The 128,487-nt window shown below is 55.4% G+C and overlaps 3 protein-coding genes across 13 annotated transcripts; all 3 read right to left on the bottom strand.

Moving 5' to 3' along the window:
- Window positions 1-2,207: 2,207 nt before the first annotated feature.
- On the bottom strand, window positions 2,208-73,548 carry CELF5 (CUGBP Elav-like family member 5). 10 transcript variants are annotated; one of them, XM_039466915.2, is made up of 13 exons: window positions 73,217-73,548; window positions 48,887-48,969; window positions 27,221-27,272; window positions 24,887-25,015; window positions 22,632-22,711; window positions 19,400-19,546; window positions 18,503-18,644; window positions 18,272-18,418; window positions 15,744-15,806; window positions 14,701-14,784; window positions 9,879-10,022; window positions 5,862-6,029; window positions 2,208-4,294 (listed from the first exon to the last, which is right to left on the bottom strand). In XM_039466915.2, the coding sequence occupies exons 1-12, from the start codon at window positions 73,476-73,478 to the stop codon at window positions 5,902-5,904; spliced, it is 1,461 nt and encodes a 486-aa protein (XP_039322849.1). In that variant the 5' UTR covers window positions 73,479-73,548; the 3' UTR covers window positions 2,208-4,294; window positions 5,862-5,901. The 10 variants fall into 10 exon arrangements, with proteins under 10 accessions (XP_039322849.1, XP_039322848.1, XP_039322850.1 ...); XM_039466914.2 differs by having other exon boundaries at window positions 2,208-6,029; XM_039466916.2 differs by having other exon boundaries at window positions 2,208-6,029; window positions 27,224-27,272; window positions 73,217-73,544.
- Window positions 73,549-93,093: 19,545 nt separating this feature from the next.
- On the bottom strand, window positions 93,094-114,699 carry NCLN (nicalin). 2 transcript variants are annotated; one of them, XM_039466578.2, is made up of 15 exons: window positions 114,392-114,699; window positions 108,371-108,561; window positions 107,685-107,829; window positions 104,986-105,080; window positions 103,660-103,740; window positions 101,731-101,834; window positions 99,528-99,616; window positions 99,257-99,396; window positions 98,690-98,868; window positions 97,487-97,574; window positions 97,361-97,399; window positions 97,111-97,271; window positions 95,316-95,369; window positions 95,099-95,177; window positions 93,094-94,939 (listed from the first exon to the last, which is right to left on the bottom strand). In XM_039466578.2, exons 1-15 carry the CDS (start codon window positions 114,573-114,575, stop codon window positions 94,880-94,882), a joined length of 1,689 nt encoding a protein of 562 aa, XP_039322512.2. In that variant the 5' UTR covers window positions 114,576-114,699; the 3' UTR covers window positions 93,094-94,879. The 2 variants fall into 2 exon arrangements, with proteins under 2 accessions (XP_039322512.2, XP_039322511.2); XM_039466577.2 differs by having other exon boundaries at window positions 97,111-97,274.
- Window positions 114,700-118,806: 4,107 nt separating this feature from the next.
- Window positions 118,807-124,004, bottom strand: S1PR4 (sphingosine-1-phosphate receptor 4). The gene has a single exon (XM_003938795.4). The coding sequence runs from the start codon at window positions 120,350-120,352 to the stop codon at window positions 119,198-119,200; it is 1,155 nt and encodes a 384-aa protein (XP_003938844.2). The 5' UTR covers window positions 120,353-124,004; the 3' UTR covers window positions 118,807-119,197.
- Between the last annotated feature and the right edge of the window lie 4,483 nt (window positions 124,005-128,487).

Raw genomic sequence — 128,487 nt, forward strand, 5'->3', positions numbered from 1 at the left:
ACCCACAGAGATGGTGTAGGTCAGATACTAACGTGTGCTTCAAGCTGACAGATTGGGGGGTGGGTAAGTTGTTATGCAGCAACAGCTAATGGATGCCCCCTGTATGTCACTTAGCCTGTGCCCCAGATGAACACTTACATCATAGCTAACGTTCCCCTGCCCTAAGCACACCCTTGGTCATTCGTTTTTTTAAAAATGGAGTCTTGCTCTGTTGCTCAGGCTGCAGCACAATGGCGTGATCTCGGCTCACTGTAACCTCTGCCTCCTGGGTTCAAGCGATTCTCCTGCCTTGGACTCCCAAGTAGCTGGGACTACAGGCGCGCACCATCACACCCAGCTAATTTTTGTATTTTTAGTAGAGACAGGGTTTCACCGTACTGGTCAGGCTGGTCTCGAACTCCTGGCCTCAGGTGACCCACCTGCCTCGACCTCCCTAAGTGCTGGGATTACAGGCCTGAGCCACAGCCCCCCGGCCATTTTTATTTTTATTTTTTGAGACGGAGTCTTGCTTTGTCACCCAGGCTGGAGTGCAGTGGCATGATCTCAGCTCACCGCAGCCACTACCTCCCAGGTTCAAGCGATTCTCCTGCCTCAGCTTCCCGAATAGCTGGGATTACAGGAGTCCAGACTATGCCGGGCTAAGTTTTGTATGTTTAATAGAGACGGAGTTTCACCATGTTGGCCACACTAGTCTCGGACTCCTGACCTTGTGTGACCTACCCACCTCGGCTTCCCAAAGTGCTAGGATTCCAGGCGTGAGCCACTGTGCCCTGCCAGAATTGGTGTATTTTAAGGGTGCACATTCTAAATGTTTAATAACACTGGGTTAACTTTTAAAAGTGCGGGGCACGGTGGCTCACACCTGTAATCCCAGCACTTTGGGAGGCCGAGGTGGGCAGATCACGAGGTCAGGAGATCGAGACCATCGTGGCTAACACACTGAAACCTCAGCTCTACTAAAAATACAAAAAATCAGCCAGGTTTAGTGGCGGGCACCTGTAATCCCAGGTACTTGGGAGGCTCGGGCAGGAGAATCACTTGAACCTGGGAGGTGGAGGTTGCAATGAGCCGAGATCATGCCACTGCACCCCAGCTTGAAAGACAGAGCAAGACTCTAAGAAGAAAAAGAAAAAAAAAAAAAGTAAAAGCTTAAATTGGCCTATTTCAAACAGTAGCTTGAATTCTCATCTAATACATTTGATTTGGGCCACTACACAGCAGCTAAGAGAATGCCAGAAAGCCAGGGTTCAAGTACTGCTGTGCAGCCTCAGGGAGGTCCCTTAACCTCTCTGGGCTTTTACTAACTTGTACAGTGGGAATATTATTAGCAGAACTTACCTTAGGGACTTGCGGCAGATTAAATGAGTTGAGTCATATAAATTGCTTAAAGTAGGCCGGGTACAGTGGCTTACACCAGTAATCCCAGCATCTTGGGAGACGAAGGCCGACCAATCACCTGAGGTCAGGAGTCTGAGACCAGCCTGGTCAACATGGTGAAACTCTGTCTCTACTAAAAATACAAAATTAGCTGGGTGTGGTGGCGTGTGCCTGTAATCTCAGCTACTCAGGAGGCTGAGGCAGGAGAATCGCTTGAACCTGGGAGGTGGAGGTTGCCGTGAGCCGAGATTGTGCCATTGCACTCCAGCCTGGGCGACAGAGTGAGACCTTGCCTTAAAAAAAGTGTGATATAATCAACAAATACCTGTGGCTTCAGCAGACCGCTCCCAGATCCCAGATCCTTAGACCTGGTATCTTTTTTTTTTTTTTTTTTGAGAAAGAGTCTCACACTGTTGCCTAGGCTGGAGTGCAGTGGCGTGATCTCGGCTCACTGCAACCTCCTCTGACTCCTGGGTTCAAGTGATTCTCATACCTCAACCTCCTGAGTAGCTGCGATTACAGGCATGTGCCACCATGCCCAGCTCACACACACACACTTTAGTGAAGATGGGGTTTCGCCACGTTGGCCAGGCTGGTCTCGAACTCCCAACTTCAGCTGATCCACCCGCCTCGGCCTCCCAAAGTGCTGCAATTACAGACGTGAGCCACCGTGCCTGTCCGCGGTATCTATATCTATATTTGGCATCTCTGAATATCCCCTTCTGCAACCCCTCACACTAAACCTGAATTTCTCTCCTGCCTAGGCGCTGGACGGGGCCGGACACACTTCATCTGTGTGGTTGAGACAGGAAAGAAACAGGAGGCAGCCCTTTAGCAAGTAAAACTTTTATTAAATAAATTTTTAGGTTTTTTTGTTTGTTTGTTTGTTTGTTTTCAGACCAAAGAGAGGCGTTTTGGACATGAAGACGCTTTGCTGTTTCTCACCTGAAACACGCAACGGGAACGGCCACCTCTCCAGCCACAGGAAAATCTTCTTTGACACAGAACTCAAACCAAATCGACCCAAAGTCCCAAGCTCTTTGCTGTCTTTTCTCTCTCTGTGTGTGTGTGTGTGTGTGTGTGGGCTGGTTTGTCCCAAAAGTCAGTTTGCAAGTTGAAACTTCATGAAATTACTCGTAGCAGAAATAAAGGACGTCGTACAAATCACGGTCTTCGAGGTGGAGTATAAAAGTGGTATTTACAGCCAGTAAACGTGGACCAGGACGCACACAAATGCACACCAGCACGCACTCCCAAGCGGGCCCTCGGGGGCTCGGCGGGCGCCGCGGACGCGGGTGGGGCCCCCTCCAGGCCGATTGGCACACGCTTGCAGACAGAGACACACAGGACACAGGCACGCTAGAGGAGAGTCTCAAAACACTTATCAAACTCTGGAATATCGAAACGCGCTGCTTCAGAAGATTTTTTTTTTCTTTTTCCTTTTTTTTTTTTCTTTTTTTTTTCTTTTTTTTTTTTTTTTCTCTGCTGTGTGGTTCCCCCCACCCCACCGCCCACCCCCTCCGGGTCAGTCAACACATTTTGGTAGAAAGAAAAAAATGCTTGGTTTTTTTGTGGTTTTTTTTTTTTCTTTTTCTTTTTAAATGTTTTTTTTTTTTTTTTTTTTCCTTTGAGCTTATGAAGTTATCTGGCGCCTCATTGGGTGAGAGGCCTCGCTGGATGTCCAAGCGAATTTGATTCTGTGCTTTGACGTGGGTGTCGCGGATCGGGCAGCTGTACAAAGGCACCCCACAAAGTCCCCCCCCACCCCACTCCCAACGAGGAAACCAAAATTCATTGCGGTTTGATTGGGTTTTTTTCCCCCGATTTTTTTTTTTTTTTCTTCTCTTTTCTTCTTTGTACCTGCTCAGAAAGACCGGAAAAAAAAAGAAAAAAAAAAAAAAAATCTCTGTAGAGGTATGAAGGTCATTATCAAGTTCGTCATCTCCGGTCAAAGGGGTGCTTGGCCAGTCCAGGTAGGGGTCTTCCGCTACGCTTGGCAATCCTGGTTACAAGACCTTATATTCGAGGCTGGTGATTCGAAGGCAGGGACCATGGCTGCCTGGCCTTGGGAGGGGGTGGTGAGGGGCAGGGGGAGCCTCCCCCCAACCCTGTCTGCCCCCCCTCCGACGGAAAGCTAAGGGCTACTGGTCACATGAGTAAGGCTATGACTCAGGGAGGGGAGCAGAGAAGGGCTGCGGCCGGCCAGAGCGTCTGTTGTACCTTGACCTACCCAGGAAGGCTCTGGGAGGAAGGGGCCAGGTGGGGCCTGGAGGCGGTAGCTGGGACCAGGGACGTCGAAGCTATCAGAGTTCAACGGCCCTGGAGAATCAGTGGCGGAGGGCGGGCGGGGGGGTTGCCAAAAGTCCTGGAGGTATATTGTGTTGGTGGGTTTCCTGGTGGGATGTGCCAGCCGGGAGGTGGGGGGGAGGGGCACCTGTCTGCTGCCCGGGGTCCCACCAACCTCAGCCCTTCCTGTGTCCCCGCTGAGTGACCGGCCCAGGGTCACTCGACTCGGATGGAAGGAAGTCGGAAAAGTTTGGTCCCATGATCCGTACTCAAAAAATATATATATACCGTCTATAGATCTCTCTCTATATATGCATATATATATATATAGGAAAGGTGGTGATTTAATTTGGGGAAGTCACCGAGTTAGGTGGGGAGGAAGCGAGGGCGTTTCCCAAAGCAGGGGGTGTGTGAACGCTGCTGTCCCCGATTCTGGAGCCTCTCCCCACCCCGACCCCTGCCCCAGGACAGACCACAAAGCCCCCTCCCCACTCCGGGCGGCCTCCAGTGGGGGGCGGGGGTGGGGGCGAGGGGAAGAAAGGGCTGGTGTCCAAAGAACGGTTGTAATTTATGGAAAAGTCCTGGACCGGTTGGAAGCGGAAAACCCTCCTGGGATGGGAAGGCCCCTCACCTGGGGGAGAAGGGATGGGCGTTAGGGGCCGCACAGGTGGACACCCGCCTCCCCACCCGGCTCCACCCGCCTTGCCCTGGCCAGGCTGGGGTCTAGGAACCCACAGGCTCCCATCTTTTCCGAAAGAACAGATCCCACAAAGGCCGGAGTTCAGAGGCCAACAAACCCAGCATTCAAAGAACCTAACGTCACCATCACCAGCCCGTTTTTCTCCTCCTCTGGCAGCTGGGGACAGATATTTCTGTCTGTTTTCTGTCTCTCCTTCCCTGCTTCCTGCCGTCTAAGGTCCGTGAAGGCAGTTTCTCCCCTGCACCCGCCCCCCCCAACCGTCCCCGTTTCTGTTCATTCACAGCTGCGTCCCTGAGCACTGGGACAGTACCTAGCACATAATAGATGCTCAGTTAAAAAAAAAAAAAAGGGAGGGGGGGCAGACTGAGAGTGAAAAGTGAAGGGGTCACAGACAGTGGCTTTGGATTTCGCTTCTGGCTGGCAGTTCCCGAAGGCGCGTTTTGTGCTGTTAAACACTCCCAAATCTGTGTGTGCCGACCCAGAAGGCCTCTAACTGAGCATCTATGCTGCCAGCTCTAGGCAAGGCTCTTTGATGATGGTGATGGTGATTTAAAACCACAGCAACAACAAATCACAGCGAATTATCCACGGCTCTTTAGGCGGTGGGTTCTGGGCTCGGCTGTGAAAAGAAACCTCCGTTCCCTAGATGGACCGTTTCTGCCGCCTCTGGGGAGATGACTTTCTTGAGCCCATTTTACAGATGAGGCTCATTAAGGTTTGAGATCCAGGGTTGAGTTCCTACAGCGGCCCCACAAGGTTTACCGTTCATCTCGTCCCCCCCAAAAAAAAAATTGTTGAGAAGGCGGTTTGCCTTGGTGGCAAAATCCGCTCTGGGTTTGGTTGTGTTTTGTTCGTTTTTCTTACGTGATGGTGGGTGGTGCGTGAATTCCACTTTTCCATCAACTCATTGGGTAAGAATGACACCCAGTGAGGGGCCGCTCATCCCAGGGGAACTGGTGGAAATGGAGCTGGGAGACTGGAAAGTGTCAAGGCCAACGGGACCAGGCCCTGGGCACTGTCCCCACCCTCCTCTCTCCAGCCCTGGTCCCAAGTTGGGGTCCGACCTTCGGGTCTGGGGTCTGGGGTGGCACTTCACATTTTTGTCTGGTTTGGGGTTTTTTGGCAGGGAAAACAGATTCATAGGACAGACAGAAGCCCTCCCCACCGCACCCCCAACCCCAGGGCAAACCTGGTCTCTCAGGTGAACTTCTATTCATCCCTCAAAGCCTTCTCCGGGAACGATTCCCTAACCGCCCTGGCAGGGCCCGGGCTCCCCTCAGTCCGTACCCTACTCCAGCCCCGACCACAGCGGGATTGGGGGTGTCTACGTCCAGCTCTGTGCCCGCCGACCCAACCTGGAGGTTTCCTGCAGCCTCTGGAAGTATCACCCCACCTGGGGCAGGTTTGGAGCATGAAGCGGGCCGCGGGAGGGGGTTTCGGACAAGAGGGGGTGGGGGAGCGGGGGCTGGGGTGGGGGTGGGGCCGCCTGGCGGCTCACCTGGGCCATGCCCACAGCCTCGGGGCGGCTGTGGGCGCGGTCAGTAGGGGTGTCCCGGGTCTTTGGGCCGCTTCAGCTGTACTTTGAGTCTCTTCATGCCGATCTGGAAGCCGTTCATGGCCTGGATGGCTGTCTGGGCGCTGGCCGGGTTATCAAAGCTCACGAAGCCTGCAGAAACGGGGGTGGACCTCCATGGTTGGCACTGTGGGCGTCCTTGGTTGGTCCCTACGCTGTGGCCCTGGCTTCCCGGCTCACAGTCCCCGGCAGGTGTGTGTTTGCACACTTGCACGGCCCGGGCGGCGTGTGGAGGAGGACACGCGGCAGCAGCCCTGGCTTTGTTCCGATACCTCTGGACTTGTATACCTCTGAGGACGGGGCACTCACTCCTTCTCTTGGGGTCTGCTCTGCTGAGACTTCCCGGCTGGCACGGAGGCGAGGTGGGGCCTCTGAGGGTCCGGGAAGGGCCACCTTCTCCACGCCTTCCCTCAGGAGGATGCCTGCCTCCTTCCCAGCCCTCTGTCTAGCCAGGATCTGTGTCTCCAGCTGACTCTGTGTCTGCATCCTTGTTTCTCTCTTTTTTGTAGGGGGAGGGAGGACAGGGTCGCACTCTGTCACCCAGGCTGCAGTGAAGTGGCGCCATCTCAGCTTACAGCAGCCTTGACCTCCAAGACTCAAGAGATCCTCCTGCCTCAGCCTCCTGAGTAGCTGGGACCACAGGCCCATACCACCATGCCTGGCTAATGGTCTCCGTTTCTCTTTGAGTTTTCTCTCTCTCTCTCTCTCCCCTCTTGTGTCTCAGCTCTGTCTGTCTCTTTTTCTTCATCTCTGTCAGTGTCTGTGACCCAGTCTCTGTCCAGAGGCCATCAGAAATACTCCACCCCATGACGGGGTGTAGTGGCTTCTGCCTGTAAACCCAGCACTCTGGGAAGCCGAGGTGGGTGAATCATGTGAGGTCAGGAGTTTGAGACCAGCCTGACCAACACGGTGAAACCCCGTCTCTACTAAAAATACAAAAATTAGCTGGGCGTGGTGGCGGGCACCTGTAATCCCAGCTCCTCGAGAGGCTGAGGCAGGGGAATTGCTTGAGCCTAGGAGATGGAGGTGGTGGTGAGCCGAGATCTCACTGACAGATCGAGACTCCATTTCAAAAAAAAAAAAAAAAGTCAAGGGCTTTCATCTTTTGTTTTTTTGAGATGGAGTTTGCTCTTGTTGCCCAGGCTGGAGTGCAGTGGCACAATCTCAGCTCACTGCAACCTCCACCTTCTGGGTTCAAGCGATTCTCCCGCTGCCGCCTCCTGAGTAGCTGGGATTACAGGTGCCCGCCACCACACCTGGCTAATTTTTTGTATTTTTAGTAGAGACGGGGTTTCACTCATGTCGGCCAGGCTGGTCTAGAACTCCTGACCTCAAGTAACCCGCCCTCCTCAGCCTTCCAAAGTGCTGGGATTACAGGCGTGAGCCACCACGCCCAGTCCCGGGTCTCAGTTCTAACATCACCTCCTCCTGATCACCCGGGATAACATTCCCACTTCAACCTCACCAGTCTCTATTTTCTTAGCAGTTTTATTTTTCTTCATATCATTTAAAACTCACTGACCTACATCCTACCTAAAAATTCAGTTCTTTTTCACCCTGACCACATTTCAAGTGTGCAGTAGCCACGTGGGGCTGGTGCTGTGGTATCAGACAGCTCCAAGGAAGAACATTTCTGTCACCGGATAACGCTCTGCAGGGAGCCAGAAACACCATGAGCTCCCTGGAAGGCAGGGGTTTTTGTCAGCCTCCTTCTGTGCTGGGCTGGAAAGTGCCTGACGTGCAGTATGGGCTTCACACAGGTTCGTTCTGCTGTTTTTGATTTTTACATGAGACAGGGTCTTGCTCTGTCGTCCAGGCTGGAGTGCAGTGGTGTGATCATGGCTCACTGCAGCCTCGACCTCATGAGCTCAAGGCATCGAGTAGCTGAGACTACAAGTGTGCCATACCACGCCTGGCTAATTTTTTTTTTTTCAGAGATGGGGTCTTGCTATGCTGCCCAGGCTGGTCTTGAACTCCTGGGCTCAAGCAATCCTCCCATCTTAGCTTCCTGAGTAGCTGGGACTACAAGCACATGCAGCTGAGCTCAGCTAATTAACCTCCCCCTCTCCACCTTTTTTTGAGACAAAGTCTTGCTCTGTCTCCCAGGCTGGAGGGCAGTGGTGTAATCTCGGCTCACTGCAACCTCCGCCTCCAGGGTTCAAGCCATTCTCCTGCCTCAGCCTCCCGAGTAGCTGGGATTACAGGTGCCTACCATGGCACCCAGTTAATTTTTGTATTTTTAGTAGAGATGCGGTCTCCATGTGGGCCAGGCTGGTCTTGAACGCCTGTCCTCAGGTGATGCACTCACCTCGGCCTCCCAAAGTGCTGGGATTACAGGCGTGAGCCACCACGCCCAGCCAAAAACTTTTTTTTTTTTTTTTTTTTTTTTTTTTTTAGTAAATACAGGGTCTCACTGTGTTGCCCAGGCTGGTCTTGAACTCCTGGACTCATATGATCCTCCCACCTCAGCCTCCCAAAGTGCTGGCATCGCAGGCGTGATCCACGTGCTGTTTCTGATTGTGAACTATTTCAGCACAGCCTTGCCCCTGACCAAACCCTCTTATTCCCCGTCCCCATGCAGGTGCAGGCGAGGGAGGTCGATGGGGAGGGGCGTGGGGGCAGATGGGAGGGGCAGCGGGGATGGATGGGGAGGGGCGTCGGGGGCGGTTGGGGTGGGGCGTCGGGGGCGGATGGGAGGGGCGTCGGGCGGATGGGGAGGGGCGTGGGGCGGATGGGGAGGGGCGTGGGGGCAGATGGAGGCGTGGGACGGATGGGGAGGGGCGTGGGCGGATGGGGAGGGGCGTTGGGGCGGATGGGGAGGGGTAGCGGGGATGGAGAGGGGCGTCGGGGGCGGATGGGGAGGGACGTCGGGGGCGGATGCGGAAGGGCGTGGGGGCGGATGGGGAGGGGCGTGGGACGGATCGGGGGGCGTCGGGCGGATGGGGGGGCGTCGGGCGGATGGGGAGAGGCGTCGGAGGTGGATGGGGAGGGGCCTGGGGCGGATGGGGGGGCGTCGGGCTGATGGGGAGGGGCGTCAGGGCGGATGGGGAGGGCTGGATGGGAGGGGCGTGGGGCGGATCGGAGGGGCTTCGGGGCAGATGGGGAGGGGCGTCGGGGTGGATGTGAGGGGCATGGTGCAGATGGGGAGGGGCGTGGGGCGGATGGGGGGGGGTGGCGTCGGAGCGGATGGGGAGGGTTGTCGGGGCGGATGGGGGGCGTCGGGGCGGATGAGGAGGGCCAGCGGCGATAGATGGGGAGGGGCGTCGGGGGCGGATGGGGAGGGGCGTGGGGGCGGATGGCGAGGGGCGTGGGACGGATGGGGAGAGGCGTCGGGGGTGGATGGGGAGGGGCGTGGGCGGATGGGGGGCGTCGGGGGCGGATGGGGAGGGGCGTGGGACGGATGGGGAGAGGCGTCGGGGGTGGATGGGGAGGGGCCTGGGGTGGATGGGTGGGCGTCGGGCTGATGGGGTGGGGGGTCAGGGCGTATGGGGAGGGGCGTGGGGCATATGGGGAGGGGCGTCGGGCATATGGGGAGGGGCGTCGGGTGGATGGGAGGGGCGTGGGGCGGATCGGGGGGAGTGTCGGGGTGGATGGGGGGCGTGGGGCAGATGGGGAGGGGCGTCGGGTGGATGGGAGGGGCGTGGAGCGGATGGGTGGTGTCGGGGTGGATGGGGAGGGGCGTCGGGTGGATGGGAGGGGCGTGGGGCGGATGGGAGGTGTCGGGGTGGAGGGGAGGGGCGTCGGGTGGATGGGAGGTGTCGGGGTGGAGGGGGAGGGGCGTCGGGTGGATGGGAGGGGCGTGGGGCGGATGGGGAGGGGCGTCGGGGCGGATGGGGAGGGGCGTGGGGTGGATGGGGAGGGGCGTGGGGTGGGTGGGGAGGGGCGTCGGGCGGATGGGGAGGGGCGTCGGGCGGATGGGGAGGGGCGTCAGCGGCCACTCACCGAAACACTTGCTCTGGTTGGTAGCTCGATCCATAAACACCTTGGAGGAAATGATATTGCCGAAGGGCAGGAACATCTGCGTCAGCTCCGTGTCTCCAAACTCCTGGGGGAGGTGGTAGATAAACAGGTTACAGCCTTCGGGACCTGCAGGTGGGGGAGAGAAAGACATAAAGCCCCCAAGGAGAGGAGGCGGACCCCCCCCGGGGGAGGGGCACAGGTCTGGAGCCCGCATCCGGCTTCTCCAGCTGTCGGGAGAGGGGTGACCCAGACACCCAGAAAGAAGGGGCCTGGGCACGGGCTGGGGACGGAGACAGGACACACCCACCCCTCGCCTGCACCAGACGGTCCCACACTGGGCTACTCTGCACCACGGGTGATCCTCAGACTCCAGGTAACTGACAAGACCCACAGCCCAGATCAACCCTCAGTCCCCGACCCCGGATACCTGAAAACTCCCCAGGAAGCCCGCCCTCCGGAAAATCCCTCCCTAAACCTCAAACTCTGGATCACGTACAAAAGTCAGACGAGCTGGGAGTGCAGAATAAGGCAACTTTGCACTAATAATAATAAATCTCTAAAATAAAACTCGTTTCTAAAAGTCTGGTTTTCAGCCATCATGCCTGAATTTTTTTTTTTTTGAGATGGAGTCTCGCTCTGTCATCCAAGCCTTGGAGTGTAGTGGCGCAATGTCGGCTGACTACAACCTCTGCCTCCCGGGTTCAGGCAGTTCTCCTGCCTCAGCCTCCCGAGTAGCTGGGATGACGCGCCCACCACCACGCCCGGATAATTTTTGTATTTTCAGTAGAGATGGGGTTTCACCATGTTGGCCAGGCTGGTCTCGAACTCCTGACCTCAAGTGATCCGCCTACCTCAGCCTCCCAAAGTGCTGGGATTACAGGTGTCAGTCACTGCACCCAGGCTGGCTAAAATTTTTGTAGAGGTTTCCCCATGTTGCCCAGGCTGGTCTGGAACTCCTGGGCTCAAGAGATCCTCCCTCCTTGGACTCCCAAAGTGCTGGGATTACAGGGATGAGCCACTGCGTCTAGCCAAAAAAATTTTTTTTTAATTTCACTTTCTCAAGCCGCAGACAGGGATAACTCTCCAGACCTTGGATAATTTTCAAAACTCAGATGATGCAGAAACAAAATCAGGTGAAATAAGAGAATTATCTGGTCCCCAGTCCCAGATATCCTAAAACCACAGATAATTAATAACATAATATACCAACCACAAATATTTTTAAGTTACAGACACTCCTCTAAATTGTCCCCCTCCAAATCCCCAATGGATGGCTAATATACAAAGTATAAGTAACAACAGCATTTTAAAACCTTGCTCATCTGAAGCCCTAAACAGTCCCCCAAATCTGCTAATTCCAAACCTAAAAATGCCCTTTTCCCATTCCCACCTCACAAAAACAGTAATCCCTGCCCTTGACAGCAATAGATAAATTATTTTAAGAGACAGGGTCTCTTTGTCACTCAGGCTGGATCGAAGTGGCAAAGTCATAGCTCACTGCAGCCTTTAACTCCTAAGTTCAAGAGATCCTCCCACCTTGGCCTCCCAGGTAGCTGGAACCACAGGCACACACCAGCATGCCTAACTTTTTAATTTTTGTAGCGATGGGGTCTCACTATGTTGCTTAAGCTGGTCTTGAACTCCTGGCCTCAAGCAGTCCTCCCACCTTACCCTCCCAAAGTGCTGGGATTCCAGGTGTCAGCCACTGTATCTAGCCAATGCTTGCTTTTTATCTGCTTGTTTTTTAGATGGAGTCTTGCTCTGCCGCACAGGCTAGAGTGTAGTGGCACGGTCTCGGCTCACTGCAACCTCCACCTCCCGGGTACAAGTGATTCTCCTGCCTCAGCCTCCCAAGTAGGTGGGATTATTATAGGCACCCACCACCACGCCCGGCTCATTTTTGTATTTTCAGTAGAGACGTGTTTTCGCCATGTTGTCCAGGCTGGTCCCGAACTCCTGACCTCAGGTGATCCACACGCCTCAGCCTCCCAAAGTGCCGGGATCACCGGTATCAGTCACGGTACCCGGCCAATGCCTGTTTTTGAAATGCAAGCTTGCTCCAATGTGACTAAACGATTTTGAGCATAACCTGAATTTTGCATTCGTTCACACACCGTTTCATCCCCAACCAAAAACTGTCGGCAAAGACGCTGCACACCGCATCCGGCTGCACTGACCTTCAGAAGCAAGCACAGGCCGCGTGCCGCACACCCTCCGACAGCTCCGCCAGTGTGCTGGGAGCCACGCCTTCCCCATCCCGGGTCATGACTGTCTGATTTCAGACAGCTCTCCTTCCGCCATGGCAGTCACTCACATGCAACCCTTCAGAGGCCGTTTCCACATGCCCATTCTGGGTCTTTTCCAAGGCCACGCACCGTATTTAATGCAGTATCACGCATTTCTTTTGTTCTTTTTCTTTTCTTTTTTTTGAAATGGAGTCCTCAGTCTCAGAGTTGCCAGGCTGGAGTGCAGTGACGCGATCTCGGCTCACTGCAACCTCTGCCTCCCCGGTTCAAGAGATTCTCCTGCCTCAGCCTCCCGAGTAGCCGGGGCTACAGGCGCATACCACCGTGCCCACCATGGTGAAACCCCGTCTTCTTATATAAAATATGTATTTTGTATCTTATACGTATTTTATGATTTTGTATCTACAGATGTTTTTTATTTTATACAGGAGAATATAAATTGAGGCCCATCAATAGGATGGAGTTTTTTTGTTGTTGTTTTTTGAGATGGAATCTTGTACTGTCACCAGGCTCGAGTGTAGTGGTGACATCTTGGCTCACCTCCTGGGTTCAAGTGATTCTCCTGTCTCAGCCTCTCGAGTAGCTGGGACTGCAGGCACGCACGACCACGTCCAGCTAATTTTTGTACTTTTTAGTAGAGACGGCGTTTCACCATGTTGGCCACGCTGGTCTCGATCTCTCGACCTCCCAAAGTGCTGGGATTACAGGTGTGAGCCACCGTGCTGAGCCAGTATCATGCATTTCTAAACCACATAACACGTAGAAAACAGTGCCACCGTTTCTGCTAGGTCCCTGTCTCTCTTTTCTCTTAACATGTCACTGATAAAGGTTTTTTTGTTTTTTAATTTGTTGTTGTTTTGAGACGGTCTCCCTCTGCTGCCCAGGCTGGAGTGCGGTGGCGTGATCTCGGCTCACTGCCCTGGGTTGAAGCGTTCCTCTGGCCTTGGCCTCCCAAAGTGCTGGATTACAGACATGAGCCACCGCATGCAGCAAGATTTCCCTTGTTTTCATTTTTTAAATTTTATTTATTTAATTTTTTTGAGATGGAGTGTCGCTTTGTTGCCCAGGCTGGAGTCATGTGGCTCAATCTCGGCTCACTGCAATCTCTGCCTCCTGGGTTCAAGCCATTCTCCTGCCTCAGCCTCCCGAGTAGCTGGGACTACAGGTGCGCACCACTGTGCCCAGCAATTTTTGTACTTTTAGTAATGACAGCCAGGCTGGTCTTGAACTCCTGACCTCAGGTGATCCACCCAACTCGGCCTCCCAAAGTGCTAGGATTACAGGTGTGAGCCACTGCGCCCGGCTTATTTATTTATTTACTGACAGTTTTGCTCTGTCACCCAGGCTGAAATGGTACAATCTTGATTCACTGCAAACTCCAGCTCCCCGGTTCAAGCAATTCTTGTGCCTCAGTTTCCCCAGTACTTGGGATGACAGACACCTGCCACCACGCCCAACTAATTTTTTGTATTTTTAGTAGACACAGGGTTTTGCCAGGATGGTCTCGAACTCTTGAGCTCAGGTAATCCACCCATCTTAGCCTCCCAAAATACTGGGATTACAGGCGTAAGCCACCTCAATTGGCCTGCTGTTTTTAAACTTCATTTAAGTGGAGTCTCTTGTATCTGGCTTCTTTCACTCAGTTTTCTGCCTGTGAAGTTACTCTGTCATTGCGAGCATTGGGTACTTATCCTTTTTCACTGCTGTATAGTATTCCATTGTGCTGATCCATCCGAATTTATTTATCCATCTTCCTGATGATTTACAACACTTGGGTTGTTACCAGCTTGGGACTTTCTTTTCTTTTCTTTTCTTTCTTTTTTTTTTTTTTTTTTTTGAGATGGGATCTCACTGTCACCCAGGCTGGAGCCCAGTAGGGGGACAATAGCTCACTGCAGCCTTGACCTCCCCAGCTCAAGTGATCCTCCTGCCCTAGCCTCCTGAGTAGTTGGGACTACAGGTGTGCACCACAGCTCCTGGCTAATTTTTTGTTGTTGTTTTTTTTTAAGACATGGCTAAGCCAGGCTAGTCTTGGACTCCTGGGCTCAAGTAATCCTCCCACCTTGGCCTCCCAAAACGGTATGTAATTACAGGCGGGAGCTATGACACGTGGCAAGAACTGTGTGGATTTGAACCCTGTCAAACTCCAGAATCTAATCCCTCCCTCCCTCCACAGCTTTAGCTTTGCTGGGGAGGCCTCAGTTTACCTGAGATACCTCATCGTGCAATGCCCCATCCTCAAAAAGGGTTTCCTCTCCAAAAAATCCAGAGAATCACTCTTGGTTCTGGAGAAGGTTGGTAGGAAGTCACTGCTATTCCTATGGGGTCGGGACGAGCATGGTTCTCTTTTCAGAAGAGGAAACAGAGGGAGATTCCGTTACCCGGGAACACCCAGGGAGCCAGCGACTGCACCAGGACTCAATTCTGGCCCGTCCAGCTCCCAGGCCGCACTCTCAGCCCTGCGGGTCCCAGACGCCCGGGCCAGACACGGAGCCTGGAGGTGAACGGGGCGGGCAGAGGGCGGGGCTGGCGCCCAGGGGAGGTCGCGGCCGCCTCACCTTCTCGCTGCTGCTGCTGCAGGAGGGGCGGCGGCTGGGGGACGCTGTGAGCGATGGGCGTGATGGCCGCGGTGGGGTACATGGCTGCGGAGACCGGAGCAAGACACAGGGCGAGGAGGGGCGTGAGGCCACGTGGGAGCCCCGGGCGGCGGGGCGGGGCGGGGCGGGGCCACGAGAGGGCGGGCCAAAACGAGAATGGGTGTGGCCATGGCTGGGGAGCGGGGCCATGTCAGAGGGCGGGCACAAGAACACAAGGACAAAATGAAGTGGGGCTATTGCCTGAGGGGCGGGGCCATGGTGGAGGGCAGGGCCAAGACAAAGAGGCGGCGTGGGTTTGGGGTGGCGGTGGACCCCATGGCTTGAGGAGAGGGGTACCGGAGGTGGGCTACAGCAGAGGCCGGGGCCAAGGTCAAAGGTCAGCGCAGAGTGGGTGGGACCATTGCTTGAGGGGTGGGGCCACAGCGAAAGGCGCGGCCAAGACCAGGGTGAAGGGGAAGAGTGGGGCGGGGCCGTGACTTGATGGAGGGCTATGTGGGCAGGACCATGAGTTGAGGGGCGGGGCCGAGGCAGTGGGCGGGGTCACAGCCAGGCCTTAGGAAGTAGAGCCAGAGGTAGGGGCAGGGCTTTATCAGAGAGGCGTGGTCAGAGTAAAGGCAGCCTGGGAGGGGCGGGGCCCGGAGCTGCAGGAGGAAGGTAAGCGGCGGGGCCGAGAGCTGGGGTTGGTTCAGGGCCAGAGGTGTGGTCAAGGGGAACCGCCTCTCCCCAGCCCAGAATACGAGAGGGTGAGGCTAGGGGTACGCGCTCTGACCCTAAGGGACAAGGGAAAGTCCTGTTTGCAGCTACACCTGGTGGTGGGGTGGAACCAGGAACAGGGCCAGGAGTTGCATACGGGACAAGAGGCCAAGAGCGTGCCCTGTGGGGCGGGGCCAGAGGTAGGAGGCGTGGCCAGGCGCAAAAGAACAAGGCCGGGGCGGGCCCTGGGGGCGGGTCCCTAGGCGGGGGCGGGTCCCCAGCCCAGCGTGGGCACGCGGGCTGCCTCCTACCTGTGTACTGCTGGACTCCGGAGAAGGCAGGATGCAGTGTCTCGGCCACAGTCGGGCTCTGAGCTGCGAAGCAGACGGAGAAGCTAAGTGGGGCGGGGGCAGCAGAAGTCTTCCATCCACCCCCGATCCTTAGGAGCCAGAAAGAGAGCAACCAACACACCCCCCAGCTTCACTTCTGTGCTAAACCCTCTGTAGTACCAGGAAGCTGAGGCCGAGGAAGGTGAAGCCACTGGCACAGGCCCACTCAGATAGCAAAAGGCAGGAGCTGAACCGGCATGGGGTTTCTCGGACTCCAGAGACAGCTCACCATCGCCCCCATCTCTCTCTCCCTATCCCAACCCCTTTGCCTCCCAAGGGGACCCTTCACTCCTCTCTATTCTCTGGGTTCACCAGGACTTCAGCCTCCACCTCAAATCGCCACCTGCCCCCATCCCCTGCCCCGTCTCCCTCTCCACTTCAGTTTGCTCATCAGACACCCTGTGGTTCCCCCATCCCGCTGTGGCCTTCTTGCTACCACTAGGGAAAGGAGGAGGGGGAGGGAAGAGGTTGTCCAGGCCACCAAAGCTGATGAGTCTGGGTAAAAATTCAACCAAAAAATTCTGCTCCAATAGAGACAGTGTGCCAGAAGGCAGGGGATAGTGGCGGTGGCGGTGACTCCAAAGGAGGTAGCATGGAGTTCACTTTGGGGCCGTGGAGCAGTTCCCTGTGGGGGACACACAAGTCTATATCTGTGGCAAAATGGCAATGAATCCCCCCCCCCCCACACATACACACAAAGTGCATGCAAAAAAAGTCGTGAAATCAGGCCGGGCACGGTGGTTCACACCTATAATCCCAGCACTTTGGGAGGCTCAGGCAGGCAGATCACAAGGTCAGGAGTTCGAGACCAGCCTGACCAACAGGGTGAAACCCCATCTCTACTAAAAATACAAAAAATAGCTGGGCGTGGTGGCATGCACTTGCAATCCCAGCTACTCAGGAGGCTGAGGCAGGAGAATCACTTGAACCAGGGAGGCAGAAGTTGCAGTGAGCTAAGATCGTGCCACTGCACTCCAGCCTGGGCGATGAGTGAGACTCTCTGTCTCTAAATAAGTAAGTAAATAAATAAGGAGTGACATTTGAATATGGTCTGGAGTTGAATTAATTGCATGGCGCCAGTGTTCATTTCCTGGATTTGACGGTGTCCCGTGGTTAGGGAAGTTGTTGGCATTGCGGAAGCTGGGTGAAGGGCACATGGGACTACCCGGTGATATTTGGGTAACTCCCTATGAACCTCCAATCATTTCAAAATAAAATATAAAGCCAGGCGCAGTGGCTCACACCTATAATCCCAGCACTTTGGGAGGCCGAGGTGGGTGAATCGCTTGAGCTTAGGAATCTGAGGTCTGGGCAACATAGCAAGATCCCATCTGTACAAAAATTTTAAAAATAGCCGGGCATGATGGTGCATGCTTGTGGTCCCAGCTACAAGGAAGGCTGAGATGGGAGGATTACTTCAGCCCTCAAGATAGAGGCTAAAGTGAGCTGTGACTGCACTCCAGCCTGAGTGACACAGTGAGATACTGTCTCTAAAATTAACTAAATAAAAATAATTTAAAAAATAAAAAGTTAAAAATAAATTATCCTACATTGTGGAAAAACGGATGACTTACCTCCCATAAATTAGATGTTGGAAGATATATGCCCTAAAATTGTAGGTGTAGCATAGAGAAAGTAAGGCCCTCTGCTTCATGAAAGCAGGTGCAGCCCAAATCAGTGGGTCACTCATTTTGTATTGAATGAATAAATGAATGAATCCAGGCACTGGTATCTTCCCAAATGATACAGATGAATAAGATTTCTGGGCTGAGCACGGTGGCTCATGCCTGTAATCCGAGCACTTTGGGAGGCGGAGGCAGGCGGATCACCTGAGGTCAGGAGTTCGAGACCAGCCTGGCCAATGGCGAAACCCCCTCTTTACTAAAAATACAGGAATTAGCTGGGCACGGTGGCACGCGCCTGTAATCCCAGCTACTTGGGACGCTGAGGCAGGAGAATCACTTGAACCTGAGAAGCGGGGGTGATCATGCTACTGCACTCCAGCCTGGGTGACAGTGAGACCCTGACTCAAACAAAACAAAACAAAACAAAACAAAACAAAACAAAACAAAACAAAAACCGATGGTGCCATTCCTGGAACCACGTGGCATGCGAAGCCTTTCGCACGTGGATTAAATTGTTGATGCAACTTCATGAGGCTACTAATAATATTATCTGCTCCTTTTCCCAGTTGAGCAAACTGAGGCTCAGAGACTAAAGGAGCCCACCCAGGGTCAATGAACTGGACCTTAAGCGCAGAAACATCCAGATGCACCGTTTTGAAGTGTTACCACCCTGCCATGGCCTCTCTTTCTGTGTCCACAGCTCTTAGCTGCTCAGCTGAGACACCCTTTGGCCTGCCCTGTGATGCAGGGACTCCTACTTGTTGCAGAAACACCATCTTTACTCCCTGACACTCTCCTAGGCCCCAGAGGACCACCCCGAGTTACCTGGGTAGGGCACAAGGCCATTGGCATAGACGGTTTCCAGGGCAGGGTGCCCACCTGGAAAGGGCACGACACCTGCAAAGCCGTTGGTGATGGGAGTCACGAGGCCGGGCACGGCGGTGGTGCCCAGCAGTGGGGGTGAGTGCAGCCCTGCGGAGCAGAAGAGGGTCATGGGGAGGCTGGTTCTGGCCCCGGCCCTGCCCATTCATCCTTGGGCTCCTGGCAGAGGCTCACCAGAGGCAGGAGCGATGGGTGTGGCAGGCAGCCCATTGAGGCTGACGGCACCGATCTGCTGGATATGACAGGGTGAGAAGGCCACGCCGGGACTCAGGTAGCTGCCCGAGGTGGACAGCACTGTTGTCTGCTGTTGCATGAGCTGGAGGTGAAGAAGTGTCACAGTTGGGGTGACACCTGGCCTGAGATCATGGCTCACGAGGGGAGGCTTGGTTCCCCAGTAACTAGAGGGGAAGTCAGGATGGGTATTTTGGCTCAGGCTGGGATCCCAATTGGAGCTCAGCCTGGGATCAAGGCTCTGCCTGGGACAGGGATCAGTTAGGAAGTGAGGCTCAGCCTGGGATCAAGGCTCAGACTAGGACCAGGGCTCAGTTAGGAAGTGAGGCTCAGCCTGGGACTAAGGCTCAGTCTAGGATCAAGGCCCAGTTAGGAAGCGAGGCTCAGGCTGAGATCAAGTCTCCATGTAGGATCAAAGTTTAGTTAGAAATTGAGGCTCTGCCTGGGATAGGGGTTCAGTCAGGAGCTGGCGGCTCAACCTGGGATCCGGTCTCAGCCAAGGTGGAGCTCGGTCAGGTCAGGTATCAGTTTGGGGTCAGTCTGGATTTGGAGGTTCAGCCAGAATTGGGCCTAATCTAGATGTGGGGCACAGCCAGGTTCTGGGGCTCAGTCCAAGATTTGGTGTTAATTTGAGATTAGGGCTCGGTCTTCTGGATTTAGGGGCTTGGTCTGAGCTTGGTCTCTATTTGGAGTTGGGGTCCAGTCACACCAGGACAGGACCCTGAGTCAGGGAGATGGAGGGAGAGACGGGAGATGGACCACGAGGCAGGAGCCCCCGACAGAGTAGACAGAGACAGGAGAGACGGAGCCGGACCCCCAAGCCATCACTGGGTCACTCACAGCCTGGGCGTAGGCACTGTAGGGGCTGAAGGGCAGTGTGAGGGAGGGCGTCAGGATGCCCAGCTGGCCCACCATCTGTTGCATGCGCCGGAGCGTCCGTTCCTTGTCCGTGTCGGCAAACTTGACCACCAGGCTGGACGAGGCTCCCTGCAGGGGCAGCAGCGAGCAGGGAGGGAAACGGGCTGGGAGGTAGCCAGGACTCTGGGGTCCCTGGATCCACATCAGCTCAGCCCCCTGGGTGAGGGGCATAATGCCAGTGGCTGTCAGCCATGGCCACGGGCCCCCAGTCCCAGGAGCAGGGGCCACGGCAAGGACCGCATGGAGATCAGCATCCTGAGCCCAGCAGTGTCTGCACAGGTGTGCGGCGTCCAGAGCTAGGGGGCTGTGAGGGGGCACAGGTGGGGGCCCTGACTGTCAGCCACACACTCACAACAGATGGAGAAAAGCCACAGATGGAGGCACCTATGACTTCCGCTCACCTGAGAACAGGTGAGAAACCCACTTCCGAAGGGAAACAGCAGGCTCAGATGGATGACCCTGCTTTTGTCACCCCACACCTGAACTCCAATCTCCAGGAGCAACTGGGACACAGACGGATGACCCTCCAAGTCTCTCTCACACCTGAGAACAGGTGAGACTCTGGCCACAGAAGAGGAAGGACGCAGGACAAGCAGATGACCCTGACTCTGTCCCCCATGCCAGGAGCTAGCAGGGAGTTCAGCCCCGGAGTTTTGTGCCCTGTGCAAGCAGATGAACCTGTGATCCATCCACCCGGCGGACAGCGGAAGGCTGCCACCACTAGGGACAGGGGGCCCTGCTTTGCTGAAGCACAAACAGAAACCATGTGACTGCCATCCCACCCCAAGGGACAGGTGCCACACAGCTGAAATCTGCCAACAGGCAGCCCTGGGCAGCTGAGACAGTGGTAAGCAAGGGGGTATCTGTCTGTGCAGTCAGGACATGGCAACGGGTCCTGATATCAGTGTCAAGAGAAGCCTGGTGGCCGGGCGTGGTGGCCCACGCCTGTAATCCCAGCACTTTGGGAGGCCGAGGTGGGCGGATTACCTGAGGTCATGAGTTCGATACCAGCCTGGCTAACATGGCAAAACCCTGTCTGTACGAAAAATACAAAAATGGGGCCGAGCGTGGTGGCTCACACCTGTAATCCCAGCAATTTGGGAGGCCGAGGTGGGTGGATCACGAGGTCAAGAGATCGAGACCATCCTGGTCAACATGGTGAAACCCCGTCTCTACTCAAAATACAAAAAATTAGCTGGGCATGGTGGCGCGTGCCTGTAATCCCAGCTACTCGGGAGGCTGAGGCAGGAGAATTGCCTGAACCCAGGAGACGGAGGTTGCGGTGAGCCGAGATCACGCCGTTGCACTCCAGCCTGGGTAACAAGAGTGAAACTCCGTCTCAAAAAAAACCAAAAAACAAAAAACACAAAAATTAGCAGGGCGTGGTGACATGTGCCTGTAACCCCAGCTACTTTAGGAGGCTGAGGCAGCAGAATCACTTGAACCAAGGAGGCGGAGGTTGCAGTGGGCTGAGATCTCATGACTGCACTCCAGCCTGGGCAACAGGTCAAGACTCCATCCCCAAAAAAACAAAACAAACAAAAAATCAGAGAGAGAGAGAGAGAGAGAGAGAGAGAGAGAGAGAGAGGCCTGGGGTCAGGGGCCCAGGAGGCCATTCCCACCCCCCATACCCTGATTTGGGCTTAAGAAGCCAAATTTCTTCCCCTTCGACCCGTTCCTCCCTGATGAACTGTCTCCCAGCAGAACACACCCTGTAGCCTCCCTGTCTTGGCTGACATGCCCCCTTTGATAGAGAACTCACTTCTCCAGACACCTACCAGCCCTGTCCCTGATGTCTCTGAGCTGGAGAACACTTACCCTTGTGCTGAGGGTAAGCTAAGCCCCTCCCCTTTGGGTTTTCAGAGCTGAGAGGGGAGGGTTGTTCCTCCCAGGTGCCATCTTCCTTGTAGCAGATTTGGAAATGTGTGTGTAGGGACGATGGCTCCCCGGGACTCCATCCTCAGGGGAAGGGCCATCCCCAGTGACTCCTTTGTCCCACCAGCTGCTTACTGCTGCAGACCCTGGGACCTGTCCCCAGTCCCCATCCCTATCTCACCCAGTGAGTCCATGGCTTCCATCCAGGCTTCCCCTACCGTCTGTTTTCTGACCAGGCCTCCTCCCCATCCACGTGGCCCCAGCTCAGGCCTCCTCCTCCCTCAGCTGGACCTTGCCCTAGCCTCCTCCCTGGCCTCCCAGCCTCCCCCTGGCCTCCCAACCTCCAGTCTTGCACCCTGCCCATCCCCTACATTGGCCCCAAAGGGATATCTGCAATCAACCTGGCCGGTCTCCTCCCTTGCTCTAAACCGTCTCCTAGGAGAAAGTCCCGACTTCTCAGCCTCAAATTGCAGCCCCATCTTCTATGGCTCCTCCGGGCTGCCTGCTGCCACCTCCCAGCCTTTCTTCTTGTCCTCAGCAAATCCAACCCAGGTGTCATTCCCTCTAGGACACCCTTACATGCACACACATACACACTCACACTCACAATCTATACTCACAGACGACTGCATATACTCACAAACTTGTACACAATCACCCACAATATTGACACTCACACTCATGCACACACACACACACACACACCCCTGCCCACAAACGCACCTGCAGATGCACACACATGCACTTCCTCCCCCAGGGCCGGGGCACACTCACACACACGCTCACACACATGTAGAAACACACGGGCACTCACATAAACACACACATGTGCCAGTATCTACACACTAGCACACATGGCACACTTAACCATCTATATTCACACACACCCCTCATGCACACAGCACTCACATAACATTCTCCTACCAGTAATGACGTGCTCAAACATGCACTCACACACACATGCATGCATGTACTCTCTCAGGCACGCTCACACACACATGTGTACACTCACCCACACACGCACACCTATAATACATCCATGCGCACAACACACGCTTTGCCTGCATACTCACCTCCACATCTGCACACACCCACATGCAAATACCCACACAAGGGACCACAGTCAGGGACTGAACCTCTTTCTCCACTTGTGCTCCCTCTGAAGGACAGCCAGGGGTTACTGGATGACAGTGATGGTAAGACTATGGCCTGTTTCATCCCTGTCCCCCTCATCCCTTTCCCATGCCCACCCCCACGGCCAAGGGCAGCTGCAACTCACCGGCATGGTCTGGCTCCCATGCAAGGCGTGGATGGCCGCCTGAGCCTCCGTGTGGGAGGAGAACTTCACGAAAGCACAGCCTGCTCCGAGAGAAGGAGATAGAGGAGTGATGGGGTCACAGGGCTGGTGGAGTGGGGGACACAGGAGAGGGGACAGAGAGACCTAAGTGGCCAGTGTCAGACATGCTCCCAGGGAGAGCTGATGACAGAAAGACAGCCAGCCATTTGCTCAGACAGACAGCTGGACAATCAGCCAGACCAAGGGTCAGAATGGAGGAGAATCGCACAGATAGATGGCCACAGAGTTAGATGAAGAGCTGGTCACCCATGCAGCCAGCCAACCAGCCTGCCATTCGTTCATTTAGTCCGGCAGAAAGTCAGCCAGCCATCCGGATAGCTGGTTAGACGGTCAGTCATAGAGTTTGTGAAGCACACAGCCAGATGGACAGTGCAAGGCTGGGCACCATCAGGGACATGGTCCCGTCCATCAGAACAAATGACAGGACAAAAGTCCAGATAGTTATGATCAGATATGCGGAGTTAAAGTGACAGACCGTGGGACACACAGTCCCATGGGCAGAGTCAGCAGAGACATGTGTGGGTCCAGACAGACGGACCTGTCTGACCCAGCCAGACAGATGGAAATGATCAACCAGCAGACCTGAGCAGACCCAAACAGAGCCACACAAGCAGACAGACCACCAGAGACCACCAGACGCAGGCTAATGCAAACACAGACCCACGGACAAAGCCATAGAACAGGCAGAGGCCACGAGACCCGGCTCCAGACTGATAGAGTACTATGGAAGGACCAGCCATATTGTGGGGGGAGGGGGTGGAATGTTCTGGAATTACATAGTGGTGATAGTTGCTCCGCTTTATGAATAGAAAAAAAAGCACTTCATTGTGCATTTTCTGTTTTAGATGAAGTCTCGCTCTGTTGCCCAGGCTGGAATGCAATGGCACCATCTCGGCTCATTGTAATCTCCACCTGCCGGAGGCCTCAGCCTCTCGAGTAGCTGGGATTACAGGTGCCCGCCACCACGCCCGGTTAATTTTTGTATTTTTAGTAGAGATGGGGTTTTGCCATGTTGGCCAGGCTGGTCATGAACTCCTGACCTCAAGTGATCCACCCGCCTTGGCCTCCCACAGTACTGGGATTACAGGTATGAGCCACTACGCCCGGCCTCACTGTGCATTTTAAAAGGGTGAATTTGGTGGGATGTGGATGACATCTCAATTTTAAAAAGGAAGAACCAGGCAATGCTCTGAAACCATCGGACACTTTCAGTCCTAGTAAGGTAGGAAAGACCAGAATGGTAGGTTCCAGATGAGCTCTGTGGAGAGACCACCAGACACCGTCATTTGAATTCTCAGGAAGGAAGACAGACAGGCAGAGACCACCACAGTCAGTCATATGGACAAATCATATAGAGTCAGACAGAACCAGGCGGAAACAGTTCTAAGAACAGCCAGGTGGACGAATCCGAGACCACAGGACACAGGTAACCCTGTCCCTGGAGAAGTCCCGCCCCCTCCAGACCCCGCCTCATCCCAAGGCCACGCCCCTGCATTACCACTCACTTGCAGCCCCTGGAGAAGCCCTGCCCCTCCCCAACCACGCCCCATTCCAAGGCCACGCCTCTGCATCGCCACCTCCCCCCCACCGCCCCTCCCCCTGGAGTCAGTCCCTCCTAACCCTACGAGTTCCACCTCTCCCTGTAGCCCCTCCCCTACCCAACACCCCACTGCTGCAGCCCCACCCACAGACTTCACCTCTGGTGAAACTTCGGGCCTCTCCAGGGCCAGCTCCTCCCTACCCTGCAGCTCAGCCCTCCCCAAGGGAGGTAAAGCCCCTCCCCTCCCTAGGATCTTGCCCCACAGGCCCCGTCCCCAGAGCCAGCTCCACTCCACCCTGCAGCCCCAGCCCCGCCCAAGGCCCTGCCCCCTGCAGCTTCACCCAAACTCCACCCCTGGAGAAGCCCCGCCCCTTCCCAGGGTCCCACCCCAGAGCCAGCTCCTCCCCATACTGCAGCCCCAGCCCCTCCCAAGGCCCGCCCCTGCAGTTCCCCCACCCAGGCCCCGCCCCTGCTGCCTTATTATAGACTCCACCCCTGGGGAAGCCCCGCCCCTACCCAAGGTCTCACCCTGTAGCCGGCTCCTCCCCACGCTGCAGGCCCCACCCTCCCCACAGGCCCCGCCCCCCAGTGCCAGCCCCGCCCCTCTCGCAGTCCCGCCCCGGCCCCCGCCCGTCACCTTTGCTGCTGCCATCAGGCCCCCGGAGCACGGTGCATTCGTCGATGACTCCGAAGGGCTGGAACAGCCGCAGCACGTCCTCCTCTGACTGCTGCTTGTTCAGCATCCCCACGAACAGCTTCCGGTCCCCTGTGGGCGGCGACACCCACCTCAGCCGAGCCCCTGGCCTCCGGGAGGGCCTCCGGGATTTCTCCCTCCCTCCCTCCAGCAGAGTGGAGGCGGCAGGGCAGGAAGATGCAGCGCCCGGGTCCCGCCGGCTCTGGTTCTGCGCCTGCGAGGGAGGACCCAGCCGTGCCCTTTCCTTGCCCCGGATCTCTCCACCCTCCCACGGGCCCTGCAGGTTCCCATCTCCGGGCTTTTGCCCAGGCGGCGCGCCCGCCTGGTATGCACTCCCTGCAGTCTTTTGGGGTCTCTGCTCCACTGCTCCCCCTCCCGGCGGAGATGACCTCTCCCTCTGGTGCACTCAGAGCCCGCACCGAACACTACGGCTAGGAGCTGCCTCGCCGGGCCTGGGTCCCTGTCTGTCTTTCTGTCTGCCCCCCGTACCTGCCAGGCGGAGATGGGCACTGACGGTCCCTGGACCCTCTTGGTGCCCAGCAGAGGCCCCTGCCCAACCTCGTCGGGATCAAGAGGGGACAGGCAGTCACCATCTGTGGAATGGAGTGAGGGTTCACGTGCTCACAGGACCAGGGGCCCTGGCAGCCTGGACCCTCTGCCGGGTGGGGCTGGGCTGGAACCTGGTCTGAGGCAGGGGCTGGGCCAGCCTCTCCTGTGTGAGCTCTGCCCCTTTGGGTAATCGCATGCTCCCTGGTAATGGGGAACGTGGTGGCTTCATCTAGGAGGGACGGCGAGCTGGGTTACTATGGAAACCGCTCTCGGCAGCTGTCACTCATGGGGGTGGGAAGGAGAGAGAGAGACCAGCAGAGAGACCGAGAATCAGGCAGACAGAGACGGATCAGAGAGAGCACGTGCGAGAGAGACTGCGAGAGAGAGAGAGAGAGAGAGAGAGAGAGAGAGAGAGAGAGAATAAGAGAGACGAAGAGACAGAGAAGAGAAGAAGGAGAAAGAGATACACAGAGGGCGATGCGGAGAGAGAAATAGAGTGCAGACCCCACCTCGCTACTCCCTGTCCCACGCTGGCAGCGTGTGAAAGTGTGAAAGGGGCTCCCAGCTCCAGAGGACCTTTACCGGGCTCCTACATATACCTAGAGGTCCTAACACTCTTGCCCCACACCACTCAACCAAGTCTGGCTGCCCCTCTTCAGTCTCCACTTGAGGTGGAAAAGAAACATACACATTTTCTTTCTTTTTTTTTTTTGAGACGGAGTTTTGCTCTTGTTACCCAGGCTGGAGTGCAATGGCACAATCTCGGCTCACCGCAACCTCCGCTTCCTGGGTTCAAGCAATTCTCCTGCCTCAGCCTCCTGAGTAGCTGGGACTACAGGCATGCGCCACCATGCCCAGCTAATTTTTTGTATTTTTAGTAGAGACAGGGTTTCACCATGTTGACCAGGATGGTCTCGATCTCTTGACCTCGTGATCCACCCGCCTCAGCCTCCCAAAGTGCTGGGATTACAGGCTTGAGCCACCACGCCCGGCTGAAACATACACATTTTCAAGAATGACTAGCTTTGGGTCCCAAGGAACAGCCGAGTATGCCCCCGCCATGGGGACGTCCTGACACCAAGCTTCAGCCCCACACAGACCCCAGTGGCCCCAGCCTCCCACAGTCAAGCACACACGTGCAAAGACGCCTATGCGCAGGCCGGGCACACACACATGCACGCGGGCAGGAAGGCATCCCACCGCACACCGTACACATGTGCTCTGTGCACCATCTGCAGAAACACAAATGTACACGTGCACAGACTCACACACACACATCTGCACGCAGGCCAGGCGGGTGTGCACTCATATGCACACACATTCAAGCATGCACATACAAGCACACACACATTTGCACACAGAGACCCCAGAGAGCAATCCACAGCCCTTCAGGCCCCAATCGTCTGTGTTTAAAGCCCCCCGATTATTGCACCCTGAAGGGAGTGGGATATTTCAAACTCTAGGGGGAAGGCAGCTGGACCTGGTTAGACCCCTCCATCCTTCCTTGGGGTCTGTGGACATAGCCCCTGCTGCTCTCTGGAACCCCTGCCTCTCCTCCCCCCTGCGTGTGAGCAGGCATGCGACTACTGCGTGCTTCGGGGCAGGGAGGCCAGTCCCAGATGCACAGGCCTCGGCCACTACCCCTTTGGGGGAGAGAGGAAGGAAGAGATTTTCCTTCTCCCATTCCTCTGCCAACCCCCAGCCTGGCAGCCACAGAGAGATGACAACTACCTCCACGGCTTTCGCTGTCCGCAGGTTTCACCTGGATTGGCCGCGCCATCTGCAGAGAGAGGGGGAAGGGAAAAGTCAGGCTCCACGGCGGGAGGGCGGTGGGCGGGGGCTTTGCCTGAGCTCTGCAGTGCAGCCCTGCTCACCTCCCACCACCAGCCCTCAGCACCCCACTAACACCGCCAGTCAAAGCAAATGACGCACGGTCCCGCCTACAAGGGGACTTGTGTGGCGAACTCTTAGTTAGCCCTCAAAACCCAACCACAATATCCCTTCCTTCAGGAAACCTCCTTGCTTCCCCAAATGCGATAGGCCCAATTCCTCCCATCTCTTTATGCCACGTGACTTTGCAGTTCCCACCATCAAGAACTAGAGTCTGTTTTCCCACTCCTGGCACTTGAACTTGACCAAGTGACTTGCTGTGACCCACAGAGTGTGGCGGAAGTTAAGTTGTGGGAGTTCTGAGCCTAGGCCTCGAGGGACCTTGTGGCTTCCACTCTTGGAAGCCTGAGACTGCGTGGTGGAGAAGCCCAAGAGGAGCTGCCCCTCCTCTCCTGCTAAGCCCAGTGGAGTCTCAGCTGACTGCAGCTGCTGAGTGACCCCAAGAGAGGCCAACAGAAGAACTGTCCAGCTGAGACCAGACCAAGCTTTGCAGAATCGAGAACAAATACAATTACTGAAGTCGTTTGTTACTCAGCAGTGCTGACTGATACACCAAGGCAGCTATATTTAGCCACATCTCCCAGGAGCTTTGGGAGGAATCATACGGGAGCTTTGGGTGGGGTCATACCTGAGTGGATCCACCTGTGATCTGGATTCATTGTTCCAGACACTTTTGTCCCTGCCCCAGGCACTGAAAATCATGTTTAATGAAAAACCAAATTCTCCCTTGCACCAACCCTCACAACACACCCAGTCCTACGTATGAGCTAATTCGGATATTTGAGAACAGGTTCTAGGGAAGTGAGAGTTGGGGAGGCATTTGTATCTCCACTGGTCCTGGGACAGAACCCTTCTCCCAACCTGATGTCTGTGGCAAACTCCTATTCAACCTTCAAAACCCAACTTAAAAATCCCCATGCAGGGACTCTTTCCACTCCTCTGGGCTCCTTCCTCCCTCTGTCTCAGGGCCGGAAGTGTCTATGTCTTGTTCTGTCTCTCTCCAGACAGGGGACCACAGTATCTCCCCACATAGGGAGGGACACGTAGAGGAAATGGAGAAACCTGCTGAACAGAAGGGGCAGAAGGAAGTGGCCAACTTCCACCAACACAGAGAGGCGTCTGGGATGGGAAAGACTGCTAGGCTCAGAGCTTTTTCCAAGTCAGACAAACTTGAAATGGATCCCCACGCCCCCCGAGCCCTGTGGGTTCCGAAGTGCTCTTTCTATTCTGACTTTGGAGTTTCGGCAGAGAACACACTTGAAAAACGCCCAGTTTTCTTTTTTTTTTTTTTCTTTTGAGACGGAGTTTCGCTCTTGTTGCCCAGGCTGGAGTGCAATGGCGCGATCTCGGCTCACCGCAACCTCCGCCTCCTGGGTTCAGGCAATTCTCCTGCCTCAGCCTCCTGAGTAGCTGGGATTACAGGCACACGCCACCATGCCCAGCTAATTTTTTGTATTTTTAGTAGAGACGGGGTTTCACCATGTTGACCAGGATGGTCTCGATCTCTCGACCTCGTGATCCACCCGCCTCGGCCTCCCAAAGTGCTGGGATTACAGGCGTGAGTCACCGCGCCCGGCGAACGCCCAGTTTTCTTTTTCTTTTCTTTTTTTTTTTTTTTTTGAGATAGAGTCTCGCTCTGTCGCCAGACTGGTGTGCAGTGGTGCAATCTCGACTCACTGCAGCCTCCGCCTCCTGGGTTCAGGCAATTCTCCTGCCTCAGCCTCCCAAGTAGCTGGGATTACAGGCACACGCTGCCATGCCTGGTTAATTTTTTTTTTTGTACTTTTAGTAGAGATGGGGTTTCACCACGTTAGCCAGGATGGTCTGGATCGCCTGACCTCATGATCCATCCGCCCCGGCCTCCCAAAGTGCTGGGATTACAGGCGTGAGCCACCGCGCCCGGCCAAATGCCAGGTTTTCTCATCACAGCACAGCTGCCCAACAAGCTTCAGAGAGAGGTGCCATTTTCACCCCATTCTACAGATGTCAACATCGAGGTTTCTGTTATTTGTCTAAGACAAAAGTTATCTGTGTAAGGCCGTGGTGAGTGAAGCCTTTCTGGACTCCAGATTCAGTGATCTGTCCAGCCACTCCCATAAACAAGGGCTCCTCCCCATCTCTGAACCCCCAAAGTCCCCTCCCCACGGAGCTCTGTCCCTTGTGATCTGACCCCTTCTCTAAGCCCCATCCCAGCTCCATGGCCTCTCTCCCACCCTGAGCAACCCCTCGGTTTGCACTCCCTTCCTCAGAGGCCCCTCTGCATGTCCACCCGGCCCCCCTAAGCTTCCCTCTTCCTTCGAGCCCCTCCCGATTCAGACGCTCTTCCTCATCTCTGGGTCCCCTCCCCTCTCCAAGACCCTCTCCCATTCTGACACCCTCCTTCCTGAGTGCATGTCCTCGGCACATATGGTTTCTTCAATCTGAACTCAGCCTTGGGGGCCCCAGAACCAGAGAGGCCCCTGCCTCCCTGACCCTGTGCTCCCAATCCTCCCAGCCCAACCTTCCTGCCCCCCAGCCACACCCTCAGAGGGACCCTGACCACCTAGGAGAGGAAAACCTCCGTGCCCCTCCCCCGCCCAGTCAGCGGGACCTCCTTCCCACCCCATGCCCCCCATGCATACACACCGGGGCCCTTTCCACCTGGGTACCACACCCTGCTAGGCTGGAGGCAGGAGGGGAGACGGTTTCAACCAGATGGGACCAGCTTCTGGGCTGGGAGCGGGGTGCCAGGGGAGGTGGGGAGAGATGGGGGGGCACCTGCAGGAGCTCCAGCCTCCTGCTCCCCCCCACCCCTCCCACCCCACCTCCGTTGGCCCTCACCTCCTCCCCCCTCCCAGCACCTTGGGCAGATGAGGATGGGGTTGCCATGGCAACGCTGATTCACCACACGGAAGCTGGCAATTGTTGTTGCCATGGAAACCGCCTCTTAGGGGCGAGCCCAGCTCCTGCCTTGCACAAAAGAGATATTTAAATATAATCTTCTGGAGATGGACGAGGGAGGCGGGGAGGGGCGGCTGCGGGGAGAGAATCTGCCCCCCTCACTGAACCCTCCACCCCCACCTTGTTGTGGGGTTGGGGGGCGGGGGTATCTGCTCCCCATCTCTCCCAGCCTCACATAGCCTGGGCCCTTCCGCCTCCTACTGGGAGGTCCCTTCCCCCGCTCCTGGGTCAGCTTGGAGGCCCGGGGAGAGGGGTTCCTGGTCTGGTCCAGAGAAGCCAGCTGGGTAGCCCCCTCCTCTCCAGGCCTCCACACCAAATCCGAACTCCAAGGCCCGGCTGTCCCCACCCCGCGGCCCGGCGCCCGCCTTACCCACCGGCCTGGAGACGCGCGCCAGGCTGGCATCCACGTGCCGCCGCCCGCCCGCCCGGCCGCCCCGGGCGCACAGGCGCGCACCCGCCGCACTGCACGCTCGGGCCCCGCGCCGCGCGCCCTGCGCCCTGCGCCCAGGCCGGCCCTGCCCGCGCTGCCCGCCCGAGCCAGGAGGAGGCATGCCAAGAGGGGATCTGGGTCTCCCCACACCCCACCCCTCCTGTCGCCCCTGCCCGTCCATCTGGCTCTGCCCACCTCCTCCCGGCTCCCTCTCTCCATCTGTCCCACCGAGGTCTCTGCCGAGTGCACTGCCTCCCTCCTCCACCTTCTCTGGCTCCCCATTGCCGCATCCCTTCCCTGATCCTTCTCTTCCTCTCCATTTCTCCAGCAGCATTCCTGCTGTGCCCCACGCGGAGTCATTTTGGAACTCCAGGAAGGACCGCCCACTAGCCTGGCAGAGGGGGAGCCAGAGCCAGACACGAGCCCTCCCCGTGGGGTCAGGGTTGGAGCTGGGAGAGCAGAGGGCAGAGGACAGTGAAGAGCCAAAGGCTGTCCTGGGCCTGAACTGATGATGGAAAATTTACACTGGGTTTTGGAGCAGGAGTAGGAGTTCGCAGGGGCTGGACACAATTTCTCATGTCGGAGCAATACCTACATCTGCTGACCCATTTAGTCTCAGAATAACTTAATGAGATGAAAACACGCGTTCCCATTTTACAGATGGGCAAACGAAGGCCAGAAAGAAGGGAGAGGTTGGGCGGCCAAGGTGGGAGGATCACTTGAACCCAAGGAGTTTGAGGCTGCAGTGAGCTATGATCACCCCACTGCACTCCAGCCTGGACGGCAGAGCCAGACCCTATCTCTACAGAAGGGAGAGAGGCAGGAGGGAGGTGCTCTGAGGACCCAGCCATCCCTCCAGCCAAGGGGTCTTGTGGGCTGAGGAGTGTCTTGGCACTGTGGGCATGGTTGGGCTTGCACGGGGTGGCTGAGAAACAGTCTCTTATGTCTGACCTGTGTATGGTAGAGATGGGGAAACTGAGGCCCCTTGGGGGCGGGCAATGGGAGCGACTGCAGAGGAGTCTCGCAGGGAGGCTAGAGCAGCCAGGGAGTCTCCGGGATTTGCAAAGTTGTGCCCTCGGAAGACGACAGGTTCAGAGCAGGGGTCAGGCTGTGGCTCCCGCCTGTAATCCCAGCAGTTTGGGAGGCCGAGGCGGGCGGATCACCGGAGGTCAATGCGGTGAAACCCTGTTTCTACTAAAAACGCAAAAAATTAGCCGGGCGTGGTGGTGGGCTGAGACAGGAGAATGACTTGAACCCGGGAGGCAGAAGGTGCCGTGAGCCAAGCTGACACCATTGCACTCCAGCTTGGGCGACAAGAGTGAAACTCTTAAAAAAAAAGAGAGAGATTCAGGGGTGGCCCCAGATGGGTTATTTGCAGGTGGCTGCCCCAGATACCATTCACCTTCCTCACTCCTACTCAGGCCCCAAACAGGCCTCTCTGAAACACCCAAGCCAAGCCCTGCCCTTCTCTAAACGCTGCTGTGACTCCCTATTGCCCTCTGGGTAGAGGCTCAGCCCCTCATCCTGGCATTCGAGGGCCCTTTGCTGCTCAGCCCCAGTCATTCCTCCCCACCCCTTCTGCCATGGCCCCCTGAACATGGCCAGTGACAGAATCACCCCCGCTGCATCCCACCCTTGCCCTTCAAATGCCACCTCCCCCGTGAAGCCTTCCATGCTCTCTCTCCATCTGCTTCCACTGCCTTGCCCAGACATTGCCTCGATTGCGACCCCTCCCCCCTAAACACACACACTGCCCTTCCCTCAGGGGAGCTCCGGTGGGAACAGGGGCAGAAGGGCACCGGAATCTGTGACCCTCCTTTCCCCACCAAGAGCCTAGCCCAGGGTCCACAAATGCCAGCGGAAATGAAACACGGGTTTTTCAATTCCTCAGAAAGCAAAACCCAGGCCCCATCCCCGTGGGCCAAGAGCATGCCGGGCACAGTGCCTGGCACGGGAAGTCACCCAAGAGCTTGTGCCAGGCAGTGTCTTACGATTCGGTGTCTGCACAAGCCCAGAAAGATGACACGACGCCCTGAGTCTCGCAGCTTGACGCACCCAGGATGGTTCATTCATTTATTCCGTGCCTGTGTGCCGAGCTCGGGTGTTGCGTTCAGCACCCGGAAGGCCTCACCTTCCCTCAAAACACTTCTAGGGGCTGGGTGTAATCCCAGCACTTTGGGAGGCTGAGGCGGGTGGATCGCCTGAGGTCAGGAGTTCCAGACCAGCCTGGCCAACATAGTGAAACCTCGTCTCTACTAAAATACTAAACTTAGCTGGATGTAGTGACAGGAGCCTGTAATCCCAGCTACTCAGGAGGCTGAGGCAGGAAAATCGCTTGAACCCAGGAGGTGGAGATTACAGTGAGCTGAGATCACACCACTGCACTCCAGCCTGGGTGACAAGAGCAAGACTGTCTCAAAAACACAATACAAAACAAAACAAACCACTTCTATGGCCCATTTTACAGATGATAAAACTGAGGTCCAGAGGGGGAACTGTCAGACGCTGAGTGTTTTAAGGCCCCCTTGCCCATTCTCAGGTTTGGTTTGACTCTGGGCCAAGGGCTGTGGCATGGAGGTAAGCACGGGAGGTGGGGGTCCTGCCAGGGGGCCACTTCTATGACCCCCGTGTGCACGGAGAGGGGTTTCGGGAGGGCAACATTGCTCAAGGCAGCTGCCATGTCTGAGCACTGAAGGACTCCCAGACACACAAATTAATCTCTTTCCAGGGAAATGAGATGAGCAGCAGCGTGGCCGAGGGTGCTAGGATGTCCCTCAGCCCCTAAGACTCTCATGAAGAAAGAGACAGCGAAGTCCCAGATGTCCCGGTCCCTCCCTTGCTGGCCAAGAGATGGAAGTTGGATCCTCTGTCCCTCCCCCCACCCACTGTCCCAGTGCCGGGCGGTGGTGGGTGGTGGGGGTGGCTCTCCATCTCCAGGAACCCCAGGCTCTGGCTCTGGGGATGGGAAGTGTTGTCCCGGGCTGTGACGGCCCAGCCGGCAGCTTCCCCTGAAATCTGAGCCTCGATTCCAGGGTCCCACGGTCCATTCCAGAATCTATTCTGGGATTGCGTTATTCAATTTCGGATCCGATTCCAGAATGCTGAGATTTGATTAAACTACGTCCCCCACGGACGCTGCTGTCACACGTGTGCGGGAACCGGAAGGTTGTGGGGGGAACACTCTCGCTTCAGAAAGCAGTGGTAACGGGTGGGGGGAGGGCTGCCCTGTGCCAGGAGGAAGGGGGAGAAGCAGAAGGTTAGCAAATGACCTGGGTCACTCACTCCCCTCCTGGCTTATAAAGAGACAGAAGGGTCAACTCCCACTGTCCCCCCAACACACACACACACACACACACACACACAGTGTTTTGGGGTGGGGGAATCAGGGCACAGGAGAGACGGTGGCTGCCTTGGTGTCTCGCGTCACCCAGCTCCTCCCCGACTCCCGGGCGGTGCTCGTGCGGGAGTGTGCAGGCACGTGAGCCGCCTGGGTGGGCTCTGCCAGCACGGGGCCAACCTCGTGCTCCAGCTCCCTGCAGAGAAGCCAGCCATCAGCGGGCACCCAGATGAGCCAGCGTGCTCAGATGTGGCTGGCAGACCAGCGGGTGAGGGTCTTCCGCCCAGCTGCCTCCACCTGCCCCTCACCAGCCTCCCATTCTCATTCCAAAAGGCGGGCGCCATTTCTGCAGGCATTCCCGGGAAAAGGTGGCACAGCCCACGGGTCTCACCTTTGCTAATGGGGTGGGTGTAAGCCACAGAGGCGGATGCTCTTGGATCTGAACTCCTGGGGATACACTCGAGAGAAGTGTGATGTAGGTCCACGAAAAAACACCCTGGAGGATCCCTATTGTCACAGCAGACACTGGAAACAATCCCAAGTGTCCCCCAACAGGGGAATGGATCAGTAAATGACGTATTTGCACCCTGGAATACTAGACAGCAATGAAAAAGCACGGATACACACAACAGCACGTGTGACTCTTTTTTCTTCTTCTTTTTTTTTTTTTTTTTTTGGTACTGAGTCTCGCTCTGTCACCCAGGCTGCAGCGCAGTGGTACGACCATCGTGAGGGAGGAGGTGAGACTCAGATACAGGAACAAATTGAAGACTAGCTAAAACAGGGATGGAGTTGAAGCAGCCGGCAACACCCAGGAGTTCCCACCCTTTCCATGGCAATGACCCAATGACCGGAAAGTTGCCACCCTTGTCTTAGAAATTTCTGCATAGGCCGGGCATGGTGGCTCTCGCCTGTAATCCCAGAACTTTGGGAGGCCAAGGTGGGCAGATCACAAGATCAGGAGATGAAGACCATCCTGGCTAACACAGTGAAACCCCGTCTCCACTAAAAATACAAAAATTAGCCAGGCGTGGTGGCATGCACCTGTAGTCTCAGCTACTCGGGAGGCTGAAGCAGGAGAATCACTTGAACCTGGGAGGTGGAGGTTGTAGTGAGCTGAGATAATGCCACTGCACTCCAGCCTGGGTGACAAGAGCAAGACTTCATCTCAAAAAAAAAAAAAAAAAAAAAAAAAGAGGCCGGGCGTGGGGCTCAAGCCTGTAATCCCAGCACTTTGGGAGGCCGAGGCGGGTGGATCACAAGGTCAAGAGATCGAGACCATCCTGGTCAACATGGTGAAACCCCGTCTCTACTAAAAATACAAAAAATCAGCTGGGCATGGTGGCGTGTGCCTGTAATCCCAGCTACTCAGGAGGCTGAGGCAGGAGAATTGTCTGAACCCAGTAGGCGGAGGTTGTGGTGAGCCGAGATCGCGCCATTGCACTCCAGCCTGGGTAACAAGAGCGAAACTCTGTCACAAAAAAAGAAAGAAAGAAAGAAATTTTTGCATAATTTGTACCTTAATTTGTATGTAATCAAACTTTCAGGGACCAAGGCAAGTGGATCATCTGAGGTCAGGAGTTCAAGACCAGCCGGATCAACATGGTGAAATCCCATCTCTACTAAAAATACAAAAATTAGCTGGGCATGGTGGTGGGCGCCTGGAGTCCCAGCTATTTGGGAGGCTGAGGTAGGAGAATCACTTGAATCCAGGAAGCAGAGGTTGCAGTCAGCCAAGATTGTGTCACTGGGCACAGTCTGGGCAACGGAGCAAGACTCCATCTCAAGAAAAAAAAGAATAAGTAAGTAAAAGAATAAAGAATGGCTACTCCAGAGGCAGAGCGGCTGCCTGGGTTGCTTGTTGGCTATTTTTATGGTGATTTCTTGATCATATGCTAAACAAGGGGTGGATTATTCATGAGTTTTCTGGGAAAGGAGTGGGCAGTTCCTGGAGCTGAGGGCTCCTCCACTTTTAGGATAACTTCCCGATGTTGCCATGGCGTTTGTAAACTGTCATGTCACTGGCGGGAGTGTCTCAAGACACTCTCAAAAAAAAAAAAAAAAAGCCAGGCGCCGTGGCTCACACCTCTAATCCCAGCACTTTGGGAGGCTGAGGCACGCAGATCATGAGGTCAAGAGATTGAGACCATCCTGGTCAACATGGTGAATCACCGTCTCTACTAAAAAGATACAAAAAATTAGCTGGGCATGGTTACATGTACCTGTAGTCTCAGCTACTCTGGAGGCTGAGGCTGGAGGATTGCTGGAACCCGGCAGGCGGAGGCTGCAGTGAGCTATGATTGTGCCATTGCACTGCAGCCTGGGTGACAGAGCAAGACTCCGTCTCAAAAAAAAAAAAAAAAAAAAAAAGGCCAGGCACAGTGACTCACACCTGTAATCCCAGCACTTTGGGTGGCTGATGAGGCAGGTGGATCACTTGAGGTCAGGAGTTCGAGACCAGCCTGGCAAACATGGTGAAACTCTGTCTTTACTAAAAAAATACCAAAGTTAGCTGGGCGTGGTGGCAGGTGCCTGTAATCCCAGCTACTCGGGAGGTTGAAGCGGGGAGGATCACTCGAACCTGGGAGGTGGTGGTTACAATGAGCTGGGATTGCGTCACTGCACTCCAGTCTGGGCGACAGAACGAGACTCCCTCTCAAAAAAAAAAAAAAAAAAAAAGAAAGAAAGAAAAAGAAAAACCAAGTGGATACAAATACATCTGCTCCTGGCTCACTGCCTATGGGGTGGGCCTGCTCTGCAGAGAAGGGGACCTCTGATGCTGCTTCCACTGTCACTGCAATAAAAGTTACTACCACCACCAGCTGGCCCTTGAATCCTGTCCTGGGTGAAGCCAAGAACCCTCCCAGGCTAAGCCCTTGCCTGCCATGCATCAATAGCGCACAAGTTTCCCAGGCTGGTCTCAAGCTCCTGGGCTCCAGTGATCCTCCCGCGTCAGCCTCCTGAGTAGCTGGGATTGCAAGTGCACACTGTTGTGCCGGGTAAAACCGAGAAGAAAAGCAAAGGCATGTTACTGACAATCAGGATGGGGGCTCCTCCAGCAGGAAGAAAGGGTTTGGGCTGAGGAACACGGGATGGGGTGCCTTCCCGGGGGGCTGCTGGGCAGTGGCAATGAAGGTGCATGTTTTGTAATTATTTATGTTTCGTGCGCTTTTCTGTCAATGTGTAGTATTTTTATTTGTATTTCTTTCTTTCTCTTTTTCTTTTTTTTTTTTTTTGAGACGGAGTTTCGCTCTTGTTGCCCAGGCTGGAGTGCAATGGCGCGATCTCGGCTCACTGCAACCTCCGCCTCCTGGGTTCAGGCAACTCTCCTGCCTCAGCCTCCTGAGTAGCTGGGATTACAGGCACGCGCCACCATGACCGGCTGATTTTTCCTCTTTTTGAGACTCACTCTGTTGCCCAGACTGGAGTGCAGTGGCAGGATCTCAGCTCGCTGAGACCTCCGCCTCCAAGGTTCAAGCAATTCTCCTGCCTCAGCCTCCCAAGTAGCTGGGATCACAGGTGCCCGCCAGCAAGCCTGGCTTATTTTCGTGTTTTTAGTAGAGACTGGGTTTCACTATGTTGGCCAGGCTGGTCTGGAACTCCTGACCTCAAGTGATCCACCTGCCTCCACCTCCCAGATTTCTGGAATTACAGGTGTGAGCCACTGTGCCCAGCCATGTGTGGTACTTTTAAATAGTTTAAGAAATATTAGTTTGTTTGTTTGTTTCTTTTTAGAAACAGTGTCTTCCTCACTCACCCAGGCTGGAGTGCAGTGGCACAATCTTGGCTCATTGCAACCTCCATCTCCCAGGTTCAAGCGATTCTCAAGCCTCAGCCTTCTAAATAGCTGGGATTACAGGCATGCACCACCACGCTTAGCCAATATTTTTGTATTTTTAGTACAGACTGGTTTTCACCACGTTGGTCAGGCTAGTCTCGAACTCCAGAGCTTACGTGATCTGCCTACCTCTGCCTCCCAAACTGCTGAGATTACAGGTGTGAGCCACTGTGCCCAGCCTGGTCTCCCCTCTTCCAAATGGGGCTAGCAGCAGCCCCGGCCTCCCAGGCTGACATGGCAGTGAAGCGAGGTCACCCAGAAGTGCTGGGGGATGATGATAATGTGTACCCCTGGCCCCTTAGAGAAGGCTGGGGAAACTGAGGCACAGACAGAGAAGGACACTGCTTAAGATCCCACCCGACACCTGTGAGCTTCCACGGAAGAGAGACCTCGAACCCCACAATCTGGATGTATGATGACACCATGTGTCCGTGCCCATTTTCTCCCTTGTGAGAAGGTCACTGTGCCTCCTATTTCTGTGTTACCGCACGGCCTGGCATGAAGTGACGTAGAACATGGGATATATTATGGGTACAAATAACTGGACTTATCATTGGATTAATCAATGTGGTGGCTTAAGTGTCAATTAAAATGTTTTTTTAAATTTTCTTAATTTTTTTGAGAGAGTCTCGCTCTGTCACCCAGACTGGAGTGCAATGGTGCAATCTCAGCTCACTGCAACCTCTGCTTCATGGGCTCAAATGATTCTTCTGCCTCAGCCTCCCAAATAGCTGGGATTACAGGCATACACCACCATGCCCAGCTAATTTTTTTGTATTTTTAGTAGAGACAGGGTTTCACCATGTTGGTCAGGCTGGTCTTGAACACGTGACCTCAAGTGATCCACTCCCCCACCACCAGCCTCCTAAAGTGCTGAGATAACAGGCATGAGCCCGTAAGTGTAAATTTAAATCTTGCCTTTGTCTTGCTTTAGATTCTAGACTCTAGATCTGTGCTATCCAATATGATACAGACTCTAGGTCTAAAACATTCTAGAACATTCTAGACTTGTGCTGTCCATGATACAATAGTTGACCTCTCTAGTCTAGAACAGTCTACATCCCATATGATAGATGGGCTCCAGTCGAGAACACTAGATCTGTGCCGTGTAACCCAGCAGCGGACCCCTGGGCTAGAACATGCTGGAATATACTGTCCAATATTGTGGCCATTGGCCGCACGTGATGCTTTAAGTTTTAATTTCAATTTACTAAAACTAAGTAACATTAAAAATCAGTTTCTTGGCTGGGTACAGTGGTTCACGCCTGTAATCCCAGTACTTTGGGAGGATGAGGTGGGAGGATCACTTGAGGTCAGGAGTTCGAGACTAGCCTGGCCAACATGGCGAAACCTAAAAACACAAAAATTAGCCAGGCATGGTGGCAGGTGCCCGTGATCCCAGCTACTTGGGAGGCTGAGGCAGGGGAATCGGTTGAACCCACGAGGTGGAGGTTGCAGTGAGCCAAGACGGTGCTCTTGCACTCTAGCCTGGGTGATGAAGAGACTGTCTCAAAAAATAAATAAATAAGTAAAAATAAAGAAATACACATATATATAGACTGCGTGTTGAAATGATAAGAATTGGGATATTCTGGGTTCAAATGAAATATATTATTACAATTAATGTCACCTGTTTCTTTTTTTTTTTTACTTTTTTTTCCCCTTGAGATGGTGTCTCACTGTGCCTTCAGGCTGGAGTGCAATGGCACCATCTCAGCTCACCGCAACCACTGCCTCCCAGGTTCAAAGGACTCTCCTGCCTCAGCCTCCTGAGTAGCTGGGATTACAGGCACCCACCGCCATGCCCAGCTCATTTTTGTATTTTTAGCAGAGACAGGGTTTCACCATGTTGTCCAGCATGGTCTCAATCTCCTGACTTCGTGATCGGCCCGCCTGAGCCTCCCAAAGTGCTGGGATTACAGGCATGAGCCACCCCACCCGGCCTTCTTTTTTACTTTTAAAATATTGCTCCTGGAACAGGTTAAATTATATACATGGCTCACATTATGTTTCTGTTAGATAACACGGTTCCTGACATTACCTGCTCCTTATCTTTCTAGACAAGGCCTCTCTCACCCAGACCCTGTGGACACTGGGGCCTGATCATTCTCTGCATGGGGCTGTCCTGGGCACTACAGGGTGCTGAGCAGTGTCTCTGGCCTCCACCCACTCCACGCCAGGTGCTCCAACAAGTCATGGCAACCACAAATGTCCCCAGACATTGTCCAGTGTCCCCTGGGGGCAGGATCACCCCTGACTGAGAGCCCTCCCAGGTTAGGGGATTCCACAGACCCCAGAGAGACTCTGCGTCCCATGACCCCCTGCCCTGCTGAGGTCCCAGGAGGCTACACACATTGAAATCCACACCCCGAGTGGGGAGGGAGAGAGGAGGTGAGTCCCAGGAGCTGGGGTGCCCCCGGTTTACACCGTCTGCCACATCGGGAGCTTATTCTGGTGTCTGATGTGAGCAGGGAGAGAATTCAACTTTTTCCCCAAAGAAATGAACACAGGGTCTCTCCCGCTGGGCACTGTGGACACGGGGGCTGAACTGCTCTCTGGGGCGGGGCCATCCTGGGCACTGCAGGGCGCTCAGCAGTGTCCCTGACCTCCACCTGCTCCACGCCGGGAGTGTCCCCTCCCCAAGTGGTGACAACAGCCAGTGTCCCCCGGAGAGGGCAGGATGACTCCGGTTGAGACCCACCCCTTACCTAACCTAACCTAACCCCCTTCGTTAATTGACAGAGGCCCCCATGAGTTCCCACTCCACAGCACACTGGGCATGTTCCAGCCCCATGTCAGGGTGCATCGTGTCCCCACCCACCCCCATCTCCACCCCCATCTGTCAAATCCTTCCATCTCTTATCCCAAACATTCACTCCTTCAAGAAGCATCCCTATCCCCAGGCGCAGTGTCTTGGGCTTGTAATCCCAGCACTTCAGGAGGCCGAGGCGGGCGGATCACCTGAGGCTGGGAGTTCAAGACCAGCCTGACCAACATGGAGAAACCCCGTTTTTACTAAAAATACAAAATTAGCCGGGCCGTGTTGGTGCGAGCCTGTAATCCCAGCTACTCGGGAGGCTGAGGCAGGAGAATCGCTTGAACCCAGGAGGCAGAGGTTGCGGTGAGCCGATATCAAGCCATTGCACTCCAACCTGGGTGACAGAGCGAAATGCCGTCTCAAAAAAAAAAAAAAAAAAAAAATACGGGCCGGGCGCAGTGGCTCACGCCTGTAATCCCAGCACTTTGGGAGGCCGAGGCGGGTGGATCACGAGGTCAAGAGATCAAGACCATCCTGGTCAACATGGTGAAACCCCGTCTCTACTAAAAATACAAAAAATTAGCTGGGCGTGGTGGTGCATGCCTGTAATCCCAGCTACTCAGGAGGCTGGGGCAGGAGAATTGCCTGAGCCCAGGAGGCGGAGGTTGCGGTGAGCCGAGATCGCGCCATTGCACTCCAGCCTGGGTAACAAGAGCGAAACTCCGTCTCAAAAAAAAAAAAAAAAAAAAAAGAGATCGAGACCATCCTGGTCAACATGGTGAAACCCCGTCTCTACTAAAAATACAAAAAATTAGCTGGGCATGGTGGCTCGTGCCTGTAATCCCAGCTACTCCGGAGGCTGAGGCAGGAGAATTGCCTGAACCCAGGAGGCGGAGGTTGCGGTGAGCCGAGATCACGCCATTGCACTCCAGCCTGGGTAACAAGAGCGAAACCCCGTCTCAAAAAAAAAAAAAAAAAAAGAAGAGGAAGAAGACGCCACCTGTCTGTCTTTACTAAATCATCCACACGGGCTGCCTGGTTCTCCTTCAGGACGCTGTCCTTGCGTCACCCCGACACTTGGCCATTAGTTCTATGGTCTCCCCTGGAGTGAGTTCAATGGTGGCTCCCCAAAAGATAAATCCAGGTTGAGCGCAGTGGCTAGGTCTGTAATCCCAGTGCTTTGGGAGCCTGAGGCGGGAGGATCTCATGAACCCAGGAGTTCAAGGCCAGCCTGGGCAACACAGGGAGACTCCGTCACTACAAAAAATAAAAAATTAGCCAGGCATGGTGGCGTGTGCCTGTAGCTTCAGCTACTCAGGAGGCTCAGGTGGGAGGATCACTTCTGCCTAGGAGGTTGAGGCTGTAATGAGCTGTGATTGCACCACTGCACTCCAGCCTGGGTGACACAGCAAAACTTTGTCTCAGAAAAAAATGATAAGGCCAGCCGTGGTGGCTCATGCCTGTAATCCCAGCACTTTGGGAGGCCGAGGTGGGTGGATCACCTGAGGTCAGGTGTTCGAGATCAGCCTGGTCAACATGGTGAAACCCTGTCTCTACTAAAAATACAAAAACCAGCCTGGAGTGGTGGCATGTACCTGTCATCCCAGCTACTCGGGAGGCTGAGGCAGGAGAATGCAAGAACCCGGGAGGTGGAGGTTGCAGTGAGCCAAAATCGCACCACTGCACTCCAGCTTGGACGACAGAGTTAGATTCCTTCTCAAAAAAAAAAATAATAATACTAATAATAACAATAAACGAACCCCCATCCTGAGTCATTGCTCTGACAGTCACCCCAGTTCTTATCTCAGTGGTGTCTTCTGCAAGTCATCTCACCTGCTTGTTTATTTTCTGTTTGTACTCTATCCTCATTCTGCCATAAGTCAGATGCTCGATAAATGCTGAATGAATGATGGGGTTTGGAAGACTCAGCCCAGGGACTGCCCTTGAGGGGCTCCCAATCTGGGGGAGTCAGAGCCAGACACAGACACCCTGAGCCCTGAGAGGTCAGGGATGAGCAGGAGGCAGCGGCCGGGTGTTACGTTGAAAGGAGGGTAGAAATTCTCCAGGCTTGGTTCCCTGGCTGGGTCGTCACTGTCTGGGTAGTGAGACATTTTTAGAAACTAAGAATGTCCAAGGACCAGAATATAAGGGCTTAATATCTCCAAAAATAGCATACACTTTGCACCTTGACTTCCTTTTTTTTTTTTTTTTGAGACAGGGTCTCGTTCTGACACCCAGGCTGGAGTGCAATGGCGTGATCTCGTCTCACTGCAACCTCTACTTCCCAGGTTCAAGCGATTCTCCCGCCTCAGCCTCCCAAGTAGCTGGGATTACAGGCCCCCACCACCACACACAGCGAATTTTTGTGCTTTTGGCAGAGACGGGGTTTCACCATGTTGACCAGACTGGTCTCTAACTCCTGACCTCAGATGATCCGCCCACCTCAGCCTCCCAAAGTGCTGGGATTAAAGGTGTGAGCCACCATGCCTGGCCCACCTTCATGTCTTTACACCTTCTCTGCAGTCTGGTCAGGTGGAGAAAGTACTACCCATATTGGAGGTAAGGAAAAATGAGGCTTTAGGTGAAAGACCCTTGCTGAATATCACACAGCTGGGGAGAGGGGAAGCTGAGATTTGAACCAGGGGGAACAGAGGTGGAAGTGGGGAGGAGGCAACAAATGAGAGTAGGATGTAGAGGCCATGGGGTCTGGGGGCGAGGAGGAGGTGGGAGGAGAGGCTGATGCCCAGAGGAGAGAACTGGTTCATAAAAAGTGGGGTCAGGGCACAGTGGGCTCAATGGCTCATGCCTCTAATCCTAGGACTTTGGGAGGCTGAGGCGAGTGGATCACTTGAGATCAGGAGTTCAAAACCAGCCTAGTCAATGTGGTAAAACCCCATCTCTACTGAAAAATAGAAAAATTAGCCATACATTGTGGCTCGTGCCTGTAATCCCAGCTACTCAGGAGCCCGACGCAGGAGAATCACTTGAACCTGCGAGGCAGAGGTTGCAGTGAGCTGAGGGGAAGCCACTGCACTCCCGCCTGGGTGACAGTGACATAGTCTCAAAAAAATGGGGGGGGTGTGTGCCATAGCCAGTTTGAGCCCCGTTGCGTCTGGGGGCTGGGACTGGGGATGGCCACGGGAGTCACTCAGAAGGTGACCAGTCACAGAACTGGTGATGGGAGTTTAGCATAGCATGGGGCAAATAGTAGGGGCTTGATAAAAAATTGTTGGATGGATGGACAGAAGGTTAGATGGGTGAATGGATGTGTGGGCAGATGGGAGGATAGTTAGATGGATGGATGGGTAAGTGAATCAATAGATGAATGGGTGGAAGAATAAGTGATGAATGAATGGATGGATGGATGGAAGGGTAGATGGGTGGACAGATAGATGGATAGATAAGTGGGTAGATGAGTAATGGACAGATGGATGGGTGAATGGATGGATGGGTGGGTGGATGGATGGATGGATAAAAGGGCAAATGGGTGAACAGATGGATGGATAGATGGGTAGGCAGACAGATGAGTGAGTGACTAGACAGATGAATGTTAGATGGATGAATGTGTGGGTGAATGGATGGATGGATGGATGGGTGGGGTGGATGGACAGACAAGTGAGTGACTATCAGTGATAGATGGATGAATGTGTGGGTGAACGGATGGATGTGTGGCTGGACGGGGGAATGGATGGATGGATAATAGATGTGTGGGTAGGTGGGTAATGAGTAGATGAGTGAGTGGATGGATGGGTGGATGAATGAGTGAGTGATGGATGGATGGATGGATGGAGGAATTGATGAGTGGATGGATGGATGGATGGGTGGGTGGGTGGATGGATGGATGAATAAAAGGGCAAATGGGTAAACAGATGGATTGATGGATAGATGGGTGGGTGCACAGATGAGTGAGTGACTAGACAGATGAATGTTAGATGGATGGATGTGTGGGTGAATGGATGGATGGATGGATGGATGGGTGGGTGGGTGGGTGGGTGGGTGAGCGGACAGATGAGTGAGTGACTAGATAGATGTATGGTAGATGGGTGAATGTGTGGGTGAATGGATGGATGTGTGGCTGGATGGGGGAATGAATGGATGGATAATAGATGTGTGGGTGAGTGCATGGGTAATGAGTAGATGGGTGAGTGAATGGATGGATGGGTGGATAAGTGAGTGATGGATGGATGGATGAACTGATAGGTGGATGGATGGATGACTGGATGAGTGAATGGGAGAATGGATGGGTGTGTGAATGGATGGATGAGAAGGTAGATGAGTGGATGGATGGATAAATGGTGGGTGGATGGATGGATGGGTAGATGGATGGATGTGTGGCTGCAGGAGAGGATGGGTGGATGATGGAAGTGTGGGTGGGTGGGTGGATGGGTAGACGCGTGAGTTAATGGATGGGTGGGCAGGTAGCCAGGCAAGTGGACACATGGGCAGATAGGTGATGGGTGGATGAAAGGGTGGATGGATGAGTTTCTGGGCTGGCCTAGGGAGAGTAGGCAGGTAGAAAAGGACAGCCCCTCAAGATGGATGCAGAGAAGGAGCTACTGGTGATTGTCACTGAGTCTCCTCATCTCAAAGTGGACTCAGATCTGGGACACCAGCCTGGCAAAAGGGGCATGAGGCTTCATGGCTCTTGGTCCTTCCACCCTCTTCCATCTTCTCTTCTGGCTGCCAACAGAGTGAAGAGCCCCACTTTGGCTCCCAAGAGGAAGAGAACAGGTTCCAAGGTCCCTACAGCCTCAGACAGTGGAAGAGAGACTAGGTTTGGGTCTCAGTTCACTTCATCAGGGAAATGGGGACAAGGGAATGGGGGAGAAGTACTTAGCTGGTGGGACTCCTTAGAAGTGCTGGTAAATCTCCATGTACGTACAGATTTCTCTGGACAGAAGGGCCAGAGCTTCCACCCAGGACCTGATATCATACAAAAACATGGTCCACTAAACTTAGAGGAATTAGGCAACAGCACAGGGGCTGATCACTAGCACAGGGTCTGGAGTCAGACCATGAAGGTCCAAATCCCCACTCTGCAGCTTGCAGGCTGCCTAACCTTAGACACGTCCAGTATTGAGCTGGTCTGTTCCTCTAGTTCCTCCCTCCACCTTTTCCCACCCTGCTCTGAATCCCTGGGCTCCTGGTGCTAGAATGTGGTAGAAAAGATGGTGTGTAATTCTGAGGCTAGGGCTTATCCTTGATCACTCTTTGGTTATGTGTTCTGGGGGAAGATGCCATGTTGTGAGGAAGCTCAAGCAGCACTGCGGAGAAGCCCATGTGGTGAGGAGCTGAGGCCTCCTTCCAGTAGCCACCAGAGGAAGCCAGCTCAGAAGCAGACTCCTCAACCACACACCCCTGCTGACATCTTGGCTGTAACGTCAGGAGAGACCCTGAGCCAGGATCATGCAGCAAACTCGCTCCCAAATTCCCGACCCCTGGTAGCTGTGAGATAACAAGCGATTATTGTTTGAAGTCTCTATTTGGGGGATAATTTGTTATGCAGCAATAAATAACTAATATGGTCCTTAGGACTCTGCTGTGTCCCTGGCACTAATCTATATGGACTGATCTACCCTCCAGCTTCTCTAGTTTGACTGATTGTTTGTTTGGTTGTGGGGGTTTTTTCGTGTGTGTGTGTGTGTGTTTTCTGGGGATCTTTTTTTTTTTTTTAGACAGAGTCTCACTCTGTCACCAGGTGCCAGGCTGGAGTTTGGTGGCACGATTTTGGCTCACTACAACCTCTGCCTCCCGGGTTCAAGCAATTCTCCTGCCTCAGCCTCCTGAGTAGCTGGGACTACAGGCACCCACCACCATGCCCAACTAATTTTTTGTATTTTTAGTAGAGACGGGGTTTCACCATGTTGGCCAGGATGGTCTCGATCTCTTGACCCTGTGATCCACCTGCCTCGCCATGGTGTTTTTTTCTTTTTCTTTTTTTTTTTTTTTTTTTGAGACGGAGTTTCGCTCTTGTTACCCAGGCTGGAGTGCAATGGCGCGATCTCGGCTCACCACAGCCTCTGCCTCCTGGGTTCAGGCAATTCTCCTGCCTCAGCCTCCTGAGTAGCTGGGATTACAGGCACGCGCCACCATGCCCAGCTAATTTTTTGTATTTTTAGTAGAGACGGGGTTTCACCATGTTGACCAGGATGGTCTCGATCTCTTGACCTTGTGATCCACCCACCTCAGCCTCCCAAAGTGCTGGGATTACAGGTGTGAGCCACCGCGCCCGGCCTTTTAATGTATTTTTTTTAAGCTTCCGGTTGGTTTGGGGAGGCACTCGCAGAAGGTCCAAGGTGAAGAGTGAATTCAGAGAATTTATCCACAGACTCTAGATCACTTTTGCACATGCTGTTCCTTCTGCCTGGTGTGCCCTTCCATGCCATCTTTCAGGTTTCTTCTCAAATGTCACCTCGTCAGTGAAGCCCTCCATGATCACCTCCTCTACAGATTGCTGCCCCACCCTGCCCTTTTATTCTCTTCCAGTGCTGAAGATCAGAGAGGTTAAGTCACTGGCTCACTGTCACACAGGAAGGATGGGGCTAAGCAACGAGCACACAGATGTGGCCGTCAGACCCCCAGGCTCTAACTTGCATCATGTCACACCCAAAAGAGGGGTTCCCTATTCTTCAAGACAAAGCAGAGGCCACCCCCATGCCCAGAACCTTCTGACGCTCATTGAGAATCAAGTCAAACTCATGCCATGACCTCTGGAACCCCTGGAAGGCGCATGTCAGATTTCCTACAGTGAGCCAAGCCCAGATGGCTACGAATACCCTGATGTCCCTGAATGCTGAAAGGTCCCTGAGAATTCCAGAGGGAAGGTTGAGCTCCCTGCCCCAGAGCTCACAAGGTGGGGTGCCATGGCTCACTGTGGTTGCTTCAGTCTCCATCAGGAGGCATTGCCTGGGGACCTGGATTGGCTGGCTCAGAGGGAACCACTCACCCTTCACGGGGGGCAGGGACCTCGTGCCCACCCAAAGTACAATCCCAGCACTTTGGGAGGTGAAAGCAGGAGGAGCGACTGAGCCAGGAGTTCGGGATCAGCTCAGGAAACAATGAGACCCCATCTCTACAAAAATTTAAAAATTAGCCAGGCATAATGGCATGCACCTGTAGTCCCAGCTACTCAGAAGGTGGGAGGATCACTTGACTCCAGAAGATGGGAGTCTGCAGTGAGCCACTGCACTCCAGCCTGGGCAACAGAGCAAGATCCTGTCTCAAAGAAATAAAAATAAACAGAAACTCATCAGAGTCAGCACCCAGGCCAGCCTCCTCTGCAGATGGAAATACTGATTAAGAAGACCCTGTGTTGGCCAGGTGTGGTGGCTCACGCAGGTAATCCCAGCACTTTGGGAGGCTGAGGCGGGCAGATCACATGAGATCAAGGGTTTGAGACCAGCCTGGCCAACATGGTAAAACCCTGTCACTACTAAAAATACAAAAATTAGCCGGGCGTGGTGGTGCATGCCTGTAATCCCAGCTACGCAGGAGGCTGAGGCAGGAGAATCACTTGAACCCGGGAGGTGGAGGTTGCAGTGAGCCAAGATCATGCCACTGCACTCCAGCCTGGGTGACAGAGCGAGACTCCATCTCAAAACGAAAAGAAAAACAAAAACGAAGAAGCCCTTGTGTTAGGAACTGTGGCTCCATTTGCACCCTAAGAACGAGTGGGGAAAATCCTTTTCCTTTTTACAGTGAGACGCAGGCAGGGTCTCCAGTCCTCCCTGTGGTCCACATGGCCCTCAGCGACCAGCCCTGTCACCTCCCGTCTTTCCCCGCTTCCTCTCTCCCCCTCCTCACTGTCTTCCAGCCACACAGGCCTCCTCCCTGTTCCTCCAAAATGCCAGGCATGGTCCTGTCCCAGGGCCTTGGCACGTGCTGTGCCCTCTGCCTGCTAATGCCTCCTTATCCTTCAGGTGTCAGCTCAATAACACTAACACACTGGGGCAGGTGCCCTTGTGCAGTGTACAACCTGCACAACCACACACGACCACTCTGGTATAACATATAGAGTGCGGCACACAGTAGGCAGTCAATAAATGCACATGCTGATGTGATTTCTATCCCTCTGCTCCTCACGCCGCTTTCTGAGTCCAGAGACACACAGAACTCACAGCCAATCTCAGAAAACATGGCCCTCACCCCAGGCTGAGAGCAGTCCCCCGTCCCGTCCTCCCCAGACACCACACAGGACTCACTCCGGGCAAGGTCTTCTGCTCGTGCAGGGCAGTCTGAGCTTTGATGGCGGAATCCCTGGCACAGTAGGTGAGGAAGGCACAGCCTGGAAGGGAGAGAAACGGGGGTGTTAAGAGAGCAGGTGCGCACCGACGGTCACAGCAGCACCACTCACAGTGGCCACAAGGTGGCAGCAACCCAAGCGCCCATCAACAGATGCACAGAGATCAACACAACTCGGAGCATCCACGCAATGGAGTATTATTCTGCCATGAAAAGGAAGGAAACTGACACAGGCTGTAACACGGATGCACCCTGAGGACGTCACGCTCAGTGAAATAAGCCAGACACAAAGAAAATCCTGTGTGATTCTACTCCTAGGAGGTCCCTAGAGTCGTCAGATTCACAGGGACAGAAAATAGGATGGGGGGAGGGGACGCCAGGGGCTGAGGAGAGGGTGGGGAATGAGTGTTTCATGGGAATAGAGTTTCCGTTTGGGAAGATGAGAAAGTTCTGGAGACGGTGGTGGTGGTGATGGCTGCACAACCGTGTGGATGTGCTTGACGCCACCGAGCTGTGCATTTAAACATTTAAGTTGTGTATACCGTACTGCAATTTTAAAAAAGCAAAAGAGAAGAGGATTCGGGAGCCACCTTGTTCCTGGAGGAGACAGTCGAACTGGCTCCGTGTCTTCCCACCCCTTCGGCCCCTGCACAGATACAACCTCCAAAGGGTGAGACCAGGGAAGAGGGAGAGAGGAGGCCCAGCCAATAACGAAGTCAGTGGTCTCAGCTCACTGCAACCTCTGCCTCCTGGGTTCAAGCGATTCTCCTGCCCAGCCTCCCGAGTAGCTACGATTACAGGCCCCCGCCACCACGCCCGGCTAATTTTCATAGCTGAGCTCAGAGAAGAGTTGCTGAGAACCCTGGACAAGGCGGGGTGAGGGGAGTGAGCAGAGGGGCTGCCCAGCAGGGAGAATGGGGAGGGCACCAGTGGTCCCAGAAAGATGGAAGAAGCCCTGGCACTGGGATGGGGGACAGTGGGCTGTCACTGACCAGCTACCAACCAGTAGCCTTGGATCAGGCGCTCCCCATATTGGGCCTCAGTTTCCCCCATCAGAAGGAGAGAGGATGGTCTGAGACAACTACAAGATGGACCAGCCAATGAGTGGGGGTGGAGCTTGAGGGGGCGTGGCAGAGGGCCACAAAGAGGCATGTTGGCAAACAGCAGGACCAATCAGGAGAGGTGAGGGGTGGGGCCAGCCCATGGGGAAGGTGAGGGGCGGGGCCAGCCCTGGAGTGGCCCAGAGTGAGAGTGTGATTGGGTGACATTAGGGGGTAGGAGGTGAGGGGCGGGGCCAGCCCTGGAGTAGCCCAGAGTGAGAGTGTGATTGGGCGACATTAGGGGTGGGAGGTGAGGGGCGGGGCCAGCCCTGGAGTGGCCCAGAGTGAGAGTGTGATTGGGCGACATTAGGGGTGGGAGGTGAGGGGCGGGGCCAGCCCTGGAGTGGCCCAGAGTGAGAGTGTGATTGGGCGACATTAGGGGTGGAAGGTGGGGGCGGGGCCAGCCCTGGAGTGGCTGTGATTGGGCGACATTAGGGATGAGAGACCAGAGACACTGACAGTGACAGAGACAGAGGCAAGACACAAGCAAGTCAGGAGAACCCGCCCTCTCCCTGAAAGCCTAATTAGATCAAAAGCATTTTGAAAGATGTTTGCCCAAGGTGGGATAGGGATTGCACACGGAAGGTCAGGGGTCCTGGGATGGACCCAGGGGACTGAGTGGACCTGTTTGGGGACCTGTGAAATGAGACCTGGCTGCTCCGATGTTGTCAAACCCTATGTTCACCCTCAGACCCTGCCCCCTATGGTCCCTGGTCTCTCTGCTTGCTCCCCTCCCAGGGACACTCTGTGCCAGGCTCCGCGGTGTCCACTTCTGCTCCAGGCAGGAGCTAATTAAAGTGGCCACCTGCTGGTCGCTCCCACCAGCTGGGCTGTGTGATGGGGAGTGGGGAGGGAATCCGCGGGAATCCCACCCCAGATCCGAAAAGTCCCCTGGAACCCTGGAGGTACCAGGCAGAGTTGAAAATGGTTTCCAGCATTAAAAAAAAAAAAAAAAAAAAAAAAAAAATTGTGATAAGAATGTAAAATGGTATAGCCGCTGCAGAAAACAGTTCCTCCAGAAATGAAACAGCATCACACGGGACCCAGCAGGGACGCACACAGAGATATTTGTATAACAATGCTGATAGCAGTAAGATTCACAGTAGCCAGAAGGCGGAAGCAACCCAAAGTCCATCCACAGATGAATAGATCAGTACAATATGGCCGACCCACACAATGGAATATTATCCAGCCACAAAAAGGAAGGAAATTCTGACACCTGATATAACGTGGGTGAACGCTGAGATCATCATGTTCAATGAAATAAGTCAGTCACAAAAGGACAGACAGGGGCTTCATAGGAGGACCATGGCGCAGTCAGATTCACAGAGAAAGAAAGTAGGATGGGGGGTTCCCAGGGGCTGGGGACTGGGGTAGGAGTGAGTGTTTCATGGGGACAGAGTTTCGGTTCGGGAAGATGACAACATTCTGGAGGCCAGGCAAGGTGACTCTCGCCTGTAATCCCAGCACTTTGGGAGGCCAAGGCAGGAGGATCACTTGAGCCCAGGAGTTGTGGAGGCCGCAGTGAGCTATGATCCCGCAACTGCATTCCAGCCTAGGCAACAGAGTGAGACCCTGTCTCTAAAATAAAATAAAAGTTCTAGAAATGATCGTGGTGATGATTGCACAACAATGTGAGTGTACTTAATGCCACTGAATGATATGCTTAAAAATGGTTAAGACAGGCTGGGTCGGGTGGCTCACGCCTGTAATCCCAATGCTTTGGGAGGCAGAGGCGGGTGAATCACCTGAGGTCAGGAGTTCGAGGCCAGTCTGGCCAACGGGTGAAACCCCATCTCTACTAAAAATAAAAAAAAAAAATAGCCAGGCATGGTGGAGGGCGCCTGTAATCCCAGCACTTTGGGAGGTTGAGGCAGGTGGATCATCTGAGGTCGGGAGTTAGAGACCAGCCCGATCAACATGGAGAAACCCCATCTCTACTAAAAATATAAAGTTATCCAGGTGTAGTGGCACATGCCTGTAATCCCAGCTACTCAGGAGGCTGAGGCAGGAGAATCGCTTGAACCTGGGAGGCGGAGGTTGTAGTGAGCTGAGATTGTCCCATGGCACTCCAGTCTGGGCAACAAAAGTTAAACTACATCTCAAACAAACAAACAAACAAACAAACAAACAAACAAACAAAGAGAAGAAAGTGAGGTTGGGTCCAGGTGCAGTGGCTCATGCCTGTAACCCCAGCACTTTGGGAGGCGGAGGCAGGAGGATCACTTGAATTCACAATTTCAAGACCAGCCTTGGCAACATGGCGAAGCCCCATCTCTATAAAAAATACAAAACTTAGCTGGGTGTGGTAGCATGTACCTGTAGTCCCAGCTACTCGGGAGGCCAAGGCAGAAGGATCTCTTGAGCCCAGGGTATGGAGGTTGCAGTGACCTGTGATTGTGCCACTGCACTCCAGCCTGGGTGACAGAGCCAGATCGATCCTGTCTCAACAACAATGAAAGTAGAAAGTGGCGGCCACCAGAAATCCCAGTGTCCCCCACCCCAGCACAACCCCCTCCATCCTGCAGGGGTAACCACTCTGGCTCTTGTATATGCCTTCATTATGCTGTCCCCACCATGTGCTCATCACATATCAATGTGATTGACTGCTTCCTGTTTTTGAACTTAGATGAATGAAATCATGGCACAGGTCCGCCCTTGTGTCCAGCTTCTTTCATTCAATACACAGTCAACGACACGTAGTTGTGTGTATCAGGGGTTAGTTCCTTTTTGTTTCTGGGTAGTATTGTGTCCTAGGAATATACTACAAATTGCTCATCCATTCTCCTGCGGATGAGCATTCCATTCGGGTTGTTTGCTGTTTGGGACAATTATGAATCAAGTGGCTTGCAACATTCTTGTCCTTAGACGGAGTTTCGCTCTTGTTACCCAGGCTGGAGTGCAATGGCGCGATCTCGGCTCACCGCAACCTCCGCCTCCTGGGTTCAGGCAATTCTCCAGCCTCAGCCTCCTGAGTAGCTGGGATTACAGGCACACGCCACCATGCCCAGTTAATTTTTTGTGTTTTTAGTAGAGACGGGGTTTCACCATGTTGACCAGGATGGTCTCGATCTCTTGACCTCATGATCCGCCCGCCTCGGCCTTCCAAAGTGCTGGGATTACAGGCTTGAGTCACTGCATCCGGCTTTTTTTCTTTTTCTTTTTCTTTCTTTTTTTTTTTTTAGGCAGGGTCTTGCCCTGTTGCCCAAGCTGGAGTGCAGTGGTATGATCACGGCTCACTGCAGCCTCCACCTCTCAGGCTCAAGTGATCCTCTGGCCTCAGCCTCCCAAAGTGCTGGGACCACAGGTGCATGCCACCAAACCCAGCCATTATTATTACTATTGTAGAGACTGGGTCTTGCTATGTTGTTAAGGCTGGTCCTGAACTCTTGGGCTCAAGTGATCCTCCTGCCTTGGCTTCCTAAAGTGCTGGAATTACAGGCATAAGCCACTGCACCCAACCTTGCCCATACACACACACACACACACACACACACACAGAGAGAGAGAGAGAGAGAGAGAGAGAGAGAGAGAGAGAGAGAGAGGCTGATTCTCCACCTATCGCCCAGGCTGGAGTGCAGTGGCACAATCTCAGCTCACTGCAAACTCCCCCTTCCAGGTTCAAGTGATTCTCTTGCCTCAGCCTCCTGAGTAGCTGGGATTACAGATATCTACCACCACGCCCAGCTAATTTTTGTATTTTTAGTAGAGGCAGGATTTCGCCATGTTGACCAGGCTGGTCTCGGAACTCCTGACCTCAAGTGATCTGTCTGCCTCGGCCTCCCAAATTGCTGGGATTCTAGGCATGAGCCACCGTGCCTGGCCTTGTCCACATATTTTAATGCAAAAAGCATACCCAGGAGGGAAGTGCTGGTCACAAGACAGGCGTGTGTCTAACTTTCATCGATTCCTTCAAATAGTTTTGTGAAGTGGGTTGTGCCCATGTCGGGCTCTATTAGTGCTTCATCTTCACTAACACTTGGCTTTTGCCAACCTTTTAAATGCTAGTCATTAAGGTGGGCGTGAAGTTGTGTTTTACTGAGAGTGTAATGCACCTTCCAAGAACTAGCAATGAAGCTGGGTACCTTGTCACTCTGGAGGAGCTCTTCACAGAGGCTATGTGTGTGTCCTTCCTGTTGTGATTGCTGTATCTAATTGTTTTCTTCTGGATGTTTCTGTTTTCTGAATTTTATTCCTCAAGCTCTTCAAAAAGAATGACACTAAGACAATTAGTCCTAAGGCCTGAGAGAAATCAGGCTTGGATCAGCAAGAAACTGGGCTGCAGGCAGATGTAAAATAAGGGAAAAAAACCTTCTTCCTAGGTCCCCGCCTTTTTTGGGGGCGCCTGTGGAGTCCTTGTCTGCAGGGTTTGGAGAGTGGTGGCCCTAGGAGAGTAGGGGGTGGGTGGGTGCTCTGAGCAACATTTAAGGTCATCAGCCCCAGAGTCTGGGAGCTCTGCAGTGAAAGGGAAAGAAACACCACACACGCACACACACACACACACACACACACACACACAGATGCATACACACACCACATACTACACACACACACAGATGTGTTACACATACCACACACAAACGCAGACAAGACACATGCACACACCACACCCTACACACACGTACAGATGCACACGCCACACATACTACACACACACACACACACATGCACAAGTGCATACACACACCACACACACACACATGCAGACAAGACACACGCACACCACACACACAGATGCATGCACACACCACACATTACACACACATACAATGCATGCACACCACACTACACACATACACACAGGTGCATGCACACACCACACACTACACACACACACACACACACACACACACACACAAATGCAATGCATGCACACCACACACGCTACACACACATACACAGGCCCATGCATACGCCACACACGGACGCATGCTCACAAAATCCCGCCCTGCCGCTGTCCCTGGTGCTGAAACTCTTCCATATGGCTTCCCAGATCTCTCGGCCCAACCTCTTCTTGGCCTCTTTGCTTGACGTTTCTAGTTGGTGAAAATGCGTAATGTTTACCCACTTTCGGATCAATAGAACTTTGATTCACAGTTCCTGTTATGGGATGAATGTGCTTCTCCCCCTCTCCAAATTCATAAATTGCAGTCCTAAGCCCCAGGACCTCCGAATGTAACTTTTATCTGGAAACGGGGTCACTGCAGATGGCATTCGTCAACGTGAGGTCATTAGGGTGGGCCTCGCTCCAGAAAGACTGGTGTCCTTATAAAAATGCAAAACTAGACACAGAAACACATACAGGCAGGGAGACGTGAAGACGGAGGCGGAGATGGGGAGACACGTTCAAGGAACGCTACAGAGTAACGGCCGGGAATAAACGCTCCCTGACAGCCTCAGAAGGAATCAGTCCTACCAACACGTTGATCTCAAACCTCTGGCCTCAAGAACTGAGTGAAAATAAGTGACTATGTTTAAACAACCCTGTCCGTGGTACGTGGCAGCCCCTGCAAACCCATACAGTTCCCCATCACACACAAATCCCCCCAAAATATAAAAATATAAAAATGTAAAAACAAAATACAGAGAAAACGGAAAAAGAAAAGAATAAGCTTATACTCTATATTGACTCAGTTAATATTCAGAGTAACCCTATGAAGTAGCTGCCGGCACTGATCCCAACTTACAGACAAGAGACAGAGGTACAGAGAGGGAAAGCGGCTTGCCCAAGTTCACACAGGTGGTAAGTAGAATGTTCAGGCTTTAGTATTATTAACTATTATCATTATTTGAGATGGAGTCTCTCTCTGTTGCCCAGGCTGCAGTACAGTGGCGCCATCTCAGCTCACTGCAACCACCACTTCCCAGGTTCAAACGACTCTCCTGTCTCAGCTCCCCGAGTAGCTGGGATTACAGGTGCCTGCCACCAAGCCCAACTAATTTTTTCCTTTCTTTCTTTCTTTTTTAATTGAGATGGAGTTTTACTCTTGTCATCCAGGTTCGAGTGCAATGGCATGATCTCAGCTCACTGCAACCTCCCCCCTTGAAGTGATTCTCCTGCCTCAGCCTCCCGAGTAGTGGGATTACAGGCACACGCCACTAGGCCCAGCCAATTTTTTTTGTATTTTTAGTAGAGACGGAGTTTCACCAGGTTGGCCAGGCTGGTCTCCAACTCTTAACCTCAGTGATCCACCCGCCTTGGCCTCCCAAAGTGTTGGGATTACAGGCATGAGCCACCGTGCCTGGCCAAATGTCCAGAGCTTAAACCTAGGTAGTCTAGCCCTGCATACCGTGCACTAACCACTGAGCTCCACGGCCCAGTGTTCGCATCTTTTCCAGAATTCTCTCCTGAGGCATGTGAGGAAGCACACACCCTCTTGCTATACTTGCTTCTTTAGAAATAATCTTAAAATAGTGCCACCTTGGGCCGTGCATGGTGGCTGACGCCTGTAATCCCAACACTTTGGGAGGTCGAGGCAGGCAGATCACGTAGAGTCAGGAGTTCAAGACCAGCCTGGCCAACACAGTGAAACCCCATCTCTACTAAAAATACAAAAATTAGCCAGGCCTGCTGGTGTGTGCCTGTGGTCCCAGCTACATGGGAGGCTGAAGCGGGAGAATCACTGGAACCCAGGAGAACGAGGTTGCAGTGAGCCGAGATCACGCCACTGCACTCCAGCCTGGGCAACAGACGGAAACTCTGCCTCAAAAGAAAAAAAAAAAAAAAAAAAAAAGGTGTGTGGCAGGAGGTGGGAGATGCCATTGGAGGGGACAGATGAGGGTGAAAGTCTTTGAGCAACAAGCAAAGAACTGTTGCACTGGTGTCAAGGGCAGTGGGGAGCCATAGAAGGTGTTTGAGCAGGGGTGGGGCACAGTCAGAGGTGTGTTCAGGAAAGAGCCTCCTGGGGCCAGCACAGAGAAGGTACTGGAGTGTGGGACAAAAGGCTGGAGGCCAGCGAGAGAGCGGAGTCAAGGTCAGGACGGGAGACGGTGAAGACTGAGCCGGGGGTGGGGGGTGGCGGTTGGGGGGGCATGGAGACAGAGACAGAAACATCTAAGGCAGGGCTTTGGTGGGGGGAGAAGGGAGGGGAGGGAGAAGGCAAGAAGGATGGCTGGGACACGGCTAGATGGTGGCGTCTGAGGATGTAATGGGTTGAATGGTGGCTCACGTCTGTAGTTCCAACTATTCGGGAGGCAAGGGTGGGAGGATGGCTTGGGCCCAGGAGTCCGAGAGCAGCCTGGGCAACACACTAAGACCCTGTCTCTAGTAAAAATTAAAAACAATTAGCCAGGCATGGTGGTGCACACTTGCAGTCCTAGCTACTTGGGAGACTGAGGCAGGAGGATTGCTGGAGGCCAGGAGTTTGTGCCAGCGTGGGCAACACAGTAAGACCTTGTCTCTACTAAAAATAAAAATAAAAAAAAAATTAGCATGTCGTGGTGGTTCATGACTAAGGATGCTGAGGCGGGAGGATCCCTCGAGCCTGGCAGGTGGAGGCTGCAGCAAGCTATGATCATACCGCTGCACTCCAGCCTGGGTGACGGAGTGAGACCCTGTCTCAAAAAAAAAAAAAAAAAATTAAAGATACAGCCACTCTGAAAATGTGACCTGATTTGGAAAAACGGACTTTGCAGATTTCAATAATGATCTTGGGATTGAATCACCCTAGATGAAGAGAGGCCCCAAGTCCAAGGACAAGTGTCCTTTATTTATTTATTTTGAGACAGAGTCTCACTCATGTCGCTCACGCTGGAGTGCAGTAGCACTATCTCGGCTCACTGCAACCTCCGCCTCCCAGGTTCAAGGGATTCTCCTGCCTCAGCCTCCCGAGGAGCTGGGATTACAGGCACCCGCCACCACGCCTGGCTAATTTTGTATTTTTAGTAGAGATGGGACTTTGCCATGTTGGCCAGGTTGGTCTCGAACTCCTGACCTCAAGTGATCCGCCTGTCTCGGCCTCCCAAACTGCTGGCATTACAGGTGTGAGCCACCGCACGCGGCCTCAAGTGTCCTTGTAACAGAGGAGAGGGGACGCAGATGCAGAGACAACAGAGCAGAGACCACAGGGATGCATCCGCCAGCCAAGGACACCCAGAGTCCCCAGAAGCTAAGTGCAAGAAGGACCCTCTCCTAGTGCCTTGGAGAAAGCGACGCGCTGCCCACACCTTGACAGCTGACATCTGGCCTTAAGGACTGGGAGAAGCTGTTCCAAGCCCCCCAGTTTGTGGTCATTTGTCATAGAAGCCTCAGGACAACAAACCCAGCTGGGAACCCAGCACTTTGGAAGGAAGACATGGACCTGGTTTGGGTCTGTGGGGTCTCAGGGTTTGGGGGATATCAAGGGAAGTACTGTCAGAGGCACCTGAACCAGAGCAACTCCATCTTGAATAGAGGCTTAGGGGCTGGGATTACAGGCTCGCACTACTACCACCCAGCTAATTTTTGCATTTTTAGTAGAGACAGGGTTTCACCATGTTGGCCAGGCTGGTCTTGAACTGCTGACCTCAAATGATCCACCCACCTTGGCCTCACAAAGTGCTGGGATTACCGGTGTGAGCCACCGTGCCCGGCCAAGTTAGGCATTCTTTTCCTTTTCTTTCTTTGTTTCTTTTCTTTTTCTTTTTCTTTTTCTTTTTTTTTTGAGACAGAGCTGTCACCAGGCTGGAGTGCAGTAACGTGATCTTGGCTCACTGCAACCTCCGCCTCCTGGGTTCAAGCGATTCTTGTGCCTCAGCCTCTCGAGCAGCTGGAACTAGAGGCACGCGCCACCACACCCAGCTAATTTTTTTTATTTTTAAAGTAGAGACAGGGTTTCACCATGTTGGCCAGGATGGTCTTGATCTTCTGACCCCATGATCAGCCCGCCTCGGCCTCCCAAGTTAGGCATTCTTAAAAGGAGGTTGGCAGGGTGGTATCACAAGGTACAGGTCATAAAGACCCTGCTGACAAAACAGGATAAGCCACCAAAACACACTCAAACCAAGATGGAGGTGAAAGTGACCTCTGGTCATCCTCCCTGCTCATTACACGCCAGTTACGCTTCAGCATGCTAAGAGACACTCCCGCTGGCACAAGACAGTTTACAAACGCCATGGCAACGTCAGGAAGTTATCCTAAAAGTGGAGGAGCCCTCAGCTCCAGGAACTGCCCACTCTTTTCCCGGAAAACTCATGAATAATCCACCCCTTGTTTAGCATATGATCAAGAAATCACCATAAAAATAGCCAGCAAGCAGCCCAGGCAGTTGCTCTGCCTCTGGAGTAGCCATTCTTTATTCTTGTACTTACTTTTCTTTTTTTTTTTTTGAGACGGAGTCTCGGAGTCTCGCTCTGTCACTCAGGCTGGAGTGCAATGGTGCGATCTCAGCTCACTGCAGTCTCCGCCTCCAGGTTCAAGCGATTCTCCCACCTCAGCCTCCTGAGTAGCTGGGATTACAGGCACTCACCACCATGCCCGGCTAATTTTTTGTATTTTTAGTAGAGACAGAGCTTCCCCATGTTGGCCAGGCTGGTCTCAAACTTCCGACCTCAAGCAATCTGCCCACCTCCCAAAGTGCTGGGATTACAGGTGTGAGCCACCGTGCTCAGCACTTTACTTTCTTTTGTTTGTTTGGGTTTTTTTTGTTTGTTTGTTTGTTTGTTTTTGAGACAGGGTCTCACTCTGTTGCCCAGGCTGGAGTGCAATAATGCAATCTCAGCTCACTGGAACCTCTGCCTCCCAGGTTCAAGCGATTCTCCTGCCTCAGCCTCCCGAGTAGCTGGGATCACAGGCTTGTGCCACCACACCCAGCTAATATTTATATTTTTAGCAGAGACAGGGTTTCACCATGTTAGCCAGGCTGTTCTCGAACTCCTGACCTCTAGTCATCTGCCCACCTCGGCCTCCCCAAGTGCTGGGATTTCGGGTGTGAGCCACTGCGCCCGACCTGGATTCATTTTTATCCTTCCCCTCCCCGCCATGGCTAGCACAGAGTCATTCAATATTCCTGAGCACCTCCTATGCGCCCATGGTGCTGGGGAAACAGACCAAGAAGACATTGCTGTTCACCTCCTCTCCCCAGCCAGGCTCTCCCTCCCATCTCAAACCACTTTTATCCTGAACTTCCTGCATGGTGGGGGTCCCCACGTTCTTGAACTTTAAGTCAGTTCTGTAATCTAGTGATTAGGAATAAAGATCAAAGCCATCTCAGTACCTTTCTGCTGTGTGCTCTTGGGCCAGCCACTTAACCTCTCTGAGCCTTCACATTCTCATCCGCAGAATGGGAACCACAGTGCCACACATGCACTGAAGAGTCCACAGGCCTCTCCCTTCTCCACCCACCCAGCTTTGCTACTCATCCTCTCTACCTCCTCCTCCACCTTCCCAGCCCAAAGCTCTCCCCGACTTCACTAGGAAAACTGAGACAGATGGGCTCTCTCTCCCCTTTTTACTGTCTGTCAATGCACACATAAATGCATTGATTACTGCTCTGAGGCCCTGGTCCTGCTGGATCCTACATCGACCATGCTACCTCCAAATGAGGTCCAGTCCTGCTGGCTGCAGCTCCTCAGCCTCCATGCTACCTGTCCCTCCACACAGCTTGACAGATGGGGGTTTCTTGGGCTCATTCTGGACCCCTGACTTCTCACCCAGGCCTCTTGGCTCCTATGGCTTCAGTCCCCATCACTACACCTGGAATTTCCCCACCCATACACCCACCCAACTGTCCACCCGTCCACCTGCCCATCATCCAATCAACCATCCATCCATTCATCCACCCACTCACTCATCCAGACATCCACCCATTCACCCACCCACCCACCATCCACCCATTCACCCACCCATCTATCCACCCAAAATTCATTCATCAATCCACCCACTCATACGTCCACCCATACATCCATTCACCCACCCAACCACACATTCATCCATCCATCCACTCATCCGTCTACCTACCCATTCATCCATCCACTCATCCATCTACCCACCCATTCATCCATCCATTAATCCATACATCCATCTATCCACCCACCCATCCATCCACTCATCCATCTACTCACCCATTCATCAATCCATTCATCCATCCATCCATCCATCCATCCATCCTTCCACTCATTCACCCATCAACCTACCCACACATCCATCCATCCATCCATTCATTTACCCACTCATTCATCCAGACATCCACCCATTCACCCACCCATCATCCATCCATCTACCCACATCTATCCACCCAAAATTCATTCATCAAGCCACCCACCCATCCATCCACCCATCATTCATCCACCCATACATACATACATCCACTCATCCATCCACCCATGTACCCATCCACTCATTCATCCATCCATCCACTCATCCAGCCACCCACCCATCCACTCATTCATCCATCCATCCACTCATCCAGCCAGCCACCCATCTATCCATCCACCTATCCATCCACTCATCCATCTACCCACCCATTCATCTATCCATTAATCCATCCATCTATCCTTCCACTCCTTCACCCATCCACCCCCCACACATCCATCCACCCACCCATTCATCCACCCACTCACTCACTCATCCAGACATCCACCCATTCACCCACCCACCCACTACCCATCTACCCACTGATTCACCCACCCGCCTACCATCCATCCACCCACCCATCTATCCACTTACGAATCATTCACCAATCCACCTACTCATCCATCCACCCATTATCCATCCACCCATCATCTGTCCACCCATCCATCCATCCACTCATCCATCCACCCATCAATTCATCCATCCACCCATCCATTCACACACTCATCTATCCACCCACAATCCATCCATCAATCCACCCGCCCACCCATCTACCCATCCAAACATCCACCCAGCCACTTACCCATCCATCCACCTATCCATCCATCCACCTACCATCCATTCATCCACTCATCGATACACCCACCCACCTATCCATCCACTCATTCATCCACCAATCTACCCATCCACCCACCATCCATCCACCCACCCATCCACCTACCTACCATTCACCCATATACCCACCATACACCCTTCCATCCATCCACACACCTATCATCCATCCACCCATTCATCCACAAACCCTTCCATCCATCTACCCATACATCCGTCCACCCATCCATCTGTCCACCCACCCATACATCCGCTTGTTATGTTCAAAGCACTGTTTTAGGCACTGGTGACACAGCAGTAAACACAAAGGTGAAAATCTCTTTGCTAATGAGGCTTACAGTCTATTAGGAAGGAGAAAAAGCAAATAAAACCAAAAGTGATATCTATGGTATGTTTGAGGTCGTTTTCACAGGAAAAAAAAAAAGAAAGAAGGCAGGAATGAGGAATTTGGAGTCCTGAGAGTGGCTAGATTACAAATCCTGCCTTCACTGGGGCTTCGCAGAAAAGGTAAAGTTTATAGAAGATAAAGGAATGAGCTACATGAGGAGCTATCTGAGGGGAAGAACAATTTATGCAGAGGGCAAGGCCCATGCAAAGGCCCTGGGGCAGGACCGTGCCTCGCCTGTTGGAGGAACAGTGAGGAGGCCCATGTGGCTGCAGCAGAGTGAGCGAGGAGGAGAGAGGGGGCAGGGGACAGTAGGAAGGGGATTGGGGCAGGTCCTGCAGGACCTCAAGCCTTGGAGAGGACTTTGGCTTTGACTGTAAGGGAGGTGGGAGCCATGGAGGGCTACGGGCAAGAAGGGATGGGCCCTGACTCGTGCTCACAGGCACTCTCTGATGGGTGCTGCAGGAAGAACAGACTGTGGGATGCGAGGGTGGGACCCAGGGACCAGGGTATAGAGGGGACTGCACTGGTCCAGGTGAGGGATGAAGGGGCGGGACCAGGTGAAGGCAGAGGAGAGAGAAGGGGGCAGATTCTAGAGAGGTTTTGAAGGCAGAGCTATCAGATTCTGCTGATGGAGGGGTAGGAGGTGTGGTTGTTGTCATGAGGGAGGGAAGTCAAGGGCATTGCCAGGTTTTGTCCTAAGCACCTTCAGGCCTCACGCCCAGGACACTTCACTCACTGTGCATCAATTGCCCAAGCCAGGTCACTGGTGTCCCCGGGACCAGGGTTTCTCAGCCTCCACACTGTGGATGCTTGGGGCTAAATCATCTGTCATCCTGGGCACCCATTTATCCACCCATTCATCCATCCTCCCATCAATCCATCCACCCATCCTTCTATCCACTCATCCATCCATCCACTCATCCATCCACCCACTCATCTATCCATCCACCCATTCATCCATCCACTCATCCATTCATCTGCTCACCCACCCACCTACCCCTCTATCCATCCACCCATTCATCCATCCACTCATTCATCCACCCATCCACCCATTCATCCATCCACTCATTCATCCACCCACCCATCCATCCATCCACCCATCTATCCATCCACCCATCCTTTCATCTACTCATCCATCCATCTACTCATCCATCCACCCACCCATCTATCCATCCACCCATTCATCTATCCACTCATCCATCCATCCACTCATCCACCCACCCAACCATCTATCCACCCATCCACTCATCTATCCATCCACCCATCTATCCATCCACCCATTAATCCATCCACTCATCCATCCATCCACTAATCCATCCACCTACCTACCCATCCACCTACCCATCCACCCATCCATTCATCCATCCATCCACTCATCCATCCATCCACTAATCCATCCATCCACTAATCCATCCACCCACCTACCCATCCACCTACCCATCCACCTACCCATCCATCTACCCATTCATCCATCCACTGGAGCTACTGAGCAAGATTCCTGGCCTCCACCCACTTGACACTACTCGCAGCCAGGAGCACCCCCAAATCACAACAACCACAAATGCCTCCAGACATTGCCAAGTATCCTAGAATAACTCCCATTGAGAAGCACATCATGGCTGGTCGCGGTGGCTCACACCTATGATCCCAATGCTGTGGGAGGCCAAGGTGGGAAGATTGCTTGAGCCCAGGAGTTCGAGACCAGCCTTAGCCTTAGCAACATAGTGAGACCCCAATCAAAAGAGAAAGAGAGAGAACCACCATGTCAATTGATCCTTTCCTCCTCTGGTCCTTCCCCCGATCAGGTGGTCAGGGACAAGAATGCAAATCCTCTGGGATATAAAGACCCCACCCTCAAAGGCTGCTGGGAGAAGGTGAGGGCATTCAGGGGGTCTGCTCCACTCAATCTTCCAGCTGCCTCCAGGCACCGCCACTTTCAAGAGCTCCTCAGAAAAGCCAGGTACAAGCCCAGTGGCAGAAGCTTCCTGACACATTCTAGGGCCCTCTGTGCCTTAGTTTCCCCATCTAAAAATGCAGGATCCAGAATCCACATTGTCCAGACTCTGAGCTCCCTAAGAGACCCTATCCCTCCCCTGCCACGAGTCTCCATGGCTCACCTCTCTTGGGGTAAAAACCAAAGTCCTTCCAAGACGCACAGGACCTGCTCAACAACCTGCCCCCCTCCCCTCTTGCCTCCCCACCCTCCCTCCCCCTCCTCACTCTGCTCCAGCCACAAGGGCCTCCTTGAAGTTCCTCTAACACATCAGGTGCGGTCCTGCCCCAGGGCCTTCGCAGGGGCTGTTCCTACTGCCCGGAATGCTTTTCCCTTGGTTTTAGAATAACAGCCTTCCCATCTGTCATTCAGGTCTCATCTCAAAGGTCACCTCCTTGAGAGGCCATCTCTGGCCCCCAAGGGAAGCTGTCATCTCCCAAAACACACCTTCAGTTTATTCACGGCAACTCATCTATCTCAACTTTACTTATTTGTTTACTAGTTTATTGTCAGTCTCACCTACCCCTGAATTGCTTTATGTCCTCAAGCCTCGCTCAAAGCCTCAAACATAATGGAGACTTAATAAAGTCGTTGCCTTTTTTGTTTTGAGACAGGGTCTCGCTGTTTTCCAGATTGGAGTGCAGTGACGTAATCATGGCTCACTGCAGCCTCCACCTTCCCAGCCTCAAGCCATCCTCTCTCCTCAGCCTCCCAAGTAGCTAGGACTACAGGTGCATGACACCATGTGCAGATTTTTAAATTTATTTTTTATAGAGAAGGGGTCTTGCTATGTTGCCCAGGCTGGTCTGGAACTCCTGGGCTCAAGCAATCCTCCCACCTCAACCTCCCAAAGTGCTGGGATTACAGGCGTGAGCAACACAGCCAGGCTGCTGACTATTTTGACTACCTGACCATTTATGGAGAACACCTACAATATCCAACACATTATTCAGGTTAATTACATGAATCACACCATATGTTTTTGTTTTTGTTTCCTTAGAGACAGGGTCTCACTCTGTCCTCACTCTGTCACCCAGGCTGGAATGCAGAAATACAATCATAGCTCACTGTAACCTCGAACTCCTGTGATCAAAGCAATCCTCCCATCTCAGCCTCCTGAGTGGCTGGGGCTACAGTGCACACCACCACACCTGCAGAAGTTTTTTATTTTTTGTAGAGCTGGGTCTTGCTGTGTTGCTCAGGCTGATCTTGAACCCCTGGGCTCAAGGGATTCTCCCAAAGCACTGGGATTACAGGTGTGAGCCACCACGCCTGGCCACATCATATAAGTTAATCCAATTTTGACAACTGCTCTGTGGGCTAGCTATCTGTATTCTTTCTCTTTTACAAAGTAACTACAGTTCAGAAAAGATGAGGTGGCTTTTCCAAGATTACACAGAAATAAAAAATGGAGCCAGGATTAGAACCAAGCCTGTCTGAGATCAAAGGTTATGATCATTCACATTCACAGGTGAGGAGGAAGGTAGCAAATGTTGAGGAAGCATCCTTCCATCCTTCACCCATCCATCCATTCATCCATGCACCCACCCTTCCATCTAGTGTTCCATCCACCAATTACCCATCCATCTTTTGATCCATCCATCCATTAATTCCTCCATCTACCCATCATCCATCCATCTATTCAACCACTCATCCACTCATTCATGCATCCATTCACTCATCTATCCACCTATCCATCCAACCATCCATCCATCCACTCATTGACCCATCAGCTCATCCACCCACCCATCTATCTGCCCATCATCCATCCACCCACCCATCCACCAAATACCCACTAATCTATTCATCTGCTCATCCATCCATCCATCCTCCATCCATCTACCCACCTACTCATCCATCCACCCAATCCATCCATCCACCCATTCATCCATTCATCTACCATCCATCCGTTCACCTACCCACCCATCCATCCACCTATCCATCCATCCACCCATCTACAAATCCATCCATCCACTACCCATCTATCCATCCATCCATCCACCCATCCACAAATCCATTAATCTGCCCATCCATCCATTCATCCATCCACCCATTCATTCCTCTATCCATCCAGCCATCCATCCATCCATAAATCCATTCATCTGCCCATTCATCCATTCATCCATCCATTCACTCATCTATCCATCCATCCATCCATCCATCCACTCATTAAACCACCAATCCATCCACCTACCCATCCATCTATTCATCCATTCATCTACCATCCATCCGTTCACCCACCCACCCATTCATCCACCTGTCCATCCATCCACCTATCCATCCATCCACCCATCTACAAATCCATCCATCCACTACCCATCTATCCATCCATCCATCCATCCACAAATCCATTAATCTGCCCATCCATCCATTCATCCATCCACCCAGTCACTCATCTATCCATCCAGCCATCCATCCATCCATAAATCCATTCATCTGCCCATTCATCCATTCATCCATCCATTCACTCATCTATCCATCCATCCATCCATCCATCCACTCATTAAACCACCAATCCATCCACCTACCCATCCATCTGCCCATCCATCCATCTGCCCATCCATCCACCCACCCATTATCCCTCAATCTATTTATCCACCCACCCATTCATCCACCCACCCACTCATCCATCCACCCAATCCATCCATCTATCCATCCATCAATCTACCATCCATCCAGTCACCCACTCACTCATCCATCTACCTGTCCATCCATACCCATCCATTCATCCATAAATCCATTCATCCCCCCACCCACCCATCCATCCATCCATCCATTCATCCATCCATTCACCCATCAGTTCATTCAAACCTTCCACTTACCTACCCACTTTTCTGTCCATCAAATCCACTCATACCTAGCGTCACTGTAACCCATTCATCCACCCTTCCATGTCTGCATCCATTGATTCACTTATCCATCTCTCCATCCCTCCATTAGCCAGCCCATCCCCACATCTTCCCATTTCCTCACGTCCTTGTTCATCCACAAGCTCACTTCCAAATGGCCAGTGGGACACAGTCTCTGCCCTCCGAGAGCTTACACATCACTGACGTTGACCATGACCCTGGACCAAGTGAACTCCTGCTAGGTCAGTGTCTTCCAGGCCTAACATCCTCTCCCTTTGGCCCTGGTCATCTTAAGTTCAAGGACAGCTGGCCTCCCTGGATGGCTTGACTCCTGTCTATGTTTCCAAAATCATCTTTCTTTCTCTCCTTCCAGAGCGGGACAAGGCTCAGGCTGGCGGGTGGGAAGCCTGGCTGTTCTGCTGTATGGCTTGGCTGGGTGTTGCCCCTCTCTGGGCTCCAGTCTCCTCCTGCGGTTCATATGGAGGAGGGGAGCTTGGTTCTCTAAGAGCCAATATAATCGGAACACACATCTGCTTCTTTGTATTTCTCTCCTCCCACACTGTGGGGCCTCCCCTCACCGGAAGCTTCTATTTTGTCCATCCAGGTGTGAAGGTAATGAGCATATTTTGAGCAAGGCTGGGAGGCTGGGAAGAGGCTGGCGGTGGCAATGGCAGTACTTCCCAAACAGGTCTGCTTAAATCCCTCCCCTCTCTAAAGTCTTCCATGGCTCCCCAGTGCCCTCAGGAAACAGTCCAAGCTCAGTCCAGCATCGGAGGCTTTCCTGGTCCAGCCGGTGCTGGCTCTCCAGCCTCATCTCTCATGCCTCACCTAATCCCTCCTCTTCCCCAGCTATGCGAATTCTTCACGCCTCCAGGCCTTCACAGATCAGTTCCCCCTCCCTGTATCCAGAAAGTCAAGACATTTACCTATCTTGTCCACTGCTGTGTTTCAGGCCCATCAAAGGGCCTGGAACACAGTAAGTGTTTCTGTGAATGCATAAATAAAATGCTTTCTCCACCTGGAAAGCTCCTATTGATCCACCAAAGCCCCATTTCTAATGCCCCTCCTCCAGGCAGAGCTCCTGCTTCATTATCCAGTTGTCAACCTTCCTCCCTTTGACCTAACCCAGACGATAGGTGCCAATGTCCGTCTCTGGCCTCAGACCTCTCTTGCTCAGCACGAGGCGAGGCCCCAAAGGGTTTTCGAGCAGTGTTGTGTGGGTGAATGAATGAATGAATGAGTGTGGTCCCACCAGGTGTTTCCAAGGGCCAAGGCCTCACTTGCCAATTTGAGGGGTGAAAGAAAGACAGAAGCCCACTGCAGAGAGAACCTCCTGGGTCCAGCCCCAAGCTAGGACCCCTCGGAAGAGCCCCATCAGGTGAGCCCCACAGAAGACGGGGACCCGGGGGCTTCCAAGACCCTCTGCTTCGTTCCTATGAGGGCAAACACTCCATCCTGCCTGCAGCTGGGCTTCGCTGGAGTTAGTGCTCCTGCGGGCCCCTAAACATCGCCAGGAACACCTGTCCCCAGCAATGCACCCTCCTCTCACTTCGGGGCTCAGCGTAGTCACATAACAAGCCCGCTCCCACTGACCGAGCACACACCGCGCCCGGCCCCATGCCGAGAGCCTCCCTGCTGCTGCTTCTTTCTCCTCCCTGCTTTCTTCTGAAACAGGAAGACCCGCTCCAGTTTGGAGGGATGAATACACCTGCCCAAGGCCACAAGATACAGAGAAACGAGACTCATCTCAACTCCAAGCTCTCAACTACTCTTCTACACTAAATGCCTCCTTCTCCAGGCAGCCCTCCTGGTTTCCACTCCTGCAGGGGCAGGGGCAGGGCCCTCTGCTGGGTTGTCACTGCTGGTGTGCGTTTCGCCATCACATTCCTGAGTTCCATGGCTTGTAAGCGCAGGTCCTCAGCGGGAATCGGGTGGGAGGGGAGGCCTGGGTGGGGGTAGGGATGGCAGATTTATCTGTTTTGCCCAATCCAGTAGCCCAGGGTCTAGAACAGGACCTAGTACACAGCAAGTGCTCAATAAATGTTGCTCATACAGGTAGACCACTCCATCATGAATGCCGTAAGGAATTCTGTTCACATCAAATGCCCAGCTCTGCACGAATGCTGGAATACAGTAGGCGTTCAATAAATGTTCTCTGCCTGAAGCAGTGGAGGGAGAGGTGCAGAAACGATGTCACAGTCACAGGTGTGAGGCTCCTGGGCCTCATGAAAGACTGTTAAATAAATAAGAAAATGGGCAGCAGGGGAAAATGAGGCACAGAGAGGGGCGTGCCCAGTTTGAAGCCACACACCACCCCAGCAGGGGTCCTTCCCAGGCGCGCACACACCGGCCCACCCTGCCGGCCGCCTCCGGCCCCCTACTGCTGTCCCCGCCACCACCAGGAGAGCCAACTGCTCCCGCGGTCCCCCCGCCAGGCCGCCCAGCCCGCCTTCTCCCTGGGGCTGGTGCGTCACACGCGGAATCTCACGCCTCAGAGCTCAGCCTGCCACAGCCTCCTCCTCCCCCCACCCCGCCCCAGCCGAGCTGGCAGCTGGTGCTCCCATGGAAACGGCGGGCCCCCACCCGGGCCCCCACCGGGCCCCCCCACCTACACCGTCCCCCAGCGCAACCTCCGCTTTAAGACAAATATTGTCATTAACATGCAAATGCATATGCCATTACCATAAACGGGGGCCCCAGTGGCAGCGGCGGACCAGCACCACCGCGGGCACCTTCCCCTGGCAGGGTGGGCACCCAGGCAGCCACCATCCAGAGACAGGGGCAGCCAAAGCTCCAGCGTGGCCTCCCTTGGAGGGAGGGTCCCTGGGGCAGGAAACTGCACGGGAGGCAGCGGGAGCCCCCATCCCAGCCTCCAGTTCCTGGCCGGACCCCCCGCCTGGGGTAGGGGTCCTTCCTGGGGGTGGTCCCTTCTCTCTGGATGAGGAGGTCTGGCAGGAGCAGCTTGTGGGCTCCCTGTGGTCCTCCATGTCTCTGAAGCCCCCTCCTTCTCTGTGTCCTCACCTCTCTCTCTGAAAAGCAAACCCAGCGCCCCAAGGCCTGCCCTCTTTGGGAGGACCACCTGGACACCGCCCTGTCCCCCTGCCCCTGCCCCACGCCCGGACAAGGCCTCCTGCCTTTCTCTGGGTCTCAGCTCGGCCTCTAGGAATCCGGCTGCTCCCACGCCGCCCTCAGGCAGGCGAGCTGTGGCTGTCAGGTGTCACGGACCCCTCCGTCCCCAGCACCATCTCTGGGGGCCTTACTCTCGGCTTCGGGGAACCTGTCACCCCTGCGTCACACAGATATAGGCATGGGAGGAAGGCAGGGCGGAAATGGGGGCCTGGCTGTGGTCAGACTGGGACCCAAGATGTGTCTCTCCAGGCCTCAGTTTCCCAGAAATGCGCTGTCACTCCAGAGCCCACCTCCACGGTGATGCCTTCCATGAGGACATCAAACAAGGCCCCGCCTCGTGGAGGCCAAGGAAGGGCTGGAGGTGGTGCCAGCTGATGCCCCCGGCTTGTGCCAGGAGCCTGTGCCCCTCCAGGGCGTTCTCATCCCACCCAGCCTACTCCTTACAGATTTCTTGTGCCCAGTCCCACGGGCTGTGCCAGCATCCTGGGAAAGGGATTTCTCTCCAGGCCTGGGGTCCACACCCCCACGGCCCTGCCTCTCGGAAGAGGCACATTCTACCACACCAGGGTTCCCAGAAACAAAGCCCTAATAAGGTCATCGTTGGTGGCAGGTGTCTGAACTCACTCTTTGCCCCAAGAATCCTGACTTCCCACTCACCATTCCAACTCCCTTTGGCCAAGGCCCAGAGAGGGCAGTCACTAGCCAGGAGTCACACAGCTGAGCCCCAAACGCAAACCTGGATCAGAGATGCTGATTCTGGAGACACCTCCACCTCCTTCTTTCCCCTCACCCCTTCGTGCCAAGCACCCACGGACAAAGCCCAGGTGAAGTCCAGCCAGGCCCCACACAGGCGGGGATTCACTGCCCTGTATCTCACACACAGACAGACCCGAGACCCCTAAAACACGGGGGGCGATCGCCGGCTATCATGGACATGGCCTCTCAATTCTCACCCTCCAAGGAAAGCCCGCAGATGGGAAATACCCCCGAGGCATCCCAGGGTCCTCAACATTGTCCAATCTGTAAAAAAAATAACTGGGCGTGCGCTATGGCCCTGCTGTCAACAGCAGGGAAACTGAGGCTCTGGACCAGGCGAAAACCCAGCGCCAGCCCCTCCCTCACCCCTCACCTCTCCCTCGTCCAGATTTCCCAGAGATTTAAAAATAAGAAGAAGAAGGAAAAAAAAAATGAAGAATTCACCGGGAATCTCCAATCCCTGCACCCCCATCTGTCTCTCCAAACTAGAGCTCAACCAGCGGCCTTTCAGTGCAACCTTTTGGAGGGCCACGTGGACTCCCCCACTGCCACAGGAATCTTTCTAGAAATGGGTGCTTCCGGTATGCCAGGGGGTGGGGGCGTGTGGGAAAAGCCCAACTATCACCTCTGGACCCCAGAGATTGAGTTCCGGGGGCCGCAAGGGAGCCCCTCTGCCCTCCTAGGCCACACGGAGGAGTTAGATTTTTCAGGCCCAATTTTTTTGTGTGTGACGGTTGGTTTTGAAAAGAGATGGGGAATGGGGAGGGGTTTCTTTCCTCTCCCTTAAGATACCAGCTGGAGGGTCTAGCTGGAGTGACAGGCCTGGGCTCCATCTCACCAGACCCTCCCTAGGGCCTTCTTGAACCCATCATTCATTCATTCATTCACTCACTAACCCATTTATTCATCCATTCATTCAATAAACATGCATTCATGCTTACCGGGGCACGCAGCGCTGGGGGAAAAGTGGGTCTAAAATAGGTCATGGGCCCCGGTCAGTCCCCAAGGCCTCTCAGGGTCTTCCTGGAGGATGGGAGGGGGGGACTGGGGGTGTCCAGGACAAAGCCTCTGAAGCGCCCACCCCCAGCCCCCAACACCTGACGGGAAGGCTGTCAAAGCCACCCCAGTTCGGACGCTGGGCCCGTGGTGGGAACCAGGGGCTGGGGACACAATCGCTGGACACCCCCATCCGCGATGCCAGGGGAGGGAGAATCCGCGGGAGGGAGGCAGACAGGCCTGAGGCCGCCCACGCCTCCCTCCTCCTCCCTGTCCACCCCAGGATTTGGGCTCAGCCCAGATGGACACGTCCAAGCTCATTGTCTTGGGCCTGAGACCCCAACACATCGCTAAGAGGCTCGGCCAGTTTCAACTTGAGCCCAAGGTGGAGGCGGGGGAGGGGGAGGGCAGAGAAATGGAGGAGAGAATGCTGATCCACGCGAGGTGGTGGGGCCAGGGGGTGGGCGGCAGAGACGGGGAGCCTCTCCGCCACCCCAGGCGAGGCCAGGCGCGTCCCCCCAAGCCGGGCGCCCCCAATCCGTCTTTCTTTGTAGTTACCGATCAGCCTGGGGTCCTGGGCATCCGTGTCCCCCGCGGCCGGACCTGCCCCGCCGGCCTGGCTTTGTGAAAATAACCAAAGCAATGGAGTCCGCAGGTGCAAACTTCCCCGACGGGGCCTGGGGAGGCTGAATGAATGGGGGATGGGGGTGGGCAGGGAGGGGTGCCGGGGTTCCCGAGGCTCCCCTGGCAAACGGGCAGGAAAGAGTGGGTGAGGGAGGGAGGAAGGGGTGGGGGTCTGGGGGGATGGAAGGGTGAGGGAAGGAGGGAGGGAGAGAGAGGGTGCTGTGGGGGGAAGGATGGGAGGTCGAGGGAGATGGGAGAGAAGAGAAAAGGAGAGAGAGGGAGAGAGAGAGAGAGGGAGAGAGAGAGGAGATGCCGGAAGGTGGGGAGGGAGGGAGAGGGGGCGGAGGAGGGGAGGGGGCCCGCTCGGATCTGTCAGCTGCACCCCCAGAGCGGGGAGGAGGGGTGGGTGGGAGGGAGGGGTAGGAACCGAGGCTCCGGCAGAGGCAGGCAGAGGAGGGAGGTGAGCAGGGGAGGGACGGGGACGGGGACGGGGACGGGGACGGGGATGGGGGGGAAGGCGCCGGAAGGTGGGGTGGGAGGCGGGGGAGGGGGAGGGGAGGGGCCGGGCGCCCACCTTTGTGCATCCCCGTGTAGGGGTCTTTGAGCACCGTGAGCTCGTAGATGCGGCCGAACTGCTCGAAGAGCGGCTTGAGGTCCTTCTCGTCCAGGTGCCGCGGGATCTGGCCCACGAAGAGTTTGATGGCGTCCAGGTCCTTCATGCCGTCGGGCTGCCCCCCGGGGGGCTCGGGGCCGCCGCTGCCGCCCACGGGCGAGGGCCGCGGCTGCAGGAGCTGCTGCTGCTGCCGGCGCGCCTCGCTCTCCGTCAGGCGGGCCATGGCGGGCGCGGGACCGAGCCGGCGGCGGGCGGCGGGCGGACTCGCAGCTGGAGCGGCGGCCGCGCCTCCCGCCTCCCTCCCGGGCCCCCGCGCCCTCCTCCTGCCCGCGCCCGCCCCGGCGGCGGGACCACAAAGGCGGCTCCGCAGCGGCCCCTGGCGGCCGCGCCGCGCGGGGCAGCCGGCGCCTCCGCGCATCCCCCCCTCCCGCGCCCACGCCACGGGCCGCGCGGGGAAACTGAGGCGGGCAGGCCTGGGCGCCGCCTAGGGGTGCGCGAGGGCGGCGCGGCGGGCGGGGCCGGGCCTGGGCGGCTTCCCGGGCACGCTGGGCGGGGACTCGCCGGCTCCCGTGAAGGGCGACGGCAGGAAAAATGTCACAGGGCGCTGGGGGTTCTATGGGGGGGCGGGGGGCGTGCTTGCGCGTAGAAAGCGTCCGAGCACTTTGGGAGGTCGAGGCGGGTGGATCACGAAGGATCACGAGGTCAAGAGATCGAGACCAGCCGGGCGCGGTGGCTCACGCCTGTAATCCCATCACTTTGGGAGGCCGAGGCGGGTGGATCACGAGGTCAAGAGATTGAGACCGTCCTGGTCAACATAGTGAAACCCCGTCTCTACTAAAAATACTAAAAAAAAATTAGCTGGGCATGGTGGCGTGTGCCTGTAATCCCAGCTACTCAGGAGGCTGAGGCAGGAGAATTGCCTGAACCCAGGAGGCGGAGGTTGCGGTGAGCCGAGATCGCGCCATTGCACTCCAGCCTGGGCAACAAGAGCGAAACTCCGTCTCAAAAAAAAAAAAAAAGAGATCGAGACCATCCTGGTCAAAACGGTGAAACCCTGTCTCGACTAAAAATACAAAAAAAAAAAAAAAAAAAAAAAATTAGCTGGGCATGGTGGCACGTGCCTGTAATCCCAGCTACTCGGGAGGTTGAGACAGGAGAATTGCTTGAACCCAGGAGGCGGAGGTTGCGGTGAGCCAAGATCGCGCCATTGCACTCCAGCCTGGGTAACAAGAGTGAAACTCCGTCTCAAAAAAAAAGAGAAAGCGACCCTTTAAGTAGGTGATTCATCAATGGTATTAATAACACTAATAACAGGGCTGGATGCGGTGGCTCACGCCTGTCATCCCAGCACTTTGGGTGGGTTCACAAAGTCAGGAGTTCGAGACCATCCTGGCCAACACCGCGAAACCCCTCTCTACTAAAAATACAAAAATTAGCTGGGCGTGGTGGCTCAAGCCTGTAATCCCAGCACTTTGGGAGGCAGAGGCGGGCAGATCACTTGAGGTCAGGAGTTCGAGACCAGCCTGGCCAACACCGCGAAACCCCTCTCTACTAAAAATACAAAAATTAGCCGGGCATGGTGGCTCAAGCCTGTAATCCCAGCACTTTGGGAGGCAGAGGCGGGCAGATCACTTGAGGTCAGGAGTTCGAGACCAGCCTGGCAAACATGGCAAAACCCCGTCTCTACTAAAAACACAAAAATTGGCCGGGCGTGGTGGTGAGCACCTGTAATCTCAGCTACTCGGGAGGCTGAGGCAGGAGAATCGCTTGAACTCGAGAGGCAGAGGTGGCAGTGAGCTGAGATCGTGCCACCGCACTCCAGCCTGGGTGACAAGAGCAAAACTCCGTCTCAAAGTAAAATAATAATAACACTAATAACGATGAATCAACGTGATTCCCACTAATCACGACAGCACAGGAGAACACTAAAAGTGTCTTCCAATTCTATAGGGTGTTTACCCATAGCGTCCTTGGCCCTTTACGTATGTAACTCATCAGTAATGTCATCAACGGGAAGGAATGCTGGCTGTCACTGATAATAACAGGGTAGAAGAAACACTAAAAGTATCTCCCAGCTCTAAAGTGCCCGTGACCCTGTATGTATGAAACTCACCAAAATATTAATAATCACGATCATAAGGGCTGGGCGCGGTGGTTCACAACTGTAATCCCAGCACTGTGGGAAGCAGAGGCAGGAGGACCATTTGAGCGCAGGAGCTGGAGACCAGCCTGGGCAACACAGCGAGACCCCATCGCTACGAAAAATAAAAAACATTAGCCAGGCATGGTTGGTGTGCACCTTTGGTCCCAGCTACTCAGAGGCGGAGGCGGGAGCGTCACTTGAGCCCGGGGAGAGTGAGGCTGCAGTGAGCCGTGATTGCACCACTGCCTCTGGTCTGGGCGACAGAGTAAAATCTTGTCTCAAAAAAAAAAAAAAACAAAAAACTTTCCAAAGATGTCCCAAAATGAAAGCTCAAGTTTTCCCTGAGGCCCACAAGGCCCTGCGTGTCCTGTTCCATCTCTTCCCGACCCTCCCCTCCTTCCTCTCTCCCCCTCCTCACTCTGCTGCAGCCACACAGGCCTCCTCGATGTTCCTCCAACTTGCCAGGTGCGGCCCTGCCCCAGGGCCTTTGCACCAGCTGTGGCCTCTGCCTGGGATGGCCCGTCCCCAGCTGATGCATTCCTTCAATTCCCCATCACTTTCTGCATCCACCTTATTGCAGACCGTTCAGTCACCATTACCTCCTGGCTTCGCTTTCTCTTTCCATGGAGTTACATCCATTTCAAATTTTCTTTTTTTAATATATATATATTTTTTAGATGGAGTCTCTCTCCATCCCCCAGGCTGAAGTTCAGTGTGATCTTGGCTCACTGCAGCCTCCCCCTATCAGGTTCCAGTGATCCTCCTGCCTCAGCCACCTGAGTAGCTGCGATTACAGGTACACTCCGCCACACCCAGCTAATGTAAAATTTTATTTATGTATGCATTTATTTGTTTGTTTTTGAGACAGAGTCTCACTCTTTCACCCAGGCTGGAGTGCAGTGGCACGAACTCGGCTCACTGCAACCTCTGCCTCCCGGGTTCAAGCGATTCTCCTGCCTCCTGAGTAGCTGGGATGACGAGCCCGCCACCACACCCAGCTAATTTTATATTTTTAATAGATAAGGGCTTTCACCAGGTTGGTCAGGCTGGTCTCAAACTCCTGACCTCAGGTGATCCACCTGCCTCAGCCTCTCAAAGTGCTGGGGTGAGAGGTGTAAACCAACGTGCCCGGCCTAAAATTTAATTTTTATTTATTTATTTAATTTTTGAGACAGGCTCTTGCTCTGTTGCCCAGGCTGGAGTTCAGTGGTGCAATCTCAGCTCACTGCAACCTCCGTCTCCTGGATTCAAGTAATTCTCATGCCTCAGCCTCCTGAGTAGCTGAGATTACAGGCACCCGCTGCCACGCCTGGCTACTTTAAATCTTTATTTTTTATATAGATTTTTGGGACAGGGTCTGGCTCTGTCACCCAGGCTAGAGTGCGGTGGTGTGATCATAGCCCTCTGCAGCCTTGATCTCCTGGGCTAAAGTGATCCTCCCACCTCAGCCTCCCGAGCCACAGATGTGCACACCACCATGCCTGGCTAATTTTTAAATTTTTTTGTACAGATGGGGTCTTGCTATGTTGTCCAGGCTGGATCCAAACTTCTGGGCTCAAGTGATCCTCCCGCCTCCGCCTCTCAGAGTGCTAGGATGAGAGGCATGAGCCACCGAACCCGGCTTTAAAGAACACTTTGCAGTCCAGCCAGCCAGTGGAACCTGACTCAGCCATGAAAAACGATTGGGCTCTGACCCAGGCCCTAGTGGAGAGGCACCTTGGGAACATCCTGCTTGGTGAGAGGTGCCAGACGCAGAAGACCACACCGCGTGTGATGCCATTTGTATGAAACCTCCACCCGCTTTGGAGGGGAAACTGAGGTCCAGAGAGCTTAAGTGGCTGGTGCGAGATCACGCGGTAGGAGAGCTGGGATTTGAACCCGGCATCCAGACTCAGGAGCACACACACCTCCCCCTGTCCCATCCCATCTCCCCACTCGGCAGGCAGCTGAGCCTCAGTTTTCTTATTTGCCAAGTAGGACAAAAGAGAGGGGACAGGGGCCGGGCACGGTGGCTCACGTCTGTAATCCTAGCACTTCGGGAGGCCGAGGCAGGAGGATCACCTGCGGTCAGGAGTTGGGGAGAAGCCTGGCCCCTCTCGAACATGGTGAAACCCCGTCTCTACTAAAAATACAAAATTAGCCGGGCGTGGTGGCGCACGCCTGTAATCCCAGCTACTCGGGAGGCTGAGGCAGGAGAATTGCTTGAACCTGGGAGGCGAAGGTTGTGGTGAGCAGAGATTGCACCATTGCACTCCAGCCTGGGCAAAATACAAAATTAGCCGGGCGTGGTGGCTCACACTGGTAATCCCAGCACTGTGAAAGGCCGAGGCAGGCGGATCACCCGAGGTCGGTAGTTCAAGATCAGCCTGACCAACGTGGAGAAACCCCGTCTCTACTAAAAAATACAAAATTAGCTAGGCGTGATGGTGCACACCTGTAATCCCAGCTACTCGGGAGGCTGAGGCAAGGGAATTGCTTGAACCTGGCGGGCAGGGGTTGCGGTGAGCCGAGATTGCACCATTGCACTCCAGCCCGGGCAACAAGAGCAAAACTCCGTCTCAAAAAAAGAAATAGAAAATTAGCCGGGCATGGTGGTGCACACCTGTCATCCCAGCTACTCGGGAGACTGAGACAGGAGAATTGCTTGAACCTGGGAGGTGGACGTTGCAGTGAGCCGAGACCGAGCCACTGCACTCCAGCCTGGGCGACAGAGCGAGACTCCTTCATCTAAAAAAAAAAAAAAAAAGAAAAAGGATATGGTGAAGGCCCTGGTCTGGTGTGGCTTTGTGAGCTAACATGTGGTCTTAGCACAGTGCCTGGGAGCTCCTAGCACTCAGTGACAAATGGATATTTGTCACTGCTGTTCCTGGCAGCCTCCTGGCCGCCCCCGGATGGAACAGAACATCGGGGCTGGGTGAGGAGCAGAGCCGGCGAGGGGTCAGGAGTCCCCCCACAACACCCTGCCCCTCGGCCCAGAACACACCCAGGTGCTCAGGCTCAGCTGCGGCTTGGCCGGGCTCAGCGTGGCACAGGGGCTCGTGGAGTCAGCCAGGAGACACACGCTTCGTCTCCATGGAGACTCAAGCAGGATGCTCAGAGCCCTGAGCGCCTCCAACGTTCCAGGAGAGTCCTTAATAAGAATGTAAGGCCGGACATGGTGGCTCACGCCTGTAATCCAAGCACTTTGGAGGCCAAGGCGGGTGGATTACCTGAGGTCAGGAGTTCAAGACCAGTCTGACCAACATGGTGAAACCCCATCTTAAAAAAAATTTTTTTTTTAATCAGCTGGGTGTGGTGGCTCACGCCTGTAACCCCAGCACTTTGGGAGGCCGAGGCGTGTGGATCGCGAGGTCAAGAGATCAAGACCATCCTGGCCAACATGGTGAAACTCCGTCTCTACTAAAAATACAAAAGTTAGCTGGGCGTGGTGGCGCGCGTCTGTAATCTCAGCTACTCAAGAGGCTGAAGCAGGAGAATCACCTGAACCTGGGAGGTGGAGTTTGCAGTGAGCCAAGATCGAGCCACTGCATTCCAGCCTGGGTGACAGAGCAAGACTCTGTCTCAAAAAAGGAAAAGAAAAAAAAAAAAAATCTCACCCATAATCCCAGCACTTTGGGAAACGGAGGGGGGAGGAACTGCTTGAACCCAGGAGCTCCAGATGAGCCTAAACTGTAGCGCTGCAAAACCCCATTTCTACAAAACACACACACACACACACACACACACACACACACATGCACACACACCGGTTGTGATGGCGTGCTCCTGTGGTCCCAGCTACTCGGGAGGCTGAGGTGGGAGGATCGCTTGAGCCCAGGAGGCCAAGGATTCAGTGAGCCGAGATTGCAGCACTGCACTCCAGCCTGGGCAGCAAGAGCAAAACTCCGTCTCACAAAAAAGAAAAGGAAAACAGAAGAGAAACTCACAAACTCCTACGTGCCGAGGACGCCCCTTCTTCCTCCTGTTCCTTCCTTCTGAAGTAAGAGCCCAGTCGAATTCGGGTCTGACTTCTGGACTCTCAAATCCTGCATTCCGCCTCCTGAATGTCACCCCTGGCTCGGCTGAGGGGGTGGGTCAGCACCGAGAGCGGGGAGGCTGTGGGCCTGGGGACATTTGGAGAGCACAGGCCGGCTCCCTGACTTGTTAGCAGATGAAGTCTGGTGGGCACTGGCGTCCTTGCAGGACCCTCATGCCGTGTTGTTGCTGAGGAAGTGAACAGCCTGGGAGTGGCCGGGCGCCGTGGCTCACGCCCGTAATCCCAGCACTTTGAGAGGCCGCGGCAGGCAGATCACCGGAGGCTGGGAGTTTGAGACCAGCCTGGCCGATGTGGTGAAAACCCCGCCTCTACTACAAATACAAAAATTAGCCAGACGTGGTGGCAGGTGCCTGTAATCCCAGCTACTCGGGAGGCTGAGCCAGAGAATGGCTTGAACCCGGGAGACAGAGGTTGCATTGAGCTGAGATCGCGCCACTGCCCTCCATCCAGCCTGGGTGACAGAGCAAGACTGTAGGGGTCTCGGGGTCTAGGGGACCTCCAGGCAGGAGCTGGGATCTCTGGAATTGGGCGACTTCATTCATCTACCCCAGGCCCTTTGCACCGACTTGACCTCTCCCGCCGTGTTTCTCACGAGCATGGCCGGAGCCAGAGCCTGGTTCCTGTGCCTGAGCACAGCCGACGTTGGGGCCAGATCCTTCTCTGGGGTGGGGCCGTCTTGAGCACTGCAGGGTGCTGAGTGGCATCCCTGGCCTCTACCCACTTCATGCCAGAGCACCCTCCCCTAAGTTATGACAACCAGAAATGCCTCCAGGCATTGCCAAGTGTCCCTCGGGGGGCAAATCATACCCAGTTGAGGAGCACCGTCGTTGAACGCCCTTCCCCAGATCCCAGCCCTCCCCGCTCGTCCATCTCAAGGACACCCTCACCTCCTACTGGCTGTGTCTCCTTTGTCCTTACCCTGTCCCGTCCCTCCCGCCCTTCCCTCCCTCTCCCTTGTCCTCACCCTGTACTGATGTTTTCTTTTCTCCTTCCCTCCTTTGCTTTCTTTTTTCATTTTTGACAGAGTCCTGCTCTGTTACCCAGGCAGGCACAGTCATGGCCCACTGCAACCTCCACCTCCTGGGCTCAAGTGATCCTCCCTCCTCAGCCTCCTGATTAGCTGCAACTACAGGCTTGCGCGCCACCACACCCAGCTCACTCTTTTTTTAATTTTTAATTTTGTGTCAAGACGGGGTCTTGCTATGTTGCCCAGGCTGGTCTAGAACTCCGGAGCTCAAGTGATCCTCCCACCTCAGCCTCTGGAATAGCTGGGACAACAGGTGCACGCCACCACCATGCCCAGCTAATTTTGACATATTTTGTAGAAATGGGGTCTCACTATGTTGCCCAGGCTGGCCTCAAACTCCTGGACTCAAGCCAGCCCCCTGCTTTGGCCTCCCAAAGTGCTGGGATTACAGGCATGAGTCACCATACATGTCCCCTGTGCTGTTTTTCTTTCCACTCCCAGCTCCATTTCCAGGACACGCATCACCACCTTCAGGAAGTCCTCCTGGATTTCTAGTCCGAGGCCCCTCCGGCTGCCAGTGTCCCCCCATCACTGCTGTGTTCACCCTGACCTCCTTGGCCTGTAGGCTCAGCTTTGCAGGGAGGACGACCAGGTCCGGGGCCAGTGCATGGCCTCCACGTGCCCAGCCCTGGGGCAGCACACTGGGCTGGGCCCACCAAACATGTAGTGACCAAATACATGAACGGCGGTAGTTAAAAGGGATCTTCAGCCGGGCGCGGTGGCTCACACCTGTGATCCCAGCACTCTGGGACACCAAGGAGGGCGGATCACCTGAGGTCAGGAGTTCGAAACCAGCCTGGACAACATGGTAAAACCCCGTCTCTACTAAAAATACAAAAACTAGCTGGGCGTGGTGACGGGTGCCTGTAATCCCACCCACTTGGGAGGCTGAGGCAGGAGAATTGCTTGAACCTGGGAGGCAGAGGTTGCGGTGAGCCAAGATTATGCCACTGCACGCCAGCCTGGGGGACAGAGAAAGACTCGGTCTCAAAAATAAAGGGGGGTGGGTGGGGGACATCTGCAAGCCTTTGTTCTCCTCCTCCTTGGATTTTTCTTTCTTCTTCTTTTGAATTTTTCTTGTCTTCCCACGACGACCGTGAATCACTTTGCTATCAAGAAAGTCTAAAACTTGAAAACAGGAAGGGAAGCGGAGCCGATTTAGCAGTCACGGCTGTCAGATGGAGGATTCGGGCGTCGAAGCCAACGGTTTATTCTTTTCTCTTCGGTGCCCAAAGGAATTCAGAGCTTCTCAAAGCCAACTGGGCTCCCCAGCTGCCTGGTCTCAAACCCACGCCATGTGGAGTCAAGGCATTTCTGCCACGCCGGCCAGCACGTGGACACCCTCCCAGGCCCCCAGGCCTGTCCAGCTCATGGTGACACTGACCATTTCCCACATACCAGACACAGTATCTGACATACACACAGCAGGAACTGCCATCCCATTTCCCAGACAGGCAAATCGAGGCACCTGGAACTTCCCAGAATGCAGCAGCTCATGTTTTCCACCTTCACGGATTTGACCAGGATCCCGGGGGGCTACTTTTCTTCATTTATTTATTTATTTATTTATTTATTTTTGAGACAGAGTCTCGCTCTGTCGCTCAGGCTGGAGTGCAGCAGTGCGATCTCAGCTCACTGCACCCTCTACCTCCCGGGTTCAAGCGATTCTCCTGCCTCAGCCTCCCGAGTACCTGGGATTACAGGCGCGTGCCACCACACCCGGACAATTTTTGTATTTTCAGTAGAGACAGGGTAGCACCAAGTTGGCCAGGCTGGTCTCGAACTCCTGGCCTCAGGCAATCCACCTGCCTCCCAAAGTGCTGGGATTGCAGGCTTTTTAAAAAATGGTAGCCATCCTGGCCGGGCGCAGTGGCTCAAGCCTGTCATCCCAGCACTTTGGGAGGCCGAGGCGGGTGGATCACGAGGTCGAGAGATCGAGACCATCCTGGTCAACATGGTGAAACCCCGTCTCTACTAAAAATACAAAGAACTAGCTGGGCGTGGTGGCGCGTGCCTATAATCCCAGCTACTCAGGAGGCTGAGGCAGGAGAATTGCCTGAACCCAGGAGGCGGAGGTTGCGGTGAGCCAAGATCGCGCCATTGCACTCCAGCCTGGGTAACAAGAGCGAAACTCCGTCTCAAACAAACAAACAAAAAAAATGGTAGCCATCCTAACGGGCATGAGGGGTACCAGCACTATTTGATACTTTCCCTGATATCAGCCAGCTCTTTTTAAAATGCTTCATTTTGCCAGGTGGCTGGCGTGGTGGCTCACCCCTGTAATCCCAGTACTTTGGGAAGCCAAGGCAGGAGAATCGCTTGAGCCCAGGAGTCCCTGCTCAGCCCGGGCAACAAAGAGAAACGCTGTCTCTACAAAATTACAAAAATACAAAAATTAGCCAGGTGTGATGGGACATACCTACATTCCAGTGACTTGGGAGGCTGAGGTGGGAGGATCGCTTAAGCCTGGGAGGTCTAGGCTGCAGTGAGCCATGATCCTGCTGTTATATTCCAGCCTGGGTGACAGAATGAGGCTGTCTCAAAAAAAAAAAAAAAAAAAGCCAGGCACAGTGGCTCTCGCCTGTAATCCCAGCACTTTGGGAGGCCGAGGCAAGTGCATCACCTGAGGTGGTCAGGAGTTCAAGACCAGCCTCGCCAATATGATGAAACCCATCTCTACTACAGATACAAAGATTATCCAGGTGTGGTGGTGTGCACCTGTAATCCCAGCTACTCGGGAGGCTGAGGCAGGAGAATCACTTGAACCCGGGAGGCGGAGGTTGCAGTGAGCTGAGATCACACCACTGCACTCCAGCCTGGGCAACGAGAGTAAAATTCTGTTTCAAAACAAAACAAACAAAAAAACCTTAATTTCTCTTACAGGAAAATCTACATCACTGGCTTAAAAGGGAAACAAGGTTTATTATACATGCAATGAAAACCACACTTGTTAGATTTGAACTGGATATTCTTTTTTTTTGGTTCAAAAAAAAGAGACCAGCAATTATAGGAGCAGTTAAAGACCCAACAGCAACCTGAGAGAGGCTTTCTCCTTGACTTTAGATGGAAGTGAACTTTGGGAGGCTGAGGTGGGAGGATTGCTTGAGCCCAGGACTTCCAGACCATCGTGGACAATACAGTGAGACCCCACCTCTACAAAAAGTATAAAAATTAGCCAGCTGTGATGGCACATCTGTAGTCCTACCTACCGGGGAGGCTGAGGTGGGAGGATCACTTGAGCCCTGCAGGTCGAGGCTGTAGTGAGCTATGATGGTGGCACTGCCCTTCAGCCTGGGCAAGAGTGAGACCTTGTCTTGATTTAAAAAAAAAAAAAAAAAAAAGGCCGGGCGCGGTGGCTCACGCCTGTAATCCCAGCACTTTGGGAGGCCGAGGCGGGTGGATCACGAGGTCAAGAAATCGAGACCATACCGGTCAACATAGTGAAACCCCGTCTCTACTAAAAATACAAAAACTTAGCTGGGCATGGTGGCACGTGCCTGTAAGCCCAGCTACTCAGGAGGCTGAGGCAGGAGAATTGCCTGAACCCAGGAGGCGGAGGTTGCGGTGAGTTGAGATCGCGCCATTGCACTCCAGCCTGGGTAACAAGAGCGAGACTCTGTCTCAAAAAAAAAAAAAAAAAAGAGAGAAAGAGAATTGAAAGGGATTGTATTCATCAGGGTTCTCTAGCAGGAAGAACTAATGGAATATATCTAGAAAGGGGGTTTATTAAGCATTAACTAACTCTCACTATCACAAGGTCCCACAATATGTCGTCTGTAGGCTGAGCAGGAAGCAGAGCCCGTCCCAGTTCCAAAACAGAACCTGGAGTCCAGTTCGAAGGCAGGAAGCATCCCGCACGGGAGAAAGATGCAGGCTGGAGTGGAGAGGCAAGATCTCCACTCCTTGCAACCTCCACCTCCTGAGTTCAGGCAATTCTGATGCCTCGGCAGCTCCCAACCAGCTGGGGCTACAGGTGCATGCCACCATGCCCAGTTATTCTTACCATTTTTGTATTTTTAGTAGAGACGGGGCTTCACCATGTTGGTCAGCTGGTCTTGAACTCCTGACCTCGTGATCCACTCACTTCGGCCTCCCAAAGTGCTGGGATAACGGGCATGAGCCACCGCGCCTGGCCAGTCTTGCTTTTCATATTTTTCTGCGTGCCTATATGGTAGCCCCACTGGCAGCTAATTAGATGGTGCCCACCCTTCGTCTGCCTTTCCCACCCACTGACTCAAATGTTAATCTCCTTCAGCAACACCCAGGATCAATACGTTGTATCCTTCAATCCAATCAAGTTGACACTCAGTATTAACCATCCCAGGGAATCTCAAGCAGTTTCTTCCTAGGGAGAGAAAGCCAAGGTCTAAAAAATAACACTCAAGGCCGGGCGTGGTGGCTCACGCCTGAAATCCCAGCACTTTGGGAGGCTGAAGTGGGTGGATCACGAGGTCAGGAATTCAAGACCAGACTGGCCAATATGGTGAAACCCCAAATCTACTAAAAATACAAAAATTAGCTGGGTGTGGTGGCGCGCGCCTGTAGTCCCAGCTACTCAGGAGGCTGAGGCAGGAGATTTGCGTGAACCCGGGGACGGAGGTTGCAGACAGCCAAGATGGTGCCATTGCACTCCAGCCCAGGCCACACAAGAAAAAGAACACTCGTGGCAACAGGAATGCGAGCTCACAGTCACTTGCCCTGTATTAGCCAGATACTGCTGTGTAACAAGTTACCACAAATGGAGCAGCTTGAAACAACACACATCAACTCCCAAATCTCAGGGACTCTTCTCAGGGTCTCAGGGGGCTGTGCTGCTTTTCTGGGGCTGGGGGTGTGTCTTCCAAGCTCAAGCTGTTGGCGTCCTGGTTTTCTTGCTGGCTGTCAGCCACTATCAGCTCTTGTCACAGCCAACAGTCCCCTTCTCAGGCAGCTCACATCAGGAGTGTTTCCAACTCTGTCTTTTTTTTTTTTTTTTTTTTTTTTTTCTGTCTTGCTTTTTCTGAGACGGAGTCTCACTCTTGTTGCCCACGCTGGAATGCAGCGGTGCGATCACAGCTCACTGCAACCTCCGCCCCTTAGGTTCAAGCGATTCTCCTGCCTCAGCCTCCCAGGTAGCTAGGATTACAGGTACCTACCACCACGCCTGGCTAATTTTTGCATTTTTAGTAGGGACAGGCTTTTGCCATTTGGGCCAGGCTGATCTTTTACTCCCAACATCAGGTGATCTGCCTGTCTCAGCCTCCCAAAGTGCTGGGATTACAGGCATGAGCCATTGTGCCCAGCCCACTTATACCCACTTTTCCTTTTTTTTTTTTTTTTTTTTTTGGAGATGGAGTCTCACAGGCTGGAGCACAGTGGTGCGACCTCTGCTCACTGCAACCTTCCCTCCCCTCCTGGGTTCAAGCAATTCTCCTGCCTTAGCCTGCCAAGTAGCGGGGATCACAGGTGCCCGCCACCACACCCGGCTAATTTTAGTAGAGACAGGGTTTCACCATGTTGGCCAGGCTGGTCTCAAACCCCTGACCTCTGTCAATCTGCCATCCTCAGCTTTCCACAGTGCTGGAATTACAGGAGAGAGCCACTGCACCCAGCTGACAAACTTTAAACTTTTATTAAAGAAAAGTTTGTGAGAGAGTATCTTGCTCTGTCACCCAGGCTGAAGTGGTGTGATCACGGCTCACTGCAGCCTCCAACTCCTGGACTCAAGTATTCTTCCTGCCTCAGCCTCCCTCGTAGCTAAGACCACAGGCACGCACCACTATGCTTAGCTAATTTTTATTTTTATTTTTGTGGAGATGGGGTCTCGCCATGTTGCCCAGGCTGGTCTCAAACTCCTGGCTTCAAGCAATCCTCCCACCTCAGCTTCCCAAAGTTCCAAGGTCAAAGCACCACACCTGGCCTATATTTAAAAATTTAAATATGTTTCGGCCGGGCGCGGTGGCTCACGCCTGTAATCCCAGCACTTTGGGAGGCCGAGGCGGGTGGATCACGAGGTCAAGAGATCAAGACCATCCTGGTCAACAAGGTGAAACCCCGTCTCTACTAAAAATACAAAAATTAGCTGGGCATGGTGGCGCGTGCCTGTAATCCGAGCTACTCAGGAGGCTGAGGCAGAAGAATTGCCTGAACCCAGGAGGCGGAGGTTGCGGTGAGCCGAGATCGTGCCATTGCACTCCAGCCTGGGTAACAAGAGCGAAACTCCGTCTCAAAAAAAAATTTAAATAAATAAGTATGGATTTTTGGGGGCCATATTCTATTTTTTTTTTTAAGATGCTGTCTCCCTCTGCAGGCTGGAGTGCAATGGCACAATCTCAGCTCACTGCAACTTCCGCCTCCTGGGTTCAAGTGATCCTCCCAACTCAGCCTCAAGTAGCTGGGACTACAGGTGTGCGCCACGATGCCCAACTTAGTTTTGTATTTTAAGTAGAGACAGGGTTTCATTGTGTTAGCCAGGCTAGTCTTGAACCCCTGACCTCAGGTGATCCTCCTGCATTGGGCTCCCGAAGTGCTGGGATTACAGGTGTGAGCCGCTGCGTCTGGCCTTTTTTTTTTTTTTTTTTTTGGCATATTCTGTTGGCTGGAAGCAAAAGAGACCCTTGGGGTGCGGTGTGGCTCACTGGGGTCACCTTAGGCTGCATCCAGCACCAGCACTTGCTCTGTGCCAAGCATTTACAGCAGGGAGCCCACTTCACCCTCCCAGTCGCCCTAGGAGACAGGAGCTCCTATGAGCCCATTTTACAGATAAGCAAAGCGAGGCCCAGACAAGGTGGTGGTGCTGGAACTTGAACACCCAGGCAGGCGGACTCCAGATCACCAATTCCAAACCTCCCTGCTCACCACCCCCGAGATGAGCTACAGACCCACGAACTCACACCACAGGGTGAACCCTGCTGCGGTGCCAAGTGTGGTCACAAAATGATGACATTCCTGTGGTCCCACCAGCGTCTGGAGCAAAATGCAGACCATCCATGTGTGGGTCTGTGTACACACACACCACACACACACACATACACACACTACACACACACCACATACACCATACACACCACACACACACACACACACCCCACACATACACACCACACACCACACACATACTACACACACCACACACACATACTACACACACCACACACACCAATCACACTACACACCACACACACTACACACACTACACACACACAACACACAAACCACACACACATGCACACCACACACCCCATACACACACCACATACCAAACCCACACTACATACTACACACACCACACACATAAACACCACACACCACACACACAACATACACATGCCACACCACACACCCACACTACACACATACTACACACCACACACACACAATCACACTACACACACACTACACACAACACACACACAACACACTACACACACACTACACACACATCACACACACACCACACACACTACACACCACACACACCACACTACACACAACACACACACACCACACACATACTACACACACCACACACACACCACACACCACAGACCACACACACACACCACACACACCACATACACACCACACACACACTACACACATACTACACACACCACACACACACATCACACTACACACCCCACACCACACACTATACACACAAAACACTACAATCACACACCACACAATCACACACCACACACTACACACTACACACCACACACTACACACAACACACAAACCACACACAACACATGCACACCACACACCCCATACACACACCACATACCAAACCCACACTACATACTACACACACCACACACATAAACACCACACACCACACACACAACATACACATGCCACACCACACACCCACACTACACACACCACACATCACACTACACACACACTACACACACACACAACACACTACACACACATCACACACCACACACAACACATGCACCACACATCACACCACACACACACACACACACACACACACACACACACACACACGGTACCGAAAGAAAACAGACACCCTTGAATCTCTCCCAAGGCTAGCTGTCTTCAGAACGGCAATCTCACACACTAGATGCAGCCGGCATATTTTGGATGCTCATCACGAGCGAGCATCTTACCGAGGCTGCAGGTGCCACGCTCATCTCCATGTCACCAAGCCAAGGGCGGTTCTCATCCCCATTTTACTGGTGAGAAAATTAAGCTGAGGGAGGAAAAGTGACTCATCCCAAGTCTCTAGCTTGGGCCGGGCGCGGTGGCTCACATCTCTAATCCCAGCACTTTGGGAGCCTGAGGCAGGTGGATCACCTGAGGTCAGGAGTTCGAGACCAGCCTGGCCAACGTGGTGAAACCCCCTCTCTACTAAAAATACAAAAACTAACTGGGCGTGGTGGTGGGCGCGTGTAATCCCAGCTACTCGGGAGGCTGAGGCAGGAGAATCGCTTGAACCTCGGAGGCGGAGGTTGCAGTGAGCCGAGATCGCGCCACTGCACTCCAGCCTGGGGGCAGAGCAAGACTCTGACTCAAAAAAAAAAAAAAAAAAAAAAAAAAAAAGCGCCTCCCCAAGTGGCTTGGCACGGTGGCTCACACCTGTATTCCCAGCACTTTGAGACGCTGAGGTGGGAGGATCGCTTGAGGCCAGGAGATAGAGGCCAGCCTGGCCAAATAGCAAGATCCCATCTCTACAAAAAATATGAAAGATATATAGTATAGACAGTGCCTCTGGTGTCAAAGGACATTAGCTGACGTTTTATCAACTTAAAAGACCCGCAGGAAGAGATTACGGTCCCTGGACCTGGCCTCTTTGGGGTCTTGGGAGAGGGTGCAACGTCCTTGCTGGGAGGACGTCTTTGTCCACCTCCTGCCTGCTGCCCAGGGTTGAGGGGGGCTAAGGGGATGCCTGAGGGCACCGAGGGAGCCCTGGAAAGAGGTCTCACATGTGCCCAGCACGGGCAGCTTGATCTCATTTCATTTACATAACTGTCCTCTGGCTGCCAGTGACCTTTCCAGATTCAGTGAAGGTCACGTGCCATCTCTGCTCTCACCCTCCCCTTCCCCCAGAAGGCCCTGCAAGGCCTGAAACCTCCCACCTCCCCCCATTCCCCCTACTCACTCTGCTCCAGCCACACGGGCCTCCTCACTGTTCTTCTAACATGCCAGGCATGGTCCTGCCCCAGGACCTTTGCACTGGCTGTGCTCACCGCCTGAATCACTGTCCCCAGATTTCCACGACGTAATAATCCCTGTGATCCCGATTTCACTCAAAAGCCTCCTCCAGGCCAGGCGCAGTGGCTCACGCCTGTAATCTCAGCACTTTGGGAGGCCGAGGCGGGTGGATCACCTGAGGTCAGGAGTTCGAGATCAGCCTGGCCCACATGATGAAACCCCATCTATATTAAAAGTACAAAAAATCAGGCGGGTGCCTGTAGTCCTAGCTGCTTGGGAAGCTGAGGGACGAGAATTGCTTGAACCCAGGAGGAGGAAGTTGCAATGAGCCAAGATGGCACCACTGCACTCCAGCCTGGGTGACAGAGCAAGGCCTTTTTTTTTTTTTTTTTTTTGCTTTGAGTCTAAGTCTTTTTTTTTTTTTTTTTTTTTTTTTTTTTTTTGAGACGGAGTTTCGCTCTTGTTACCCAGGCTGGAGTGCAATGGCGCGATCTCGGCTCACCGCAACCTCCGCCTCCTGGGTTCAGGCAATTCTCCTGCCTCAGCCTCCTGAGTAGCTGGGATTACAGGCACGCGCCACCATGCCCAGCTATTTTTTTTGTATTTTTAGTAGAGACAGGGTTTCACCATGTTGACCAGGATGGTCTCGATCTCTTGACCTTGTGATCCACCCGCCTCGGCCTCCCAAAGTGCTGGGATTACAGGCTTGAGCCACCGCGCCCGGCCGCTTTGAGTCTAAGTCTTGCTCTGTCGCCCAGGCTGGAGTGCAATGGCGCCATCTTGGCTCACTGCAACCTCCACCTTCTGGGTTCAAGTGATTCTCCTGCCTCAGCCTCCTGAGTGGCTGGGACTACAGGCATGTGCCACCACGCCCAGCTAATTTTTTAAATTTTTACTAGAGATGGGGTTTGACTATGTTGGCCAGGCTGGTCTTGAACTCTGACCTCAAGCGATCCACCCACCTCAGCCTCCCAAAGTGCTGGGGTTACAGAAGTGAGCCTCCAAGCCCAGCATGAGACCCTGTCTTAAAAAAAAAAAAAAAAAAAAAAAAAAAAAAAAAAAAAAAAAAAAAGGGTCTGTTGCCGGGGAAGAATTACCTGTTTATGTTAACATGGGAAGATGATGGGCGGCTTTCCTTTTTCTTTTTTTTTTTTGGGACGGAACCTCACTCTGTCACCCAGGCTGGAGTGCAGTGGCACAGTATCAGCTCACCACAACCTCTGCCTCCTGCGTTCAAGCGATTCTCCTGCCTCAGCCCCCTGAGTAGCTGGGACTACAGGCATGTGCCACCACATCCAGCTAATTTTTCTATTTTTAGTAAAGACGGGTTTTCACCATGTTGGTCAGGCTGGACTCAAACTCCTGACCTCGTGATCCGCCCGCCTCTGCTTCCCAAAGCGTTGGGATTACAGGCGTGAGCCACCACAACCAGCCACCCTTTCTTTTGACATGGGTTTTGCCTGAGTCCACAATGGGGCCAAAGCCACCTTTTGCCTTTAGACAGAAGGGGGCAGCCACTGTCTACTCTTAGCCTTGCTAAGCTCATGAGGGGTCCCGCAGGACCCCATGAAGGTCAAAGCTGTGGACCCTAGAGCCCCCTAAACTAGCAACATTTGGCCCAGGGAGGCACAGCCCCCATATCCCTGGGTCACACAGCACGTGCGGGCCCGGCCAGGGAGGCCTGGGTACTGTCCCCGCCCCGCACCCCGGCTCCAGTGGCCAGCGGCCCCATGCTCCGTGGCCAGCTGAGCCTCTTTCTTTCCCAGCGACCCTGTCCTGCATTCCTTTCACTCCGGGTCCCTGCCATCCCTCCCCTCCGCTTGGCAGTCCTCTCCGGCCGTGTGTTTTATGGAGGCAGAGACCCCCGTGCTGGGTTGGAGGCTCTGTCCCTGACTCCTAGAGGACCCTGGGTGGAGCCCGTGCCAGTCTGTGGAGTTTCCAGGTCTGAAAGAGGCAGCTTTGACTGCAGGGATGTGTCTTGGTCAGGGAGCCCCTGGCAGTCCAGGCCTCTGGGTCCCAGCCACAGGCTGGTTCCGGAAGCTTCTCTGTAGCCCCAGGAACACAGCGGAGGCGGGAGGGGAACAGGACGAGCCCACCCTTCTCTGCTGCCGCCCGGCCCAGCTCCAGCATGGCCTGCCTGTGCCAGCGCGGTCCCCTCCACCCAGTCCCACCCTTGCCATCCGTCTGTACTCCCTGCAGCAGCCATCAGAGGGCGCCCAGGAACACCCGAGCCAGGGCCTGTCCCTCCTCTGCCCGCAGCCCTCCATGGCTCCCACCTTCCCCAGGGTCAAAGCCTGTCCTCTCCATGGCCCACCAGGCTCTGCACCACCTGCCCGGTCCCCTCCCCACCCTCACGCCCTCTGCTCGAGCCACACGAGGGTTCTTGCACCTCCTCCAACCCGACAGCGCCGTCCTGCCCCAGGGCCCTTGCCTCCGCTTTAACTTCCTCCTCCAGCTATCACCCCAGCTGCCTCCTCAGTCAGGCTGCAACTCGGACACCGTCCCTTCCCCCCACGGACTCCTGCCTCCCTCGAGGTCACTCCGTCGGCTGCCCCAGCGCCGCCCCCCGCCCCCCGCCCCCCGCCCTCTCCTCTTCTCACCAGCACATTTCTGCCCATCCTCCTTCCTCCACAGCGCGGGTCTCAGGCCAGGTACATGGCAGCTCCACCAGCGTTTACTGAGTCTGGCAAATGGGCAGGCCAGGTAGGGGCTTGGGCTCCGGGCAGACCCCAGGAGGGTCACCAGGGCTTCAGGCCAAGAGGGACAAACCCCAGATCCGCGCTGTACACGCCCTCAGTAAACCAAAATTAGCCAAGGACAGCGACCCGCTGGGACCTCACAGAACCTGGCGTGGGGTTGGGAGCCAACCTCACACAGCCCACTGCCCACCGTCCAGGGCTGCGGAGTCCCCCCGAGTCACGTCCAGAAGAACCTGAGCCTTTCACCTCAGTTGGAAGTGGGATCTAGGCAGAGGTCATAAGCTGGGGGGGGGGGCGCCTTCCTGGTTGGCCCTGAGCCAACCTGACGGAGGTCCTGGCAAGACAGAGCCGAGGCGAGGTCTGGAGCAATGTGGCCACGAGCTGAGGAGGCTGGGAGCCCCAGAAGCTGAGGCAGGCTGGACGGGCTGGCCCTGAGGGTCTTGCCCACACCCTGACTTTGGACTTGCGGCCTGGGATACGGTGAGGGTGGAATCCTGGTGTTCTGAGCCCCACAGCTGGTGGTGCTTTGTGATGGTGGCCCAAGAAACGGGTCCACCCATCACCCATGAGACCCTGTAAGCAGGGCCTCCAGGGGGAGGTGGGAGGGTGAGGCTGCCCACAAGGGGCTTGCGCCCCCTTCCAGCAGACGGCAAGTCAGTGAGGCGCTCCGCACACAGCCCTGCCCCTCCTGTCAGCCCCTGGAGGAACACGAGCCCCCCCCAAAAGCTGCCACAGTCGCATCTTCACAGCCCCCGGACCAGACGGTCGTGGTGATCATTCAATATGGCTTTATTTTCTCACCGGGCGGCTGCGTCCCACACCAGCCTGCGCCCCAGACGGCGGTCAGTGCGTCCTGCCCAGGAAGGACGCTCCCTCTGCGAGCCTGGCCCTGCGGCACCCACGCAGGCCCGCTGGCCAGCACGCAAGCACTCCCCACATTCCCTCATGGTGACAAGGTGGCAGCTGCCCGGGTCCGAGTCCCAGCGCGAGTGTTCAGGGGGCGGCGGTGACGGGCCTTTGGGCAAGTCTCTGGAGGAGGCGGGCCACCCGCGGGGCAGACAGGGGAGAGGGGGTGCCCTGCCAACCAGGAGGAAAGGGGTGGTCGTCCCCTCACCCTGCCAGGCCACAGGATCTGGAGGGCAGAGGTGCCAGCCGAAGAACTGGTAGGCAAAGCCAGACCCCCGGGTCCTATCTGGACAGACCCTTGGGCTCCCATGGCCGGCCCAGGCCCCTCAGACAGCAAACACCTCCCTGGGCCACGAAAGGGAGGCGGCCTTGGGTGCCCAGGCCAGGACTCAAGCCCCGAGCCCACACTGGGCGGGTTGTATTGCTAAAGAACGGACATGCCTGGGTCTCCCTGAGCTCAGCGCGGCCTCCTTCCCCCTCCACTCACGCCAGGCGCCCGGCCTGCGGGGCTGAGGCTCCGTCCCAGCCTTCCCAGGGGGCCGGACCTCCTCTCCCAGCCCCAGGAAGGGCGGCCCCAGAGGCCACGTCCCGAGTCATCTCTTGCCCAGCAAATGCTCGGATGCACCCCCAGAACACGTTGTTTCTACAGATGCGGAAACTGAGGCCCAGGATGGGGAGTGACGGGAGGAGCCACCAGGCCTCCCCCGGCCACCTCCTGCCTCCCGGACCTCCACCCGCACGCAGTTCCCCGGAAACTGGCTGGCCACGGCAAAGCCTGGAGCAAACCACAGGCACCGGCTCAGGCTCAGGGCAGGCAGCTGGCGGGGGGCACACCACGCAGGTGAGGGCCCTGGGGGCTGGGCTGGGGCCTCGGAGGCACGGGGGCCACCGGGACTGGCTAGGAGAGGAGGGCGGGGGCCGGGGGTGTGCAGTGTCGGGGTGGGGGAGACAGGGCCCCTGCCGGCCCCCCATGGAGCAGAGGCTCTCCGCGACGGTGTCTGCTCGCCACTGTCAGAAAAGGGAAAGGCCGGGTAGTGCAGCTCCCCGAGAGCCCACTGTGGGGGGACGGGTCACTGAGACCACACGAGGGACAAAAGGCTCCAGTGGGGCTGGAATCCCGGAACCCCGGCGCTGGCACCGCCCTCTCCAGGAAAGAGGGAGCAGTGACAAAGAACCACGTCCACGCCACCATCGGGGAGCGGGAGGAGCGTCCAGGGGCAGATTCGGAGCAGGGGGCAGGTGGCGCCTGCATCCAGGCCCCTTTCGGCGGGAGGCAGGGGCGGAGGCAGCACGAGATCGGGCGGGGGTCCCGGCGTCTCCGCTCTGATTGTGCACGTGTGCTTACACCGGACCCAGGGCGGCCGGCTCCCGGGGCTAGGGGCTGGTCCGCAAGTCTGTAGCCTGGCCCCGGGACATCTCCCAAGCTCTCCTCCAGGAAGTTCAAAGACAAGGAAAAAAGAAAGAATCCCCCCCAGTCTTGGAGAGCAACAGGGAAAAGCTCTGTAATTCAGTGTTTCGATCACCGCGGGGGAGGGGAGGGTCCCTGTCCCCACTGGGGCCGCCCGGAGAGGAGGGCGGCGTCCACTCACTCGTGCTCCGCCCCACGGACCAGGCAGCGGCAGGGGCTCCGGCTGCGGGGGTGGCCATGTCACTGCGTCTTCGCCTTCACGAGCAGCCTCTGGACGGTCTTGTAGAGGAGGCTGAAGTGCTGGGGACGCAGCAGAAGGGGGTGAGGATGTGGGCGGGGCAGGAGCCCCAGGCCACATGACTCTAGGCTGGGCCAGGGTGCGGGATGCTTTCAGAGACGCCCAGCCCGGCTCCTGCTTCGCGCTGCCCCCTGGCCCGCCCAAGCCTGGGCACTGCTCACCTGGACAGCCGCGTAGGCCATGCCGAGGTAGGCCGCGATGCCAACGGCCAGGAGCAGGTCAAAGACGGCTGGCTTGACTCTGTGGAAAACACAGGCCCCACGATGGAGGACACGGCGGACCAGCGAGGTGGCTCCTCAGACCCCGTGGGCCTCGATCCCCTTGGGCTGTAACCCGTAGAGGGGTGACAGACTCCAGGTCCCGCGGGCCGCCACTCACCTGTATGCATTCATCACTTGCTTCAGCTGGTCGTAGAAGACAAACTCTGGGTCCCTGGGGAGGGAACACTTTCTCAGGGGCACCACTATGCCCAACTAATTCCTTTTTTTTTTTGAGTCTCACTGCCACCCAGGCTGGAGTGCAGTGGCACCATCTCAGCTCATTGCAACCTCCGCCTCCCCGGTTCAAGCGATTCTCCTGCCTCAGCCTCCTGAGTAGCGGGATTACAGGCACGCGCCACCAGGCTCTGCTAGTTTTTGTATTTTTAGTGGAGACGGGGGTTCACCACGTTGGTCAGGCTGGTCTTGAACTCCCGACCTTGTGGTGCGCCCGCCTTGGCCTCTCAAAGTGCTGGGATTACAAGCGTGAGCCACCATGCCTGACAGCTAATCCTTTAAGAAGTGTTTGTAGAAACACAGACTGGGTGAGGTGGTTCCCGCCTGTGATCCCAGCACTTTGGGAGGCTGAGGCAGCCTGATCGCTTGTAGTCAAAGAGTTTGAGACCAACCTGGCTAACGTGGTGAAACCCCAACTCCACTAAAAATACAAAAAATGAGCCGGTGTGGTGGAACATGCCTGTAATCTCAGCTACTGAGGAGACTGAGGTCCAAGAATTGCTTGAAACCGGGAGCCAGAGTTTGTAGTAAGATCAGATCATGCCACTGCACTCCAGCCTGGGCAACAGAGCGAGACTCTGTCTCAAAAACAAATACAGCCGCTGCACTCCAGCCTGGGCAACAGAGCGAGACTCTGTCTCAAAAACAAATACAGCCGGGCGCGGTGGCCCAAGCCTGTCATCCCAGCACTTTGGGAGGCCGAGGCGGGTGGATCACGAGGTCGGGAGATCGAGACCATCCTGGTCAACAAGGTGAAACCCCGTCTCTATTAAAAATACAAAAAAGTAGCTGGGCATGGTGGCGCGTGCCTGTAATCCCAGCTACTCGGGAGGCTGAGGCAGGAGAATTGCCTGAGCCCAGGAGGCGGAGGTTGCGGTGAGCCGAGATCGCGCCATTGCACTCCAGCCTGGGTAACAAGGGCGAAACTCCGTCTCAAAAAAAAAAAAAAAAAAAAAAAGTTTTAAATTTTTATGTATTTTTTTTTTTTTTTTTTTTTTCTTTTTTTTGAAGCGGAGTTTTCGCTCGTTACCCAGGCTGGAGTGCAATGGCGCGATCTCGGCTCACCGCAACCTCCGCCTCCTGGGCTCAGGCAATTCTCCTGCCTCAGCCTCCCGAGTAGCTGGGATTACAGGCACGCGCCACCATGCCCAGCTACTTTTTTGTATTTTTAATAGAGACGGGGTTTCACCTTGTTGACCAGGATGGTCTCGATCTCCCGACCTCGTGATCCACCCGCCTCGGCCTCCCAAAGTGCTGGGATGACAGGCTTGGGCCACCGCGCCCGGCTAAAAATTTAAAACTTTGTAGAGAAGGGGTCTTGCTCTGTTGCCCAGGCTGGTCTCCAACTCCTGGGTTCAAGTGATTCTTCCGCCCCAGCCTCCTAAGTAGCTGGGATTATAGGCGCCCTCTGCCACACCTGCCTAGTTTTTGTATTTTTAGTAGACACAGGGTTTCAGCACATTGGCCAGGCTGGTCTTGGACTCCTGACCTCAGGTGATCTGCCTGCCTCCGCCTCCCACAGTGCTGGGATCACAGGTGAGAGCCGCCGTGCCTGGCCCGAGTCCTCTCTTGCGTATCTGCTCCACGTGGCACCCCCGAGGTGGGGGGTGTGGGAGATGCAGTGGGGGTGGGCCTGGACCCCAGGCTAAGCAGGGGCTGTGCGGAGCCCCGGCCCTCACCGCTTGTCGGCCTTGACGTGGTGCTGCTTGACATCCTTCAGGTAGCGGCTCAGGTGGTGCTCCAGCGTGCTGAGGAACGTGCTGTCCTTGTCCACCAGCTGCGCGGCCCGGGGCTGGTGGGTGAGCCAGTCCATCACCGAGTCCAGCTGCTCCTGCTGGATCTGCTGTGGGGATGGTGGCAGCGGTCACGGCCCCACCCCGCCCACCCGCTGGCCCTGCCCCGTCCACCCGCTGGCCCTGGCTCGCTTACCATCTGCTCCGTGAACACCGGCATGTCTGGGGGCGTCCCCTGCGGAGAGAGGAGGGGACGGCCCTGAGTCCAGGCCCCTGGGGTGGGGCTGGGGCTGCGCTGGGGTTGGCCGTGGCCGCGGCTCACCTTCTCCGTCAGGTTGTAGATGACTCGAGTCAGAGCCTCCGCAATGATCCTCGTATTCCGGGTCAGGGTCTTAGAATCCACCCGGGACCTTCATGATTCAAACACAATGTTTTAAAATGTGGACCTGGTGCTGGGCATGGTGGCTCATGCTGGAATCCAACACTCCAGCCCAGGTGACAGAGTGAGACTCTGCCTCAGAAAATAAGGTTAAGCTTAGCTTTAGCTAGTCGGCTGTTCGCCGTGCCCCAAGACCTCCAGGACCCTGGCCCTGCCCCACCCCTGTGCGCAGGTGGGGCTCACACCCCACAGCCTTGGTTCCTACTGACGAAGTTTTCTGCTCTTCCGGGGTTTGAACAGGACTGTTTCGTCCTGGTGGAAGAATCCATTCTGGGACCCTCTAGAAATCCCAGGTGGCCCTCCTGGGCTGACCCCACTTCCCAGCGATCTTTCCTAGCTGGTGGACAACCACCCACCTCCATCTTTTCCAGGGCTGCAGACCACACAGGGATGTGTCCCCTCCCTCCCGACCCTGGCTTTTGAAGGCCTCCGATGGCTGAGCTCAAACAACTCCTGAGAGCCCAGTGAACCCAGAGCACAGCGGAGGCACGGTGAGAGTCTATGCTGGGCCCTTGGGCGCTGGGGAAGGAGACGGCATCTGCCTGCTGGTTCCAGGACCAGCTGGGAGTGTGCCCAGGGTAGCCAGACTGTTCCAAGCTCCACAAAACCCTGCCCAGGGGCTCACAGGATGGCAGGGAGACAGGCAGGACACAGGATCCGAGGACACAGGAAGCCAGAAGACACAGCGCCCCAGACAGAGGCCGGGAGAAAAAGGGGCAGGGTGCAGTGGGGGACCAGGCTCCCCAAGATAGTGGCCGGGGCCAGGCAGGGTTTTCAGGCTGTGGTAGAGCCCTGAAGAGGCCCAGAGGCAGGAACTGCTTGCTCCTAACTCAACAGGTGACAGGGTCTGGGGGGTCCCACACGAGGGCCACACCCGAGGCTGCTGTCCTCACCTTACTAACCCCAGTAACTGGGAGCTTGCAAACCGCCGGACCCTACAGCCGGCCTCGGCCACACCCCCGCCCCTTCCCCGCGGCCTGTGTGGGGGCTGTTCCCCGCAAGCTCTCACGGCCCCTGGACTTGCGACCTGTCGCTCAGCCCCCAGGAAAGCTCCAGAAGGCGCTGGTCGGGCGATGCCAAGCTCACCGAACGTCCATGATGCTGCTGCGCTGGCCATCGCGGTGGCTCTCCAGGTGGGAAAGGGTGAAGGCAGGCAGCCGGCGGATAGCGAAGCGCTCGTGCTCCCAGGCCAGCACGTCCTCCGCCAGGTTGATCCGCTTGTGCACCATGGAGAACCGCACCTCGGGAAACTGGTGCGCGGCCACCTGCCGCAGGCGGCGCCATCAGCAGAGGGCGGGGCCCCCAGCAAAAGTCGGGCAGGGGCGGGGGCACCAGCAGAGGGCGGGTAGGGGCAATAGCCACCCCAGCCCACTTTCTAAACGCTCCAGAGGCCTCCCAGAACCCCCGATGGTGCAGAACAAGGAGAAATGCACCTACCCCAGGGGTCCCCCAAGGCCACCCACTGCAGCCCCGGGTAAGGAGGGGCGGGGGGACACACACACCCCGGAACAGGACACCCCAGTTCCGCCCCGGCGCAGTGTGCCCTTCAGTCCCAAGGACGGACAGCAAGGACATCCCGGGACAGAACGCCCCACCCCGGCCCCGATGTGTGTGCCCCAGAACCCCAGGCCCGTCCATCAAAGGGGCACCCACCGTCTCCAGCTCCCGCAGGAAGGCGTGCTGCAGGGTGCCCTCCCGGGGCGGCTTGGACACGTGGAGGTGCAGGCTGCTGCCCCGGCCCACGGTGTCCAGGCACAGGACGAAGGCCACGTTGTCCTGGAGCAGGCTGGAGTCTGCAGGGCACCGAGACATGGCAGGGCGGGTGGTGGTCCCCGGTCCCCCCCACCGACCCTCACGGCAGCCACCCCCCTCCCGAACGCCCCCGCGGCCCCCACCAGCACCACCACCACCCAGGGCCACTCACCTGTGTGGTCCAGGTTGTCTTCCAGCCAGCGCTTGGTTCCCTGGTAGTTAAACTTGCCCCCTCCAGAAGCAAAGAACAGGAGGTTATACCTGGTGGAGGGAGACCTTGTGTTAGCTTTGACAGGCGAGCGCCTGGGGCGGAGGAGACCCGGCCAGGTCATAGGTCCCTGAGGTGGGTGTGGAGGTCTCCCCAAAGTAGGAAACACTGACCAGCCAGCCCCATAGGGCCGGATGGTTCCCTGGGGTGGGGGCATCCTGGGTGCTCGGGATGCTGAGCAGCGTCCCTGGCCTTACCCACCCTATGCCAGGAGCTCCCCCATGACAACCACTGACGGCTCAGTGTCTCTGGGCAGCAGGGCCACCCCATATTAGACCCCAGCTCTAGAGGCCTCTCAGTCCAGGAGTAACCCTGGTGACTGACCAAGCAACAGACACCAGGAAGCCAAGAAAATAAAGACTATTCACTTAAAGAATAATTCTTTTTTTTTTTTCTCCATTTGAGACAGAGTTTCGCTCTTGTAGCCCAGGCTGAAGTACGGTGGCGCGATCTCGGCTCACAGCAACCTCCGCCACCCAGGTTCAAGGGAGTCTCCTGCCTCAGCCTCTTGAGTAGCTGGGATTACAGGTGCATGCCACCACATCCAGCTGATTTTGTATTTTTAATAGAGACGAGGTTTCAACGTTGGTCAGGCTTGTCTCGAACTCCTGACCATGTGATCCACCCTCAGCCTTCCAAAGTGCTGGGATTATAGATGTGAGCCACCGCGCCCGGCCAAGAAGAATTCTAATGGAACATAGCCTGGGCTGTTAGAGGGTCACCGGCATCAGAGAAGGAAACTGTTGGGGTCACCCCCTAACAAAAGCCCAGGCCGGTGGCTACCCTTATCTTCCCACGTCTGCCCCAGACTCTCTAACCCAGTTCCCTCTTCCCCGGAAACCCAACCTCTGCCCTGGCTGCCCAGAAGCCCCTCGTTCGGCAGAAACCAGTCCCGTTCACATGTGTACGACTGCATGGGCTTCTCCAAAGGCATCAGTGGGGGGCTGGGGAGGAGGTTCCACATTAAAAAAAGGTTTTGGCTGGGCATGGTGGCTCATCCCGGTAATTCTAGTGCTTTAGAAGGCTGAGGCAGGAGGACTGGTGAGGCCAGGAGTTCGAATCCAAGTTTCTACCTGAACTTGTATATGAGTCCCGGCACCTGGCAGTTGCCTTGTGACTGTCAGAAGGGTGAGAAACGTCCCAGCCACAGTGGCCCTGGCCCTTTGAGCCGCTGACACAATGGCTGCAGGAGTCCCGTCTTGGGAGCGGGTGACTATCTGGGCTGGGGTCTCACCCAGAGGTGACTCTACCCACCCTCCCCAGGAGACAGTCATGTCCAGGACGTCTGTGGTTGCTACGCCTGGAGGTGCTCCTGCCACGGACTGGGTAGTGCCCAGGACAGAATCATCCGTAAAAGACATCCGCAGGGCATGGGGGACAAACCCTGAATTCATTATTTGGGGAAAAATCAAGTCTGCCCCTTGCTCACACCAGATCCCAGGATAAACTTCCGCAGGGACAGACGGTGTGAACCAGGGTGACTCCAGTTCCTAGGATTCGCCTCCTCTCTCCCTCCCGACTCAGGGCGTGGATTTCAATGTGTGCAGCCTCCTGGGAACTCAGTAGGGCACACGGGACACAGTCTCTTGAGGGGGGGTCCGTGGAATCCCCTAACCCAGGGGGTCTCAACCAGGGTGATTCTGCCCCCCGTGGAGAGTGGGCGACGCGTGAGGACATCTGTGTTTGTCATGGCTGTGGGGTGCTCCTGACATGGAATAAATGGGTGGGGGCCGGGATGCTGCTCAGCGCCCTGCGGTGCCCAGGACGGCCCCACCCCAGGGGAAAATCCAGCCCCAACATCACAGGGCTGAGGGAAGCCCCTGGTTCCCGGGCCCTCAGCCGGACGTCTCCACTGCTTGTGGCTGACAGTGCTCCCAGCAGGCTCCGCAAACCCTTGCCTGGGGCAAACAGCCAGCAGGTCGTGGGACTCCAAGAAGCCTTCGAGGATGGGCTTGCCCTTGATAAACGGGGCGCCCGATTCCTGGGATTCCTGGGTTCCCTGGGCTCAGGCCCACATCAGGGCCAGGTGCAGAGGCGCCTGGTGGGTGGCGCTCGCCAGCAGCGTGGCCCCCGCACCCCCCAGCCCCCGCCCGCCCCCGGCACTCACGCTGCATGCGTGCGCTTGTAGGTATAGAGCCGGGAGAAGAGGCGAGCCAGCTCCAGCAGCACAGAGACGCCGCTCCCGTTGGAGTCCGCACCCAGCGACAGCCACTGCAGGGGTGGGAGAGGCAAGGCCACAGTCACCCCACCCCGTCCCCGCACCCCAGTGACCTCACTGCCCACAGCAGCCACCGTCACCTCTGCGCTGTCCCCAGCCCCTATGCCATGTCCGGAGGGCAGCTGGATGGCTCCCCTCCTGTATTCAATCCCAGGGTGATGGCCTGGGGTCTGCAGGGCCCAGCGGAGCCCAGGACTGTCCTCACCCACCTCGGCTCGGCCCTGCCGGGACAAGCTACAGTTTGGAGCCCAGGGCGGGGCCGGATTCACTCACAGAGGGTGGTGTCTGTTCACCCCTGGTCTCTGCGCGGGGTCCCCTCTGCGAGACCAGCCCTTCCACCCTCCAGCCTCAGGGCACAGCCTGACCACATGCCTTTCCCGCCCCGATGCGCCTCTGTGATCTAAAGCTGCGTTCTCAAAAGGCCACACTGCTTCTTGGACACCGCGATGGCTTGGGACCATCCCAAGACCACAGCGTATCAAGGGGCCCTCGGTGGCACTGAATTAGAGGGAGGCAACACCCTCCTCGGTGAGAGAAGCCAGATCCGAAAAGACTCGTGCACAGTGTAACGTCCGTTCACACAACCCATCCAAAAGGCCAGTCCACAGGGACCAGGACGGATGTGTGCGTGCCAGGGTTCCGGGGCTGGGGAGGGGACCGAGTGACAGCTGATGGGGCAGGGCTGCTTTTTGGGGTGATGGAATGTTCGGGAATTAGAGGTGGAGACTGTACGATTCTAAACGTACTAAAAACCACTTGCACACTCTAAAATGGTGAACTTTACGTCATATGACTATCTCAAGAAATAAACATCAAACAAAAAAAGCTTCACTGGGGCAGTGAAGACAAAGAGACCGAGAAGGGTGGGGCGCAGTGGCTCACGCCTGTAATCCCAGCACTTCCGGAGGCCGAGGTGGGTGGATCACCCAAGGTCAGGCATTCAGGAGGCATCGCCCTGAGCGGCTTGAGTTTGCGTGTGGGCCCCGGCGGGACCAGGCTTTCTCACGGCTGGGGGCCTGGCCCTCCAGGAGTCGGGAGCTCAGCCGGGCAGCAGATCAGAGCTGGCCCTCCCGCTCTGCCTGGCTCAGCTGATTTGTGTTCAAGGAAGGCAGCAGGGTGCCGCTGTACAGGGTGGTGCATGCCCTGACCCCGTTCAACCCACGCTCAACAGAAGGAGCTTGCGCGGCAGGCCTGAGACCAGGACCCGACCTGACGGCCAGCACAGACTCTGGGCCGAAGCGTGTTCACAAACACCGTGGTGGGCGTGAGGCCCTGCTTCCCTCCGGAGGCTGGAATCCCAGCGTTGGCCAGGCGGCCGGGGCCGCAGAACCAGCCCCTAACAGGAACTGCGAGCTGGACCTCTGGGAGCTTCGCTAGTGACAGTGCTTCAAGCACTGCTGGGGTGACACACGGGGACAGGGCCCGGCCTCCTGGCCGCACCGCACGCGCCTTTCCCTTGAAGGACTCTGCTCCGTGCTGCGTCCCCTCGCTGGGACAGACCACAGCTGCCAGGCGGCCTCGTGTGGAGCCGCAGCACCCAGGGCTGGCCCTGGCGACCCTGACTCAGACTCCCTGCGCTCAGTCTGACACAGCCACCTCCCTGCCCGGGGACCTGGGACCCCGGGCAAGAGCCCGGCCTGTGTCAGTCCTGTGACACCCACCCTGAGGCCCTCTCGGGGACCGGGATGACGGGCAGAGGCCGTCAAGGGGTGAACCGCTGGGACCCCCATGCTGTCCTCACACACACGCTTTTCCTCGGCACTATCCTGGAGCCAGAGTCCCCGCCCCGTGGCGGGGAATGGGGACGCACATACGTACTGGGGCCACTCCGAAGGCGTCGTAGTGGGCCACGATGACGATGGTGGGAAGGTCCTCTCCACCCAGTCCCGTCAGCCGCCCCTGCGGAGAGACAGCGGGGTAACGGCCTGGCTGCTCCTGGGGCAGGTGAACCCTGGGTGGGGCTTGGGCTACGTGGGGCCTGCCTGCCAGGTTCCAACATGGTCCTCAGCGCCGAGACCCACAGAAGGTGCCAGCCTCTGACTCTGGGAGCCCCAGGGAGCTCCTCCAGGGATGAAACGGAGCCGGGAACAGGGACCCCACCCTGCTCCGGCCCTCAGGTTGAAATCTTTAAAAACCAGGGAAGAGCAGGAGGATAACCTTTTATAGGAACGGGACCAAGTCTGTCAGCCAGGCATTTGGGTCCCTTCAGGGTCTGTGTCCACCCGCCCCGAAACCTCCTCTTAACCACCAAAGTCGGATTCCACTGTAGGCCGGGGCCAGCAGACTAGACTTTCATAAAAGGCCAGAGGGGATATTTTCAGCTTTGGGGACCAGATGGTGTCTGTTACAACTACTCAGAAGCTGCCACGGACATGTGCACACACATGGGCACGGCTGGGCCATAAAACTTTATTTGCATGGCTGGGCGCGGGACTCACGCCTGTGATCCCAGCTCTTTGGGGGGCCAAGGCGGGCAGCTCACCTGAGGTCAGGAGTTTGAGACCAGCCTGGCCGAAATGGTGAAACCCCCGTCTCTACTAAAAATACAAAAAACTAGCTGGGCGTGGTGGCACATGCCAGTAATCCCAGCTACTCAGGAGGCTGAGGCGGGAGAGTCACTTGAACCCAGGAGGCCGGGGTTGCGGTGAGCCCAGATCGTGTCACAGCAGCAGCTATGCAGGCGGCACCCACTTCCACCCCAGCAGCTCCCCACCCTCTCGCAACCCCCGGGTGCTGGGAAGGGTCGGTGAGGACGCAGTATCTGGCTGACAGGTGAGGTTATGTGACAGGAAGGGGCTGGGGAACCTGCAGCCTGAAGGGGGCTTCCTGGGAGGGGCAGCCGGTGCAAAGGCCCTGGGGTGGGAGGAGGCGGCATGGTGTGTGGGGACCCATGATGGAAGGCAGGAGATGGGCCAGGGGCTGGTAGGCCCTGGGCACGCCACGGAGCGACTCCCCGGCCACGTGACGAGTCTGGGTTCCTTCGGTCACCACCAGAGCCACAGGAGGGCCTTCAGCCAGGCAGGGTCGTGATCTGACCCCAGCTCCCCATCAGAGGCTCCCTCTTGTATGGCTGAGCTGGGGAGCCGGGTGGATGGCAGGGACCCCTGGGGACGCGGGGCCGGGGCGGGGCGGGCGGCAACTCACCTCCACGCTGGCGATGAGCCAGTCGCTCACGGCCTTGCTCTGCACCCCGCTGGTGACCATCTGGAAACCGTTGGCGGTGGCCGTGCGCAGGAGCACTGCGGAGAGGGAGAGGGGGAGGGCACGTCAGCCTCGGCCCAGCCAGGCCACAGCCAGGGGGCATCCCCAGCACCCACACCACCAAGCCACAGGTCGGTGTCTCGGGCAGAGCCCACCAGCCGGGGGCGGGGACGTCCCCAGCAGACCTCGATACCATGCAATACCAGCACTCCCTCCAGGACAACCTTCTCTTGAAAGTATTTACATCTCCTTTCTGGAATGTTCTGCTGGAGAACTGTTCCTCCATGCCATTCTAATCCTTTCCTACCGGGCACTCAATAACAGCTGTTCACGTAGGGACTTAGGGCCAGGGCCTGGTCAGGACTTGGAGTCTGCACTTCCGTGTTTTAACGCATTTTTAAATCACAACTTTTTTTTTTTTTTTTTTTGAGACAGGGTCTCACGCTGTTGCCCAGGCTGGAGTACAATGATGCCACCTTGGCTCACTGCAGCCTCTGCCTCCCAGAATCAAGCAATCCTTCTGTCCAGGCCTCCCAAAGCGCCAGGATCACAGGTGTAAGCCACTGGGCCTGACCTAGAAGCACAATCTTTTGAAACAAGAGATAATAAAAAATTAATAATAAAATAAAAACAAAACCTCACCTGTCATAGGTATGTAAAATTTGATCACTGGGGGACGCGTGTCCTGGGAAACTCTCTGTAATATTTTTTAAACTTCTTATAAGTATAAAATTTCTAAATTAAAAAGTTATTTTGGGCCAGGCACGGTGGCTCACACCTGTAATCTCAGCACTTTGGGAGGCCGAGGCAGACAGATCACCTGAGGTCAAGAGTTCAAGACCAGCCTTACCAACATGGTAAAGCTCCATCTCTACTAAAAATACAAAACTTAGCTGGGCGTGGGGCATGCACCTGTAATCCCAGCTACTCAAAAGGCTGAAGAAAGAGAATCACTTGAAACCGGGAGGTGGAGGTTGCAGCGAGCTGAGATTGTGCCACTATACTCCAGCCTGGGCGACAGCCCACGTGTGAACTCTGTCTCCAAAGAAAAAAAATTATTTCTAAAAAGATGGTTGTGACCAATAATGTGACTGCTTTTTTCCCACTAACCGTCATGAAATAAGCATTTCTCCATGTCAGCACAGTCTAACTCGACGTCAGGATTTTTTATCAGTATTATTTTTTATTACTTACCTATTGATTATTTTAGAGACCAGTCTTGCTGTCACCAGGCTGGGAGTGCAATGGTTCAATCCTAGCTCACTGCAGCCTCCCTCTTGGGCTCAAGCTATCCTCCCACCTGGGCCTCTGGAGCAGCTGGGACTACAGGCATGCACCACCACACCTGGCTAATTTTTAAAATTTTCTGTAGAGACAGGACTCTCGCTATATTGCCCAGGATGGTCTCGGACTACTGGCCTCAAGCGATCCTCCTGCCTCAGCCTCCCTATGTGCTGGGACAACAGGCGTGAGCCACCATGCCTGGCCCTCAACATCATTTTTACCAGCTGTGTAATACTCTACCAAGTATTAGATTCCTCCTTCAGGTTGCGGTGAGCCGAGATGGTGCCACTGCACTCCAGCCTGGGCAACAGAGGGAGACTTCGTCTCAGAAAAAAAACAAAAACCAAAACAAAAACTGCAGAACTACACTCTTCTGATGCCACAACAAAAACGGCCATTGCCAAGACTTTTAATCTAGACCAGGGATTGGGAATGTTTTCCGTAAAGGGCCAGATAACACTTTCGGCTCTGCGGACTGGAGGGTCTCTGTTACAGCCGCAGCAACTCAGCTCTGCTGCTCGGAAAGCCGCCATGACGGTGCATGAATGAACGGGGCCCAGTGCTAATAAAACTTTATCAACAAGAACACCCAGGGTGGCCCCTGGGCCGGCGTTAGCAAACGCTGGATCTAGAGTCCCAGTGATCTTGCGGTGTGGGATGAACCTTTTTGATAGCTTGAAACCACAACACCAAACTGCTTTGGGTGGGCGGGGCCGGGACAAACCCCCCTGTCGCGCCCTATTCTTTTCGGCCCTGGGCTTGGCCTCCTTTCCCAGCCCTGCTCCACCAGTAGCTGACCACGGCCCCGGGCAGCCCCTCAGCTGCTCTCCTCCGATTCCTCTTTTTCCCTCACGCGTGACAGCGCTCCACTCCCATTTTCCCCGGGACAGGTGCTGCTCCGAGCTCACTGCCAGGGCCCCCATTTGCAGGGCTGGAGGAAAGAAAGGCGTGGGCCCCTTTCTCTAAGAACCCCGCCGACGACCCGCGCTGCTCGCTGGCGATGCGATGCTGAGGGTCTCCCCGGCAGGTGGACAGCTAAAGACGTGCCCGTGTTTTTCACACGCCACGAGCCCCTGAGGATGACGGGAAAGGCCTCCCACCAAGTCGGTGGTTCTGGTCTTTCGTGTGTACATAGCCAGCAGCCAGGCGGGGGACAGGGGGCTGCAAAATGCAGAGTCCGAGGCCCCAGCCCCGAGGTGGTGACGCAGCAGGCCCATGCAGGGCCCAGGAACCCCCACTGTGAACCCCGGCGAAGGGATGCCACAGGCTGAGGGTGGGCAAAGCCCAGGATGATGGCGGCCCTCAGGACGGGGACACCTCCCCACGCCCACAGCCCCGCCCTACAGCCCGGAGCCCACCTTCAGCGGCAGAGGCGGAGCCCTGGGAGGCGGAGGCGGCCTGGGTCTGCTCGTAGATGGACAGCAGCGCCTCGTCCTCCACGGCGAAGTACACGGGGACAATGGTCTCCATGGCCAGCATCTCAGGCTCGATCTCCATGAATTGCTGTGGAGCAGACGCACGCTCAGGGGGCTGCTGCTGGCCTGGCAGGGGTGTCGAGGTAGCGGGGGCCTAGTGGCAGTCCCTGGAGGGCAGGCAGGCCCTCAGAGGGTGGCGTAAACCAGGGGACATTTACGAGAAACAAGCGCTTCCCCCATCCGGCCCGCCCCTCATCTGCAAGAGCACCTTCACTCAGGGCACCTGCTGGGTTCTGCCAGGTCCTGTTCACTGCGTCCCCGTGGGCCCTGGGGCCTGATCACTCCCTGGGGTGGGGCTGTCCTGGGAACTGTGGGGTGCTGAGCAGCGTCCCTCGCCCCCACCCACTCAACACCCGGAGCGGCCCTCCCTGAACACCTCCGGACATCAGCCAGCATCCTCTGAAGGCAGAATCCCCCCCTCGGAGAACAATGGTACAGGGGAAGCCCCGTCCATCCCACTTTCCAAAGGGCTCAGAGAGGCAAAGCGACCTGCCTAGGGTCACACAGCTGCTTCCAAGTCCAGCCCCAGCTTCTGGACCGGAGCTGGCCGATGCGAGGCAGACGCTCACCCGCACGACATCCTGGGGCACAGCGGCCATGGCCCGGGGCAGGATGATGACCACGGCGCCGGCCGACTGCTGCAGGGCCTTCTGGTACTGCTCGTAGGAGAAGTCCAGGAGCCTCATGAGCACGCAGCGGCGGCTCAGCACCTCCGCGGCCATCGTGCGCGCCTCCGTGTTCAGCACCGCGTTCCGCGTGCCTGTGGGGACAGGGGTGGGGCTGTGAGCCTCGGTGGGTGGCCAGGCCAGAGGAAGGAGACAGACCCAGGCCAGAAACCCATCCAGCAGCCCCAGCCCCAGCCCCGAACCTGGGGCCCTCACCTGGGAGACCGCTGATTCAAGAACTTCCCAGGGCCGCCCCAAGCCTGCCCCCTGCACACCTGGTCACCGGGGCAGGCCTATGCCCATGGGCTCGGTGCCCACGTTAAACTGCGTCCCAGACCTTCTGAGAATCCTTTTTTGTTTTTTTTTTTGTTTTATTTTTGAGACAGGGTCTCACTCATTCTGTCGCCCAGCCTGGAGTGCAGTGGTGCGATCTCGGCTCACTGCAGCCTCCATCTCCCGGGTTCAAGTGACTCTCCTATCTCGGCCTCCTGAATAGCCAGGACTACAGGCACCCGCCACCACACCTGGCTAATTTTTGTATTTTTAGGAGAGACCCGCGTCAGTACTAAAAATACAGTGTTGGCCAGGATGGTCGGGAACTCCTGACCTCAGGTGATCTGCCCATCTTGGCCTCCCAAATTTCTGGGATTACAGGTGTGAGCCAGCTCACCCAGCCCCTTTGGAAACTCTAATGGAAGCAGAGACCCTTCTCCCTGGAGAAACCCACACTTCCCCGCCACCATGCCAAAGTTTACGCAGGATCCCAGACGAGGGCCCCACAAACCTCTTCCGCAACAGAACAGAAAGTACTTCTGATCTCTGTGTCGACCACTCAGCTCTAAAACTGCAGGGTCACTGCAGCCGTGGCGGACAGGTGAGCCAACATGTGGGGCTGTGTGCCAATAAAACGCCAGTAACTGGGCCAAGGGCGGGCCGCTGGCTGGGGCCCACTCCCCTGAAGCCAGTCCATGGACCCCAGGTTAAACCCCTGCACTGGGCCATGAGACAGGAATGGAGCCCCCCTCGGGCTCCCCAGCTCTGGGTCTACCCCGCCAGGCCTTGGAAACAAGCTTTCTAGAAGTCCAGGGACTGGGGTGGCCCGAGGCTCGGCAGCTCGAGCTGTGGCGTCTGTGGGGCGAGCGCATGGGGCTGTCACTCCCTCACGGGCTTATTCATTTCCACGGAGGTGCTCCCCATCTTCGACGCTCTGGAAACTCGCCAGGGCTCCTGGTCTCGCTTCCTGGGCCTCCCATTCCCTCCTCTCTCTGCAAAATGCCCATCGCCCGGCAACACGCAGCCTGGGGGTCCCTGTTGTGCCCCTGAGCTGCACATGCACCCCCCACTTCCTGCCACATCACCCCCGCAAGGATCTAGCTGCTGCCCGCCACGCTCCACCAAGGCCACCTGAGTGGCTCTGGAAGGACCCTGGAGAGCGCCTTTAGAGGGACCACCAAGCTCAGCCGGGATGCCGGCCTCCGTGGGCCACACCAGAAGCTGCAAATCCCAATTCCTACGTCACATCGCCACAAGTTAAAGACAAGCAATGATCTAAAACATCTCCAGCGCCGCACAGGCAACCCCACGCCACCAAGACCCGAAAGCAGACCTGCCACAGGTGGGCCGGGCACCGACCCCAGGGCCTCCAGCGTAAATCCCGAGCAAGACGCATTCAAAACAGCGACGCCCAGGGCCGATTTCGGCGTCCCTGGAACCAGCCCCGCTATGAAGGTGGAAGCAGGGGGACCCCCATTCTCTCATCTCCCCACACATGCAGCTCCTCCCGGGGGGCCCCACTGCGCCCTGCGCTTGGGGCCGTGGCGCACGTGAGCCCCCAGCTCTGCTGTCCCGCCATGCGCTGTCTGGGAAGTGCCGGAGGGCGGGAAGCTGCCTGCTCCACCGGGGCATCCAACGAGCCCAGCCGGGTGCGCAGGGGCACAGGTGTGACACGGAAGGACACTGGGAATGGGTGGGGTCTCGGGAGCAGCACAGGGAGGTGGGTACAGAGAACCAGCTTCAAGGCTCAGGATGGAGGAGCCGCCACACGCCCCGGGCCCACAGCCTCACCCCTGCTCCCCTCAGAGCCTGACCTGACCAGGCCTGCTAGGGGCCTCTCCTCTTCCCTTGGGAGGCCCTCAGGGTCCTGTAATGCTGGGAGTGACCCTCCCCTGCGTCCCACCTGTCCCCACATGCCCTGGCCTTCTGGGGCCGCTCGAATGCCACCTCTCTGGGGGCGGGAGATGAGGCCACTGGCAGGCACCCCGCCTCCCCGCCCCGTCCTCCGGCCTTGAACTGCCACAGGCGGACACAGAACCCGCTTTCCGGAGCGAGGAGGCCGGAGAAGGGAAGGAATAGCAGCAACTCAGAGGAGAGGCGGACGCCAGGGCCAGAGCTCCCTGGAGGCCACGGCGTCGCCTTTAGGATGGAGCCCGCCCGTCTGAGCCCCGCCTCTCGTCAGTACCTGCCGAGGCCACACAGCCGTCCGGGTCCCAGCTCCTGCTCCCTGGGGGCACAAGGGCAGGGGCTCTCTGTGACCAACGCCCGTCTCCCCAGGAGCACAGATGGCCCTGGGTGGCCCCAGCCTCCCTTGAGGGCCAGGGTTGGGCCAGGTGCCCACAAGCCAGTGTGGACACAGCCCTGTGCAGAGGCGAAATCAGTGCCAACTCCCTCAGCCCCAAGTCTGGATGGGCAGAGGCCACTCGTGGTGGACGCTGTGAAGGAGAGCACTGGGCATCCTGACAGAAGTCACCGGTTCGAGTGACAGGACCAGACCTGAACAGCAGGCTGGGCATCTACCTATCTGTCGAGGGCCAGGTGACTACCCTTTCCCCGCCTGGGCCATGGGGCTCTGGCATGATCACCCAGCTCGGCCGTTTCTAAGTGAGAGCAGCCAGAGACAAGATGTGAATGGATGGGCGTGACCGCGTGCCAATAAAACTTTATTAACAACAACAGGCGGAGGGCCAGACTTGACCTATAGGCTGCAGTCAGCTGGCTCCCAGATGAAGGAGTTCTGGCAAGTCTGACAGACTTGGCGGGTCCTGGGAGCCAGGCGCTCAAAGGATAATAACGTTCCCAGCTCAGAGGGGCCGTGAGCTCAACCAGCCCTACCTGTCATGAAGGCAGCGGAGCCCAAAAAGCGCTTCACCCGGCAGGGCCGGAGTCCGCTGAGCGGAGAGGGGCATTGCACACCTGGCCAGTGAGGCCCAGACCACACCCCAACACAAAGGGCACCGCCCCGCCCTGCATTTCTCAACAGCAGCAGGAAGGAAGTTGGGAAAGGATCCCCAGCGCGTAAGGGGTGCCGCTGCTCCGAGTGGTGGGGCTGGGGGCAGCAGCCGCTGGGCTTCTCCAGGGCCCGTCCTCGGCAGGGCTCCGGCCCAAATCCCTGGTCTCTCGGAGCTGCCAGAGCAACGCAGTGGAGAGTGTTGGCCGGGCCTCCCCTACCCTGCGAGAACTGGGCTGTGCTTCCTGGGGCACAGATGAGGAGCAAGAGGCAGCTTCCCCACGAGCCCCTCTGCTCATTCCCGGAGCCCACGGACCAGCTGGACAAATGCCAGATACAGGGAAGGCAAGGCCCACCTTCCTAAGCAGGAGAGAGAAAGCCTGGAGGCCAGGAAAGAGGGCACAGGGGAGACGATGCTCATCGGACGGAAAACTCGGAAGAAAACCCTGGATTGCGGGCAAAGGCCTTGGAGTAGCGAGGGAACGAGAAAAGACTGCGGGGAAAGGCAGGGAGGGCGCCAGGAAGAAGGGGCGAGGGAATCAGGGAAGGCAATGCAGACGTCAGGAGGCTGTGGGGAAGAGGAGGACCCACCAGGAAGCTGGAAGGCGACTCCGGGAAGCCGGAGAGGGCGTCTGGCTGGCTGGGGAACGGCGGGCCACCTGCTCACTCCACGGCCGACATGCATTCCCCGGGTGGGTTCCCGGGAAGAGACGGGCCCACACCACCCCGGGGACAGTGTAGGAGGCGCCAGAGCGCACCAGCCCGGGGCAGGGGTGGGGGAGGCTGGAGGGAAGCGGGTGAGCTGGGGGCCCAGGCAGGAGACGCCAGGAGCGTGAACAGGGCCTCAGAAGGGCCTGGAGAAACAGGTTATCTTGAGCAATATGAGTGGGGTCTTTGGGGAGCAGATCATGAAAATCCTGTCCCTCGGCTGCACAGGCCACATTTCGGGGGCTCGGCAGCCTCCTGTGGCTGGTGGCTCCCATGCCAGGCAGTGAAGATGGAGGTCACAGCCACCTGATGGCTCTACAGGACGGTGCCACCCACCACGGGAAAATGCCAACCAGCACGGGAAAACGCGGTCACTGCATCTGAGCTCCTGGCCTTCCACCCCCACCTACGGAGCCCGGAGCCTTGGGTTTACACCACCACCCTGGCCCAAGGGCTCTTCCCTGGACACTGTGGACACTGGGGCTGTACCGTTCTCTGGGGTGGGGCCATCCTGGGTACTGCAGGGTGCTGAGCAGCGTCCCTGGCCTCTACCCACTCCATGCCAGGCGCACCCCCTGGTCATGATAACTACAGATGCCCCCAGACATCACCCAGCGTCCCCTGGGTTAACAGCAACAGCTCTAAATGAAAACATCTTAACTCTGGGGCAAAATGGGGCCAGAGGCCAAAGTCTGGTTCCATCTCCAGAGATGGGTTCCCCAAGGGCTGGCAGAGGCTGGGGGTCCCCGTGACTCAGGCTGAGCCCGAGATGTAACGAGAGGAGCCAGTACAGGAGAATCTGGTCTCAGAACGAAAGGGCCGGTGAGAACATGCGGACGGGAACTCCTTTACAAGGGAGGTCAGGCCTTGACATTCAGGGACCTGAGGGGCAAAGCTGAAAAGAAGAAAAACCAGGGACCAGAAGGTTCTGGAATGCCAGAGACAGCTACAACCAGGAAAAGACAAGGGGATGTGGAATGATTTGGACACTGGGGTCAGGGCCACGACCGGGGGTGGGGGGGGGGTGCTGCTGAGTGGGAGCATTGCAGAATTCAGGGGCCAGGCGACCTGGGCTGTGTGAATTTGGAAGGGTAAGAGGAAATCCTGGAGAGATGGAACAAGTGGGGTTCTGGGAAGTCGCGGTGAGGAGGCTGAGCTGAGGGTGTGGATACGCATCAAAGGCGGGACGGAGAAGGGGGTCAAAGGTGACCGGAGGAACTTGGGACGTGGGAGGCAGCCAGGGAGGCTAGGCTACCAGACTCTGAAACCTATGACTCCCGAACTAGGACCAGAGAGTGTCAGGGGCCTGGGAAGAAATGGGACCTTAACGTGGGGACAGGTGACCAGAGCGAGAAAACTCAGAGTGGGGGTTCAATTTGGACAAAGTGCACTCGGCACCCAGGGCCGTGGGAGGGGGTGGGGGCTGCTGGACCACCGCGTGGAGTGGTACAGCCTGGCAGAAATCAGTGCGAGGACCTTTAACTCCAAACGCAGTCAGGCAAAGGGGGGAGGCGTGGGCACACGGATGTGACCCGGTGGGTCCAGGGACCAACCAGATGGTCTCCGGAACAGGGGCCTGGGCGCTGGAGGTCAGGACGGAAGCGTCTGCTCAAGTGGGCCGGGACAGGGAAGCCTAGGGGGCAGAGGGGACCCAGGAGAGAGAGACCCGGCAAGGCAGCTCGACGTCGGCCCAGCCAGGGACAGGAGAGAGGGGGCCTAGGGCTCCAGGAGAGCGGGGCGCTTGGTTCCGGCCATGGGTTCCAAGGCAAAGAGGCCTGGGCAGGGGACGGGGGCTGCGGGAGAAAGCGCGGGGGTCCCCATGCGCTGGGCAAGGAGGGCCGGGGGTCCAGGGCAGCCGGGCTCTGACTCGCCTGGGGCCCGAGCAAGGGTCGGGCGGCCCAGACCGGGGCTCAGGATCGGCCTGGGGCTGGCCGGGCGTGAGTGGCGTGGCCGGGGAGCCCGGGGAGCCCCGTGGGTGGGCCGGGGACACGCACCGTAGGGCTGGCCCTGCAGGTCGTACTGCTGCATGCGGTACACGGTGAACTCGTGCGCGGCGTCGGCGGCGGGCAGCGGCGGCGCCACCAGCAGCAGCACGGCGGGCAGGAAGACGATGAAGCCAAGCGGCAGGCACGACGCCTTCAGCATGTTCTCCAGCACCTCGCCCGCTTCCTCCAGCATCCTGGCTGGCGGCGGGGCCCCACGGGGCGGCGGCGGGGACGGGACGGCGGCAGCGGCGGCTCCCGCGGACTCACCTCGGCATGGGTAGCCGCCGGGGTCCTGCGGGCGCCGCGCCGGGCAGCCCGCACTCGCTCTGGGGTCCTGCGGGCACCGCCGCGAACCGCCCCGCCAGCCGCGCTGCCTTTCGGGAATCGCAGTCAGCCCGGCGCTCGCTGAGCTCCCTGGGAGTTGTAGGCCCACTCTGGGACTCCCAGAAGGTACGGCGGGCTGTTGGGCTAACACCGCTGAAGTTTCACATAAACTCCAAGTCATAAAATGCATGAAAATGTTTTTTAAAAAACTATTTCGCGGTAGCACTTTCTTAACCCTGTCTTTGGCATGAGGGGATGTGGGGTGAGGGGCGAAAGGTGGGGGGCGGGGGGACAAGACGTGACCTTGCGACCTGGAAGAAACTTGGAGTTAAAGGGAAAAAGAAGTGCCGGTTTAGCAAACAAACACAAGGTATCACGGGAACTGTAGTCTTCCTGGCAGAAATTGCTGAGAAAAACAAAAATCACTTAAACTGCCCCAAGGATGTAGATGTCAAAGTCCACGAGGGCAAAGACTTTTGTCTGTTTTGTGCATATGATGTATCCCCGGCATCTATCACAAGACTTGGCGCACGGCGGGTGGCCTGTACCATTTTTGAATGAATGAATGAAAAATAAAAAGTCATGATAGTTCCTGAGGGAGGACGCAGTGGGTTATGGGACTTGTAGTCTGGAGCCTGCGGTTTATGCAGGGGTTTGTTGCAGGCTTATTTATGTTTATCTTCATTCATATTTGGGGCATATTTGTACTAAAAAGGTATTCGTTGTTCACCAGAAATCTAAAGTTATTTTCTGGGTATTCCACGTTGGTTTTTCTCTAAACTGCCAACCCTAAGAACCCAGTATCTCAGGGCTGGAGATACCTAAGGAACGTCCCTTTGTACAGATGGGAAGACTGAGCCCCAGGGTTCAGCAGAGAGCAGCCCTGAATCTCTACATCCCAGGCTCTGTACGGTTGCCTAAGGAGTCGGGGCTTCCTTTCTGTCCCAAGTGAGAAGTGGTATTTGTGCTGACTAAGAGCCTTGGCTACAAATCCCAACTCCCTCCATTTCCCAGCTGTGTGGCTTTCAGCAAGTTGCTTCACCTCTCTGAGCCTCAGTTTCCTCTGATATAATGAATCAAGCACTCTCCCTGCCAGTGGCATGTGAGAATTCTACTTAATTAGTTAATTATTATTATTATTATTAGAGACGTAGCCTCTGTCACCCAGGCTGGGGTGCAGCAGCTCCATGTTGATTCACTGCAATCTTCGCCTCCCGGATTCAAGCAATTCCCATGCCTCAGCCTCCGGAGAAGCTGTAATTACAGGCGTGAACCACGGCGCCCAGCTGGAAAGGGGGTTTTTGAGCATGGTGCTGGGTCACCGAGCACTTAATGTGTGCCAGGCCATGTGCTGGGTGCTGGGGACACAGCCAGGACCCCAACAAAGCCACAATATCCAACGACACGGAGCTCGAAGTCCGAAGGAGGAAATGGATATGTGACCACAGGCGATGGGAGCTGTGATAGAGGACACAAAGACAGCTGTATGAAGCCCAGAGGAGGCCTAGGGAGGAGAGGAAATCAGGGGAGGCTTTCTGGAGGAGGTGACACTTAAGCTGAAACTCTAAAGATGAGCTGGAGCAGTTGAGTAAAGAACGAGGGAAAGCTGTGCCCAGTAAAAGCAGAGCTGTCATGCAGGAAACACAGGCAGCTGTGGGCGCCTAGCAGAGACCTAGGGAGGAGGAGAAATCAAAAAAAGCTTCCTGGAGGAGGTGACACTAAAGCTAAGGTACAAAAATGAGCAGACAGAAGTCGAGTGATGAATGAGGGAAGGCGCATTCCTTCAAGGCCAGTCTATTGGGAGCAGCAAAGTTCAAGTGAAAAGCCCCCAGATGGGAAGGAGCAAGAAATAGTTCAGCTCAGCCAAAGCAGGGCAGAGGGGACAAGGGAGTCAGCTTACACAGGCCCAGAAGGCAGACTCTGGACCTGCCCAGACTCCACTCGTCCCAAATTCCACCAACACCCCACCCTGTCTGCCTGCTGTGATCCCCACTAAACACACAGAACAGGAATCAGGAGCAGATAAGTACCCCCTCTCATTATGCATGCGGAGGGGTGTTTGGGACACACTGGTGAGGTGGCCGGCCACAGTTCCATCTGTCTGCAATCGGCCGGTCACAGTAGCTCATGCCTGTAGCCCCAACACTTTGGGAGGCTGAGGAGGGAGGATTGCTTAAACCCAGGAGATTGAGACCAGCCTGGGCAACATAGCAAGACCCTGTCTCTCTCTCTCTCTTTTTTTTTTTTTTTTTGAGATGGAGTTTCGCTCTTGTTACCCAGGCTGGAGTGCAATGGCGCGATCTCGGCTCACCGCAACCTCCGCCTCCTGGGTTCAGGCAATTCTCCTGCCTCAGCCTCCTGAGTAGCTGGGATTACAGGCACGCGCCACCATGCCCAGCTAATTTTTTGTATTTTTAGTAGAGACGAGGTTTCACCATGTTGACCAGGATGGTCTCGATCTCTTGACCTCATGATCCACCCGCCTCGGCCTCCCAAAGTGCTGGGATTACAGGCGTGAGCCACCGCGCCCGGCCCCCCCCCCTTTTTTTTTTTTTTTTGAGAAGGAGTCTTGCGCTGTCACCCAGGCTGGAGTGCAGTGGCATGAACTCGGCCCACTGCAACCTCCGCCTCCCAGGTTCAAGCGATTCTCCTGTCAGGATCCCGAGTAGGTGGGACTACAGGCGTGTGCCACCACACTTGGCTAATTTTTGTATTTTTAGTAGAGACAGGGTTTCACCATGTTGGTCAGGCTGGTCTTGAACTCCTGACCTCAGGTGATCCACCCGCCTCGGCCTCCCGAACTGCTGGGACTACAGGCGTGAGCCACTGCGCCTGGCAATTTCCATGAATTTTCAATAGCCACGCCTGGCTCACGGCTGCTGTGCTGGTGGGTAAATGGCCCCCCACACCGCATCCCCATCCTACAGCGGAGGAAAATGACGTAAAGCAGAGCTGTCCGAGCTCAGGCAGCGGGCAGGGTGGATTCTGACTCTCTCTGTCCAGACACTGGACTGGGCAGGGTGGCTTGGTCCTGGGAAGAGGAGGGCGAGAGCTGTCTGTGAGCTGCGGGTGCCGGAGACTTCTGGGTTTACATCTGCACTGAACCCACAGCCACCTGCCCCATGGGGCTACCGAAATATAAACAGATTCAAATTAAACACAAGCTACACTTCCAAGTTCAGTTCTCTGGTTCACCGTAGCCCCTTGGGGCTGGTGTCTCCTGTACGGAATTCAGTGGAGTTGAACATCTCCACGGAAAGTCGTTTTTTGTTTTGTTTTTTTTAAAATTTTTTTTCTTTTGTAAGAGACGGGGTCTTGCTACGTTGCCCCGGCTGGAGTACAGTGGCTATTCACAGGCACGATCCCACTACTGATCAGCACCGGGAGTTTTGACCTGCTCCGTTTCCGACCTGGGCCGGTTCACCCCTCCTTAGGCAACCCGGTGGTCCCCCGCTCCCGGGAGGTCACCATATTGATGTTAAACTCAGTGCGGACACCCAATCGGCATAGCGCACTACAGCCCAGAACTCGTGGGCTCAAGCGATCCTCCCACCTCAGCTTCCCGAGTAGCTGGGACTGCAGGAACGCGCCACCGTGCCTGGCTCCACAGGAAGTTTTACGGGACACGCAGTCCCCTGTGGCTGGCGCTGGTCACGTACCGGCAACCTTGTCCTTCAGTGATTAAACCATTTTACAGATGGGGAAAGCCAAGGCCGTTCATGCTGAAGGGGATGTGAGGGAAGATTTCCCAGGCCAGGAGGCCAAGGCCCCTGCCTCTGCCGGCCTCCAGACCGGGTCCCCAAAAGGTGCAGAGGCCAGAGCCGGGGCATGAGCCCTGCCATTTGTAAAGGGGAAGTCAACAAGGAGAGGTGGCATTAACTGTCACTGTCACCCCTACTTCCCGCAATGCCCAGAGGTACACACACACACACACACACACACACACACACGCACACGCCACCCTCACAGCCACGCCTCAAGGGCAGTGGCCCTTGGCCCTCTCTAGCAAAGACACACCCAGTTGCCCCTGATCCACAGCCCCCCTGAGCCGCGGCCCCCACACGTGCACGCACCGGGGAATAAGAGGCTATGACATCACGTACCATGATGGAACTTCAATGTTGCCGGGGCACGCACCCCACGGCCCACCCCTCGCAGTCTGGGAGCCCTACTGAGGCCCAGAGAGGGGCCGGGACTTCCCCAGGATCACCCAGAAGCGGAGGCGTGGGGAACCCAGTCGCCCCCACATCAGGGCGCTCTCTCCTCCTACAGGGAGCAGGGGGTGGTTGCCTCCTTGTCCAGGGTGACCACAAGAAGCCCACTCAGCGTCAGAAGCCCTTACAGGCCACTGGGAAGGGCCTGCCCCGTCCTCTGCTCCCCATGCAGGCGAGGCTGCTTGCAGACAGCTTCCTGCCCACCCCGGGAGGGCCTGCCTGGCACGCACCGGCGGCTGCCCCGTCCGCTGCCCCGTCCATCCACAAGGCTGCAAGCTCAGATGCTCCGCACGCTGGAGATGCTGGACAGGGGCTCCCGCATCCGAAAGCTGAGCGCCCGCGAGCCCCGGAAGCTGTCCCTCGGCCTGAGCGAGCTGTCCGTGGTGGAGGTTCCGGAGGGAGCCTCGACAGCCCGGGCCAGGCAATCCCCGGGGCCTCGCATGCCCAGCCGGAGACACCCGCAGCACAGGAAGCGGAGCACCGCCTGGCACACCTCCCGGCTGCGGAAGGAGTAGATGACCGGGTTGACCGCCGAGTTGAGGACGGCCAGGGCCAGGATCCAGTCCATGCCCCGCAGGTACTCCTGGGCCCAGAGGTTGGAGCCGAAGACGTCGGCCAGCAGCAGCCCGAAGAGCGGGCCCCAGCACACCAGGAAGGCCAGCAGGATCATCAGCACCGTCTTGAGCAGGCGGCGGGCTTTGCGGCGGGCGGCGGGGCGTGGGGCTTTCTGCCCGCTGGCCTGCACCAGGCGGAAGATGGCCCCGTACAGGGCCATGATGGTGGCCAGGACGCCGGCGAAGATCACCAGGCAGAAGAGGATGTAGCGTTTGGAGTAGAGGGGCAGGAGGCTGGAGCAGCGCTGGAAGGCGCACAGGCAGTTCCAGCCCAGCAAGGGCAGCAGCCCCAGCAGCGCGGCCAGCAGCCAGCACAGGCCGATGAAGCCGTAGACGCGGCCCGTCTTGGTGGCCCCGCTCTCGGCCACCGGCCGCACCATGGTGGCGAAGCGCTCCCCGGCGGTGAACAGCAGGCTGAAGGTGGACGCGGCCAGGGCGGTGAAGAGCAGCCCCTCGCGCAGGAACCAGTGCACCGGTGCCAGGCGGAAGGTGCGGGGCCCCGACAGCAGCACGTTGGCCAGGTAGGCCGCCCCGGTCAGCAGGTCGCTCAGCGTGATGTTCACCAGGCAGTAGTAGACCCAGCGCCGCGATCGCATGTGGCTCGCGATGGCCGCCAGCACCAGCAGGTTCTCCAGCACCACCAGGCAGCCGGCGGCCACCGACAGTCCCCGCAGCGCCCCTAGGCCACCGTCTTCCGGGCCCCCGCGCCCGGCCAGCCGGCCCGAGTGGTTGTAGTGCAGGACGATGAGCCGGCTGTGCCCCCCGGCCGCCAGCTGTTGGCAGGACTCGGGGGCCGCCGGGGTCCCCGTGGCGTTCATGGCCTCCCCCGGGGGCTGACTGAGGCCCCGGGGGAGGGTGGAGCCACCCGCCTAGCTGGTCTTGGTTTCCTGTTATTTGAAATTTCCTGTTATGTTCAAGGTACCCTCCGGGGTGGAGGTGAGGCCGAGGACAGGGAGGGGCACCTCAACGGTCGGCCCCCACCCCGGCTCCCACAGGCAACGCACTGGGGCTGCCTAGCTGTGAGGCCCCCACCCCTGCCCCGGCGGCCCCTTCCTGTCCTCGAAAGCCGGAGACCTGCAGAGAGTCTCGGAGCGGTCAGTCACTGACGGGCAATGGGCCCCCACGTGGGACGGCCACCCCTCTCCAGAGGGACGACTCCTCCCCGCCAGCCCAGATCACCCCCAATGACCGGTCTGCTCCACTGAGGTCTCCCCAAATGCCCCAGCACGTTCAGCACACAGTAGGGTGCTTAATAAATGTCAAGTGCCCACTCGGCCTTGAGCACTGACTCATCAGACTTTACCCCCTCCATAGAGCCTGATGCATTATGCTTCTTTACAGAAGGGGAAACTGAGGCCCAGTGACAGGAGGCTCCATGTGAGGCACTGCTCACAGGGTTAGAACTTGCTCCTGGACTGGACCAGGCACAGTGGCTCACGACTGCAATGCCAGCACTTTGGGAGGCCAAGGAAGGCAGATCACTTGAGGCCGGGAATTAGAAACCCGTCTGGCCAACATGACAAAACCTCATCTCTACTGAAAACACAAAAAAACTAGCTGGATATGGCATAAGCCTATGATCCCAGCTACTTGGAAGGCTGAGGCATGAGAATTGCTTGAGCCTGGGAGCCGAGATTGCGCCACTGCACTCCGGCCTGGACGACAGAGCAAGACTCTCTCTCTCAAAAAAAAAAAAAAAAAAAAAAAAAAAAAAAAAGGCGTGTTGGCTCACACCTGTAATCTCAGCACTTTGGGAGACCAAGGCGGGCAGATCACAAGGTCAAGAGGTCAAGACGATCCTGGCCAACATGGTGAAACCTCATCTCTATTAAAAAATAAAAAATTTAGGCCGGGCGTGGTGGCTCAAGCCTGTAATCCCAGTACTTTGGGAGGCCGAGGCGGGTGGATCACGAGGTCAAGAGATCGAGACCATCCTGGTCAACATGGTGAAACCCCGTCTCTACTAAAAATACAAAAAATTAGCTGGGCATGGTGGCGTGTGCCTGTAATCCCGGCTACTCGGGAGGCTGAGGCAGGAGAATTGCCTGAACCCAGGAGGCGGAGGTTGCGGTGAGCCGAGATCGCGCCATTGCACTCCAGCCTGGGTAACAAGCGCGAAACTCCGTCTCAAAAAAAAAAAAAAAAAAATTAGGCGGGCGTGGTGGCGCGCGCCTGTAGTCCCAGCTACTCGGGAGGCTGAGGCAGGAGAACTGCCTGAACTCAGGAGGCGGAGGTTGCAGTGAGCTGAGATTGCATCACTGCACCCCAGCCCGGTGCTCGGCGACAGAGAGAGACTCTGTCTCAAAAAAAAGAACAGAAGGATTTGCCCAGGCACTGATCCCTGATCCCAGGCTGAGCCCTTACTCTGGCTGAGTCCCAAGCCTGATTGAACCTTGACCCCAGCTGATCACCAGATCCCAGGCTCAGATGGCAAATCAGGCCCAAATTAAAGCGCTATGGGAGGTGGCGTTCAGCCTAACTTCAGGCCAAGCTATCTGACAGCCAGTTTCCACCACGAGTTAATCATCTGCCTCCTGGGGGAAAAAAAAGCTTGATGTGCATTAACATTTATTGAATCTGGCCGGGCGTGGTGGCTCACACCTGTAACCCCAGCACTTTGGGAGGCCAAGGCGGGTGGATCACTTGAGGTCAGGAATTTGTACCCAGCCTGGTCAACATGGTGAAACCCTGTCTCTACTAAAAATACACAAATTAGCCAGGCGTGGTGGCTGATGGCTGTAATCCCAGCTACTTGGGAGGCTGAGGCAGGAGAATCGCCTGAACCCAGGAGGCGGAGGTTACAGTGAGCCGAGATCGCGCCACTGCACTCCGGTGAAATTCTGTTTCCAAATCCCACCTCCACAAACACACACACAAAACATACTTCATCTAACCATTATCCCCCCACTGCAGAAGGGCAGCCTCTCTTCTAGAAATTCACCCTGAAGATGGCTCTAAAATGACCACGTACGTGTGCAGAAGGTCACTGTCTCAAGTGCTGTTTGTGAAAGCCAAACACTGGAGTCAACCGAAATGTCCACACACAGGACAGAGCGGGAGGGATGAACGGCCCAGCTACCCAGGGAGGAGAGCTTCACAGGTCGCGCCACTGCACTGCAGCCTGGGCGACAGAGCGAGACACCGGCTCAAAAAAAAAAAAAGAAGAATGAGCTCCATGAAAGGAACAACGTGCTTGCCAAGACATGTTGGGATTGATTGATTCATCGATGGACTGATTGACTGATCGATCAACTGATTGATTAGAGATGGAGTTTTGCTGTCACCCAGCCTAATGCAGTGGCACGATCTCAGCTCAATGCAACCTTCACCTCTCAGGTTCAAGCGATCCTCCTGCCTCAGTCTCCCTAGTAGCTACAATCACAGCCGCATACCACCACGCCTGGCTAATTTTTGTTTTTTTAGTAGAGACAGGGTTTCACCATGTTGACCACGCTGGTCTCGAACTCCTGACCTCAGGCGATCCACCGCCTCAGCCTCCCAAAGTGCTGGGATTACAGCCCATTGATTTGAGCAAGGTTTTGCTCTGTCGCTCAGGATGGAGTGCCATGGTGCCATCATAGCTCACTGCAGCTTTGACCTCCTGGGCTCCAGTGATTCTCCAGCCTTAGCCTCTTGAGTGAATGGGACTACAGGCATAGACCATCACGCCTGGCTACGTTTGTTTGTTTGTTTGTTTGTTTGTTTGTTTTGAGACGGAGTCTCGCTCTGTTGCCCAGGCTGGAGTGCAGTGGCTCGATATCGGCTCACTGCAACCTCCACTTCCTGGGTTCAAGCAATTCTTCTGCCTCAGCCTCCTGAGTAGCTGGGACTATAGGCGGGTGCCACCACACCGGGCTAATTTTTGTATTTTCAGTAGAGACAGGGTTTCATTATGTTGGCCAGGCTGGTTTCAATCTTTTGACCTCCTGATCCACCCGTCTTGACCTCCCAAAGTGCTTGGGATTACGGGCGTGAGCCACCGTGCCCAGCCCAGGGCATATTGTCAAGTGGAAAAAAAAAACAAAACCAAGAAGGTACAAAGGAGTATACTGAATATTCCACTTTTTGTGAAGTAAGTTGGAATAAAATATACATGTCTGCTCATTTTTGCAAAGAAACACAAGAAAGATAAACCAGGAAATAAATGGGTTACCTACAAGAGGTGGGTGGGAGTGAAATGAAAAAGGGAGGGAATTATGCCACCTCTGTTCGTTTGTTTAGGAGTGGGTTTGTTTCAAGACAGGGTCTCTTGCCCAGTAGTGCAGGGGCATAGTCTTGACTTCCTGCAGCCTCTACCTCCTGGGCTCAAGCAATCCTCCCACCTCAGCCTCTCTAGTAGCTGGGACTACAGTTGTACTCCACCACATCTGGCTAATTTTTTTTTTTTTTTTTTTTTTTGGGACGGAGTCTTACTCTGTCACCCAGGCTGGAGGCAGTGGCATGATCTCGGCTCACTGCAACCTCCACCTCCTGGGTTAAAGTGATTCGCCCGCCTCAGCCTCCTGAATAGCTGGGATTACAGGCACCCGCTACCACACACAGCTAATTTATTTTTATTTTATTTTATTATTTTTTTTTTTAAGTAGAGACAGAGCTTCACCATGCTGGCCAGGCTGCTCTCAAACTCCTGACTTCAGGTGATCCGCCCACCTTGGCCTCCCAAAGTGCTGGAATTACAGGCATTGTTGTTTTTTTAAAAAAAATAGATGAGATCTTGCTATGTTGCCCAGGCTGGTCTTGAACTCCTGGGCTCAAGCAATCCGCCTGCCACAGCCTCCCAAAGTACTGGGATTACAGACATGAGCCACCATGCCTGGGTTTTTGTGTATTTTTGTGTAGTTTTAAGCCCTGTTCATGGTTTTTTTTTTTTTTTTTTTTTTTTTTTTTGAGACAGAGTCTTGCTCTGTCGCCCAGGCTGGAGTGCAGTGGCATGATCTTGGCTCACTGCAACCTCCACCTCCTGGGTTCAAGTGATTCTCATGCCTCAGCCTTCCAAGCAGCTGGGATTACAGGCACACACCATCACATTCAACAAAAAAATTTTTTTTTGTATTTTTAGTAGAGACAGAGTTTCACCATGTTGGCCAGGATGGTCTCGATCTCCTTACCTCGTGATCCGCCCACCTCGGCCTCCCAAAGTGCCGGGATTACAGGCGTGAGCCACTGCGGCCAGCCTGTTCATGCTTTCTATATTCAAAGATAAAACAGAATCAACAAGGATAGAGGAAAAAGCTTTAAGATGGAGTATCAGAGAGATGAAAAAAGAAACAGCCCATGGAACTTGCGCACACAGCACTCACTCTAAAGACGAAGAGAGGCTGGATGAGGTGGCTCACGCCCATAATTCCAACACTTCGGGAGGACGAGGCGGGTGGATCACCTGATGTCAGGAGTTCGAGACCAGCCTGGCCAACACAGCAAACCCCATCTCTACTAAAAATACAAAAATTAGCTGGGCGTGGTGGTGTGCACCTGTAATTCCAGATACTCAGGAGGCTGAGGCAGGAGAGTTGCTTGAACCTGGGAGGCAGAGGTCGCAGTGAGCAGAGATTGCGCCACTGCACTCCAGCCTGGGCAAGACTCTGTCTTAAAAAAAGGGTGGGGGAGAGATAGAGAGAGAGAGAAGTAATTGCAAAAAAGCTTTGACCTTTACTTAGCAGATTTGTCACTGGGGAACGTATGGGTATAGCAATTTTGAAACTATCATGTGTCTTACAGGACTAAGCAAAGTAGCAAATTCAGAGATATTATTAGGAAGTAGAGTCTTTGCTGGGTGAGAAAGACGTAAATATGACTCGGGAGAATGCAAGAAAGAACCCTGCAGGGGTGGAACAAGACTGCAAGTTTCCCAGGCTGGGCAACACAGCAAGACCCCATCTCTACCAAAACCAAAAATGAAATAACCCAGGTGTGGTGGCAAGCAGCTGTGGTCTTAGCTACTCAGGAGGCTGAGGCAGGAGTATCGCTTGAGCCTGAGAGGTAGAGGCTGTGCTGAGCCATCACTGCTCCACTACTGCACTGCAGCCTGGGCAATACGGCCAGATCCCATCTCTTAAAAAAAAAAAAAAATGACTGAAGGCCAGGCTCGGTGGCTCACGCCTGTAATCCCAGCACTTTGGGAAACTGAGGTGGGTGGATCACAAGGTCAGGAGTTCCAGACCAGCCTGGCCAAGATGGTGAAACCCTGTCTTTACTAAAAATACTAAACAAACAAACAAACAAAAAACACTAAAATCAGTGGGTTATGGTGGCGCAAGCCTGTAGTCTAAGCTACTTGGGAAGCTGAGGCAGGAGAATCGCTTAAATCCAGGAGGCAGAGTTTGCAGTGAACTGAGATTGCACCACTGCACTCCAGCCTGGCGACAGAGCAAGACTTCATCTCAAAAACAAAGAAAAAAAAAAATTAGCCAGGCATGGTGGTGGGCACCTGTAATCCCAGCTACTTGGGACACTGAGGCAGGAGACCCACTTGATCCCAGGAAGTGGAGGTTGCAGTGACCCGAGATTGCGCCACTACACTCCAGCCTGGGTGACAGAGCGAGACTCTGTCTCAAACAAACAAACAAAAAAACACACAGAACAATCCCATGGCAAGGGAAACACTTAAATCAGCACCAGGGACACAAGCTAGCCCAATGGGGAAGCTGGAAAACTCTACCACAATTGGCCTGGTTTCTTCAACAAATAAATACAAGGCAAAGAAGAAAACGTTGGGAGTTAAGAGATATAAGAGACACAGCACCCAGCCAGGTGCAGTGGGGCATGCCTGTAATCCCCGCACTTTGGGAGGCCGAGGCGGGTGGATCACGAGGTCAGGAGTTCAAGATCAGCCTGGCCAATATGTTGAAACCCCGACTCTACCAAAAAATTACAAAATCAGCCGGGTGTGGTGGCGGGCGCCTGTAATCTCAGCTACTCGGATGGCTGTGGCAGGAGAATCGCTTGAACCCGGGAGGCGGAGGTTGCGGTGAGCAGAGACAGGACCACTGCACTCCAGCCTGGGCGACAAGAGCAAAACTCCGTCTCAAAAAAAATAAATAAAATAAAAAGGACTCGTCACCCAAGTGCCACCCATGGGCTTTGTCTGGGTCCCGACTCCACCCAACAGTGAAAGGACATCCAAGATGTGTGACCACCAGGAATGAGACATTTGGTGTGGATGAACCTAATCGGGTGATGCCCGAGAAGGCTCTGTCATCCCCTTTCTGTCACGAGCAAACCTCACACCAACCCAATCTGAGGAACGGCTCGGAAATACCCAAGCAGGACTCCTCGACGTGTCATGAGGGAAACTGAGGCACCATCCCAGAGGAGAGGAAGGCCGCTCAAGGCGGTATGGGGTCCGGGATTGGATCCTGGCCCGAGTAAGGAAGATGGGAGTGAGAACCCGCCACATTCTAATATAAGGTTGACACACAGGTTAGCTCATAGGATGCTGGCCGACGGTCATTTCCCGGCCTGAACCCTAGGGTTACATAAGAGGGAAGAGGAAGCTGGGTGGAGGGGGGTTGGGAACTGTGTGGGACTTCCGCAACTCTCCTGAGCCTCGAATTATTACAAAACATCAACAGGAACACATTCTTACAAAGTAATTTCTTAGTGTTATTATTTTTTTGGAGACAGCCAGGCTGGAGTGCAGTGGCGCGATCTCAGCTCACTGCAACCTCCACCTTCAGGGTTCAAGCGATTCTCTTGCCTCAGCCTCCCCAGTAGCTGGGATTACAGGTGCTCGCCACCACGCCTGGCTAATTTTTGTATTTTTAGTAGAGATGGGGTTTCACTGTGTTGGCCAGAGCGGTCTCCATCTGCTGACCTCATGATCCGCCCTCCTTGGCCTCCCAAAGTGCTGGGATTACAGGCGTGAGCCACCGCGCCCGGCTAAAGTATTCTTTAAAGACATTTACAAGACAAGGGGAAATCTGAACACTCACTGGCTATTCAATATGAAGGAATCATGGCTAATTTGGGAGCGGGGGTTGATGGTGTTGTGAGATGGAGTCTCACTCTTGTTGCCCAGGCTGGAGTGCAGTGGTGCCATCTCTGCTCACTGCAACCGCCGCCTCCGGGTTCAAGCAATTCTCACGCCTTAGCCTCTCAAATAGCAGGGTTTACTACCATGTACCACCATGCCCAGCTAATTTTTATACTACAAAATACCTTTTATAGGTTGAAATGTGGCTCTCCGCCGGGCGCGGTGGCTCAAGCCTGTCATCCCAGCACTTTGGGAGGCCGAGGCGGGTGGATCACGAGGTCGAGAGATCGAGACCATCCTGGTCAACATGGTGAAACCCCGTCTCTACCAAAAATACAAAAAATTAGCTGGGCATGGTGGCGTGTGCCTGTAATCCCAGCTACTCAGGAGGCTGAGGCAGGAGAATTGCCTGAACCCAGGAGGCGGAGGTTGCGGTGAGCCGAGATCGCACCATTGCACTCCAGCCTGGGTAACAAGAGCGAAACTCTGTCTCAAAAAAAAAAAAAAAAAAAAAAAGAAATGTGGCTCTCCTAAGAAGATACGGTCAAGTCATAACCTCCAGTATCTGTGAATGGCATCTCATTTAGAAACTGGGTCTTTGCAGATGGAATCCAGTTAAGATGGGCACAACAGGCTGGACCCCGATCCAGTGTGACTGGTGTTTTTATAAGAAGAGGAAAAGTTAGGCAGGACACAGTGGCTCACGCCTGGAATCCCAATACTGGGAGCCTGAGGCGGGCTGAGTCCTGGAGGTCAGGAGTTTGAGACCAGCTGGCCAACATGGTGAAACCCCGTCTCTAGTAAAGAATACAAAAATTAAGGCCGGGCGCAGTGGCTCAAGCCTGTAATCCCAGCACTTTGGGAGGCCGAGGCGGGTGGATCACGAGGTCGAGAGATCGAGACCATCCCGGTCAACATGGTGAAACCCCGTCTCTTCTAAAAATACAAAAAATTAGCTGGGCATGGTGGCGCGTGCGTAAT

Source organism: Saimiri boliviensis, chromosome 14 (genome assembly GCF_048565385.1).
Source record: "Saimiri boliviensis isolate mSaiBol1 chromosome 14, mSaiBol1.pri, whole genome shotgun sequence".
Lineage (NCBI taxonomy): Eukaryota > Metazoa > Chordata > Mammalia > Primates > Cebidae > Saimiri > Saimiri boliviensis.

Bases quoted from the DNA above. Each gene is read 5' to 3' on its own strand.
- NCLN (XM_039466577.2), bottom strand. From the start codon at position 114,575: ATGCTGGAGGAAGCGGGCGAGGTGCTGGAGAACATGCTGAAGGCGTCG. The intron at 103,741-104,985 runs GTGAGTTGCCGC...GTCTCTCCGCAG, and splicing joins GGCTCATCGCCAGCGTGGAG to GGGCGGCTGACGGGACTGGG. The intron at 97,275-97,360 runs GTAAGCGAGCCA...CCATCCCCACAG, and splicing joins CGGTGTTCACGGAGCAGATG to CAGATCCAGCAGGAGCAGCT.
- CELF5 (XM_039466915.2), bottom strand. From the start codon at position 73,478: ATGGCCCGCCTGACGGAGAGCGAGGCGCGCCGGCAGCAGCAGCAGCTC. The intron at 18,645-19,399 runs GTGAGTGACCCA...CTTCACCTCCAG, and splicing joins ACAGTGCCTACGCCCAGGCT to CTCATGCAACAGCAGACAAC. The intron at 15,807-18,271 runs GTAACTCGGGGT...TCTGCTTCGCAG, and splicing joins TGGCCTTGTGCCCTACCCAG to CTCAGAGCCCGACTGTGGCC.
- S1PR4 (XM_003938795.4), bottom strand. From the start codon at position 120,352: ATGAACGCCACGGGGACCCCGGCGGCCCCCGAGTCCTGCCAACAGCTG.